At 43.8% G+C, this 144,179-nt stretch overlaps 2 protein-coding genes across 5 annotated transcripts in view; both read right to left on the reverse strand.

The window, feature by feature from the left end:
* Positions 1-3,896: 3,896 nt before the first annotated feature.
* Positions 3,897-69,713, reverse strand: ETV5 (ETS variant transcription factor 5). 2 transcript variants are annotated; one of them, XM_032171838.2, is made up of 13 exons: positions 68,345-68,509; positions 65,247-65,365; positions 65,024-65,111; positions 64,847-64,894; positions 64,703-64,753; positions 39,808-39,937; positions 38,581-38,868; positions 24,580-24,839; positions 23,184-23,243; positions 15,603-15,671; positions 15,254-15,423; positions 10,256-10,357; positions 3,897-7,087 (listed from the first exon to the last, which is right to left on the reverse strand). In XM_032171838.2, the coding sequence occupies exons 2-13, from the start codon at positions 65,289-65,291 to the stop codon at positions 6,866-6,868; spliced, it is 1,533 nt and encodes a 510-aa protein (XP_032027729.1). In that variant the 5' UTR covers positions 65,292-65,365; positions 68,345-68,509; the 3' UTR covers positions 3,897-6,865. The 2 variants fall into 2 exon arrangements, with proteins under 2 accessions (XP_032027729.1, XP_032027730.1); XM_032171839.3 differs by lacking the exon at positions 68,345-68,509 and adding an exon at positions 69,675-69,713 and having other exon boundaries at positions 4,915-7,087.
* Positions 69,714-107,839: 38,126 nt separating this feature from the next.
* Positions 107,840-144,179, reverse strand: part of DGKG (diacylglycerol kinase gamma) — a 214,559-nt gene continuing 178,219 nt past the window's right edge. For all 3 annotated transcript variants that reach the window (XM_032171841.2, XM_032171842.2, XM_032171843.2), the window contains 3 exons: positions 122,558-122,678; positions 119,255-119,315; positions 107,840-107,951 (listed from right to left, as the gene is read on the reverse strand). In XM_032171841.2, coding sequence (XP_032027732.1) covers positions 107,853-107,951; positions 119,255-119,315; positions 122,558-122,678 — 281 coding nt within the window. In that variant the 3' untranslated portion in view covers positions 107,840-107,852. The remainder of the gene's footprint in view (positions 107,952-119,254; positions 119,316-122,557; positions 122,679-144,179) is intronic.

Consider the following 144,179-nt stretch of genomic DNA (forward strand, 5'->3'; position numbering starts at 1 on the left):
TTTTTAATTTGGGCTATGATTTTTTTCTGGTTTTCTACAAAGAACATATGCTAATTGTGTAATATGAAAAAAGTTATTTAAAAACACTTAACATTTCAAAAATAGAAATTTATTTTAAGAGCACAAAATGAGAATAAACAGAGCCCCAAGGGGATGGGAAAGGTAGTGATAACAGGATCTTGATCCTTCTTCCTTTATCCTCAGATCCTCTTTCCCACCGTGTATCTTCCAGTCCGGCTACCTGGCAGGGTTCCTAGGCCTTTTTCAGCCTTTGAAGGTCTGAGAGTAGAAGGGCTAGTGAGAGAGGCTGAGGAGAACTCAAATCCAGGATTTTGAAATCCATGGAAACTTCTCTGATCCCTGTCCCCAGCTGAGGGTACATTCAAACCACCTTTGGATTCTAGTAGTATTGATCAGTTCTATTGCTTCTGCCACTCTGGAAATGGCGTCTGCAAGTCATACATGGCCTCCACATTGCTAATCCAGCCACAGTCCTCACCGTACTGGACATATCAGAAGCATCGGCCACTGTCGCTCTCTCCTTCCTCCTGGAGACACCCTCCCGGTTTTCCCCTATTTCACTGGCCACTCTTTTTCAGCCTCCTTTGCAGGTTCTTCTTTATCTCTCCAGCCTCTTAATCTTGGAGTGTCCAAGGGTTCAGTCCTTGGAACTTTTCTTCTGTTTATACTTACTCCCTTAGTGATTTCATCCAGTTTTAGCTTTAGATACTCTCTTGCACACTGACAACTCCTAATTGCTATCTCCAGCCTGGATCTCTCCCCTGAACTCCAGACTCGTATAACCCAATGTGTTCCCATCTGGATTTCTCAAAGTCACCTGAAAGTTAATATGCCCCCTAAAGAATGCCTGTTCTTCCCCCACCTGTCCCCAGATTGTTCCTCCTCAGTCTTCTCCCTCTTGGTAAATGGCAACATCAACCTTCCTTGGGCTCAGGCCACAAACCTTGGAGCCATAATTGACCTCTCTTTCGTTTCTCACCTTACAAGTCCAAAGCCTATTGGCTCTATCTTACAAATATATTAATATATGTTTTCCTTATGCCCTGGCCCATGCCACCATCTCACCCCACCTGGATTACCGCAGCCTCCTATGACTTGGTGTTCTTCCTTCTTTCCTTGTTCCCTACAGTCTATATTCAACTTAGCAGTCAGAGTGATCTTTCAAAATACACATCAGATGATGTCACCTCTTAGCTCAAAAAACTCTAACAGCTAAACATAAACAGAGTAAACGCCAGAGTCCTTAAAAAGCCTACACGGCCCCAGATGATACAACCCGTTACTTTTCTTTTAACCATATTCCGTCTGACTCTTGGATCCAGTTTCACAGTCCTTGTTATTCCATAAATATTCCAAGCATGTTCAAAGCTTCAGGGTCTTGCACTGGCTCTTCCCCCTGCAGGGAAGGCTTTTCCTTCCAATAGCCACCTGGCAGCTACTTTTCTGGGTCTTTGCTCAACTGAGACCTTCCCTGACCTCCCTACTTAAAATTGCAACCCTCCACTCCCACTACTCACCATTTCCCTTCCCTGACCCCACAGTACTTAATACCTAACAAATTCTATCATGTTTTTTTCCTCCCTTGCCCAGATGTAAGATCCTTGAGAGCAGATTTATTTCCCTCCACTAATCCTAGAGCAGTACCTGGCATAGACTAGGCACTATTTATTGGTTGAGTAATACTCAGTATGTTGTACCTTGCATTCTAGTTTCACCTGGAGAAATGTTTCCCCCACTGGATTGTTGGGTGCTGAAGGAGAGAGGGTGGGCTTCATTATGACTCCCTTATCTCCACCTGCAAAGTGTCTATTACAGTGTCTTACACATCATTGGTGATTGGTACATGATAACTCAATGATGAAAGCACAGACTCACCCTTGTTTCACTCTAGGAAACAGGTCATCCAGGAGAGTCTGGCTAATTGTTAAAGGTAGGTGTCAGACATCACTGATGCCAGCTCCAGGTACCCTCAACCCCCTGAGCTAACTGCATCTGAAAACAGTTCCTAGCACACTGATTATCTGCGTCTACTCTCTTCTCTTCCTGATAGGATATATATTGAAGAGTTAAAATCTCTGGGGATAACCTTCAACCAACAGGGGCAGGAGTTGGAGGATAAATGCCCCAGCCTCCCCACCTTCTGGTCAACATAGTCTGGATGAGATGGTGTCAGTAGTGTTTAAGTATGACCTGGAAAGTATAGCATTTAAACATGTAAGAGGTTGTCACACAATTACTATACCACAAACAGGGCTTTAGCTTGAAAATGCCATCTAAATCATTTATTTTTAGCATCCAGCAGTGCCTGGCACCTAGCAGGTGCTCAGTGGATGACTGAAAAAGAAGAAACGTGCCCTTAATGGTGGGACTGAGCCATCTTCAGAGCTTGCTTAAAAATGGTCACTTGAGAATGATGTTCTTAACTGTTAACTCTCCTACACACGTACACACACCCCTTGACTTCCCTAGGAAACTCCTTTCTTTATCCCTTACTGCCTATGAGATCGGGGAGTAGTACTTCATCAGTGCCCTCAATGAACCTACGAGGTTAGGCCAGATGGCCCCCCGAGACCATCTAGTTAAACCCAGTCAACCACTGACCTGGGGCCAGAACCCAAATGTCTAGCCTCCAAGGGGACTAGTCCTCTTTCCACAGTAGCCACTGTGAAAATTCCAAAAAAGAAATACTTTTGGAGGCTAACAGCCATGGTATTTTCAGACTCAATTTCAACAGTATTACTGTTTAAGAAAGCCTGCCAAAAAGATAATGGAGATGAAAAAGTGCTCTGTAAAGTGCTACCCAAAGGTTATCTGAGGTTCACTGCCAAGGTCAACAAACCCAGGCTTGGGTGTAGAGCCAGCTCTTAAAGTTGGAGGAGCTAAGGCTGGTCATTCAAAGGGCCCCTTCTGAATGGGACACCAGTGTACTTGCTGGGATCAAAAGGACATAGCCGCTCGCCTGGTACCACCCTCACACCCTCCCCCTATTTTAAGTACAATACACTTAATGGTGAATAGAATACTTACACTATGTGTTTGTACTAAACAATACTTACACTATGCATTTGTATTAAACTGATGATCTTCTGGACTTTTTTCCTTTCGCTTGTTATTTCAGAGGCCACACATTGAGCAGCAGCCACCTGCACCGCTGGGCAATGAATTGTCTCTCCAAAGTTTCCAACCGTCTGCGTACATTAGTGTTTTTCTTCCACATTAGTTTACATTTGTCCCAGCTGCATTAGAATTTAGATTCTGCACATACTCTGGCTCTCAAAACCACATTCTTCTGCACTCACACTACCTCTTTGTCATCTAACAACTGAATACGCATTGTTCCCCTGGCTTGGCTCAGGAAAGGGGACCCTGATGAAGAGGAAACTTCCCATTTTCTGGGCTTCCTTATCCTAGCGCCCAACACTAGACGGGCGGCAGTGTTTGCTGACCTCCTGCGTTAGGTTAACGATCTGGGTCTGGGCCCAGGCTGGATAACGAGCCCGTGAATAATGGGGAGCGGATTGTTAAAAGCCTTATCATGGTGAAGCTGAGAGGCAGAGACGGCTTTTTCCTGCGCACCCCTGCCCCTTCTCCCCAAGCATCTTTTCTTAATCTGTCGAAGCTAATGGGGTTTATGTGGCAGACATTCATTCCTCACAAGCTCCAATTCAAGCGGCGGTGCACCGATTCGGTCTCGATGTTTCTACATTTAGAGGCTTGTAAAACAGTAAAGAAAGACAGCAGATAAACCGACAGAAAGCCTTCTGTTCTAGGCTTGAAAAAAGGCTCTACTTTATTTCTCCACTGTAATAGAAGTCTTGAAAAGGCCAAATTAGAGGTGCAGAAAAAGGGTGAAATAAGAACACTAAAAGCCATAATACTGCAACACAACCCGGCGAACTTTATTTTCTTCCACATATTTCCCGAGTGATATATATTCACGAAAAAGAGACAAACTTGGAGGAAAGGTTTTTACTGCTGCATGGCCAGAAAAAAACATAGTGGGCAAAACCTTCCTGAGCTTTTTTCATTATTTATCAACCATTACTTGATTTTTCACTTGTCAAGAGCAAACCTTATTGGGGAAAAATCAGAAAATGAATGGCCTTAAGTTGTTATTGGTTTTCAAAGTATTCACACAAGGGGCTGAGAATAATTCTGGGACTCGAAAGTCCTAGACTGCTTTGTAATCTTGTCACACAACCCAAAGCCAAACATGGGCTACACTTTAAAATAAAAAAAGTGTTACTAAGAATTGGTGGCTCGGTGGGCTCAAGGGGATGAGGTGATCTCAGATCACCATTGGCTGGGAAGAGGCTCTCTCGACTTTCTACCTCTTTGGATTAAATTTTTAGCTGGAGTTTAAGAGGAGCTGTGTACGTCTATTTCCAGGTAACAGAGTTCCCTAAACTACCCTCAATGCCACTGTCCATTGGTAAGGCTAAATTGTTGAGAGGGCTAGGGTGGGGGCGGAGAGAAAGCCAGGGGGCTTTTGCCTGCTTTAAAATTAGACCAATGAGGGCAAGAAAGAGGCAGGTTCGGGTGCTTGGTAAACGAAAAGCAAACTTCTTTATTGTACACAGTACAGAATATAACGCAGCTTGGCAGGATGCATACGGCCCTGCGCAGGGGAAAGTATTTCAAATCAACTGGCAGGTTAAAGCCTTTCTGCACTGTAGACTTTCCACACTCTGGAAAAGAAGCAAACAAACCACAAAGAACCCCCGAAAAAAACAAAAACCATCCGGGAGGTGCATGAGTCCAATGGGAATGCAACGGTGATGCCGCTGTCCTATGCCCGGTGACAGCACAGGCCACGTAAGTTACAGCAGGGGAGGGGTAGCTCAAGCTACAGAGGATTATTGTCATATTGCTAAGACAGCATAAATCCATTCAAAAAAAAATCCAAACCAGGGTAAGTAAAGAAAGGAAACCCAAATCTATACAGCATTTACAACAAATAAATCTCTAGCCAGCTGGGGGTAAAATATGCATCTATGTATAGACTATGTGTAGGTTAAGAAAGCTATAAATATGGTTTAGAAAGAGTCCTTTGATTAGAGTACAATGCTAATTAAGGCCCAATCTACAGGTTTACCACCTCTGTGGGCTAATCAGCTTCCAATAGAGGAGAATCTCATGTTTCCATAGCTATAAAGTGCACCCCTTATGCCTGTGAACCTCTTCACAAATGTGCTGTCGGTCATAAGGGGGACAGTTTGAGACTATGGAGTGCTCCATGAATAGAAAAGCAGTTCAAAGCATGTGTCTCACACTCACGGAGTCAGCACTGCCTCATTCACATACGAGGAACAGTGTAGTCATTCTTAATGTGCTAAGTGTCGTGGGGAGCACAGAATTCTACCAGCAGAGCAGGCAGCAAGGTACCACCAGTAACTTTTCCTCTACTTTGAGCTCAACTTTCACATAGCTTTAGCTTGGTTGTTTAAAACTTTTCCAATATAATACAGCAATGAGAATGATTTCTTTTTTAAAAAAGGCAGGAATCTAGAATGCTAGCACTGCTGCTTACCTGTCAGTATCATACGTAAGTCTCAAACCCTACTGAATCATACAGCTAGGGTTTAAAGTCCAAGATTCAAAGAAAAAGGAAAACAAAACAAACTGATGAAATGGAAATTGTCATCAGTCATGCCCAGGGAAGAATCCCAAGGGTTCTCACCAGGTGACCAGGTTTCCAAAGGACATGACACATGTTATATACATATGCTTTCCAGAGAGGGCATGTTAGTGAACATGGGGAACTATACACAGAGAATCTAAGCTTGTGTCCAGGCTGCCCTGCACACTTCAAAAATGTACAACTCAGGTGCAAATGTTCCATCGGGTTGTCTGGTGCAGAAAGCACAAAGCAGGCAACAAGGCGGGCTTTCACATGGCCAAGGGGAAGCCTCAGCAAAGCCCCTCTCAAGCTGCAGTGTCTTCATAAGTTGGCACGGCCCTGGCTAAAGGACACAGTGCACAGTTACCAAAAGGTTTGTTTTTGTTTTTTGTTTTTTTGCTTTAAATACCAAAACTACAAAAATCAGTTTATAAACTGTTTTTCCAAAACAACCACCAAAACAAAACAATCCCCCAAATCAGGGCAAAACAAAATACTGTCAAAAGTGTTAATCGCCCTTCTCCTAAAATAAAAGTCATCCACACTCAGCCATGTGATTGGGAAGAGAAAGGGTGCTTGCTCTACTTGGCGACCACATGGCCGGGTGGTTCCCAAGAGTAGCCATGGTTTATGATTTTGAGAACCATGGAGTGGGGAACAGCTGTTCTGACTGCCCCCCTTTTTCTAGACAAGGGGTAGTATTTCAGATTCAGCTAGAAGAGCTTTCCAATGTTCAAGATATATTTTTAACCCTTAATGGTTTGAGCCTCCCCAACTTAGCCTACTTACTTTTCTATGGGTTTGTGATTTTTCAACAAATTGTGCAAATCAGAGCCCTTCTATGTAAAGGCATTTAGTAGTCCATGATTGATGCAGATTGTCACATACTATGTCCCGTTTTGCAGGTACTAACCTGAACAAGATATTGCTTTGCATATATTGTCCATGGTAAGGAGACTCCATTTTGATCTCTTCCCAGAAACCTCATCAGAATCTAGAGTTGAGGCACCGGCCTTTTGGTGGTTTTCTGCCCCTCCCTGTTCCCACTCCCCAGCCAATGTATCTGTCTTTAAGGGTGCCAATCCAGAGACGGCTTAGGTTCTCCAGATAATACTCAAAGGGCAAGCTTTAGGAACAGCCAAAAACACAAACAAAACCACTGCCCTTGTTTGCCTGAATGGGAACTGCTAGCTCTAGGGTTTGGCCACTCCGCCACTCAGAAACTTAGTAAGCAAAGCCTTCGGCATAGGGGAGGCTGCTGCAGCGGTCCATATCCAGGAGGTAAGCGGGGCTGTCTTCAAAGTGGGTCAGCGGCAGGGTGTCCTCCTCGCTGAGGTGGCACTCGGACTCTGCCTTCAGGAACGGACGCTGGTTATCCGGGAAAGCCATGGAGAAGAGGGCATCTGGGTCACAGACAAATTTGTAGACGTATCGCTCTCCAGCCACCTGCGGGAGAACACACACCTTACAGGGCCCAGTTGGAACAGGGCATGGGATCAGGGGAAGAGAACGAGGTATTCCTAAGTCACAAAGCCAGAGGCCAAAGGAGCAGCTGATTACCCCAATCACTCAGACTTACTTTGAGAAATCCTGGGAACCTGTTATCTGCCAAGTGTTTTACTGACACTACAGCAGTTAAAAAAGAAGATATCTGAATTTCGAATTCACACTAGATGGACTCTTAAAAGAAAATCTTCACTTTCTGTCTTCCAGTGACAGCTTTGAAAGCATGATTACACTGAGCCTGGAGTTTGGTGTTCCAAAAAGGTGTGAGGACTGACAGTGCAAGGCAGAAGCCTGACCACATTTTTGGTCACCTCCAGAGTTTACAGTCTTCACAGTATGGCCTTGTTATTTAGAAAGGTTAGAAATCTGATGAGAGCGAGCCTGCGCAGAAGCCTTAAGTATGTTCCAAAGCTGAAAAGAATTGCTTTTGGCTTACCTGCAGCTTTATAAATGACTCATCGCATGGCTCTGCTACACTGAGGGAACCGCTGACTACCTTTCTATGGGTTTTCTGCATTATAATATTAGAACCAGAAGGTCTTGGTTATTCAAGGACCTCATGGTATGTGGCTGATGAGCCATCTGCGTTAATGGGATCACCTTCTCTCTGCTGGTTGTTTAGCAACAGTACAAGAGGCACCCAATACCGAAAATCAAACCCAATAATTGGCTTCTGTCTGGAGACGCAGAGGGGCAAGGGAAGGCAGCCAAAATTACTGATAAGATAAACATTTTAGATTTAAAAATGCCAACTATTGAGTTTAATCCTGCCCTTCAGTCATTCTGCTGTGATTCTAAAATCTTTTTTTAATTGAACAAGTATGGCTCTGCTTCCAAATCTCTATCAATCAACCATCTCTAGTTAGTGTTGTATGCCGGTTTTACCTTAAAGCCCAACCCCAAAAATTAGTTTGTGTGGAAGAGTGAGGCAGGAGAGCACAGTGGAAATAATCCTAGATCAGAAGCTGGGAGCTGCACGGCTTCCGGTCCTGGTTTAGTCACTAATGAGTCTTAACCTCTGTGAACCTCAATTTTCCCTTCAAAAATGGAGGGTATGGGACTACAGCTTTTCTAAGTCTCTCTACACGCTGGCGGACTATCATTCACCTTTTAATGAGCTCTCATTTACTTGTGAGTCATGTAACAAATAAAATGATAACCCCTTCCTTACATTGGATGGCACATTGTTATTTCTGAAATATTTTCAAATATATACCCTGTGGGATTAAAGCAAGAATTATTATCTACATTTTTATTAGAAATAGAGGCTTTGGGAGATTAGGTGACTTTCTTCAAATCATACGGCTAACAAATTGAAGTGTCAGAATCTGAGCCCATGAAGCCTCATTCCTGGGCCTTCCTGTACTCTTTGCCTACTTATTCTCAGAAATAAAGTTCTCTTCTACTCCCTTAGAAAACACAGAAGCTAGTCATAAGGACAGCTCATTTCCATTGGTTCAAGTTACTGTGTCTTGGGTTGCATCTCCCCATGTTGGATGTGGAGTTGGGAACAGCAAAGGAATAATGGCTCTCCCACCTGAACTTAGGATTTGGCCTGATGATATCAACTCTAAGGAGGATAGGGGACAATGGGGAGTGGCTACTGATGGGTATGGCGTTTCTTTTTGGGGTGATAAAATGTTCTAAAATTGATTGTGGTAATGGTTGTACAGCTCTGTGAAACCACTGGACCGTATACTTTAAAACAAGGAGAGGTAGGGTAGGGGACCACCTATCCTACAGCACTTAACTCTGTATCAAGCACTGAAGTTAAACCTCGATTCCTAACCCAAAGGAGCTTATACTCCGGTGGGGGGTAGCAACAAGAAAGGAGTTAAGACACAGTGAGAAGAGCAGTGGTAGGAACAAGTACTGGTGCCATCAGAAGAAGCAAAGGGGACCACCTAACCCAATCTGAAACAGAAAGGTGACAGAAAACAAGGAGGGGCTGGCCAGGTACTAAGAGCATTAGGAATGTTCTAGGTCTTAAGTAGGATGGCAGTTTAATAGGTGTTTTCCATTTTATGGTATGCTTGATAATGTACATGCATGTAACATGTATTCTTTGGCAAACAAATACTACATTAAAATAAAAGGTGGCTATGCTAGTGAAAGCTGTCAAATTCGAGTGAAGAAACGAGAGTTAGGTGGTGACCAGACTGGGAATAGCCTCAGAGCCTGTATGAAGCACTAACAAGTCTAGAGTTTATCCAGAAAATCACAACGAGCTGTTGAGTATTTTTCAAGGTGGTGAGGAGAATATGGGGTCACATTACCACCCGCCTATGAGAAGGATGAATCTGGCTTCTTGTAGACAAGTTCTCAGCAGTTTTGCCCACATGCTTCTGCCACATTCACCTTATTGGCTACTGCCAGGTAGACTGGCTCAATGTGTAAATGCTAGGATCTGGGCAACAGTACATTACGAATTTGGTAGCTAAGAAAGACTTGCCATTCCCATCTTCTACTTATCCGTGGGATGTTAAGACTGTGGCCCCTCGCTACCTATCCCACTAAGAATTTTGTACTGATTTCCTCAAAATATGCTTCATCCTCTACTCCACAAAGAGCAACCTGCTACCAGGTGACACTGCTGCCATTCTACAAACGTTGGGTTTTTAACTTGAGTTCCAGTTTCTGTAAGTCTGAAAGAAAAATTAGATGTTCTTATTCCTTTAACACTTCTGAGCATATCAAACTAACAGATTTGGAGGTCTAGGTGTTTTAATAACTAAAGACTTCAATCAAGCTGTTGAAGTAGAGACCTTCAAGTTGATTCCCTGTAGTTCTTTTTGGATACAACAGTTGGCCTAAGTTTCTGGAAATTTCCATATATAGAGGCAGTTTTGGGAAAGCACAGGAGCCTAATTTTCTATTTTGTGTTCTACATGCAACTTCTAGTTTCCACACAACCAACAGCATCAAATGTACTCTATATCTCTTTTGATTCTTGTCTCAAGTTTGTCTTCTCAAGATTGTTTCCTACCACAGAATCACTTAGGGGGTAACATTTTCTCGTAGCGACGATCACCAGTTTTACTACAGAAGCCGTGAACTTTTTCCTTAAAAGAGACCAGAGTGGGCGAAGGGTCTTGTATAATGGCTCACCTTCTGCATGATGCCCTTCTCATAGTAATAGCGGAGAGAGCGGCTCAGCTTGTCATAGTTCATGGCTGGCCGGTTCTTCTGGATGCCCCAGCGCCGAGCAACCTGAAGACACAGGAAAGTGAAGAGCAATGGAAATGCATTCCCTGGGCCCCATGTTCTCTCCCAGTCCCAGCAGAGCCAGTTCTGTAACCTGACTGCTTTGGTCAATGATCTGCTACTCTGACCTGGAAGGGAAGGCATTTAACTCCCTCAAGACCAAACATTCAACAAAGGCGATGATTCAGTGACAACTACTAGGAGGTGAGACCTAGAGATGGAAGAATCCTAGCACTTTAAGATTGCAGAGGGCTTGGCTAACATCCCAGAGGATGCAGGCCCTCTACTGTTTCTCCACGTATGAATTATTGACCAATACCCATAGACCATTAACATGTTGCCATTAAGTGCTATGGTTTCTGTAGCAGTCAATAAGGAATAATTAGAATGGTCATTCCTGAAACATTAGAAACACACTAGTGAGTTGCTAATGGGCCAGCAGAGCAAAAGTTCAATTCTAATAAGATTGGAGGGGGGCTGGGAGATGTTTACTTATTGCAGCTCACGGACTAAGGGGGAATCAGATCATTTCAGCCTGCTGCCATCCAACCCCACGCTCCCAGCAGACTTGCAGAATGGACATGAAAGCATGTAGCACCATTATCCACTTAATGAAAAATTAACAGGGCTTTCCGAACAGTTCTGAAATGCATTATATCCAACCCAGTCCACCTGAGGTGCACTGATAGGGCAATATAATTGGAGCTCTGGGCAAAGAAGCCTCCTAGCAGGAAAACTTCCTAGTAGAGTTTACCCAATTATCACAGCAGCCAAACAATTTCTGTTCCAAAATCCTACTTATGAGAATGACTGTCAAGATAGTAGAATAACCCTGGAAATGTGAGTTTTACTCAGAGGTTCAAATGTATGCAAACCAGGGGTCAGGGGTCACGTTTTGAGCATTTTAGGTCAGTTTTGGAAACTTAAAAAAAAACAACTATATTCCTTTGATTATTTTATTTTTATTTTCTGAGATGGAGTCTCACTCTGTCACCCAAGGCTGGAGTGCAGTGGCACGATCATGGCTCACCGTAACCTATGCCTCTCAGGCTCAAGCGATTCTCCTGCCTCAGCCTCCCGAGCAGCTGAGATTACAGGTGTCCATCGTCATGCCCAGCTAATTTTCGTATTTTTAGTAGAGATGGGGTTTCACCATGTTGGCCAGGCTGGTCACAAACTCCTGACCTCAAGTGACCCACCTGCCTCAGCCTCCCAAAGTGCTAGGATTATAGGCACGAGCCACTGCACCCGGCCCTTCGATATTTTAAAAGCCAAATGTTAAACACAGAGTAGAAAGCAGAGAGAAAACAGCATTTCACATAAACCTTTCCCTTAAAAAAAAAGCAACATCTTCTAAATTCAGGATTCTAAAATGACCTTTAATAAAAACCAAAAATGATCTGATAAGAATGCATCTCTCTTAATTACAATATAATAGCAATGATTCTACTCTGCCTTGCAAGAAACCCTGTGGAAGTCCAATTTCCGTTCAATTGCTTCATGTCCCCACAGCAGACATGATGTCCTGGGTCTCCTCTTTTCTCCATATGGTACCCACTCAGCTCTACCTTTGAAACAGCCCAAAAGGCAAAATTAACCAAAAATTACCTCCTGGTTAGAGAAGATAAACATTTAAAACCAATGGAAATAATGGTAAGACGAGAAATCTGCTAACCTAATAATATACATCATTGTACCCTGTTCAAAGAAATGATGCTTTGTAAAACTAATCTTTAACTGCCGTCTGCCACAAGTGAAACGGAAATTTCAAAGAAGCCCAGCCTCATCATTTTACTATGTTAAGGGGTAGAAAACAATCCTTGAATATTCTTCAACTTCAGCGGCTACCTCTCAGCTGTCACTTGCATATGCAATTGCTTATTGCAGAAAGGTTTGGTATATGCACAGATTTCAAAGCAGCTCTCGTAGCCATAGTTACTGACTCATCCTCTCGGGCCAGAGCCCTGTGATTCTGTAGCCCTCACCACGGCTGTTCCTTCTACAGTAATGCATGAGGCGGCTCAGTTCCAGAGCAGCTGGGAATTAGGGCTGCCCCTCTTCTGGGACTTGGGAGGCAGGCAATAGCTTGTCATCAGATCTTTCTTCTCTCTCATTAGATGCTTTGGTAGCACGTATCTTGAGGACTGAGGCTGAAGGAGTTAACGGATCTACCTATTCCTCCTCCCCTTTAAAGAGAGAGCAGCCACAGCCCAGGGAGTGGCTCTTTCTAGCAGCCCATCCCTTCAAACCTCCCAGCAGCAGTTATCTGCCACATGTTCAACAAACAACCCTACCCCCCAAAATATTCATTAATGCAGATTCACAGTTAAAATGGCTCCAGATTAAAGCCGAGTCAGTCATAATTGAGAGGGTGCTAAGCTGGATGACTATCAAAAGACATTTGATTAGGGGGCCTGCCAAAACGCAGTTCTAAAACCACAATTTCCATGCACAGTGTAATGGATATTATGGATAATTACCCAGAGTGCACTACTCAGCCACACAGCTGCCTACAATTACGTCCCCAACAGCTTCCTCCTCCGCTTCACCCTTCAAGCTCCCCCATGACGACTTCTTCCAGCTTCTTCCAGAAGCTGGTATCTTCCTGACATTAACAAGAACAGGGCCCTCACAGGTATACAAGGAGGGGTGGGGGGGAGCTCAGCAAATGTCACCTGTCTTGAGGCTAACGTGCACATGTGGCACCCAACTGATCCTGGGTGAAGAGAAATGAACATTTGGAGCTTAGGGAAAGCTTGGGGACTTCAAGGTGGGGTGGAAAGCACCATTTCCTGAAGAAACAAAGCTGCCCGGTCAACCGAGGAGGCTCAAGGACACCACAGGCTTCTCACATGACTTGGCTGCCTGGCATTTATGAGCATTCTGTATTAATATTAGTTTCTTTATTAAGTAAGAAAGCAGGGGCCCTTTGCCATCTGTTCATCATTCTCTATGCCACTGGTAGGAGTGCAGAAGATTCAATAACAGCTTTACGAAGGATCATAACCAGGTTTACCTGCAGCTGGACAGCCTGTGCTTAGGCCCGAGGCAGTGGCAATAAAATAATAAAAGCTCCTGTTTGTGAAACGAGATAAATCAATAAGGGCTGCCCACATGACAGAACTACTTTCAGAGAGCCTCAGTGAACCTAGGTGACATGCTTTTCTCAAACTTCACATAAACCAGGCCACGTTATTCAGAAAGCAGTGAGGAGAGGCATCAGTCCGCGTGGGGTGGATGGCTCTGTAGGGATGCTAGAAGCCTAAAACATGGCTCTATTTCTACATAGCCAGAAAAAAACCACGTAGGCACTAAACTAACACAGTGGCACTCAACTCCAACTCTGAAGGTAGACTGAACCGAATAGAAGCTGTTTAATTAGTCCATCTAGAGAAGCTGACACATTTCCATTCTCGTGAGTGAATATAAAACAGGGAACACATATGCATATCTTGTTTTCTAATTGCCTTTAATGAAGTCTGCCTTCTTCTCCTATCAATCAGGATTCTTCATAAATTTCCAATCCATACATTCTCCTCCTTTCCCCACTTGAATCTTTAGACCACTTTCTTCTTCCAAACCAAGTCCCCGGTTGCTACCTCCTCCTGTTAACCCCATGCCAGCGTATTTCTTTGGTGTGCTAAAGCGAGCCCTAGAGTTAACTGAACACTGAAAACAGCAATTCTCGTTCAAATGCTTTCTAAGAGTGTCTAAGAGTGTTGTTCCCAATTTAATTATACCCAACCCAAAGATGCCTTTTGATCTGCTGGTTTAATTTATATGCCTAAGAACATGCTACTAAAAGAAGCATATGTCAGTTTTTTTGGGCAGTTATTTCTGTTCCATTTATAATCTCTCTAGATTCTACATCAAACAGAAATTAAAAATCAACCCCTTTAGAATATGTGATGCTGAGAGCCTGATTTAATTTGCTTTGTTATGTGATATTCAGGAAAGGGATTCTAGGGTGTGTCTTCTCCACTGAAGAAATGGTACTGGTTCTGTCAACAGTGTATTTCTGTTCTGGGCACAAAAACAGTAACAATGTTTTTTTCCTATTAGAATAACAGGTTTGTATCATCTCTCAACTACTCTATTGTGATGTCACATAACACACTTATTTTTTTGGACACAGGGTCTCGCTCTGTCACCCAGGCTCAATTGATCCTCCCGGCCTCAGTCTCCCAAGTAGTTGGGACTATAGGCACACACCACCATGCTTAGCTAATTTTTTATTATTTTTATTTATTTTTAGTAGAGATAATGTTTTGCCATGTTACCCAGGCTGGTCTCAAAATCCTGGACTCAAGCAATACACCTGCTTCAGCCTCCCAAAATGCTGGGATTACAGGTGTGAGCCACTGCGCCCGGCCATAACACACCTTTAAAAAAAAAAAAATCTAAGCTCATTAAGATTGAGCCACCTGTGATAATTTTATTTCTCCAGGCTACAGCCATGTGAAATACACAGTGGGTAGTTGTATCCTGTAATATATTGTCAAAATGTCATACAGTATGTTCATGTAGCCTCAGAGATAGACTATGGCCTACAGGGGCTAAGACCAAAACAAGTCTGTATCATTGAAACAACACCTGAAAAAGACTTTCCAAGAGGGACAGCATATCCTATTTGAATATAAGTCTTCATGATCTTGCTCCCTAGATTTTGCAGAAGTGTTACAAATACTTTTAATGTATTCTACAGTGGAGAACTCTGCCTGTCCATGTATTAGAAACTGTCCCATTCATAGGAGGGACACAGCCAAGCCCACTGGCCAGGCCAGAAGATGAATGAGAAGGAAGAGAAGACTTGACACAAAAAGCCTCAATGGAAATCTAAACAAAAAACATCATCAACAACAACAAATCAAAACCCGTCTGAGTCCAGCATCCAGTGCATACCTCTTCCGGTTCTATCAGCTTGAACTCCATGCCTCGGCCTGTCCAGGCAATGAAGTGGGCATTGGCTGGGTCATCAAGAAGGGTGACCAGGAACTGCCACAGCTGAAGGGAACCTCGCCTCTGGTAAGGGGGCCCCTCTCGATACAGGGTAGGCTCCTGTTTGACTTTGCCTGTTTGGGACAAGGACACATCACACAATAGCTTAGTCCTAAGTTTCTCAGGTGGTTGGGACAAAAAGGAGTTGTTCATGCTGATTTAATCACTGGACTTGGGAAAGAGAGTCATGGCTGAGGTGTTCTGACATCTCCAAACCTCTACCTGGCAACAAACCTTGGATGGGGCTACTTACCTTCCAGTCTCTCAGGCACAACACAAGTGTCGTCAAAGTATAATCGGGGATCTTTTTCATATGAAAAACCTGAAAGAGAATTTAAAAAGAAAGACTACATTGCTTAACAAATTCTGTGTTGTACTAAAACTATGGATTTAAGGACTAGAGTGGGATCCTATCATTTCAGATCCTAAGTCCTACTGCTGTATCTATGACAGACTGAATTTTCAGGGACTTCAAGAGGGCTTAGGCATTCCAATTCTGATGTAATCACCTGCGCCTCAGTCAGAGCAGCATCAATTCCTGCTTTTAGAGCTAAGACTGCAGGGAAGTGCTGAGTCACCAGTACGTTCCTTCGTATTTTGCTTCTGAGGTCTGCATGGATCAATGTTGCTCTGACTAAGCCTTTACATCTGAAAACACATCTCTATTTCAGTTGGCCTAGCTGGATGGATTTGGTTGATCTGTACATAGACCTGCCATTTTCCTTTTAGCTAAAATTAATTTCAACCTTTCCTATAAACTCATCCAAGCTACTCACATACCTCTTCAATTACGAAAGAGCTTGAAGGGTAAAGAATGTTGCCAGAATGAATGAAGACTTAGGCCTGTAGAGGATTTTGAAAGCAGTATTGGTGGTATTATTACCAAACAGTGGAGAGGATCTGAAAAGACTTTCTAGCAATCAAACAAATTCATTGTATAGATGACAAAACCGAGGTCAAGGAGGAACTGGCCCAACAACACACGCAAAGGAAATAAAAGAAGGCAAGGCAAAAAATTAAAGGGCTCAAGAAGGAAGGATGGCCTGACAGTCTTCATCCACAAACCCCTAATATACGTTCAGTGCTAACCACCATGTCACTAGGCACCTTGTCAAGATTGGTGGTTCAAATCAAAGCCAGGTAACAGATAACTTTGATGGGGGTCACATCCCTCCTTGTAGTTCAGCCTGTCTCAAGGCGTAAGGTCTCCAGTGCATATTCCTTTACCAGCACACGTCTTAGGAGCATGCCCCAGGGCTCCTGTCTGATAAGTGGTGCTTCCCTGTGCTCCGTTTTCCTGTTAGTTCACCTGGCGCATAGCACAGGTCTATGTGTGTTGGATATGCAGTGGGGGCAGGCAGGTGAAAAGGCTCTGCAATGAAGGACTTTCATTAGAGTCTGAGAAGGCTTCACTGCGACTTGAAAAATCCACAAGGCCAGGCACGGTGGTGAGCAATTTATAATTCCATGAGCAATTACAAGGGTGACTGCACCTGTAAAGCTTCAAGGGTTCTGAATGAGGATAACCATAATAACAAGTGCTATGTGGCTTATGAAGGAGCAGGCAGTAAGTGATTTTAGATCGGTTTGTTGAAGACAAATAGCCTGTAATCCCAGTACTTTGGGAGGCCAAGGTGGGTGAATCACCTGACGTCAGGAGTTCGAGACCAGCCTGGCCAACATGGTGAAACCCCCGTCTCTACTAAAAATACAAAAAATTAGCCAGGCATAGTGGTGGGCGCCTATAATCCCAGTTCCCTGGGAGGCTAAGGCAAGAGAATTGCTTGAATGTGGGAGGCGGAGGTTACAGTGGGTAGAGATCACACTATTGTACTCCCACCTGGGCAACAGAGAGAGGCTCTGTCTCAAAAAAAAAAAAGGAAGGAAAAATCCATGAGGAAAGGTGCCAAGATATAATTTCGCCATTCTTTGTTTCTTCAGTCAACCCAGATCAAGTAGCTTATTGGCAGGACCAGCACCAGGCCTGGGACTGAAGAAACTCTGCACACCTGAGACTGTTTTGAGGTTTGTATTATTCATTTTTGTTTTCTCGGCCCTAAGCATTAGTTCTCTGTTGCTTAACGACATCAAAGGAAGTCTATTTTATTGACATTTATATATTATTTAATCCACTAAGTATTTATGCCAGGCATCGTGCTAGAAGGGAGTAGGCAGCCAGGCGAATGTAGACTTGGTCCTTGTTCTCATGGAGCCTGCATCTCGACTGGGGGAGACAGACAATAAGGGAGAAAAAGAAACGAGAGGTGGCATAGTACTGATGGATTCCAGTCAGCTGTGCGATCTTGAATAAATTAATCTCTGTGCTCCAGTGTCCTCACTGCAGCAGATAATAATTCCTACCTTATGGTGTTGTTATGAGAGTTTAATTTAGTATCATTCAACTGATCTATTTCTCTATCTTTATACCATTGTGCTAAGAGTAGCTCCTGGTACGTAAATGTGTAATAAATGGTAGTTAAAAAAATAAACAGTCATTGTACATTGTGGTAAGTGCTATTAAGAAATTAACTGAATAATGTCAGAGCTTGATCTTATATCCTCCACCAAAGATTCTAAATTCCTTGAGGATAAGGATCGTGTCTTGGTATCTTGGTGCCCTCATGGCACCTTACACATAAGTACTAAATAAATATTTGAATAAATGAGACGTTTTATAGTCTTCATTAAAAAATATTTAAGAATATAATGCTAACTTTTAAGTCAGGGATTCAATGACTCCTGATAAATTTATTTTCCAATTTGGCACTAAACTGACTTTTATGACAAACTGGTATACTCTGTATTACCAACAAGACTTTCATAATCCACTATGCTTCAAACATTTTGCCTTGCCTGCCAGGAAGCTACATATTTCCCAACCTTCCATAGGTATTTTGATATTCTGGTGATGTTTTAATGGTCTTATTATAAAGTCATTACAAGTGAACTACTCAAAGTTTACGTATCTGTCAAACTTGCCATGTTATTTTTAGAGTTCTTCTCCTCTAAGGTAAGAAAAATATATTCGCAGTACGTAGAAAAAAACACAACCACCTACATCTAGAAGAAATTTTCAGTTTGGTTTTCAAAACTAATCAGATGAAGGTCTGCCTATAAGAAGTATCACTTTGTTGTATCTTGTGGTTTCTGGTCATCATCACATGTGGTCCTCTACACCATCTGGAAGATACTATTGGTTTAAGTGAAATTTAAGTCAGTTGAATTTGAGCCAGCAGTTATATCAGTTGTGGCCACAATCATCTAATCACTCAAATAAAGGTGGCAGGAAGGAAGACCCATTTGAGGGGCAAACTAGAAATGAAAGACTGAAAACATTATGCAAGGACTCCAGGTGAACACTTAAGGCAGGATGGCTATCTTAGCAATCACAGATGCCAATCAGAAACACTTGTTTCCTTAACTGTTTCACAGGCATCTGTGGTCAAGCCTGTATTAGGATAGGAAAAGCATGTCAGGGTAATTTAGAACAGTTAAAAATGCTGGATTCTTTGAAACTAACTTCTTTGATGTGTGTGAAGTCAGGGAAAGGAATGGGAAAGGGTGGAGGGAAAACACACACAAATGCACCAGATAGTCTGTGTGTAGTAAGCAACCCAATGCCTTGCTAAAAATATTTCCCTTAAGAGCATGCTCTTTCCTAAATGTTGTAATTATGCAAAATGTTTTCCTCCCTCTCTTCCCCCACTCCCTCCTAGTTTGCCTGCTGCAGACATCAACTGCTTCTGTAGAAACATTCAGGAACCTCAAAGAGCCCCATGCAGCTGTGCCCATCACAGCCAGTGTCCGGGAGACAGCCCTTCCTTTCCAGGGCTGGACACTCACTCAGAACATCACAGGGTACCCAGTGAAACAACACTCGGTCTCCCATCTAACTAAGTGAGTGCTAAGCAGCTACCCATAAAAACCGCTCGTATGCACTAATCACTTATAAAAGCCACCCAATGCTTCATGAGTATCAGCTCTTTTGACTTTCATTTAAAATGACAAGAGACTGGTGGTTCTCAACCTTGGATGCACACTGGAATCACCTGGGGAGCTTTACACATTACTAAAGCCTGGGTCCCACCCCAGAATTTCTGATTTAATTGCTCTGGAGGAAACCTGGAAATCAACATTTTTAGAAGCTCCTCAGGTAATTCCAATGTTTGACCAAACTTGAGAACCGTTACTACTCAGTAGTTTTCAAACTTGAAGGTGCATCAGAATCTCCTGCAGGACTTGTTAAAACACAGACTGCTAGGCCCCACCGCTGGGGGTTCTGATTCAGTAGGCCTGGGATGGGTCCTGAGAATGTACATTTCTAAAAAGTCCCAGGTGAAGCTGTTGCCACAGATTTTGGGAATCACACTGCTTTAAATCTTTAGGGAAAGATACATTTAAGAAAAAGAAGACATACATCTGGGGAAGGTGTTCTAAAAAAACTTCCCTACTTCAATGTTTAGAAGGGAACTCCTCGGCCGGGCGCGGTGGCTCACGCTTGTAATCCCAGCACTTTGGGAGGCCAAGGCGGGCGGATCACGAGGTCAGGAGATCGAGACCACGGTGAAACCCCGTCTCTACTAAAAATACCAAAAAAAAAATTAGCCGGGCGTGGTGGCGGGCGCCTGTAGTCCCAGCTACTCGGAGAGGCTGAGGCAGGAGAATGGCGTGAACCCGGGAGGCGGAGCTTGCAGTGAGCCGAGATTGCACCACTGCACTCCAGCCTGGGTGACAGAGCGAGACTCCGTCTCAAAAAAAAAAAAAAAAAAAGAAGGGAACTCCTCAATCCACCATCCCAAGTTAGCCTTTGCCCAGAAGGGTAACTTTAAGCTCTGAGGCCACCTCTCCAGGCCTTTCATGCCCCCCAAGCATGATCTCAGTCCCTACCAGGGCTCCTTTCCATCAAATGAGCCCATTGATTTGCTACTGTCATTCATTTATGCAGGAGCTTAAAAGCCCAATTATCCTCCCCCAACAAAAGGCTCCCTTCTTCCTTTTGATTCACATCTAATTACTTCTTTAGATAAATCGTAAAATTTAAAAATCTGTGACAATGCACTAAAAACAACAACAAAACAGACCCTCATAAAAACTGGCAGCAGATGCCTTAAAAAATGTCATAATCCCCTTTACCCAGAAATTTCAGAAACTTAGCTTCAAGAATCAAGAGAACAAGAAAACATTTACAGCTAGATGAATGTTCACAGAATTTGAGAATAATCTGGAAGTACCCACTTTTCAGCAACAGGTGATTAGCTAAATGCATACCCATGAAATGAGTACTGTGCAGCTATTAATGAGGAAATCCCAGTGTAATGTTGGGTGCTATAGAGATGACATTGGCTGTGGAGTATGGAAGGAGATGAAGAGTATGGGCTCTGGAGCCACAGGGCTTGGCTTAGAGTTCTGGCTCTACTCTTACAGCCATGTGCCCTTGGGCACATCTTTTCTCCTCTCTGAGCCTCGGTTTCGTTACCCTATGGGGCAAATAGAAATATCTATCCCTTGGGAGGCCGAGGCGGGTGGATCACGAGGTCAAGAGATTGAGACCAACCTGGCCAACATGGTGAAACCCCGTCTCTACTAAAAATACAAAAAATTAGCTCGGCGTGGTGGCACGCGCCTGTAATTCCAGCTACTGAGGAGGCTGAGGCAGGAGAATCGCTTGAACCTGGGAGGCGGAGGTTACAATGAGTTGAGATCGCGCCACTGCACTCCAGCCTGGTGACAGAGCAAGAATCCGTCTCAAAAAAACAAAACAAAACCAAAAAGAAATATCTATTCTATAGGGCTGCTATGAGAATTAAACAATTGAATTTATGCATCTGAAGAACACAAAGCAGTGTCTGAAACACAGTAAGTATTCAATTTGAGTTAGTGACTATTGTTAAAAAAAAGACTATAAAACAATGAGTCCTGTATGATCTGTATAATCCTATATTTACATATGCACAGCAAAGATTGAAAGACTATGTAGCAAGTTGATGGTTATCTCTGGGCAGTGAGATTTAATTTTCATCTTTTTGCCTGTTTGTATTTTCTGAATTTTGTGTAATCAGTATTGATTGCTTGTGCTAAGAATAAGCTACAAGTTTATATTTTAAAGAAAACTAGGCTGGGCGTGGTGGCTCACACCTATAATCCCAGCACTTTGGGAGGCCGAGGCAGGTGGATCACGAGGTCAGGAGATCGAGACCATCCTGGCTAACACAGTGAAACCCCGTCTCTACTAAAAACACAAAAAATTAGCCAGGCGTGGTGGTGGGTGCCTGTAGTCCCAGCTACTTGGGAGGCTGAGGCAGGAGAATGGCATGAACCTGGGAGGCGGAGCTTGCAGCGAGTGGAGATCACGCCACTGCACTCCAGCCTGGGCAACAGAGTGAGACTCCATCTCAAAAAAAAAAAAAAGAAAACTAGTTCAAAAGCAAGCTCCTCCAAGAAACTGACATTCTAGCTCCATTCTGACCACTTCCTTGAAGCCATATGCTATGGAACACTTATGCATCTTATTTGTTCCCAATTACTTTCACCCTAATTAGTAGGTCAGCACTAATAAAGGCAAAGTCACAGGCTCAACCTTGCCTACTGCTCCTGCTCCTAATTAGAGTGAGATGATCTCAGAGACTTACTGAATTGAGTTGGTCCCAAAGGAATTGGGCACAAGAACTTGAGCAGGCCAGGCGCGGTGGCTCAAGCTTGTAATCCCAGCACTTTGGGAGGCCGAGGCGGGCGGATCACGAGGTCAGGAGATCGAGACCACGGTGAAACCCTGACTCTACTAAGAAATACAAAAAATTAGCCGGGCGTGGTGGTGGGCACCTGTAGTCCCAGCTATTCGGAGAGGCTGAGGCAGGAGAATGGCGTGAACCCGGGAGGCGGAGCTTGCAGTGAGCTGAGATTGGGCCACTGCACTCCAGCCTGGGTGACAGAGCGAGACTCCGTCTCAAAAAAATAGAACTTGAGCAGACAGCATACACCCTTGATATATTGATATAAAACGATCTTCTTCACATAAAAATAAATGTTAGGATATGTGATAATCCTGGCTGTGGATAAACTGCTTTATATCTGCGCCCATATTTCTCCTTTGAGGTATTTTTTAAAAATCCAATTAGAAAACGTTCCTTTTATGTCCTTCAATAATGCATTTTGTACATAATATACCTCTCCACTCCCATCCCCAATACTCCCTACCCTCTGCTAGCTCACTTCCCCACCAGCCCCCTCAAGGTTGGTGAATACCTTAAATTTCCCTCCCATGTTAAAAGTGGCAACCATTTATCATATAACAATAACTACAATGAAGAGTTACCCACCCAAGCACTCAAACTAAGTAAAAAACCTAGAGACACATTTTTAAAACTCTAAGATATCCTTGGACCCTCACTGACATAACTATAAAACATATAAAAACCACCCTCACTGACATAACTCCTATATTCCAGTTCCAGCTGACAGTGTTATATAAACATAACCTCCATTTCTGGAAATGTGGAAATAAGGTGGGTTTGTTTTTTCTCCAAATTGTCCTATACTCTCAAAAAGTTGGGGTCATTGCTAATGAAAATGGCAGCCCTCACAGGGCTTAGGGGCATGCCTTAAACCCTGCGTGCAAAATAATTGAAGATTACAATCAATTAGCTCTCATATTCATGAGCTAAGCAAGATTTAATCTATGATCTCAAATCTTAGCCTGGAAATTGAGCAATTTTAAGCTTGGGTATTATTCAAGAAAAGAAAGAGGAAGGAAGGTAGAAGAAAGAAAGAGAGAGAGAAAGAAAGGAAGAAAGGAGAGGAGACAGGAGAGGAGAGGAAAGAAAAGCAGGCTCCTTACCTTCATGGCTGCTAGAGAAATAACCCCCTCTCATGTAGGATGACTGGCAGTTAGGCACTTCTGAAAGGAAAACAGGTGGACACAATCCCGTCAATAGTTTCTGCAGCAGAAGCAGCACATCGGTCAGCTGCAGCTCTGTGGTAAAGCCCCTAAACCTTCTGCTCTGGGGTCATGTCTTTTTGCCTTTGTCCTGGGAAAGAGGTGCCACACCAATAAGCAAGATGGCAAACACCATAACCCACCATCTGAAAGGCAGGCTCTCCTAATCAAGTCACGGGAGGAAAAAAAAAGATGTTTCACTCTCATTGTTCACTCATTTTAGAAATGAGTTAACACTAAATCTGGTGAAAGAGCCAATGGCAGGGGAAAAAATATTGGCTTTCAAAAGGCCAAGCCTGGCCTCTTGCCCATGCTGACTCCTGGGTGTTAGGGTGGTAAGGGGAAGAGGACTGCTTTAGATCTTTTCTAATTTGCTCCCCTTTACTGCTGGTGGTCACATCCAATTCTGCTCCAAGAGGTGGGAGTATTTTTAGGCCAAAGGGATTAGGGGACCTGAAGTTAGGAAGCCAGGACCAGCATTGGAAGGGGTAGAGGATTGCAGTTTGGTCCATTTTTGCCATGCTGGGGCTGTCACACTGAAACCAAACCACACTCAAGTGATCTCTTCTTCAGCCATCATGTTATCAGTGTCCATCGGGAGGAAAGACAGTAATTTGTGTTGTGTCCATGTGGGATGAGCCATCACCCTGGCAATACAACTCAGATCAAAGAATTACAGATATGGTAACATCTGTTGAGTGTCTTGCTTTAAGGGAGTGGAGTGGGGTGCAAAACCCATCAGGACAGATCAAAATGTCAGTCTTAAAGGAAAAAATGTTGCTGTTCATGCTACTCCTGAGAAAAATACATCAAAGCTTTCCAGAGGAATGCTGATGGAAATGTTTACACACAATCACTACCTCACACTTGGTAATTTTTCTGTCATAAAGCAACAGGTCTCTCCCTTCTGCCTATTTCCTCAGCATTTCCCATAACCAATTGGTGCCTGAATAGATCAATCTATGTATTATCTCAGAGAAGGTCAAGAGCAAATTCCATCCAAAACTGAACCCCAACACTCTCCAGGCTTGGACTCAGAGATGTACTTCATACCACTTCTGAATGCCTACTGCACTTCCTACCACTTACATAGCTTTTCTGTTTTGTTTCGTATTCCATTGTGCATAAACATGTCAGCTCTACTAGCTCCTAAGTTATCTGAGGGCAATTCTTATAAAAATTATAAAAAAATTCTTATAAAAATTCCTGTCCCCAAGGACCTGCATGTATAAGACACTGAATAACAAGACAGAAGAGTGCAAGAATGAAGCAATGAATAGCACAATTTGATGCTGACCTGAATCGACGCAGTAATCCCGAGGCTCCTGCTTGATTCCCATTGGTGACTGGAACCCGTGTGCTGGGGGCCCTGGCATGCCCGGGACCCCATGTTCATAGAGTGGGTCATGGTATTCTTGTTTGAATCCCTGAGGGGGCGGGGGAGCTGCAGGGACAATAGGTTCTGACATTTGCCGATGGTAACTGGGGCGATTATCTCCGGGAACTCCTGGCTGAGGAGGGAAGGGGTGGCAGGGTTCAGACAGTTGTCTCTGAAATCTGTAAGAAAGAGGTTTTCATGTTGAACAAAGACTTGATGAATACCTACTATGATCGAGCACTGGGGACTAGAAGTTCCAATTAATGAAATTATTTGCAAAGTACTTAATAATGCTTATTTCTGGACATTTTACCCTCTTCCCAAAATTACATTGTGTATTTCGAAGCTCTTGAGTCAGGAAGTGGCAAAAAAAAAAGAAAAAAAAAAAAATCAAAGCAATGATGTGGTAGCCTCTTATCTTCCATGTGTGTATATTTTATGCACAGTCTATCTGTATAGATGGGCCAGATTATGTATCTGAATATATGAGACCAATTATTTGCAAATAGCACTAACATATACATGTTTGTTCACTAGTTCATCCATTCTCTCACCTATAGATAGAAGGAATCTTTAAAGACTGAATACAAACTAACCAGTTAGAAAATGTAGTTAAAAAGAAAAAAGAGAGAGAAGCCCATTCATAGTAGCAATAAAAAACATAACATTCCTAGGAATAATCAGGAAACCTATAGGCCATATAAGAATAAAATCTTAAAATTGTTTTCTGAGGAAAAGAAAGAAAAAAGATTTAAGAGAATATATTTAGGACTTTGAAGCTATTGATTCACTGAAAATTAATCTATAAAAGCAAATGCCTTCCCAACTAACTTGACAAAATGATTCTAAACTTTATTTTGAAAAGACATAAGGACCCACTAGCTATTGACGTATGTCATAAAACTACAATAATTCAAACAGTAATACAACAAATTGAGAGACTGGCAGATCAAAGGAATTTAATGGCAAGCCAAAAACTGTCAAGTATATTCCAAAATTTACTACTTGTTAAGGTTAGCATTTCAAATTAGTTGGGGAAAAAAGTTAGACCCCATTTTATACAGATACCAAAATAAATTTCATATGGATTAAATGTTCCAATATAAAAAGTGAAACCAGGCCAGGCATTGTGGCTCATGCCAGTAATCCCAGCACTTTGGGAGGCTGAGGCGGGTAGATCGCTTGAGGTCAGGAGTTCAAGACCAACCTGGCCAACATGCCAAAACCCCATCTCTACTAAAAATACAAAAAAATTGGCCCGGCACGGTAGTGGCTCATGCCTGTAATCCCAGCACTTTGGGAGGCCAAGGCGGGGGGATCACGAGGTCAAGAGATTGAGACCATCCTGGCCAAAATGGTGAAACCTGTCTCTACTAAAAATACAAAAATTAGCTGGGTGTGGTTGTGTGCACCTGTAGTCCCAGCTACTCTGGAGGCTGAGGCAGGAGAATCACTTGAACCCGGGAGGTGGAGTTTGCTGTGAGCTGAGATAGCGCCACTGCACACCAGCCTTGTGACAGAGCGAGACTCTGTCTCAAAATAAACAACAACAAAAAAACCTAAAAAAATTAGCCAGGCATGGTTTTGTGCACCTGTAATCCCAGCTACTCAGGAGGCTGCGGCATCAGAATCACTTGAACCCGGGAGGTGAAGGTTGCAGTGAGCCGAGATTGTGCCACTGTACTCTAGCCTGGGCGACAGAGCAAGACTGTCTCAAAAAAAAAAAAAAAAAAAAAAAAAGTGAAACCATAATATGAAAGTAAATATATATGAAAACTTACAAAACTCAGGAGTGAGGGAAAACCTAGGTATCATACCAACAGCAGAAATCATCAAGATAAACCTGGATATACCTCACTGTATAAATTTCTATAACTTAAAAAGACATCAGAAACAAAACCAAAACACATCAAACCAGGGGGAAAGAATCTGTAGTAGTCAGAAAACACCAGAAACAAAACCAAAAGTAAAACTGAGGAAAAGTCTCCACAGATACAGCAATCTCATTGTTGGCATAAAGAGCTTTTAGAAATTAACAAAAGATGAATATCTCAAGAGAAAAAAATGGGCAAAGGACATAAACAGGAATATCCTTACAGAATAGGAATGGTCATAAACAAAAAGTTTAACTCATTAGTAATTAAAAAAGTAACAAAGTCAAAAGAGAAGTATTTTTTCTTTTAGCTTGGAAGATGAGCAGGCAGTTAATAATTCTGTGCCAGGTACCTGAACAACACTTCAGTCACAGATGATCAGGTATAACTACAAAGATGGTCACCAATGCAGCTGTGTAACAAGGAAACTGGCTATATATATTGTGATACAGTCATTTGGTTGAAAGCAACCATTAGAAATTACATAATATGTAAATATATAAGGGCTTGGAAAGGTATTTTTGACATATTAAGGAAGATTGCTAAATAGTACGTAGAGTATCAAAGCTTAGCAAAAATAAAAGTAGTAGTATGGTGTCATACAAAACCACAGAAAGACTGACATTTAGATATTATTAACACTGCCTATCTGTGGGGTGGTTATAATTTTAGGTGATTTTCTTTTTTTTGCTCATCTATAGTTTGATAATAAATATGCACTGTTTTTATAACAAGATAGAATAAAAACCTGTTGCTATTAGTCGAGTTTCCTTAACACTCTTCAGCTGTCAGCTAAATCCAGCTGTGTGCCAGCTGCCCTTTCCCTGTTGGGTGTGCAGTGTAGAAGGGAAAGCCTGCCATCCCTTAGTAGGGAAGTGACCAAAGGCAAAGTTTCTTGGCTTTGTTTGCTTATCTGTGACGTGGGGATGTATTATCCTCCAAATGCTTCTGAAATGATGAAATACAATCATGTCTGTAAAGTATGGTTTCTGCCACAGCCATAATTGACAGACTATAGAGTTTAGGAGGGTGGTTGTGGAAGGTTGGAGATGTGTGACCCTCAGTCCATGAAACAGACAGGAAGCACTAATCTATGTGTATAAAGAAAAGCATTTGTGAATATATACCCTCGGGTAGAAAGTAGGAGCCAAGGTTCAAGGAAAAACAATACAATCCTGTAATATTAAGGTCTTATTCTCTACGTTTAGCTTGAATTCTATTAATTCAAAGAATTCTTGAATAGCTTTAATAAAATAGTTTGAATTTGATTTGAATCAACCTGTGGGAACAGGTGGCCAGCAGATTTCTAGAACATCAAGATTTACAATCTTAAACTGAAGAGATCGGTGTGCAGATAGAACACTGTTTACATCAGGGTATAGCACAGCACAACATACTGTCTTTACTACTCTAACTAAAGCAGCACGGTAAGATCATTTTATAATATGAAAACTACTGGGCAATTTATCCCAGACATCAAAAGCCTCAGAATCCACCCGGCCAATGTCTTAAACAAGTTTTATGAACTATTGAAGGTTCAGTGGGCTGATAGCCTTTCACGGGGCACTGAATGCCTTACGGCAGAACTTCTTCAAGAAACCTTTCAATAGTCTTTGGAGAAGTGTAAATTCCCATCTCAGGTTTACACTTGACATTTAGAACATAGGCACCAGCAGCATGCCGCAAACCTAAAGGGAATTCTTTCAGAAAAGAGAGATGAAGTTGTTTTTTAAAAAAACAAAACAAAACAAAACAAAAACCGTCTTGCTCTGTCACCCAGGCCGGAGTGCAGTGACTTGAGTGACTCGATCTCAGCCCACTGCAACCTCCGCCTCCCGGGATCAAGTGGTTCTCCTGACGCAGCCTCCCAAGTAGCTGGGATTTTTAGTAGAAACGGGGTTTCACCATCTTGGCCAGGCTGGTCTTGAACTCTAGGACTCAGTGCTCTGCCTGTTTCAGCCTCTCAAAAGTTTGCTGGGATTACAGGCGAAAGCCACAGTACCCGGCTGATGAAGATATTCTTTTTATTTTTTGTTGAGATGGAGTCTCACTCTTGTCCAGACTGGAGTGCAGTGGCACAATCTCAGCTCACTGCAACCTCCATCTCTCGGGTTCAAGCAATTCTCCTGTCTCAGCCTCTCAAGTAGCTAGGATTACAGGTGCCTGCCATCATGCCTGCCTAATTTTTTTTTGTATTTTTAGTAGAGATGGGGTTTCACCACATTGGCCAGGCTGGTTTCGAACTCCTGACCTCAAGTGATCTGCTCGCCTCGGCCTCCCAAAGTGCTAGGATTACAGGTGTGAGCCACGGCGCCCAGCCGAATATATTCTTAAGGCCTTATTTTTGTAAAGTGCCCACATCTTGTGCTACTTGAAAGGAATGGTAATAACGCCTTCCATTTTCTCTCCCTTTCCCCTCTGCCACCATCCCAGCACCTTCGAAGGTGACCTCCAGAAATCAGTTCCTTTGATAGCTCCGAGATGGCATGGGCTGCTCAGTTCTGTAACCAGAGCCTCTGCAGCTGGCAGGCCGGTGGCCTCACTTCCGCTTAGTGCTCATCTTCTCACCTTCCAGAATGAAACTCTAGAGTTGGCCTGGTATGGCCTCCTCAGGAAAAGGTACTTCCACATGGGCACTAGCCAGCAACCTCATCCCCTCCCCGCGGCATAACTTTAAGGATGCGCAAAGCTTACAGGCCTGTGATCTGCAGAACAGATTCTATAATTGGGATTGTTCCGTACTGGTTTGTTTTGAGAGAGCGGGAGTGGCCAAGGGGGATCTCAGGGGTAGGTCACAAAGCCAACATATTTGGAAGAAAGATTCTCAGAGCTTGCTGCTGATAATGTCTTTTATGTGCAGAGGTTAGTAAAGTCATTCAGTCCTTGTCCTCAAAATACATCCTGTGAACTTTACTCACTGACCTTCACTTGAACCACCCTCCCTTCTCCAGTCCTTTTGAAGTATCTAAGAATGTGTTGTATATATAATACAGCTACAACAAAGATGCCTCTAATTTACCAAGGCAGGCGATCACTTTCGGTGAAGGCACAGCCTGGTTCCTACCAAACCTCTTCTTCCTCCCCTTAACTTCCTCCCTTCCCTCCACTCCCACCATTAGCCCAACAGAGCGCACGTGTAAGGAACTCACATTTGGTGAGCAAAGGGAGACTTCTGACTCCGAACAAGCCTAAATTCAATAGGTCACAATTTAAGGCTTTTTCGGTGCCAGTTTATTTAAAGAACTAGTTATTTATTTATTTGTCAGATTTATATAGCACCTTTCCTCCCACGAGCTCACCCACACTCCCAACATTTGGTTTACGTTATGAAAACCGTTAGATGCTTTTTCTGCATTTCCTTCCTGGTTTCTGCTGCCAGCACACAGAGTAAACATAATGCTTACAGGAAAAAAAAAAAAAAAGGAGAAAAGGGTCTGACGGAGGCTATATGGTGATTATGGGTGCCAGGTGAAGCAGGGACCGTTTAAAGGCCAGCTGAGAGATGATACATAAAATCTGCCAAGAAATCAACATCATGCACTTAATACTTCTGTTAAAGCTCAGGGAAGAAGATGGAAAATCGAGAAGCAGCGTAGCTGGGTAAGAGGCTGTGGCTGTGAAGTCAGAACATCCTGGGCTGAAATCCAACCTTTACCACTTAGTAGCTGTGTGACCTTGGATGAGTTATCTAACTGCTCTGAAGCCTCAGTTTCCTCTCCAAAAAAATAAGGACAGCCAGGATACCTTGTAGAGATGATGTAAGATAATGTACGTTATAAGGCCCAGCCCTGTTATAACACTGGTGAGTTCTCAATAAACATTATCTTCAACTGCCCCACATTCTCCCCACAACTCCCAAGCTAAAATCAGAAGATATGCAAATATGGCCGAGCACGGTGGCTCAGGCCTGTAATCCCAGCATTTTGGGAGGTTGAGGCGCGCAGATCACCTTGTGAGTTCCTTACATGAGGTCGGGAGTTTGAGACCAGCCTGACCAACATGGTGAAACCTGTAACCGTTTCACCGTTGACATGGAGGCTCGCTCTGTCGTCTAGGCTGGAGTTCAGTGGCACGATCTCGGCTCACTGCAACCTCCGCCTCTCAGGTTCAGGCAATTCTACTGACCCAGCCTCCCAAGTAGCTGGGATTACAGGCGCCTGCCATCACACATGGCTAATTTTTTTGTATTTTTAGTAGAGACAGGGTTTCACCACGTTGGCCAGGCTGGTTTCGAACTCCTGACCTCAAGTGATCCACACACCTCGGCCTCCCAAAGTGCTAGGATTACAGGCGTGAGCCTGTAGGAGTGGCTCAGGCCTGTAATCCCAGCACTTTGGGAGGCCGAGGCGGGCAGATCACCATGTGAGTTCCCTACATGAGGTCAGGAGTTTGAGACCCGCCTGGCCAACATGGTGAAACCCTGTCTCTACTAAAAACACACAAAAAATTAGCCAGGTGCAGTGTCGAATGCCTGTAAACCCAGGAACTCGGGAGGCTGAGACAGGAGAACTGCTTGAACCCAAGAGGCGGAGGCTGAGATCACGCCACTGCACTCCAGCCTGGGTGACAGAGCCAGACTTCATCTCAAAAAAAAAAAAAAGATACGCAAATAAAAGAGAAGATCTTAAGGAAGTGGGAGACTATGACACACACAAGCCACGCACAAATCAAAGGAGCCCACTGGTTGCCTTTTCAATATCCATTCTCCTTTTTCAGAAAGAGAATGCTGATTTCTATTGGAGGTGGCAATGTGCCAACTTCACAATGATGTTTATTTTCCTGCGATATAACGAAGAGCCAGACCCTGTCCCTAAACGTACACCAAAGAACTCTGAAACAAGTCCATAAGACCTGCCGACATTGCTGAGACTCAAATGGGCCCATTTAAACTGTTGAGAAGACACTGAGAAATAAGGAACAAAAAGCATGTCCTTTCTAGGCCTACCTGTTTGTCTGACTTCTCAAGATCAAATATGGGAGAGGGATGGTGATGAAACTAAGACATGTCCCCAGGATATCAGATGGTGAAAGTATTAGTTGTAGATATAACATTAATAACTTTGGCTGGGTGTGGTGGCGCACACCTGTAATCCCAGCACTTTGGGAGGCCGAGGCAGGCAGATCACCTGTCAGGAGTTCAAGACCAGCCTGGCCAACATGGTGATACCCCACCTCTACTGAAAACACAAAAATTAGCTGGGCGTGGTGGTGTGCTCCTGTAATCTCAGCTACTAGGGAGGCTAAGGCAGGAGAATCATTTGAACCTGGGAGGGGGGCGGTTTAGTAAGCCGAGACTGCACCACTGCACTCCAGCCCGTGCTATGGAGTGAGACTCTGTCTCAAAACAAAACAAAACAAAAAATATTAGTGTGATGAGGAAAAGATTAGGGATAAAGGCAGCGTTATATTTTAAAAACATTAAACAATGAAGTTTCTCAGTTTGCAGTACACATCATTTAAGGAAGTGTCCTTTAGTAAGTAGTTTGTGTAAAATAAAAGTGATTTTTAAAAAGTAAAATTGTCATAGAAGCTAACATTTACTGAACACCTTCTCTGTCCAAGTGTGATTTTATTTAATCTACCCAATGCTTCTACGTGGTATCTATTATCCTATTTTGAGATGAAGAAACCAAAGTCTGGAGAAGTTGAGTGCCTGCCTGAGGTCACATAGCAGCAGAGCAGCGATTCAACCGCAGATCTGTCAGTCTGTCCAACTCCAGAACCACTGGCCTATTCTGTTTCAACAATCGTTTTAAAATACTCTCTGGATGAGAGTTAAATAAAAATCATGTAGTCCAGGCAACCAGAAAAATCCCGTACGTTTAGAAATTAAGAAACATATCTATAAAGAACTCCAAGGTTGAAAGAAATAATAGAAAATACTTGGAGCTGAATTTTTAAAATACTGCAAATTAGAACTTGTATGATATATCTAAAGCAGAACTTGGATAGGGAGATCAAATAACTGATGCTCCAAACCAGGATCCTTTGGAGAGTGCAATAAGAAGCTATTAGCAATCACTTCTAAACAAGGCATAGACAGACCATAAGTGACCTGGCAAGCTTCCATGTACGGTCACCCCAGCCTTAAGAGAAATTTTATATGGTTTTGTGCTTACATATTATAAAGAAAAAGGGCTAAAAATTAGTGAGCTAATCATACAACCAAAGAAGTTGGAAAAACAGAATAAACCCAAAGAAAACAAAGAATAAAGTATTTTAGTGAGAGCAGAAATCAATGAAACAGAAAACACCCAAGAGAGAATAAGTAAGGCCAAAAGTAGATTTGTTGAAAAGACAATATTGTCTGCCAAGACTAAGGAAAAAAAAAGGTCTATATAAATAATATCAAAAATGAAAAAGACAACTACAGATGCTATAGAGATTTTAGAAAGGGCACCATGAATAACTTTATGTCAATTAATTTTAAAACTCACACAAAATGGACAACTTCTTAGAAAAATTTATTAAATTTATTCAACTAAACAGAAATCCAGGGCAAAACTGTAAAATGTGAAGACACTGAGCCAGTAATTAAAAATCTTCCTACAAAGAAAATGCCAGGCCCAAATGGTGTTACCAGTAAATTCTTCAAAAAGTTCAAGGAATAAAGACTTCCAATTTCACATGAGATATTCTAAAATATAGAAAAGGGAGGACACCCTCTACTCATTTGATGAGTATAACCTTAATGCTAAAACCTAGCAAGGACAATATAAGAAAGAAAAATTATGTACTTTCTCAATCATGAAGACAGGTGTGGAAGTCTTACATATTTATATTAGAAAACCCAAATTCAGCAATGTACAAAATATCATACAGAATAAACAAGTTAGGGCCAGGTGTGGTGGCTCATGCCTGTATTCCCAGCAATTTGGGAGGATGAGATGGGTGGATCACTGAGGTCAGGAGTTTGAGAGCAGCCTGGCCAACATGGCGAAACCCTGTCTCTACTAAAAATACAAAAATTAGCTGGGCGTGGTGGCGCCCGCCTGTAATCCCAGCTATGAGCCCAGATGGCGCCACTGCACTCCAGCCTGGGCGACAGACTGTCTCAAACAAACAAACAAAAAAAACAAACAAAAAAACTAATAAACAAGTTAGGTTGGTTACAAGAATGCAAGGCTGGTTTCACAGAAATCAGTGTAACTCACCATATTAAGAAATTAAAGGAGAAAATTATTTGATCATCCCAATAGAGGCAGTACAAATGTTTAATGAATTTCAACCTCTATTCATGTTAAAAACTTTCAGTAAACTGGGGATAAAAGGAAATGTCCTTTAGCTTGTTAAAAGGTAACAAGAAGCCTAAGGTAAACAGGATGAAATGTTAAAAACAAACCCTCTTAAGACTCAGAACTAAAAAAACCTCTGCACTCTAACCACTACAAAAACATCATTCAGTCTGTCAAAGAAGGTTCCATTAAGCATCCATGAAACTCAGTTTTGGATCCCAAAGTGAATCTGTGCTGCCATACACAACATGTTATTAACAGGCGCTTGGAGAAGATATGCATTCACTTTATTCCAGGCCAGGCTACAAATGTGACTTACAGTCAAATTCATTCCTCTCTAAAAATTATTGTACTACAAAATCTGAAGGACAAAAAATGAATAGCAATTTACTTTAAGGGAAATGAACTTTAAGAGAGGAAGAAAAACAAGAGGAAAAACGAGTGTATTAAATCTCTTAATTTATCTAGCATCCTTAAGGAATTGGTAGTTTTTGTTAAATCGAAATTCCAGAAAACTTAGCCCATCCCTTTAAGCTTTGAATCCTCAACAATAAGCACTGAAGGAGACGTTCTTGACATTCTCAAACAGCTTAGGCTGTTTCCTCCTTCAGAAGACACTACCCAGTTGACCTTTTCCTGATGACTCCAGCACGACACATTATGTTCTGTCAATTACAGCATGCTAGCCTACCACAATACTGATGCCCTTAGGGGCTGTCCAGAAGCAGAGGATTCTTCTAGTACAGGAGCATTTTCTTAAATGTTGCTGCTGCTTGGGTTTTAACCTCTTTGGTTGATGTCAAGTGAGAAAGCAGTGTATTCCAAAATTCTTAGAGATACATTTTTCTTAGTGGAGCTTCTTCAGTTGAATTGTAGGGCTTTCCTCAACTCAAGATATAATGAGATATGGTTTAATAAAAGCCAAAAATATATACGGCCAGTACTATAGGCGTAACATAGGAATATTTTTCTAAGTTCCTCCACCCAGCACATGTAAACATCATAAATAACACAATGAGAAAACTGACAAGATTGGGAAGGCTGAAGGAAAAAACGTTTCTCCTCTTCCAGGAGCAGCTGGTCTTTCAGGATAAGTGGCACATGTCTGAACATGTCAAATTACATGTCTTTTCCCCTCTCCTTGCGGGGAGGAAATCACCGGTATAAATCATGGCTTTCAAACACAGTATTTATCTTCTAAAAATAAATTGAGTTGTGAAGAATTACATGCTAAGACTATGTAAAACATTAAGAATGAACTTTTTTCTTTCTTCATTATTTTCTTAGAGATGGGGGTCTCACTATGTTGCCCAGGCTGGAGAGCAGTGGCACACAGTGAGATCACGGGAGTTTTGACCTGCTCTGTTTCTGACCCCTGGGCCAGTTCACCACTGCTTAGGCAATTTGGTGGTCCCCACTCCCAGGAGGTTACCATATTGATGCCAAACTTACTGTGGACACCTGATAGGTCGGCATAGTTTACTACAGAGCCCAGGACTCCCGAGGTCAAGTGATCCTCCCGCCTCAGCCTCTCAAGTAACTGGGACTACAGGTGTGTGCCGCCATGTGTGGCAACGGTGTACTTTTGACTAGATTACATTGTAGTTATTTACAGTATAATTTTAGCAAACTTTTATCACTATCAATAAACATATACCGAGGACGAATAAGATACAGGGCTAAATGTGGCCTAAAGAAAGGAGTCTAAATCACAGGTTTTTATCCTCAAAGAGCTTACTCTGTTCAACTGAACAGATACGGCACACCCAGCAAAACAAAAAGGACACATGTTAAGCACGTGGGTTTGGATTAAACGATGTAGGAATTCATTAAGATTTTGTAGTTGAAGAGATAGATAGAACTTAAAAGCATAATAAAAAAACAGATAATGTTCAAGGTCAAAACATTATTTATCAAGGTCAATTACGCAGTTTTTATAGTAGACATTAGTGGATGTTAGCAGCCCAAATAAAATCATAACTGAAACAAATGGCGTAATTACACGTCATGAAAGTTTTTGGTTGCTGAATGTAGGACCCTGTATTTGGCTACGTGAGCTTTAGAAAGTCCTTTAACTGTGCTGAGGCTTGATTTCTAACCTGTAAAATGCGTTTTTTTTTACTCTGTCTATGTCACGGGGCTGTTAAAAGTTTCAAATGAGACTCTCTTTACTTCTATCATGCAAAATACCATCTATTTGTATTAGGGATTTCGTTTTGAAGTAATTTTCCCTCTAATTTTAATAAAAAGTTCTAAGCCGAGAGACAACCTATAGTCCCCATAAAAGTAATCTGCCCCACTTTTGGGCAGGCATAAAAGTTATTAAATGTATGATTATTAAGCTTGATATTATCCACATCTGTAATTTCTATTACTTTTACAAAAATCAAACCAGGGATTTTGGTCTGTCTCATTTTCTGTGTACTATCCAGTATCTAGATGCAAAATCACTGTCATGTTTTTGATGCGTTTCATGTCACACAGATACCACGTGAATGACCATATTAATAGACAAAGGCAGTAGGAACAGAATTTGGTAATATATGCTTTAAATAAAGGTGGGGTGGAATAAGGATGAGGGTAGAGAGAGCTGGATCACAATTTCTCAAAGTGTGACAAGACTATATCCAGGACCCACCCCAGGCCCACAGACTCTATCTCTGAATGTTAACAAGGACTCTGCACTGAAAATCCCCCCTCCACACTCCCGTGGGGACTCCTGTGCACTTTCAACTTCGAGAGGACAGCACTCTTGAGTGGAAACCCACGTGCCCAGTGTTGTTTGTAATCGATTTGCTCGCCTACAGAATACCTCCCCCTTCACCTCAATTACCTCAAGGATCTCTGTATCACCCCAATGTGTGTGTGACAGCTTTGAATTTTAGACCCATCAGTCCTAAAGGCAGAGTATAAGAAGTCAGTCCAAAATGCACAGGCAGACTTCAAAGAGGAATCACCCAAGAAAAGAAATACCTGCATTCTGGTTCCCTCCTCTCTTCAACACCCAAGGGCAAGTAACTCATCAATCCCAGGAATCCAAACCTCCTTCCTTCTCAGGAGGCTGGGTGGACTGGAGACAGGCTTATTTCACAGCTGAGACTGGGGCTACCGTCTCCCAATTCTCCAGGAGAACTAGGATATTTGTCTCCCAACTCAGTTAACTGTTAATACAGTATGTTACATAAGCCCCTTGGATAAAAAACAAGGATTGAGGGGGAAATATTAGATAAAGGAATTTTCTTTTACACTTCATGGTATAACAAATAGAAGTTTGTTAAGAATTTCAAATACTGAATATATACTCAACCCCACCCTTCCTTCTCCAGTTTCCCCATAACCCTTGCAGAAAATCAGCAAGATGCTGTTTAAAAACACCAAAAAATCATTGAAATAAAAATGATATCTAGGCCAGAGTTCACAAATTGGCAGGCCTGCAGGGTGATTTTGCCCAGAGAAGTTTTGTTTAGTCTGCAGAGTGGTGTTGTTTTTAATTTGAATCAGTTGCCAACTTAAAAAAAAAAATCTACAATTTTTACATAAAAAACCAAGTAACCAAATTCTTCTGCACAAGTACAGGTTGTTAGTACAAGGTAACAATTGCCAAAAGCTCAGTGGCAGCTGTGTCCTCCAGATAAGCCCCCGGTGGCAATAGAGGCCCACTCCCGAGCCAGCCCCCGCCAACCCCATCAGTGCTCAGCCCTTGAGCCCCGCGTAACACAGGCGTTCATGTCCCTTGGCCTAACCAAGGAATAAACAGCAACCAGCCATATTTTGCAGTTCTTAATGGTGACTTTCAGAGCAAAACGGGAAGGGGATCAGAACCAGACAAAGGGACCTTATTTTTACCCCTGCATTTCATCTAGAAATAAAGTGACCTCCAAGTAAATACTGGTAGGCATCTGGAATGGACCAGGCCTGGGAAAGGTATACTCATGTATTCTTCCTACTCCTGCCCCATTGCGGCCCCGACACCGATCCACCTAACGCAAGATAGACAGATAAGAAATACCATGGCCACCATCTTGCATCCTTTGGTAATACTGTTGACAACTACCCCCTGTGGTTATCTCCTTATCCCAGAGAAACTTGAAATAAAAAAGACAGGCCCCCAGCACATCTTCTAAAAAAGAAGGCCACAAGCATCTGAGATGCTAGAATACCACAGATAAAGAGGTCAGGTTTGGAGTGTGCAGAGAAGGTTCCCTTCACACACTTTTTTGATAAGTGACTGACTCTGGACAAGTTACTCCTGATGCCTCAATGTCTGTAGAAAGTAAAAACCACCTGCAGTGTAACCAGGAGATTTCGATCTCAAAAGCAGATGTGTAAATAAGGTCCTCAGCTAATCTCCTACTGTTAAAACACGTTAAAATCAGATAAGTAATATTACCTTGTATAAATCTGCAATTGTCCCTTATATGTAAGTGAAATGGTAATGACCAAAGTTCAGTTCTATTAATAGTAGGCAGCATCCAATGAGGAGTCAGGAACCTGCCCTCAGTGAGGGACAAGGCTATCCTGGCAAGTCATTCTTCCTCTAGTTCTGTGAGAGAGGAGAATACCAGTTACCTCTCCCTTACCTACTTCATAAGGATGTCGTAGTTCATCAACCATCTGGAGAGTACCTTGGGAACAGGGTGGTATATAAACAGTCATATTCGTATTATTATTAGTCTTGCCTCACACGCTGCTTCAGTGTAATGATAACTTTTTAGGAACCTGGTAAATAAGACAAACTGCTTCCCCTCTCCCAGTGAGAAAGGATAGGGGCGAGGGAGGCAATCAAGGAAGAAGCCCAGATCAACACCCACCTCTGTTCTGATGGATACTGGTTTTCAGGCATCATCTTTGGCATCTGCAGGGGCTGATGTGGTGGTCGGGGGACCGCAAATGTTTGCTGCTGTGGTCCAGGCTCTGGAAGCGAATGGGGGGCGGGGGCGGGGCCCACACCTTGAACGGGGCCAGCTGCAGGGGCGTGCGCTGAGGTGGGCAGAGTTGCCTGAGGTGGGGGAAATAGGGGATTCTGATGGGTGGGTGAGAGGGGGGTTGTAGGAGGGGTTAATGGCTTGAACCCAGAGGGAGGCTTCCTATCATAGGCACTGTAAACAGAAAAAGAGAAGGAACCATTAAGCTGAAATGAAGCCATTAGCATGGTTACCAGGTCCAGCAGAAAGCTAGTTTGCAGCCCATTGTTGCCAGGAAATAACAGCATTAACATAGTTAAATCGCTCGTAGCCCCGAGGGGATATTTGTACCTCTGAAAAGTGACAAACACACTGCGTCACAGGGACTTGTTTAACACTTCTAGTGATTTTTCTCAAGGATAATTTTAGCCTCTGCTTCCGGTTTCCTTTTTCCCTCCTTCTAAAAGAATTCTCCGTGTATGCCTGTGTAGGGTGGGTGGGTGAGGGGAGAATTTACGCTTTGCCAGGTGTTCTCTGGTCCCCTCTCCCAACTATTTCCAGGGTTCCCAGGAATTAGTCAGAATATGTGTTGAAGGTCCGTTTGTGCTGTGACATCATTTGAATTAACAACTCTTCTCCTCCCTCTTTCAGGCAAATCTATGTTTATCTTCTAGAGCAAAGAATGATTTAAAATTAAAGCTTCATTCCTGGGGCCTGGATATTCTTAAGTAAAGGGCACAAGCTTCAAGACTTTTTCATATATTCTGATTTGGAGATTACCTCTTTGGTGCTTAAAGTTCACATTAACATATGATAGACATGAAGAAGTATATATTACCTGCCTCAAAGCCACAGATCAAATATCCAAGGATTGAGACTCTTTCCCTAGAAGGGCTGGGTACCCTATGAACTTAGTGCTCTGCGGAGCCACAAGGCTTTAATGGTTTTTTCGTGTGCAGTACAATGATCCCAAGGGGACTAGGCTACACCCGGAGGATGACACTGCCATGAAAGAAGGACGTGTTCTACCCCAGGGTCTGCTAGGTAAGTAACACTGGGAAGGAACATTCAGCTTGATGGCTACTTCCAGAGCCTTTCTGGGCAGCCTTTCTTCGACTCCTCTTGCCCACTTACCAATAGTTGTAGAGGCACTTTTCTCCATAGTTAGCACCAAGAGCCTGCTCATGGCTACAAGACGACAGCTCAGAGGCAGGGCTGTGCAGCTCCCGTTTGATCTTGGTTGGAGGTGGGGCATGAAGCACCACTGAAATCAGAAGAGGGATGAGGGAGGAACAGAGAGAGAACAGCTGATTAACAGGGAGCACAATGCTGCCTTCTGCAAACCTTCTAACTAGCTGATTGTTCTTGGAACTCATGTCAAGTCACATGTCAGAAAAAGCAAAACGCTTAAACACACAACCTCCCATCTAAAGCCAATTAAATTCTTCAAAGTCAGAAACTAAGTATCATCATCTGATACTTTTAATTAGCCAAGTCTTTTTTCCCAAATTTCTTTGGTCATGGGTCTTGCTTTCCAGAAGCTGCAAAATCCTTAAAAACCTTGCAGGTAACGGGTCTCCACCAAAAATGCAAGTGGCTGCAGAGATGAAGAATTTTCTTTCCAAGAAGGACAAAACGGCCAAAAATGTGTTGGTAGACATTACCAACACATTTAAGCTTATCAAAGGCTTAAAATTGCTGTGGCAAATATATTTCTTATTCAGATGCATATTTACAAATTAAATATAGAATTTTTAAAAAGTCCTTTCTCAAGTAACTTTAAATATCAGCTCTCAGCAAGAAATATTCAACTTTAGAGGCATTCCAAAAATTTTAAAAGCAAAGGAATAAAACAACAGACCAATCCACAACCTAGGAAAGACTAATGAACACAGAAAGCAGAAAGCCTGGCTACCTTTGTGCTTACAACATCTGCTCCAGGCCTGTCTCAGTGACCGACCAGCAAGGGTGGGTTTGCGTAACCAGTCCTTTCATAGATGGTGCAGTGAATTTTGCTGAATTCATGGAATAAATACATGGAGCTACTGCTTTTGGCTTGGAAGCCAACTACATATACCACATAGGATTCTGAGAGGGCAGAGTAACAAGAATTTTTCAAATCAAGGTGATTTACATGTAGTGGCCAAAATAAACCCAAAGAACAAAAAACCGAGTTTGCCTTTTCTGTCTCCTCTAGGAGCTACATTGTTGCAGAGACGGCATTTTATCCGAAGTGGAAAGATGCATTTTGCGTTATAAGGGCTGCCTTCTAGTTGAGTTAGAATGGTTACTCCTTCCTTGTCTAGCTACCTTGGAAGGTGGGGAAGGAGAGCAAGTTAAGCTTCTGTGCTGGCCACTGGCCACTGTATCAAAGGTCTCATTAAATAGCTAACGACAGTTAGTGGTCTGGTGACCCAACATTTTCAGTTTGACTCAATGTTTACTCCTAAAACATCTTTAGGAGTTAATTCTTAGCAATTATACTAGGTAGAACTAGCTAAACAAATCATCACTTTTCTCTCTCTCTTTTTTTTTTTTTTTTTTGAGACAGAGTCTCACTCTGTCACCCAGGCTGGAGCGCAATGGCGCGATCACTGCAACCTCCGCCTCCCAGGTTCAAGTGATTCTCCTGCCTCAGCCTGCTGAGTAGCTGGGATTACAGGCGCCCGCCACCACGCCCAGCTAATTTTTGTATTTTTAGTAGAGACAGGGTTTCACCATGTTGGCCAGGCTGGTCTCGAACTACTGACCTCGTGATCCGCCCACCTCGGCCTCCCAAAGTGCTGGGATTACAGGCGTGAGCCACCGCGCCCGGCCTAAACAATCATCTCTTTTCTATTAATATCTGATAAGACCGAACAATCTTCCAGCCAACTGGCCTCTCAGGTGCCTCTCTAATCCCAAATTCTGAACTCAGGAGTGAATATGAGACAGAGGACTCTATCACAGATGACAAGGTTATAAAGCAATGTTGCCGCAAAGTCTTGCCAGTGACTGACTGGAAAGGACAGGTTTTCATAATTTCTTTCTTATATAATGCCAACTGCTTTTCCTGAATACATAAAATAAGTTGAGAACTAGCAGATTATATTTAGAAGTCATTAGAGTTTCTCTCGTGATTTTTTGATGGTGACATCATGGCAGCCAACACTCAATTGTTATCAACTGTTTCAGATATTCAGACACAGAAAATAGCGAAGCTTGTTTGAATGTTGCTAGTAAATGAGAATTTGACACAGAAATCCCTTCCTCCAACACAGTAGATAGTCTGGCAGTTCTCAGCACTGCCCTGTGGTCACTGCCCTTCCTCTCACCAGTCTTCTGCTATAAAAGTTTTGGCAAAATAATGAGGAAAGGTAATGATGACCCAATTTAAACAAAAGCTACATGTCCTTGAAACATCTACTTTTCTTGCTTTATCTAAAGATAATCATTTGCAATCACCACTTTACCTAAGTTTGGAAAGAAAGCAATTAGGGTATTATTCAATGGTCTGATTTCAGGTTTTAGAAGTGTCTTGACATTGTCACAATATTATTATAACAGTTACCAATTCTGCTGACAAGTCTAACACCAGAGGGTAAGCCAAAGTTGCCCACAAAGAAACACTTTGTATTTGTTTCAGGAACTGCACGTATCTAAAAGGATCTAAACTGCCAGCGAATTCTGATGTCTTGATTTCTTCAAATCCAGACAGTACTTAGTGTGCACCACATCATTTTGGCTCTAAATCATATAGTACCTTCTACCCCAAAACGTCTTATATGTGGAATAGTATATTCTTTATACAAAGGGGGAGTTCAAAAAGTATTTGCATGAACAAATGGATTATATTTCCAATTTGTTCTTAACCTTGAAGGCAGGGACCACATCTACCCTACAAGGCTGGGTACAATGTTAGTTACATATACTTTACCCTCAGGATAAAACATGGCAGGAACGAGAATGGAAAGTTTCACAGATCTACACTGACAGGAAAGCCACGAGGGGCCCTGTGAGTGGTGAGGAACAAGGCTCAGCTCCTCAAAGGTCTGTGGGACTAGAGGATGTGTGAAGGAGCCTAATTCTGGCATGTTAGTCAGAGATAGTGGTGTATTTAAAGCAGGAACTCAGAAGCCCAAGGAATGCTCTTTGCTTTCAGTCTGTTTCTTCATTTGTAAAATGAGGTATGTGATACAGCCTTGAGAAATAAAGAAAAAGGCACAGCACCTTGCAGATGGTGCTATGATGCTGTGTAATTATGCCCTGTGCTTTCAAAAATAGTATTTACCTTTGCACAGCTGACTTGCTAAATGATGACAGAGACCCAGGACTATAAAGGATGGCAACAAATTGGAATTGAAAAGGGATCATGAACTCTTGAGGAAGTTTGAAAAGAAATGCTAAAAAAAAAAAAAAAAGTTGACATTTGAGCTAATAAACATCTTCTGCAATTAGAAACTTTGAGTTTAAACTCAGAATTGTAGAAGAGGGGCCCACAAAGTCAATGGTGCCCTGATAATAATTCCTGCTGAATGTGGACTACCTTCTTTGTCATGAAGATCTTTCTTTCCTTCCTTCCTTCATTCATTCATTCATTCATTCATTCATTCACAGAGTATCTTCGATGGGCCAGGTATTCTGGATGTCGGGGGTGTATGATGCTAAGCAAACCAGACATGGTTGGCCTGCATAATTTAGTGAGGCATCTGACTTTTAGCATCTTCTCAACAATGCAATTAGAGAGATTAGGGCCTCAGTATGCTGAATTCAAGCCCTTACATTTATAGATAAGGATCCTGAGGCCCAAAGGAACTAAAGGTCTTAGGGCTGCTGCTATTCGAGGGGGGAAGAGGCAAGGGCCCCCGCACTGTCATTTTAGTCATCTTCTACCACACTAACAGAAATGGGAGATACTCCACTCGCTCACTTTGTACATTAAAAATAGAAGGCATAAACCTTTTTTTCAACTAAACAAAAATACCACTTACACCTGTTTAAGAGAAAATGCTCTAGAACAAAGGAAAAATGGATGAGAAGAACTAATATCTCTGGAAAAGAACAAAGAAGGCCGACCAAGAAAGAGGCAGCCAGCCAGACCCCTTGCCATTCCTTTATGCCTAGTTGCTCTTACATACCTCATTTCATTCAATCTTCCCAATTCAATCAGAAAGCTATTAATGCTTCCATCGTCTTCATTTTACAAACATGAAAACAAGGCTCAAAGTCACTTGCCACGGTCTCACAGCTGGTCAGTGGCCAGGATTCCTACCTATGCAGTTCTTAGTCTTTTCATTATATTGGCTCCCAGAAGGAATCTGAGAGAAAAAAGACCAATCAAAGAGGGAATAAAAGAGAAAGAGAAAGAGAGAAGGAAGACAATACAGGAGAAGACAACAGAAGGATACTTTTTTCCAGCTCTCAGGGCTGTATCCTCATGTTTACCCTATACTCCCCAGAGTGAGCCACACCTCATACCCCTAAATCCACTCAAGGACTTAACGCCTTTGTCTGGCTCTAGGATATCAAAATTAACTAGGATTTCTATTTCACCTCCATTGTCACAAGCAATGCCATCTCTGACTCCAGTAGTCTTCATTTTTTTTTTTTTTTTTTTGAGACAGAGTTTTGCCCTTGTTGCCCAGGCTGGAGTGCAATGGCGCAATCTCGGCTCACTGCAACCTCCGCCTCCCGGGTTCAAGTGATTCTCCTGTCTCAGCCTCCCAAGTAGCTGGGATTACAGGCATGCACCACCACACCCGGCTAATTTTTTGTATTTTTAGTAGAGATGGGGTTTCACCATGTTGGTCAGGCTGGTCTCGAACTCCTGACCTTGGCCTCCCAAAGTGCTGGGATTACAGGTGTGAGCCACTGTGCCTGGCAGCCTTCACTTTTTGTAATTCTTGCCTCCCATTCTAGCATTCCATCTAAAAGGTCTCACTTTCCCTTCTATAGTTGAGCTGATCAAAACCTTCTGCTCATTCAGACAGCTGCCAGCACTTCAGAAGACCTGCTATCTTCTACAGCCAGTTACTACTACCCAGACTCTGCACTGCAGCCATGGATGCCATCTCTCTCCCCAGAAGCCCTGTACCCCTGAAATTGCTTCTGGACAATTGTCTTACTACCACCACTGAGGCAAGAAGACCTTGTGTGAGCTGTCTGGACTCCTATTTGACTGTAAGAACTCTGCTAAGGATCTATGCACAAATATATATGACAGTCTTAGCTCGTCAGGGGTAGGAAAAAGAAGGGCAGCTAGCTGATAAGATGTAATTAGGTCCGTATCTGTGGGTATGCATGATCAAGTACATGTATTGCCTTGCAGACAACCATAACACCATTTTAAATTTAGATGTGATGCTCACAAGTCAACCAATTTCATAGTTGCTTTTCTTATTAGACTAGGGAACTCCTTAGATTTTTCTATCTGACATGGGGATCAAAATCCAAGCCTCGTCCTAGCCGATGCAATAAGGCAAGAAGAATAAACATAAGGCAAATTAGAAAGAAGGAAAGAAAGCTGTCATTATTAACAGATGGCCTGGTTGGCTACATAGAAAATATAAAAATATCCACAAAGTATAAGAATCAGTAGGCAAGGTCATTGGCTATGAGGTAAACATGTAAAAAAACTTTCAATATACAGTAACTAAAACAATGTGAAATTAAAAGCATATACAATATCAACAAAACCATCAAATACCTAGGAAAACGTCTAATGAGACACATAAGGTGTCTACACTGGGCCAGGCATGGTGGCTCATGCCTGTAATCCCAGCCCTTTGGGAGGCTAAGGCAGGGCAGATCGCGTGAGCCCAGGAGTTTGAGCCCAGCCTGGGCAACATAACAAAATCCCGTGTCTACAAAAAAAATACAAAAAAAAAAAAATCAGCCAGGACTGTGGTATGCACCTGTGGTCCCAGCTATGTGGTAGGGTGAGTTGGGAGGGTCACCTGAGTCCAGGAGGCTGAGGCTACTGTGAGCCGTGATCATGCCACTGCACTCCAGACTGGGCAACAGAGTGAGACCCTGTCTCAAGAAAAAACAAAGAAAAAAGATGCCTACACTGAAAACTACAAAACACTAAGAAAAATTAAAGAACTCTCAATAAATGGAAGGATAGATCATGCTCGTGGATTGGAAAGCTTAACATTATAAAGATATCAATTCTTCCCAAATTTATCTATAGGTTCAATGTAACCCCCAACAAAATCTTAGCATTACACAGAAGGGAGAATGAAGAAATTGCAATTATGCTTAACAACATGGATGAATCTCACAAGTATGCTGAGCTAAAAGAAGCCAGACACAAAAGGGTACATGCTATGTAAGTCCATTTATATAAAGTTCAAAAAAAGACAAAACTAATCTGTGGTGTTTGAAAGTCAGGAGGGAGGTTACTCTTGAGGGGGTGGTGCCTGTTAAGGGGGCATAGGAGTCTTCTTATAGTCTGATAAGTTCCGTTTTCTGATCTAAATGCTCATACTGTTTGTGAGAATTCATCATGCAGCTGTACTCTTGTGATTTCTGTATGTTACTTCAATTAAACTTCTACTTTTTAAAAAAGCAGCCTGGTCCTCATCAAATAGCACCACAGAGTTAATACTAAGATTTATCAAATTTTAGAAAATCTTTCTTCTGTGATGGTCTTGAAACAGTCTTCCAAAGAAACAACTCAGTTGTTTTAAAATAGAAAAAATAAGCTGGTCCATTCAAGAGAAATAATAATTCCCTCTGCTGACAAAATCTGTTTCCTGCCCACAAGTGCAGGCCTGTGGACTGTTCAAGGCGGCCACCCCATGCCCGTGCTAATGGTAAACTTCACTATTACAGCCCCAAGGATCAAGACATAGGAAAACACTTTTGTTGAATGTTATGATGAGCGACAGTTCCATTCAAAAGGATTTTTTTTTTTTTTTAGAAAGACGAAACCCATCTTGTCTAATAAGGCTTTCTTTGGTGTTTCATAATCATCAAAGTTTCAATTTGCCACAGACTTTGTTGTGAATACATAAAACATTTATGTAGCTGCTGAGTGTTAAAGAAATTGCCAATTAGTTACCCTGCGGTCTGAAGGGGAGAAGGACTAAGCCCATCTGGATTTCTCCTACTTCACACACAGGCTTTGACCGCCTTCCACCAGTTGCCACCCTTCAGGTTCTGTTTTGGGGTTTTCCTTCTCCCTTGTTCAGTTTCGTTTACCTTCATCTGGGCCAGACTCATCTTTCCCAAATCAGCTGTGCAGGCCTGACCTCCAGGGAAGACCTTATTTGGTCACACTCAATAGTCATTATCCTCTTACTTCACATGGAAAGTTGTGTCTCACGACAGAAGCTGACCAGAGCACTGATACGTGCTTCTGAATGGCGTGTCCATGAGGCTGCAGCTCAGGGGGCTGGCCTAGGTCTCCAGAGCCTCCCATTACACTTGAACAAATGTGATGTGGAATGTACACAAATAGTAATGGCTATATACTGCTCAAGGTTCCAGAGCCATCATCCTGAAATGAAGGCCTTCTCCTAAGTCTCCTGGCCACCAGCTTTGGGTCACTGCTCCCCTCTGTGACCACTGCCATCTCACTTCCTTTCCTTCCAGAGGAAGAATTACATACTGCATAGTCCAAGAATGGGGGTGGGAGGGGAGAGAAGTCTGAGACACCTGCCCATACTATTAATATTCTATGGTTGTGGGAGTGAATAGAACACAGGGAAAGAAGGCAGAGGAAAAGATGATCAAGAAGAGGGACCTGGAAATATAACAAAGACACTGGCAAAACAGAACTGAAAAATCCACCAGGGAAGAGCAAGTGTGACCTCTCTTTTTCCCTGATTTACCCTTAACTTATCTGAGTACTCCACTGGCAAAGACCAGAGGGCTTTAAGTCACGGAAGGGAGTGTACCTTGCGCTTCCAACATAGTGCTGCCTGCTCTTAGCTCTTGCCTTTTCTGATGGATTTTGAGACAAAGCTCAAATACCTAGTTAGCAGGAAAAAAGATGTAGATAGGGTAAGACTTATTTTTTAAGTTCTACTATATTACCAGAGAGGGTCAGAAATATTTATTTTAGGACCGAGCAGATTAAAAACTCATTTCACACATAAAAGCTATTATACCTCAATATTCTTTGTAAATGCTCTAACAGCACTAGTGAATGACTCTAATAGTAGATAATACTCTGTTCTAGGAAACAAGAAGGTTCACAAGGAGATAAGGTTAAGTGGACAGGTTCTGGCACTTAAAAAAGAATATCTGGAAAAGGAGATGTCTGGATTTCCAAACCAAATAAGAGGCATGCTCAAACTTGTTTAACATTGATCCTGCCTGGCAACAGTTTCCAAAAATAAAAATCGACAATGTTATCAAATTTAGTTAGGGGACACAAGTTCTAAAAGCAGAATTGGTGTAGGTATGGAAGAATGTGCTGTTTTTCTTTAATATCTCACACAGCTAACCTGTGTAAGGATAAATTGTCGAATTTAATAGGTGAAAAATCATCCACAAATAGTAAAATCAACTATCGAGCAAGCTGTGCTAAAAACTGTTTAATAAGCCCCCCAAAAGCCCTCTCCTCAAACATGTACAAACGATCTCTGACCCAATTATCTCCATCTGTGTCACTCTGTTCTTTCACCACTGTTTTAAAGTCAACACAAATACATGAATGTGAGAAGTGAGAGAATCAACAATATTAGAGATTTCTAAGCCTAAGGGCAGCATTTCTGGATGCTGTTTGCATTTCTATATATTCTTTAAAAATGGACCCTAAAAAAGTCAATGACTGGCCAAGACTTCAAAAAAGTCACTGTTACAGGGAAAATAAAAAAGCTAGGGAGACTGTTGCATATTAAAGAAGATAAATGAAGCATAAACATAAATGCAATGTGTGATTTTAAATTGAATTCCTAGATCAAAACCATTATCAACATTGCTAGAAAGATATCTGGAGACAACTGGGGAATTCTAAATATTACTGAATAAAAGTTAATTTCCTTAGGCTATGTAGGAGAATGTCAATCTGTAGAGATGCACACCAGAGTATTTGGGGTGAAATGTTATAATGCCTGAAACTTGCTTTCAAATGGTTAAGAAAAAACTATATATACACAGAGATGAAGCAAATGTAGAAATATGTTTTAAAAATAAATCAATAAAACAGCTATTATGTCCCATTTCCTCTGAGATATTTGGAGGAAAAAAATCCTTTATCTTATGGTTGACTAACATGTCAAAAGTAGAAACGCTAAGAACTTCAAAACCATACATCGACAAATGAAGAAAGCCACCCTTGGCCTGTTACTGAATTGGAAGGATAATACAGCCCTGGGAATCTAGCCTTACACAAGGATAAATGCTGGTCACACCTAATGTCTATGCTAGTGGTTCTCAAACACATTTTGTTGGCTTTGGCCCACTTAGAAAGGACAAGGGAACGCTCCAGAGATGGCAAAATAAAAACAGCCACTGCTGTCACTGTGATTACTGCCTGCTGCTAATACTTCCACCAAACTGCCTGGGTAAAAAGACAGCAGTTACACAAATGCAAAATGATCAACAAAAGGCCGGGCCTGGTGGCTCACGCTTGTAATCCCAGCACTTTGGGAGGCTGAGGCGGGCGGATCTACGAGGTCAGGAGATCGAGACCACGGTGAAACCCCGTCTCTACTAAAAAATACAAAAAATTAGCCGGGCGTGGTGGCAGGCGCCTGTAGTCCCAGCTACTCGGAGAGGCTGAGGCAGGAGAATGGCGTGAACCTGGGAGGCGGAGCTTGCAGTGAGCCGAGATGGCGCCACTGCACTCCAGCCTGGGGCACAGAGCGAGACTCTGTCTCAAAAAAAAAAAAAAAAAAAAAAAAATCAACAAAAATAACACCTATCAGTAACTCTATATTCATATTAATGCATATATAACAGGAACTAAAATATATGCCCAAGTCAACCACAAACCATTCTTGAGAAAAAATGGAGAATTTCCACTCCTTGTGAATTTATATGTAAAACAGGTTTAGGACAATAGGTTGTCCAGAACAGCTGGACAACTCATTCGATTTCATCCCCAGGGTCCTCCAGAGAGCGCAAGGCAGCTATCACCAACCTGGGAAGGTTGGCAGAATTAAAGTTCTCTTTCTTATGGTTCTCCTTCATTTTCTTCCCTCATAAGCAGCTTGGGTTAGCCTTTTTATCCCTAAACGCTGAGCAGGGCTGGGATCAGGACGAGAGGAAGCGGGAAATGGGTGGCCTAGGCTTTCGCTGTTCTGAGCCTGGGGGCTCCAACTGTTCAGCCTAGTTTACCAGGCTAGATAAAAAGGAACACGGGGCTGAAGACCTAAACTGTGTTAAAGTAAGTACGCTGGCTTGGAAAATCCCCTGTGCATTTATGTCTTAGGAACCAAGAATGGCAGCTGGACCTTAGTGTGGAATCAAGGCCCCCATACGACTCATGGGGGACGTGACAAACACCTGGTAAGCCAACAACTGGCTGGCCACACCACATGCCAGGGCTGAGATTTCAGGGCAGGCTCATTCTGCAAGAACGGCTGCATTTGTCCTGGGCAAAGTCCCACATGAAGAAAGTAAGGCTTGTGCTTTGTGCTTGTGCTTGTGCTTTGGGATAGGGTTTGCTATTAGCAGGTACGGGGAAAGAAGCTTCAGAACTGGCACAGCTGTATAGTATTCAGGACTTTAGATCAGCAATTAATCATGGTGGTGGAAGGGAGTGATGATGTTGATGACTCTGGGGTAGTTTTGCTATTTGTCCTGTTTCTCAGCAAGAATCAAAGGACTGACTGTCACCCTGGTGGTATATTTCAGGGCTCCAGGGTCTCAGATCAACCATGAGATAGCAGAATTAATCAATGAACAGTTATAGAATAGAATCCCTTCCTATAAGGCCAATTATCATCTTCTGTACAATAAATAACGCAAGAGCCAAATTAGGGAGTGGTAAAGCCAGTTCCTGGAACACTTGGCTTCAGGAATCAGATTTCTCCCATGCAGTGGGAAAAAAAACTACAGTCAGCAGAAGAGACGCTTCAGGAACTGGTGTGTGGACAAAAAACAAAACAAAACAAAAAACACTCAATTCTTCCTGATTTAAACCTAGAAACTTGGGGTAATACAATCAGCTCAAAATAAAAGGCTTTGAATGTATTATCATGACATGGACTATGGGAAAGACATATCCAAAAAATAGGGTTAAGGTTACATTGGTATAGGAATAAGACCAACCTAAGATCCAGATTCAAGTTTTTGAAGTTTTGATGGCCTTGCATGAAAATGGCTAGAAATACCAGGATGTAATAGTAGCCAATGAAATTAGAGCCAAGTCTTGCCACAGTGGGAAAGGAAGTGAGGGAAGGAGACACATTTCTTGCTCATGAGAGTAGATGAGGTTGTATCAAGTCTGGAAATTCAAGAGCCAAGAGCTTTTGGGGAAGATTTTTGAAATGCAAGCCGAGGAATTTTGTTGGTGAGTGCCATGTTGAAAAATGCTAGGCACCTTGCTTGAAAGACAGCATAGAGACTATCTCCAGAAAGCCCACTCTCACTTAGGAACTAAGTGTGGTGGCAGAAACACAATTATTAAGGACACTGGAAGATTACTCTAGAATTCTGAAAATGGAAATCCAAAGGCCTTGAGTATAACAATTAGAAACTAAAGGGAAGAAAAGGAGCTTAGAAAAGAACTGAACCAACTTTGAAAATGTATAAATAGCATTAGTAGACAATAGTATCTGAAATATCTCTAAGAGGTTGCCTGCAAAGACAGTGGAATTTCTCCCAGAATACAGGAATTAAGAGTTACTGATAAAATTTTCCCCACCTGGGTTTCATTTTACCCCTTTTTGTTTGTTTGTTTGTTTTAGAGATAGGGTCTTGCTCTGTGACCCAGGCTAGAGAGCAATGGCGCAATCATAGCTCACTGTAGTCTCAACTTCTGGGCTCAAGCAAGCTTTTTGCCTCAGCCTCCTGAGTAGGTGGGACCACAGGTGCCTGCCACCACATCCAGCTAAATTTTTTTTTTTTTTTTTTTAAGAGACAGGGTCTCAGTATGTTGCCCAGGCTGGTCTCAATCTCCTGGCCTCATGTGATCCTCTAGTCTCAGCCCCTCAAAGTGTTGGGATTATAGACTTGAGCCGCTGCACCCAGCCTCAAACCTGGGTTTTAAAATAGATGAGAGAACTGGTACTGAGAAGCAGTTAAGACCATGAGGCCATTCTCTGTAAGTCTCTCCTCCATTGCTTGTTTACCTCAGATAACCCTAAGTCTCTGCCATGCACTTGAGCTGACGATAGCAACATGGGTCTAGGTTGTGACACGTATCATGTACTGGGCTTGTAGAACATTGCTTTCTCTGGGAGAAATGCTGGCTGTATATAGAATTGGTGCTTTGAAGACAAGATCTTGCAGAGTTCTGGAGAGTCAAGTGTTTGTATAAGACCAGTGTTATGATATTTTATGCCCTTACTGCTCCCGGGAATGTGGGCTATATGAGATACAGGATAGATTCAACAATGGAGAAATCCAGCATATCAGCAATTCCAGCTTAGGGGACCCCCAGGTTGCAGCTTCTAGTAGACCCCCCAGAACAAAGCCCGTCTGGCTAGGGGTAAAAGCAGGGAAAGATGAAAATGGTGATTTTATACTTACAAAGGAACTTTAATTTCTTTGTGGGAAGGGGGAATGACTTGACAAGGAGGTTACACTTTACAGAAAAGGGCTTTAGTTTCGAGCATTCTCACACTGTTAAAAATCTCATTATTTGAACTGTAAGGTTTATATTATCTAGTGGCTTCATATAACCTGGGGGAAGGGGAGGTGGTTTAAAGGTTTGCTTCTGCTAAGCCTGGCTCAATGATTGCAACATTCAGCAAACAATTGCCTCCCTCCCATCCCCCCGTTTTCCATGGTCGCTTACAGCAATGGTAGCAGCTAGAGAGCAGAACCAGCACAGGGTATCTGGCAATCAAATCCCCAACTGAAATACAATTGGTTAGAAGACAAAAACTAAATTCTGCCCATGGAAGTCAGCTTGGGAGGTTACTGTCTAACATATAATTGTAACCCACAGGTTGGACAGTACAACTCAGGCTGACCGGCTAAAGTGTGGGGGGCACTCCAAACTCCAGGGGGAGCTCAAGACTTGCCCTACCTCTTTACTCCTTCCAGAGAGAAGAAATGTGATCGAGTCTAAGATGACACCCAGGTCCTCAAGGACAGACAGGGGGAAAGATGGCGTGGGGCAATAGCTTTGGCTAGGAAGAGCAAATGTGGTCCTGAACACTGTCTACCTTTTCTGCTGCATGAGGCTGAAAGCTGCTCCCACTCTCCAAAGTCTGAGAAGGCCCAGGGAAGAGCTCAAGGCAATGGACCTGTTGCAGGCCTCTGGAGTCAAAGAGTCATCAAAGGTGACGCAAGTTTGCAAGGGTAGAGAAGTTGGCAAGGCATGCCTTTGGTCATCAACTAGGAGGGCTGGCTTTTGGGATACTGGTCTTGTCCTTTCTTCACTTCTATCAGTGAATGACATGGGTGATTTGTAAAGGTTTCTATTCTAACTCTGGTTAAAATACAAGGAAAGAAATTCTTTGTATTAATGCTTCGTCACTGCTCCTCCTCCCAAAAGAAGTGGTCATGGATGGGAGGAGAGCCTTCCGTCCATGGGTGTAGAGTACTAAATCAGCAATGTCCTGATTCATAGATGGTGACCTGTGGGTAAGAATGATTATCTATCACTGAATAGCTGCATCTTATTCTCGGGACAAAATTGCCTCTTTCAGACAGTCATTTCCAAACAGAAAACCTCTGTTATCAAATAAGGAAGAAAACTGAATGCCAATGGTAGTAGAGTGATTTTTTTTTGACCCAGATGAACTAGTTTCAGATTTACTTCCTTTAAGTTCATATTCTTTCTACACTTCAGCATTTTTCTTGAAACAGCTTGGATTTGTACAGTTCCCTTTCTTCAAAGGACTCATTTAGCCTAACAATTTAAGATTGTTACTTTAGAACTCCAAAAATGGAAACCTAGATGCCTTGAATTTAAGTGTTAGAAATTAAAGGTTAGGAGACGAGAAAAGAATTAGACCAACTTTGATTGAGGCAGGGCTCAAGTGTTAGCATATACAGGGCTCTTCCATTAAAAATATTTTGTACAGGATGAATATTTCTAATTGCGTAAGAGTGTCGCATCTCAGAACTTGTGGGATGTGGAGAAACCAAAGCATTTAACAGTCAAGTAACATGCTTGTGAGTACAGAACTGACTCCAGGAGAGTCAAGATAAAAACAAGAGGTTCTTCTGACTTCTAATGCACTGCCCCCTTTTGACTACCATAGGCTGGGTTCTTTTAGACCTAGAGCCACAGAGCTGGCGTGTTGGTTACTTTCATGCTTAAGAGACCAGCAGCACACAAATGTGAGGGACTGGCCGGATTACACCAAAGGAGGATCTGAGCATTATCTGAACCAGTATTTTACTACTTTCCTTGGGCAGCTTAGCTGTTCAAAGAATTTTAATACTCAACCTGTAGAAATATGATAGACAACTATTAGTTTTATTTTCAAGATTGAGAAAGAGGTCTAAGGAAACCCTTGTTCTCCCAACTCATTAGAGATGACAGGGAGGCTTCCTCTACTGTGACCTTACATCAACCACAGTGGATTTTATCATGAAGGGCTGCTCACAGTGGATCACGCAATCAGGATAAGGGGAAACAGGACATTTTTCCTGAAAGGAAAAAAAATTGCAAAACTAAACCTTAAGCTTTAACATCCCTTCTATAATTTACTCCCAACTTACATAATTCTCATCTACACTGGCACTAAAGTGAAATGTTAACAGTACTTGAAATAGGATTTAAGCACTGTGGAAAATCTTATCTTTAATTTCAAATTGAAAATTCATCCTTAAAATCTGACAGGAGAAAATCCAAACCCTAAGGAAATGAGTTTCTTCCCCCAGAACCATTCCCTTCTATCTATAGCCCCACTTCTCCTAAAAGCAGAAACTCAGCAAGTACGTCAAGGGTGCCTAAACTGTGACTTGCTCTCTAGCACATGCAGTCTTACTGGGAAACATAGCATTAGCTGCTCAAAGTCTAAATGCAGCCTAGCAACACTTGGCTAGTGTATGTGTTTAAAAGAGGAAACAGAAAATGAGAAATAGCCCTAACTAGCTTTTGTTCTGTTTATCTAGAAGGTCATCCCAAGGACTCAGAACTCTGGGTTTGAGACCCTTTACAGTGTTACTTCCCCACCAGCTGGAGGCTGGGGCAGCTGGGATGGGAAGGGCATGTGGTAGGGAATGCGGTGGTGTGCGGCTGTATGTGCCAGGTGTCCACAGTGTGCAGAGCAGGCGCTGTGGCCGAGGCGGGACATAAACACGTGACAGGGCTCCTCTGCTTCTGCAGACACTTGGAGCCTAAGAAACGTGATTTGTTTCCTGTTTCAATAGGAATAAAAATGGGGAAGCAGGGACTATGATTATTAGTTGTCAAAATACTAAATACCTCCCAAAACCCTATGCTGTTTCCACCTTCTTCCGCAAGAAATAAAATTCCATGGCTGCTGGGGAAGAAAAAAAATGAAGAGGGAGTTGAGGAGAAGCAGAAATTTTCTGAGTCAAGATACCCCTCAGCACAGCAAAGTTATCCCCCCTCAATTATTCTCTATTAAAATTCAGATGAGGAAACTAGGGGTAGGCTCCAGGATTTGGCCTTTACTGTGGGTGACCATGTGAAAGACATCCCTCCCTCTTCTATTCTACCTTTTCTATGGGAAAAGTATAAAAGACCCTCATTAAGTGCTCTTGCAGGCCATTACAAAGCATTTCCAGGCACTCAGCTGAAAGTGTTTATGTAAGCGAAGTCCTTCTCAGCCCCTCTGGAGAAACACACAGATCAGCAACCTCCTACACAGCTGATATCTAGGGTTACCTACTGAGAGGTTTCAAACTCTCTCACAAAAGGACAATCTGCCCAGGCCTGTTCTTTTTTTAATAGGGAAGGGAAGGCATGCTTGCAAGGCCAATTTACAGCAAGGGAAAAAAATCCTCGAGGCAAAACACAAGTGCAAACTGCCTTGTTAAGGTTGTGAGGATGAAGAGTAGGAACTAAGAAGAGCTCTTTAAAATCCTGAGGAAGTTGCTCTGGATCATTACTATTAAGTTTTGTTTTGCCTTTTAACTGATTGTCCTTTTTATGCTCATCATACATCCCTGGGCTATCCCACAGAGCACATTGGATGTGTGTCTGTGAGCTGCCGGTGAGCTACCGGGTAAGATGTCGGAGGATGTTTAAGTGTGGAAGCAGCTGGGTGTGGTGGCTCAAACCTGTAATCCCAGCTATGTGGGAGGACTGCTTGAGGCCAGGAGTTCCAGATCACAGGAGTTCTAGACCAGCCTGGGCAACACAGCAAGACCACCCCCATCCCACCCCCTTGGCCAATCAATCAATCAATCGAGGGTGGATGCTATTTTGAGGCACGTGCACCCTTAAAACCTGGCCTAGTTTTGGCATGATGAGGCTACTTTGGTTTGGGGGTCGCTCAGAGGCTGGGTTTTTCTGGTACTTCCAAGGATGTTCATTTTGGGAGGCAATGCATTTGATTAGTGTCCAGTGGAAGGGTTTACAGCCATAGTGAGGTTCCCCCATTGCTCAGTACCAGAGTTTGAGTACGGTTGTTTAAAAAATACTTATCTGACCACAGTGGAAAACTAAACAGGAGTGAAGGCAAAGGAGTAGAGAAACTATAACTTTGTCTCCCCCCGTGTTAAAATTGTAAGCCTAAGCAAGAAGTGTCTGTGTCGTGGCAGGCAAACACCTGGGCTATTCAGGCCTGGAGTAGAGGGGAGGTCAGAGAAGAGCAGGCAGGAATCCTCAATGGGGAGCTAAAGCTACAACCTCACGGGAAGGAGATAAAAGGGTAACAGTCTCAGATCAAGTCTCAACACCTCCCCCTCCAGAGGAAGCTAAATCACCCTCTCCTCTATTATCACTCCCTTTAGACAGCTACAGTCTAAAATGAGAGACAAAGAAAGGGGAGTGGGCTTCACTGGCTTTGTGGGTCAGCAGCAGCTCTTCCCCAGAATCCCAGGCCATCAGCCTGGCAGTTTAAGGGTTAAAAGTGAGCACTTAAAAGAAAACTCAAACCCCATTAAGCCCAGGCTCGGAGAACAGGGAGCAGCAGGGAAGCCAAAGGAAACTAATTTTGGAGGCTCTCCAAGCTGCCAATCACAAGCATATTTCTAACAGTCCCAGTGTTGTTTGAGTTGGTTGTTTTTCCACGGGCTGCACAATGGGGTCTGGTTATTCATTGAAAAAGTCTGCAAGTGAGCCCCGCCCTCCATTCACAACCAATTTGGAATGCTCCATTCAGGCAAGAGGGGGAGTCTGCAGCTCTGCTAGCTGGGGCAGACCTAATAGTGTTCAGCGCCCAGCTGTCGCCGCAGGGACGCTTGCTCGCCCAGTACGCTGTGTTTATGTAAGAAATTCAGACACAGCAGGGGATCTTGCCTGCTGTGCACCCTTCCTAGGATTCAAATGGCCAAGACCCTTGTGGAAATCTGCCAGGGTGTGCAAAAGTCCGCTAGAAGTAAGGTCAGAAAGTGCCCTCTGGCAAAAGGGGAAAGGCAAAAGAAAAATTATCATGTGCCCCTCGGTTCAGAATCTGGCTGTAGCTACCAGCTGCGAGAAACAGACTTGAGTGGTATTTCTCCTGCCCCAGGGTGAGCTGGTTTGCATTAGGGGGCAGCTCTCTCTGGAAGCCTGCCTCTCCAGACTTTCCTTCCCATTCACTGCTGGTAGCTACACCGGGAGCCACCCGGCTTCCTCCCCAGGGGAGGAGGGCTCTGGAGACACTACCAGATTTTCTGGCCGCAGAGGAGGGGACAAGCTACCTATTAAGACAATTTCACAGTTCCTTTTTTGGCTTTGGGTCCAGCCTGAAGAGTTCGGAATACCCTCCTGAATGCTCATGAGACATCAAAAGGGAAGAATGTGGAGATCTAAGGTTGGAGGGTGAAATCTACGCCGAGACTTTGCAAAGTACAAGGCAAAAAAACTGGTTTCGTTTCTTAGATATTTTTTCCAAACCTTCAATAATCACCCTGAGGGACTGGTTTCGTTTCTTAGACATTTTTTCCAAACCTTCAATAGTCACCCTGAGGGAAAGCGGATGGAGCCGGTCTGACAACCAGACTTTATTTCAAGGAAAAGCATACTTCTTTATGAAAAGCAAATCCAGGAGATAAATTTTAGCTCATGGTTTCCTTTTTTTTTTTTTATCACATATTTGGCTTTTTTCAAATGTCTTATATATACTTCTTCTCACTGCCTGCCCTCATGTCCCCTCCAGTGAACTCAGTGCCACTGGAAGCATTTCTCTGAAGTCCTTCTGACCGCAGAATCCCCATTCCATGCCTCAGCCTCAAACTCCTGGCCTTTTAATAACTAGATCTTATCCTGCTCCCTGGAATCTTGCACTCTCTGCTTCAATTTTCCCCTAGATGCTTCTTTCTTTTTAAACAAGGGAGCCCTCTTTATTTTCTATGCAGAGTCCTCTTACGGGGAATTCTTTTCCCTTTAACATCTGAGTTGCTAACTCACTGTCATTTGCCTGCCAGGCCCAAAGGTGTACTTACATTATGGTTACAATTTATACATACACACTCTAACTAGTGTGGGCACATACTAGGGGCCTGGTATCTTGCCACTCCTTTAAGCCAAGCCTAGAGGGATAGGACAATGATAGAAACTGACGACCAAAGCCTCTGTTAAATGAGCTTGATGAGTTCACAAAATGAATTTTTAAAAAAGCAACCTAATCCGGTAATGGCATCAGCATGCCTGGCACTTGTCCAAGAGCTGGGAGCTGCAACATGACAAGCCTCTGAGCTCCTTGGATTCCAAGTGGAGAAGCACTGTGTGCCAGGGCACAGATGGGGCCCAAGCTGTCTCAAGGGCAGCCGTATGCCCGAGAGGGGGCTGTCAGCCTCTGAGGCTGGATGTACTTTACCACTACTAAAACCCAAGAAATGTGTGGAGGGAACAGTTTCTCGGCAGAGAATCACACACCCCACCCCACCACCAAGAAACATTTTTTTGTAGGGCTGAAATTAAAACAATGATACTACTAGATGGTAGAAATGGGAGACAGTACAAATTTTCGGCTTCATTATGCTACCCATGTCTTACTCTTGTAAAACTGAAGACTGCTGAAAGAGGAGGGGATAAATGGTAATTTCTTCATGGATGCCAGGATTTTGTTACTTCTGGCACCTACACAAGTGATCTTGACACAGATGTAACTCCCCATCCCAAGTCTTTCTCACCAAATACAAAGGACTGGTAAGCCTACTGGGTTTTGTTAGACGACTAACAGCACAGAGACACAGAAGGGTAAGAGAAAAATTCAGTTTTAAATAAGCCTAACTGAATTAAAGGTAAACGAAAGCAGATTTTGTAAAACAGATGGCTGCTTTAAGTAAATGGGTACTGTAGGTCTTGGGTACTTGAGAATACTGAGTCTAAGAATCTTTGAGGCTATCAAAACAGGAAGGATTTCAAATCATTTAGCACCCTCCCAGCAGTAAGTACTGGGCTAACTAACCAACACTTAAGAAAGTAACACTGTAAAACCTGGAGTCAAAGAATCTCTCCTCCATGTTTTCCTGACGCTTTCGTCAGCATTCTTTTCTACCTTCAGAACTACTGACTCCTGAAAAGCATAAACCAATGGCCTTGTTTTCCCTCAAACCTCTTATTTTTAAAGTGCCCACTGTTTTCTTTCTTACCTTGCCAAACAAAAAGACTTTAGGATGATCCTTTCGAATAGAGGGGGCCCAAGCAAGAAAACGTGGTGTTTTGCTACACCACACCTAGGACCAAAGACCAAAATGATGTACCCTCTCCAAAGGAAAGGCACTGCCTCTACTGTACTAACCTCACACATTAATAAAGAAATCCAGCTGAATAATCTCATCGTGAAACAGGATTAAAATCAATGTGTTTTAGGCTCAAGGGCTGTCATAAGTTAATCCTATTTCCCCAGCCGTCTATTGCAATGTATTTATGAAAAGTCGATTTTATCAGTTAATTAGCTGGTCCTTAGGAAATTACTTGTACTTCCTCCAGTTGTTCCATTCTTTTTGAAACACAGATCTAAAAAGAACACTTCAAGGGGAAAATGGGGTCATTTGGATCTTAAAACAATTTTCTAGGCTGTATTTGGTATGGAGGCCATGATTTTGAAATAAGATTTTTATCATGCTCTCTACTCAGCATAAAATATCTTAGTTATTCAAGATGCTAACAGGTATATATTCACAATATCATAACTGAAATTAATAAGTGAAATTAAAAATCAGACCCAAAATGTATATTTAAAAAACTATTTATATATGCTAAAATCTAGTAACATACTCTTTAAGTACCCAAACAGTCAGTTCAGAAAAAATCACCTTACCCCGACTTTGAAACACTCGAGTTCCAATCTTATCCATGGCATAGTTAGTTCTATGAAAATGTGTAGTAAAGATGTACATACATCTATGCACTGACCCAGATTCCCTGGTTTAGTAGCTCTATGTGTTAAGGTACACATTTAGCTACATACACACTTATATAGATATATACACATGCACAAACACTTCTTCATATATACGACATATGTACACAGTTTTATCTGTATACACACGAAAGGTGTCTTCTAGGAAACATGGCAGTTTTTTTTGTTTTTGTTTTTTAGAGATAGGGTCTTGCTCTGGTACCTAGGCTGGGGTACAGTGGTGTGATCACTACTCGCTGCAACTGTAACCTCGAACTCCTAGGCTCAAGTGATCCTCCCGACTTGGCCTCCTAAAGCACTGAGGTTACAGGTGTGAGCCTAAATATGTCAGTTTTTTATAATTTTTTTTCTTTTATAATTACTCTCTCTCTTCCAAATCCTAGATGGAAAAACTCAAAGCATCAAGGTATTGAGTAACTTTCTCAGGATCATAGAAGGAAGAGAAGTGAGTGCTGAATTGGACAGCCAGAGGTCTCCCCGATGCTTTCCTGAACGCCATCTCTAGGTATCTGAAATAATGGAGAGCCCTGAATACACCTGAATATGCCACTACTCCCCGGCTCTGCAGCTTTGTGAGAGCTTCTTTAAGAATATTATTTTATACATCTTCCTCTTACTTCACCTAACCCTTCCCATTTGCTCCCACTACTGGTCAGTCTCTCCAGTTATTTGGGAATAGCTGTGAAAGGAGGGGGCTGGGCAAGCCTGTCTCTACAAGGGACATCCAACTCAAGCAATCTGAGATCTTTGGGGTTACTTCTTAGGACCAAGGGACAATGAGGCCCACTGGTAGAATCCTTATGATCTATAGATTTCTATTCCCTTGAATTTGACCTTTCAAAGTCTCCATGTTTTACTGTTATCTATATGTGTGAGGTAGAGGTGAAATCTGTACAGCTAGAAGTAAGCGGTCGGGCGCGGTGGCTCACGCTTGTAATCCCAGCACTTTGGGAGGCCGAGGCGGGCGGATCACGAGGTCAGGAGATCGAGACCACGGTGAAACCCCGTCTCTACTAAAAATACAAAAAATTAGCCGGGCGTGGTGGTGGGCGCCTGTAGTCCCAGCTACTCGGAGAGGCTGAGGCAGGAGAATGGCGTGAACCCGGGAGGTGGAGCTTGCAGTGAGCCGAGATTGCGCCACTGCACTCCAGCCTGGGCGATAGAGCGAGACTCCGTCTCAAAAAAAAAAAAAAAAAAAGAAGTAAGCGCGGCATTTCTATAAGATAGAAAAGCAATGGTTTCATTCACTCAAATCAGACTTAAGGATGTATCCCTATGGGCAGGAAACCCAATTCTAAGAAACTTACGAAATATAATCTCTTTAGAAGTTGAACTTTTAGTGTTTAGAGAAAAAAAAAAGCTATAATCTTTAAAACTGACATTCCAAAATAAAAATATTACCTACATTTCTTAGTATTTCTCTTTCTTTCATGTATACAACAAATTTACACATACACAATGGAAAATTATCAAATCATTATTAATAGGAAAGTGTATTACCAGTGGCCACTGGTAAGAATATTTGTTACAGGCCGGGCACAGTGGCTCACACTTGTAATTCCAGCACTCTGGGAGGCTGAGGTGGGCGGCTCACCTGAGGTCAGGAGTTCAAGACCAGCCTGACAAACATGGTGAAGCCCCGTCTCTACTGAAAATACGAAAATTAGCCAGGCGTGGTGGCAGGTACCTGTAATCCCAGCTACTCGGGAGGCTCAGGCAGGAGAATTGCTCAAACCCAGGAGGCGGGCATCCCAGTGAGTGAGCCAAGATTGCGCCATTGCACTCTAGCCTGGGCGACAAGAGCAAAACTCTCTCTCTCCAAAAAAAAAAAAAAAAAAAAAAAAGGTTTGCTTTCCCCTGGCAAATCTAAGTTTGGCTTATATTCATTGGTTAAGTGAGTCAAACCAACTCATAAGGTTTCATTAAATTTGAATGAGTTTTTTTCCCTCCCCTGAAAAAAATCACAGGCTCTTCCAGAAAATGACTGGGGTGAAGCTGGTCCTGAACTTGAGGCTGTGGAAAGTGCTCATGGAAAAGTAAGTGCATGCAGCCGGCTGTGGGCTCTGCCAGCTCCTCCTCATGCTTCTGGCTGTCAGTCTGAACTGCAGGCAAACATAAAAGCAAGAATGAATGGCTCAAAGATGCACCACCCACATTTGTGTTCTTGCCTTGCTTCTTAGGCAAGTTATTCTATTTGAATCTATCCCTTCTTGAAGCTCTACCTCAAGAAATAAAGTCAGAGGGAAAGAATCATTAGAAGACGTTTTCTAGGCTAGTCAACCATCTCTTTTATCCTTAAAAGACAGAAAGGCTCAACCTTAGCAGTTAAAACAAAAAGTAAGCAAAGTAAAAAAAAAAATCATACTTGGTAAGCAGAAACATCTCCCAAATTACCTCCACTTGAGGTATGGAATTTTAATTAAAGAACTTAGCACATTCTATTTGCTGAGCAGAAATTATTTCTGAAGAGCCAAAACACATTTATTGATTTCTTCACTTTAGCCTATTCCCACAGATAAATATCTCTCCAAATATAAATCCTGCTTGCTGACAAAGAACATACCCTTGCTTCAGCACATGCAATCAATTTGAATGCAGCCATCTCATCTCCCTTTTAACTCTTTTGGGTTACACAGAAACAAACAAAAGTGTCATAAAAGCATTTCAAAGAACCTCTGCCAAGAAAGCCACCTCCCAAACAGACTGCAGTTTATGCTGCTCTGAGCAAGAACTGGAAAGGCTGGGCCAAATTGTCAACACAGAACAAAGTTGGATTACAAACCCTGTCTTTCATCTTGCAAACACACACACACACACACACACACACACACACACACACACACACACACAAATTTGGGTTATCTTTATTTAGTCTTTCAGTGGCAAGCTTCCCAATCACTTGAAAGCAATCAAAGGGCAATAATTAACATGCATTTACTCTCCCATAGAACACATCCACAGCAAGCTGTGACAAAGCTAAGGTAACCATGCATGTGTGTGTTACAGTTTATTCCCTTTTACAGTTTCATGGCATTGTGCCTTGGACATGAGGCCTATCATTAAGGAATGTTTAGCTGCTACCTCTGTTCTTACATTTAAAAGATTTGGAATACCCAACTTTTTACTTAGAGAGAGACCTGAGATACTCTCTCTCCGGTGGCATTTTTACACACATACACCCACCTACCCAGAGATAAAACAAAGCTGGGAAGAATCTGTGGGTCCAAAATGAGAAATGGAGTCCTTGCATGGCTCAGGTGCTTGCTATTATAAACTATGACTAAGAGACATGAATTTCTCTATGATGCAACTCTCAAGAGAGGCAGCATTTTCTCCAGGCCTCTCTTAAACCTGCTCATTCGCCAGTGACTAATGCTCTCTAGAGCAGCCCTGTGCTGCTCAAATTTCATCAGCCAGCTTTGTCCTTGATAACTCCGCCTAGACCATAAAAGCTCCCAAACCTGTTGAGGACAGCCCCAAAAGATCAGTGCAGAGTAACCATGCCCCCGCCAGTGTTGAAAGCCATCTTTCGAGCTTCCCACTGCATTTTCTCTCTAGTAACGAGCACTTAGTGGCCATTTTAAGAAAAAGTTTCTCTTCTCTGAAGAGAAAAGCCACAGCAACTACACGAAAAGTAAGAGTAAATCAGGCCACTCTGTGACCATCCCTTGTCAGCTTAGGAGTAGAGACAAAATTGACAACATGTTGGATGAAGCCAAAGTTAACTGGAGTTTTCCATTAACTATTGTCTGCACCTTTAAGAAAAAGAGAAATATCAGGTTCATGATTCACATCGAGGACTTAATTTATAAAACAAACCCCCAAAAAGCCATAAAATAATGTGTGATTAATAGGTGCTTGGCCCAACACCAAATATACTATGTCAGTTAATTTATAATTTTGAGCTTAAAGCTTTGCAATATTCTTTTTTTTTTTTTTTTTGAGATGCAACGTTTCTCTGTTGCCCAGGCTGGAGTGCAGTGACGCCATCTCAGCTCACTGCAACCTCCACCTTCTGGATTTAAGTGATTCTCTTGCCTCAGCCTCTTGAGTAGCTTCGATTACAGGCACCCACCACCACGCCTGGCTAATTTTTGTATTTTTAGTAGAGACGGGGTTTCACCATGTTGGCCAGGCTGGTCTTGAATGCCTGACCTCAAGTGATCCGCCCGCCTCGGCCTCCCAAAGTCCTGGGATTATAGGCGTGAGCCACGGCGCCCAGTCAGCTTTACAATATTCTTAAGGTAAAAAGAAATTTAGGATAAAATTATGTTCAGTAAGTCTTACCTGCAATACAGTAGAAATACTTTAGAAATAATTTTATTAAGAAATAAAAGTTTTCAGGGTTAATTCTGAATTATTAGAAGAAACTAAATGCATACTACTGTCTAAATCTGGCCATAGCTGAAAAAAGCATATTCTAGACATGGATGATCCAAGACCAAACAATTTCAGAACAAATGTGCCATCACCAGAAAGGTACTTACAGTTATCAGACTGAAAATCTGGGACAAACTGTTCATCATCAGGAACTTGTGCTGGAAAATAGATTTTTATTTTAGACCTTTAAGTTTTATTAAAAAGCACAGTAAAATGTTTTATATGGAAAATAGGACATCCATGAAACTTGCCTTCAGCTAACCAAGCCTCTTGAAGTTGACTGAGATCCTGAAACAGCTCTGAAATTGAAAACAGAAGACCCCAGAATGAGGATGTTTCTTTTGCTAGGGAGAAGACAGGGAAGAATCTACACGCTACTGTCACTGGGAGCAGGGAAGCCACAACATAGGCAGGGAAAGCTTTACTACCTTCAGAATCGTGAGCCAGATCTGTGTCCAAAAACTTCCTCTTTCTGTCAATCACAGGCCGCCCTCTACATTCCTCAGATCGAGATTTCTGAAAGAGGCCAACAGAAAGTGAAGGCTCAAGTGTAGTAAAGAGGTCCAAAGGGGGTCGACTCACTAAACCAACAGGGGAAAGATTCATATTGGAGAGGGAGGACAAAACAAACCAAAAGCCACATAAACTTACCCCTGGGACCATAAAAGGGACTTGCTGATCATAAAACCCATCCATGGTGCTTTCAGCGTCTCTAATACCACTTTGAGAGGTTTCAGCATTGAGTAATTTCTGGGGGAAAAGGGATCCTCCTGTAATATGAATTTGGGAGATTTTAACTAACGGGGGAAAAAAAGAAATGAAACAATTTTAGACTGCCTTTTTTTTAGGGCCTGTGCAAAATTATTACCCTTCTGTGAAGTACTTAAAACCTACTCAAGGTGCAAGCTTTACAGACCAATGCCGGGCTTGATTAATGGTATCAGAGGTGCACGATGTACTCCGTGCCAAATCCACTTACCCAGTCATCATTTTTTCTTTCTTTTTTAAATCATTAAAATTATAGATTTGCTACTGTCTGTCCTCTACCAAAAAAATAAAAAAATAAATAAAAGGGTGATTTCAAGATTCTCTCATATACTCCAGGGCATTTGTAGTAGGGTTTTTTAAAAAGAGATAATTTGATTTTTGACAGTACAGTGTCAGGAAGCAGAGACACTGGGTTTAAGTATTCCAAATTATTGGCAATTAAAGATCTGACATACATGGTGTTTCTAAAAGCATTTTGTAGGTCACTGTTAAAACACTATATATAGTTCCTGGAATAAATTGATCAGAGGTATACTTATCTTCACACACAACTCTTTATTTAAAAGAGGTCTAAGTAGATGTAGCATCTGTAATGTCACAAATATCTCCCTGGTTACTTACAAAGATATTTGTGACATCTCCAACTTCTAAAAGAATAAAATGTCTATGAAAAGTAATGGATTAAAAAAACTAATTCCACTGCATGTGGTACAATGCATCTCTACCAAAGGTCTTTTAAAACTTAGGCTGCTTCTTGGAGCAGAGTCATTTTTTTCTAGACATATCCCCCACCCCCAAATGAAACTCATTTCGGGACTGGTAACTGTTGAGTCTGGGGAAAAGGGTGGGGTTAGAAGGGAGAAAACGTCTCCTAACGTGCGTGGAATAAAGTAACAATTTTAGGGAGGTACCATCTTCCTAAACATTTTTATCCTCCAAATAAAAACACCGTTAAGTCAACAAAAGGTGGAAAAACATTAATTTCACTCACTCCAGCTCTAAGCAATTCAAAATGCTTAAAGGTCAACTTCTTTTGTTTAACATATACACAATTTTAAACAGGAAACTTTTCCCCCGGTGAGCAATTCCATCCAATTTGTTTTTCACACTGTGTGTAGCATATCAAATTTTTCATAAGTGAGCAGGATACAAGGAAACCCTTCACAGCCAGCATCCTCCTCAGCACTTTGGCCCAAGGAATCAGATATTTTCAAAGTCAAAGGAAAGAGAGGAGCAAAATAGCATACAGTTCATAACTTCCTAGAAAAACACTCGCGCCAGCCTGCCTGCGTGCCCCGTCCAAACACCACAAGAAACGTTCAGAATAATGCCTCTCTCAAATGCCACCAAACCGTATACAAAATCTGAGAAACCTCAGCAGTGAGTTGAGGGGCATGAAAGAGAGTGCTCTGTCGCTTAGGAAAATCTGTCAGATTAAATCGTGGCCTTAGACATTTTGTGAATGTGTTAGGAGGAAGGGGACAACCAGTAGGAGACAGGAGGGGGAGATATTTTTCAGTCTCATGATGAAATACTTCACCCGGAAGAGCAAAAAAATTCTGAAAAATTAAAAGAAATAAACTGCCATAAACGAACCGAAAAGAGGCATTCCAGGGTTAGGAAAATTGTATTCCAAGTATAATTTTTTTTAAAAGCCTGAAGGAAAGGCTCGAGTTCATCCAGGAGTTTAAACCACTTCCTTTGCCCCCCCAACACCCGCGCCCCGGGCGCCCCCAGGAAAACTTCAGCACAGCGCAACGGCGCGATCCAGGCCCCTCCCCTGTGGCGCGCAGCGGGCCCGGTTTTATGAATGGGAGAGCGAGCCGCGGCCGCCACATCAGGTAGAGGCTGTAACTGGATCTCTAGCGCTGGGCCCCATTCACAAAACAAGACACACTTCCACCCAATTCCCAGCCTTCCCCATTCATGAAAACTCCTTCAGCTGCGCCCCCGCCCCCATTTCCAACGCACGCCCAGCCTCCGACGCAGGCCCCTCACCCCAGCGTTTTAGGAAGAAAGCTCAATGCTTCATTCACAAAAAGGGAAGAAAAAAAAAGGCGCAGGGAGCAGCGAGCCAACGAAAGAAACCCGCTTCATTCATAAAGTCACCCACATTCATAAAAACGAGGTGCGGCGCCCGGCGCTACCAACCGCTTCCAATCCCCCCACCCCCAACATCTCTCCCTGGCACCCCCTCCTCGACCAGGAGTTCGGTTCCCCCCCGAGTTTTCTCCACCCTCTGAAAATGCGGCCGGAATCCTAATCCGCCGCGAGGCTCCAGCATCTTTCGGTGCTGTCCCCTCCACACCCGTGTTATCCCCACCATCCCCAGGCCGCTGTTCCGGTGCGCCCCGATTTTTCTCGAGTCGCCGCACAGCCCGACGCCCTCAGCCTGCTGGGTGGGAGCAGGGCGACTGGATGTCCACTTTCCACCACCTGAAACTTGCAAGGCCTGCGTAAGCTCCTGGTCGACCCCCGCCCCCGCAGGCTGCACTTGCCTGTGTCATTTACCCCCTCCCGGTGCTCTGGGGGGGAGCGCCTCTCAGACATTCCCCTCAAACTGCTTCCCGCCCCCTCCTCCCAACTGCGGAGCTCCGCCAAGCGTCTCTTCTCGCGAGCCTCCAAGTCCCCTCGGGGCTCTCGAATCTCCAGAGACTGTGAAAGCCTCGCAACTCCGCGATGCCCCATCCACTCGGGAGCCCCCGCACACGCGCTCCGGCGCGCCTCCCCCACGACGTGTGGAAAGCCGCTCTCCCCGCGCTCCGGAACCGTTAGCCGCACCCGCCCGACGCCTCCCAGGAACCAAACCGGACCGGGCCGCGGGGGAAGGGGGTGGTCAACCCGGGGGGGGTCACCCCAGGTACTGCACCCCGACTTTGAAGATTCTGAATCAGCCCGTGAACTCTAGCCGGCGGGGCCTGTCGGACCAGTGGCCGGACGCCCCTTCCGATCTCCCCCCTGCCCCCGCAAAGCCCCCTCACCTGAGGCGGCCGCTCTCCTCCCCTTGCAGCGGCCCCGGCGGCGCAGGCGCGCTCACGCACGCGCGCACCGGGCCTGGGCGCCTGGGCGAAAGGCTGGGCCGAACCGCTCCGAAGACGGTGAACCGCTCCGCGCACCAGCGGCTGGACTCTGCGCCGCAGCTGCCAACCAGGCTGGAGCGCTGGCCCGGCCCCCCGCGGTTCGCTGCTCCGCCCGCCACCATTGGCCCGCGGCCTCAGCCCAGCCTTGTTCCCATTGGCCAGAGGCCGTTCCCGCGGCTGTCCATCACCTCTTGTTTACCCTGTCTACGGGCAAATCCAACCAAGCCGCCCCATCAACTCCGGCCCCCATTGGCCAGCGGTACATCTCTCTCCACCCCCCTCAGGGGTCTGTTTTACATAATTTATGCACCGGGGGCCATTGGCCAATCAGCACAGGCTTGTTTATATAATGAATGTAAGGACGTTTTTCATTCATAAAAAACGCGACCTGAGGGGGAAGCTTAGCTGAGTCAGTGAAGCACTTAAAGGGGCCGAGGCCAGGAGGAGCAGCCGTTACTTCCCTTCTCGCCGCTCTCCCGACTTTTCACCGAGGCACGACTCTTCCCCCTTACCCACTCACCCCCACCTCTCCATCCAGCAAAGCCCCGACCAGAATTGGGTCGCTTGGCGCCAGACGTTCGCAGCTGCAGCACCAAGCAAAGTTATCATTTTAGAATTCAGGGGAGAGGAATTCGTCATTCCACACAAACTCGCTGACCGACCTGGGCGTTTAGCCCACAGAAACGCAGAAAACGGAAACCGAGCCCTCTAATCTTAGTTACCTTTAAGAGAGGCCTTAATTTCTTTTAACCAGGTTTCCAGTGGGAAGAATAAGCAGCATCTCCTTTTAAAATCTCAGCTCTCAGACAGATTTTAGTTACTATTTTGTACTGGCAAGGCCTAAGGCCCAACCAAATCCCGTTTTCTCTTTAACTGCGGCTCGTAACCTCTGCCAGAGTGGGTTCTGCAGTCGAGGTGAGACAGGGTTCGGGCTCACAGAAATCCTCTCCGGGGACAGCAGCAGCCAGTCCACCGACCTGGAAACCTAAATCCCTCCGAAACGGGCATGCAGACTCAGACTTTTTGCCTCCCTCCCCGGGCTGCTTGTTTTCCATTTAAGTATTGAATGCAAGATGGTGTATTTGCGAATTAGATCCCGTGCAGCTGGGAACGACGAGAAGCGGCTCTGCTTGCCAAACGATAGGGCACTAACTGCAATTGCTGAGATTCTTAACAGGGTGTTCCAGGAAACAAATAAACAAACAATCCTCTCCCCTCTCCGCCCCCTTACCCCCTCCTGTGAAGGCCGTGGGGCGGCTCTATCTTCTCCCTGGGGATGCTGGGGGCCTGTGACGGAGCTCTGTTCTCGTCCTGCTGGAGTGCCCTGCCATTCACGCCGCGTGCCAGCGGTGGGGAGGAAAGATGCTAAGTGATAGGAGAGAGCCCCTAGCAATGGGGGTCCCAGGGTGGCCAACTCTGGAGCAGTTCCTGCCCCTGCCACCCCCACACTTAAGTCAAAGGTTGCCTACCTTCTTTCCTAACTCCACTTGTGTCTCTTAAACAGAGCGGACACTTGGTCTGTCGTTTATAGCCCTTGAAATGTTGGCGTGCACCTAAGCAACCTGCAGCACCCGTGTTGAGTCCTGGGCTCAGCACTGACCAGGCGCGCTGGAGCTGTTGACTTTGAAAGACTGAAATGGGCATGAGTTGATGGATGGAAAGTGCTCTGAACATGTAACAAGCAGTTCCTTGAGATCTAGTTTCCTGGTAGAACATTTTGCTTCCGACTCCAGTTTTCCCTTAGTGCCCTTTTTCTTTCTCCAGGTAGTACCGTTTCTCTTTGGTGGCTGGAGATTTTACACTAGTACAGTTGTGCTCCCAGCTTATTGCTGACATTCCTGAGAACTCTATCTCTCTAGCTAGACGAAGGGCCCAGGTAAGCTCCCAGATCCTCCTCCTCCCCAATTTTGTCTACCCCCACTCCCGCTCCTCCCCTATCCCATCCCATGACATCCTGCTCTCTAAACTCATTTTTCCAAAGGGGCTTTCTTACTCCTCTTCCCTTAAGTCTCTCAGGCCCCAGCCGTCCGGAAGGCTTACAGCCCACAGAGCCACATATCCTCACCATCTAAACCGTAGCACATCAATCACACTTTATAACTTTGGCTGCAGGAAAACAGTGCAGCACGCTTCACAGCAACTTCCTCACAGGGTTGGACCTGATGCCTGGAGTTTGGCTCTTGTGACCTTTGCCTCAAGCCAAGTCTCTCCATTCCACCTTGGAAAGAGAAGTGGGATAGTTCTGGGTTGAGGAGTAACAAATAGTGGCTCAGGTGGGGGCAGGGGAGGATTGGGTGATACATTTTTTTTCAAAAAAATCTTGTCTTGAACACGTGATCATGTGCAGGGATTTACACCACAATAATTGCCAATTAATTATTGAGATTATTTAGTTATCCAGTAAAATGTATTTTGTACCAAATATTCAGCCAGACTTCATGCTAGGCAAAAAAGTTGCAGAGATGAATAAGACCCAGTGTCTGCGCTGGAGGAGCCCACAGTCTACTGTGTAACTTCAGTATCTGAAGTTTACTCAGCACTTTATATATGACTCGTTCATGCCATATATAATTCTTCACAGATTATCTCATTTAATCCTCATAATAATAGTACCAAAGTGGTCAGACTATTAATATCTCCATTCTATAATATATAGTTGAGAAACTGAGGCACAGAGATTAAGTAGTTTGCCAGTGGTCACAGAGCTTGCAAGTCAGTTGCTGAGCTTGGATAGGAACCAAGGTGGTCACATCCCAGAGCCCATATGTGGGAGAAATAGCATGTGCCTCTCTTGTTCAGCAACCACCAGGAAACATCATTTCAACCCAGAGTGGTAAAGGACAGAGCTAGCCAAAGTCAAAGGAGGCAGATTTTAGCTCCGAATAGGGTTAGGAAGGACTCTGGGATGTTTGGAGTGGTCCAACAAAGGAAGATTGTATCTGGCCATGAGTCTCCCACCACAGGAGGCATTTATGCAGAAAGATTTAGGGATAGGGTAGAGGGACTAATGCATTTTCCAGGATAGAAGAACTCTGAGGGTTGTCCCATCTCTCAGAGTCTCTGATTCTGGGAATTTGGAGGTTTGTGCTGGACAAGGGGTACAGCTCTTGGCACAGCCATCTTGGCTGCAGCATTAAAAGTCAGAGTACAGCCTGCGATGACCTGAGCCAGCTCCTGGGTCCAGGGTGGGCTCCTCATTGTTAAATATTTACTGATATCTTCTCTCCACTCTTCTTCCTTCTTCTCTTTATGATTTACCTCCCTGGCTCCTCTTCTTCTTTTGTTATCTTTGCCTTTATAAGAGTTAAGAGTAGTATTTAGAAGTTCTTTGTCTATTACATTGAGTCTTCCCTCCTAGGAACATTACTTACATGGGAGGTTTTGTCGAACAAGCATGTGTTCTAATTATCATTCCCTCTCCTCCAGGAGAGAAACAGGATTGGAAAAGAAAACAAAAAGAGAGACCAGTCCTCTGGCACATTCATCTAATGTCAATCTAGCCTTTGTCCTCTAGCAGTAGCAAAACTCAATCACAGGACGATAACTAGGCCCTTGTTCTTTAAACTCAATTTGCAGTGTGTCTAGAGGAAAACAGTGCAGAATAGAAAAGAAAGTACCTTGCCCCAAGCCTGAGAACTGTTACCCTTTAGAGAACTGCTTTTAGAAATTTCCCCTAAAATGCCAAAAGCAAGTTACCGTATAAGGCAGGCAACCCTGTCTTGAGCTGATCACCAAAATGATGGTGGGAAATATGGACTCATCATGATCCTGGTCTCTCATACTGGGAAAATGCCTCCTCTTTCTCTGTTAGAAATGCCAGGGTGGGTGTAGGCCTGCCTAGAGGTTGGGGTGTGGGCTACAATGCTCCTGGAGTCCTTTCCTATTCTTGTATGGAGGGAAGGAAGGGATTTGAGGAAAGGGTCAAAAAGGCACTGAAATGTTGGCCACGCGTGGTGGCTCACACCTGTAATCCCAGCACTTTGGGAGGCCCAGGTAGGTGGATCACCTGAGGTCAGGATTTCGAGACCAGCCTGGCCAACATGGTGAAACCCCGTCTCTACTAAAAATGCAAAAATTGGCCGGGCGTGGTGGTGCCTGTCTGTAATCCCAGCTACTTGGAAGACTGAGGCAGAAGAATCGCTTGAACTTGGGAGATGGAGGTTGCAGTGAGCTGAGATCGTGCCACTGCACTCCAGCCTGGGAGACAGAGTGAGATTTCATTAAAAAAAAAAAAAAAAAAAAAAAGGTACTGAAATGTGTTTTTATTTAAGGGAGAGATAAAGAATCCTATCTTCCTTTCTAAAATTCAGAAATAAAGGCCCTAAAAACTTAAGGGAGAAAACGACATCTGTTAGCTTCAATGTCTCTTTAAAAAATAGGGGGCATAATGTGTTTAGGGTTCCTTCTAGCCAGGGAATAGTAATAGCTAACATTTACTGAGTACTTAATATGAGCCAGACACTTTGCTAAACACTCCACATGACTTGGCACAGTTAGTCCCAACAACAGCCCTCTGAGGGAGGTACTATTATCATTACCTCCACTTTTCATAGATGAGAAAGCTTAGGTACAGAAAGGTTCAATCAATTGTTCCAGGCCACATAGCTAGCACCTAGTAAAAAAGGGAGTGTGCCCAAGCAACAGAGCCTGCTCCCCTAGGGCCTGCCCAGGAGCCACTCTGCTGCCCTGTGGAAGCTGTGTGTGCTTAATGACAGCAGCCAGCACTGCAAGAACACTTCCCTGTGCCAGACTCTGTTTAGGGGCCTTGCTTATATTAACCCACTTGATCATCCTAATAACCCTGTGATACAGATATCATTATTCTCCCCATTTTATAGATGAGGAAAGTGAGGCACAGAGAGGTTAGGTAACTTGCCCAAGGTCACACAGCCAGTAAGAGTTGGAGTCAGGCACCAAATGTAGATCTTGAACAGAGTCCTTGCTCTTATTCACTCTGCTCTGTTGCCTTAGTTCCTGCAATCTCTCACTTTGTCGTCTTGCCCCTCACCTTGTCCTCAGGGCTTTGGCTGCTTGCTTGCCATGCCAATGAGAGCTGCTGTGCTTCCTTAGGAACCTGCTTCAGCAACTCCAGCCAGACTTCTGAATTATTGTCCTGGGTTGGCAAGGATTTGTCTCCATGAAAGCCACTTTAGAAAGAGAATGGAAACGATGTTTACTGAGCATCTCCAATATGCCAGGCTCTGTGCTAGACACTTTACATACTACAGTGTTTCATTTAATATGCCCAGTCTCTCTTAGAGGTGGTAATAATACCCAATTTGCTAATATGAAAACTGAGTTTCAAAGTGAGAGGTTTAAAACCATGTCTGAGTTTTCTCAGTTAGAAAGGAGCAAGTCAGGCCTCTGACAGAACGCAGAATGCATGTTCTTGACCCTCTGATCCAGCCAGTCTGGGGGACCTTATTCTTCTCCTGGTTCTTGACTGAGCTCGAAGACAGCCTTTCTCCTGTCTCCTTCTGACTTTCAATTCTTATGAAACAGCCACTATCAAGAAAACCTGGAAGAGCATGTCCTATTTAGATTTCTGATGGCTGACAGGTTTATTTCTCAAGCCCACAACTTTAAAAAGAAACAACTAGCCTGTCGTGTTGGCTCACACCTGTAATCCCAGCACTTTGGAAGGCTGAGGCAGGCCGATCACTTGAGGTCAGGAGTTTGAGACCAGCCTGGCCAACATGGTGAAACCCCGTCTCTACTAAAAATACAAAAATTGGCCAGGCATGATGGCTTGTGCCTGTAATCCCAGCTACTCAGGAGGCTGAGGCAGGAGAATCACTTGAACCTGGGAGGTGGAGGTTGCAGTGAGCCAAGATCACGCCACTGCACTTCAGCCTGGGAGACAGAGAGAGACTCCATCTCAAAAAAAAAAAAAAAAAAAAAAGAAAAAAAAAAAAGAAAGAAGTGGGTGGAAATCTTAGGAAACTTCCCATGGCTTCTCCTTGACTTCATAACTGGTCTAGCTCTGCAGCAGAATCTGCACAGTAGCCATGCGACCCTGCAATCTCTCCCAAGCCTCCTGAGTCCTTTGGTCTCGCCATGAAGGGAAGAGCTCCTAGAGCCAGTCACACACCTGCATCCTTCCCTACCCCCGAGAAATCTGGGGGACTGCCTGTCCCCCATGAAAGAGCCTCGGGCTACTGGACTTTTGGTGGATCCTGTGTTGGATCTTCCGAGTTTTCCTGCCCCCTTTTCAATGTCAGGTTGTTAATCAGAACATCACGATGCATTCAGCACATGCTTCTCTAGCCCCTCACATCTGTTGTAATTTTCTGCCTCTGATCTGCCATAGGCATGGAAACCAGCAAACCAAGTGTGTTTGCAATGGTCATAGAGAAAGAGCCCAGAGGTTCTGAGTGGCAGCAAAAGCATCCCCTCCAATGAGGAAGTGGACCAACTTGGATGTGTAGACTTGGCAAAATCTATTTTGACCGCTCAGAGTCCTCTTTTTGCTTCCTTTTATGCCCTTGGTGGTGGGTTTTATGTGACCAGGGGTTAACCCCTTCTGTGCCCTCCTTGGACTTCAGCTCCTACAGCAGGAGCAGGCTAACTCAGAACTTGCCCGCCTCAAGCTACAAAAGGCCTTGCTTCAGCCTCTCCCGCAGCTCCGCTGGAAGAGACTAAGGGGCTGGCAGGGCTGGAGCGGGGCTTCTTCATAGGCCTGCTTCAACGTGGCAGCTGGAGAGCGGGTGGTAAGGCGGGCGGTTCTTTCAGCTCTTGGCTTGGTCTGTAGACGCCCACCTCCGCTGAGGCTCTGCTGGGCCCGTGGAGTGGGCTGTATTTATTTTGAGTTGGACAAAGGGAAGATCAACCACGGCCAACTGACAATTGAGCCCCCAGAACAAATGTCCTGTCAGTGGATTTGCTCGCTTGGCTTCAAATGGGGGGTCCAGTCTGCCCTTTCAGCCTGAGGCATCTTCCCACTCATGGCCATGTCAAACCAAATAACCACAGTGAGTGTTTAAAAAGAAGTATACATCCTCTTCCCTCCTCTCCCCATCATGTTTCTTGCTAATAGTCTATCTTGCCTGCCTCTTGGCTCTTGGGCAGGAGGCAGCCTCAATTTAAACCAGACCCATCTGAAAACCTCTTCTCATCCCCACTCCTCTCCCTTCTCTGCCTTCTCTCCTATCAAGAGGCCAAGCTATATGTCTAAAGATGTAAAATATGAGAACGGCATACCATCCCAGGAGAGCCCTGAAGGCACCAGGTTCCCTGTCTGTTCCTTCCTGCCCTAAGGCTCTACTTGGGTACAAGACACTAGTGCTCATGAAATGATCGGGGGCACAGTTTTACTCCCATCTCCATGCTGACCCGTATTTATTTCTAGGAGTCTGGAAGATCGGCATCCAACTCTCAAGAGGGATTATCAGCCTGATGTAAGGGAATGTTCAGGAGTCTCAATTTGGGCCTGTTTTGAGTGTTTGTTTACTTTTTAATTGAAGTATAACATACATACAGGAAAATACACAAATCATAAATATATAACTCTATGAGTTTTCACAAAGTAAGCACCTCTGTGCATTCAATACCAATATTAAGAAACAGAACACTCCCAGCTCCCTTCCTCATCCCACCAAAAGCCGCCTTCATAGCCCTTACCAATTGTTAAATCCCCTTCCCCACGAGGGTAGCCACCATCTTGGCTTCTGACATCACTGCTCAGTTTTGCCTGTTTTTGTACTTTATATACATGGAATCATACCCTGTATAATGTGGTATCTGGCTTCTTTTCTTCAACATTATGTTTGGGATATTCATTTATTTTGTAGTATGTAGTTACATTTCATTCGTTCTCATTGCTGTATAGTATTCCATTGTATGAGTATATTACAACTCATTTACCCATCTTACTGAATATTTGGGCAGTTTCCAGTTTTAGCTATTTTTAATGATGCTGCTATGAACATTGTAGTGAGACTCTAGCACATCTTTTGGTAAACATCAACCTAATTTTAGTTGGTTCACTTAAGATGCAGTCACAGGAATTGTTTTAATCTCTTATTTCTTCGAAAAGTGACAGAGATCTATGACAAAAATTCCAACATCACAGAAAGGTGTAGAATGAAAAATCAAAGTCTGTACATAACCGCCTAGCCTGTATCCATTTTCATGCGTGATTAACAGTTTCTTGTGTATCATTCTGTTTTCTATTGCCTAAACAACTATATGTATGTGTTATAGCCTTTTAAAAATATAAATTAAATTTTATTATACTGTATTTCTGCCCTTAGGTCCCCTCCACCCCACCGTGTAACACTATAGAGTCCCAGCAATAAGTGGGTGAGCATATCTGACCATGGAAAGTGACTGGTCCTTCCTTCTACCAGATAAGGCTGGGCAATCACTTTTTTTTTTTTTTTTTTGAGATGGAGTCTCACATTGTCATCCAGGCTGGGGTGCAATGGCGCAATCATGGCTCACTGAAACCTCTGTCTCCCGGATTAAAGCAATTCTCCTGCCTCAGCCTCCCAAGTAGCTGGGATTACAGGTGCCCGCCACCACACTGTGCTCATTTTTGTATCTTTAGTGGAGACAGGGTTTCACCATGTTGGCCAGGCTGGTCTTGAACTCCTGACCTCAGGTGATCCACCTGCCTTGGCATCCCAAAGTGCTGGGATTACAGGCATGAGCCACCGCGCCTGGCCTGGGCAATCACCTTTAATGGGTTCTTATTAAGGTAAGATACATAGGAGTTTGCACAGCAGTAAATTTCATTTTGACTTCTAGAGGTATTTGTTGAGTTGCTGGTGTCCTCAGCTTAGGACTTGTCTGAGAAAAGGTCACAGTCTAGTGGGAGGTGGAAGAAGGGCACAGGAACAAATAGCTATTGTACAATGTTTACAGGTGTCGTAATAGAGCCCTGTAAATGGGTTCTGGGAGTACAAATGAAGGAGCAGTGAGTACTTCCTGTGAGGGTCAAGGAAGGCTTTAGAGAGGGTTGACATTTGGGACAGCCCTTGAATGATTAATTACTCAACTTTGCTTTGCAGAGCAAGTAGCTTTCCAGGCAGAGGGAACAGCACACACAAACATATGGGGGCTTGGCAATAGCTGGCACATCTAGGGACTGTCGATTCCTCATGTGTGTCTAAACTGTAGAATGTTAGGTCAGGGGGGAGATATGACTGAGAAAGGGCTAGAATGGATATTTTAGGGACAGGACATCAAGGGTCTTAGATAATCATTAGAGGGGTGACAATTCACATTTTGGAATCATCGAATACATCTCTTAGGTACTTAAAAACAATCAACCAGGCTGAGCGTGGTGTCTCACACCTGTAATCCCAGCACTCTGGAAGACCTTGAGCCCAGGAGTTCAAGACCAGCCTGAGCAACATGGCGACACCTCATCTCTACAAAAAAATGCAAAAATTAGCCAGGTATGGTGGTGCGCGCCTGTAGTCCCAGCTACTTAGGGGGGCTGAGGTGGGGGGATCACTTGATCTAAGGAAGTGGTGGCTGCAGTGAGCTGAGATTGTGCACCACTGCACTCCACCCTGGATGACAGAGCAAGACCCTGACTCAAAAAACAAACAAATAACCCAACCAACCAACCAAACAAAAAACAAAACAAAACAAAAACTCAATCAACCAAAAGATAAAAAACTCTTCAAACATCATAGCATTTGTGATGTGTTCAATTAAAGCACAGATCACATTATTTGTGCATCTGTATTTCCTGTGACACAAATTCCTCTTACATGGAACCTCTCAGACTCTTGTCTGAATCCTTCAGTCCCAAACACAGCACCTGGCACTTAGGAGGTGGTCACCAAAGGATGAATGAAAATGTGAATGAACAAGTGATTTCTACTGCACAGCAAAACACTGTGCCTGAGAAACGGGGCGGCTGGGTTACCTTCTCTTTGTGGACTTCAGTGTTACAAGTGCGCGGCTTCTGCCTTGCTCATATGGTGGGAGAGGAATGAGGAACTGGTAACCTGACCTCTGCAATAGCTCAGAGTGTGTGCGGAGGGAAGCACCGCATTTCCTTGGCAGCAGTACCTGGACCCTGGGACACCGAATTTCATTTTGGTCAGATTAGGAATGGCATGAAGCTCAGTGGGACCCTGGGGCCTCATCTTAGCATTTAGCAACCCAGAAGGAGTTCATATTGCACCCAAATTCCCAAGTCTCCCATTTGCACGTCCTTCTTTAAGTCTTGTTCAGAAGGAGGACTTCTACCTCCTCATTGACTCATTCCACCTAGGTCCCTTTCCCTCCCTGACAGGTGCCCCTGGGGCTGGGCAATAGTGATCAGGTTGGAAGAACCACTTTCCACTTCTCCTCTGGTCTGGGAAGATTGGGAGGCTTCAGCGTCCCCCCTAAAAAAGAGTGTCTCACTTATCCCTGGTGTTCCTGGTCCTCACCATTGTTGCCAGTTTCCCTGGGATACAATCCCATGCATCTGGAGGGTCTTTAGGCAGCCAAGAAAAATCAACATTCCAAGGCTTTCCTTTCTGCCTGACCATCAAGGAATTTTCTTCATCAAGTAGCATCCTGGTTGGGAGAATTTTGTATGCCTTTGACTTGAACTACCTTTGAAATCTTTCCTCACTCTTCTTGCCCCTTGCTCCATAACCTAATTGCTTTGTGTATTTATCTGGGTTTCATCTAGATCTTCCTACCTAGGAATGTTCGTCTTGAACCTGTGAGCTGACCTTAGGGCCTGCTCCAACAGAGTCTGTCTCTGTCACAGGGGAATATACCAGCTAAATATGGACTTCCCCTTCCTCCCTATTAGTTAAACTGCTTTCGATGACAAGATGCAATTTTGATCCATGTTTTACCCATTCCAGCCCACACATTCCTGACTGGAATGTGAGTAGCATTCATTTACAACTATGTGTACACCTTGTAAATGTAAATGGTAACTAGGTAATCCATATGGTAATAGCTCTATAGACTCTTGTCTGAAAGAAGCTCTTTATTTATCCAAAGATCTTCAGTGGCTTAAACCACCTCACCCTGCTTCCCAGATGTAATATTTTCTCTCAAACCTACTTACTAAATTATACCTGTGCTTCCTTGTGGCAGCTGGGGTATGGTGAAAAGAGTGTGAACTTGGAGCCAAACCCCCATATCCTATCTCAACTCTGTCATCACTGACTAGGGGACTGTTGGTTCAGGCTGTTTTATTTCTCTGCATATCAGTCTCCTATCTGAAAAATGGGAATAATAACTCCTGTCTTATAGGGCTGTTTGTTCAATGAGATAATGTATGTGAGGATGTCCAGTGCTAGGTAGATGTGGGCAGTGGAAATGGGTTTCCATCTTGCAAAGTGGATGAATTTGAGCAAATAATTTCATCTCTCTGAGCCTCAGTTTTATCATTTGTAAAACAGGGATAATAATGCAAATCTTAAGGTTTCCAAAAGGAATAAATAGAATATTTGAAAAGCATCTAGCAGAGTATCTGGAGGAGAGTAGAAATGTAATACATTGTGCTCTCTCCCGACTTTTCTGTATGAATCTTGTTGCTGGGAGCTCACCTTTCATGACCACCAGTGATCTTTTCAGTAAGATCCACAATGCTATTCTCTGGGGTAAATTAAATAGTTCCCATATCTTCCTTCTCAATGTGATATTGCCTCCTTTGTAGATTTCACTTCGTGTTTTCTTCTTTACTACTTTTCTCTGATGTCTAGTGTTTCTCTCTTCCACACTGATTTCTGAAGAAACGAAAGGGATTCTGTTGGATCTTAGGACAGAGTTCAGAAAGCCTTCATGGAGGATGAGAACTTGCAGAATGCCCAAGTATTCTTTGGCAGAAAAGAGGTCATGGAGATCATAAGAAAAATGGTATGATGAAGGCATAAGTGTGTATGAGTCTGGTATGTTGGAAGAAGAAGAGTGTGTCTGAGGCGATACTTTGTAAAGTCACTGAGATGTCCTGGCTCTTAGCAACCACAATTTTCTTAGTAGAACATTATGACTTTTTTTTTTTTTTTTTGAGACAGAGTCTTGCACTGTTGCCCAGGCTGGAGTGCAGTGGTGCGATCTCAGCTCACTGCCTCCCAGGTTCACGCCATTCTCCTGCCTCAGCCTCCCGAGTAGCTGGGACTACAGGCGTCCGCCACCATGCCTGGCTAATTTTGTTGTTGTTGTTGTTGTTTTATTTTATTTTATTTTTTTTAGTAGAGACGGGGTTTCACCGTGTTAGCCAGGATGGTCTCGGTCTCCTGACCTCGTGATCCACCCGCCTCGGCCTCCCAAAGTGCTGGGATTACAGGTGTGAGCCACTGCGCCCAGGCTGACTTTCTTTTTTTTTTTTAAAAAAAAAAAAAAAAAAAAAAAAAAAAGACTATCAGAAAAGCATGTGGTATATAATTCTATTGTATGAACCAAAACAATTTTATTAGTAGAAAATGGGAATTTATTTTATGTGTACATATAAAATCACAACCATGAGCACGTGTCTGTGAAATAAACAAGCTGTTGAAGGACACGTGATGGGCTGCTCCTGAGGCTTTTCCATGATTATTCACACAGGACTTGTTCCTTCGCCTTGCCATCTGTGGGCTCTCACTAGAGATAGGCAGAGCTGTGAGTGCCAAAGGTTTAACAAAAATTGATGGGAAAAACTTAACATTGAGAAAATTGTATCTTTGAGCATAATTTGGACAAGCTTCCACTATTCTATTTTAGTGAAGGAACATTTCTTTCCAACTTTGGAGTGCCACTGAAGTTCAGTCTGCAGGGAGAGCTGGGGTGGGTGCTGGAGGTGGGGTGGGAGTAGGTGGGGTGGGGTGGGGGTGAGGGAAGTGAGTTTGGAGGAAGCTGGGTAGGTGCTGTGTATTGGGGATCTGAGGAATTTGGGTCTGATTCTTCAAGCCATGGTAAGTTGTAGAGTAAAGGAGTGACAAATAGAAGGGGGAAATTTGGGAACGACAAACCTGATGAGGGTGAAGGGTAGGTTGAAGTGCATCATAGCAGAGAGGTGAGAGAAAGAGAGCACAGACCTGGCTGAAGAGATGGGGGATCAGAAAAAGCATTCTTCAGATGCTTTCTTGCCCCGGCTCAGAACACCCCAAATCTCAGAGGAACAGGACTGGGTTCACAAGGAAGAACAGGGAAGGCTGTCTGGGCCATCAACACTCTGAGTGTCTTGGAATCAACCCAGCACGTCCTGCTGCTGCTGCTTTCTGCCTCTGCTAGCTTGGATCCGGTAGGAAGAACAGAGTTTTACATTCCTTCAGTGAGTAATTGACTAAGCTCCACACCAGGTGTGAGTGGGGGGGTGGGGAGGCGCATATTTGCTCCTCCCCTGACTTCTTCCCCACACTCCCTCCCCCTAGGCACAACAGGGATTTGTTCAGCAGGGCTGATCTTGAATGGTGGAGATAGATTCAAGCCATTTTGAGCCCAGGTCCAGGGTAAACAAGTAACAGAATCCTGTAGGCTGTTACATTTGTTGTTTTAAAAAGACTTGGTACATTATTTGTAAGGGAGTGCGATGGGAAGTAAAATAGTTCTTTCAGCTGGCAGGTATGCCTATCTGTCATGATACTTAAAAAAAATTAAACTTATGGCCTAATTCCAATCAGAGAGTTTTCAGATATTTAATAATCTCATTTGTTACAGTTTCTCCAGAAGCACTTGTTAAGTTTTAAAATCAGTCTTCTCAATTCACCCAAATTGGGAGTTATAAAGACACTTTAAATTGTAAAATCATTCTATATCCGTTGTATACAATTAGGGAAATATAAAAAATAATTAAAAATAAACTAAACATCCATCATTCTAGAAATGAATACTGTTAACATTGAAGCATATTTGCTCCCCGTCTTTTTTCCTTGCTGTTTTACATAATGGAGATTTTAAAAGATGAAACGTGCTTTGTATTTTTTCCTAGTATTATGTCATAAGAGTGGCTCTAGGTTATTAAACATTCTTCAAACACTCAATTTTTAAAGTTTGCTTAATATGTCTTCTTATAGCTATAATATGATTTGCTTGTTTCCCTAATCTTGAGTATTAGGCTGTTTCCAATTTTTTTAGGTTAAAAAACAACACTACCATGAATATCTTTGTGTGTGTGTGTGTGTGTGTGTGTGTGTTTGTGTGTTTTAGTATAGGTAGGACAGTAGGCGATCTGGCTACATTCTGTTGCCTATTTTAGATGGGGATAGGACTGCCGCCTTGCCATTATGAATGACAGCTGTCAGCCAAAGAGAGGGCTGCACTAGAGACTGTCAATCTGGCTCCTGGGAGAAGGGATAACACTCAGCACAGGAATGTTGTAAACACATTAGAGAGGTCTTGCAATTCCACTTTGAAATGGAGGAACCTAAACTACAATCCATTTTCAGATGAGGTCGGGTTTGTTCAGGGTGGTATGGCCATAGATAACAATCCATTTTCAAAGGAAACAGAGGTTTTCAAAAAGCCTTTTGAATGGACTGGGCTAGTATTGTGTGATTTTTAAATTAAATTACACATGTTAAAAATGGGCGATCTAATGAAATAGAGAATAGAAGTTACTTTGAATGATAAACTAGTAGGAATAGTATTCGTGAAGTTCCAGGCAGGCTGACTTCCTTGGTGAGTTCACTGGGGTAACAGAACGAGTGTTGGAGTTGGCAAAGCAGAATTCTGATACTAGCTGGGCCATATTGGGCAAGTTGCTTGATGTCTCTGAGCCTCAGATTCCCCACTAACAAAATGAGGTGGATAATGACACTAATATTTCTCACCTGCAGTTTGTTGTTGAGAGGATTTAAACATCAAGGAAGGATCAGTAAATGGCAGCTAAGGCTGTGCCCTAAGGGATGGCTGAGGGTTGTTCTTAACCCAGAATTCAAAATAGACCTGCCTGACCTCAGGTCAGCGCAACACAGGAGACTCGCACGTACAGAATATGGATGTAAAGATGGAGTCCTGGGTTATAGTTTCAGAATCCATTGTGGGAATCTTAAACCTTCTCTCTTCAGCCTTTAATAAATGATTTAATTTGCACACTGGACAGTTCAACACTATTTTTTTTTCTTTTTTTTGCCCCAGCCTGTGAAAAGGGATGGGGTTGGGCTAAGGCAACGTTGAAACATTGCATTCCTCTTCCAGAAGCTTAAAAACCCTGCAATCAAACCCGAGGCCCTGTTCGGAAACAAGTGTATCCGATGACAGCTTATTATGGAAGGTTCTGAACTTCTAAGAATTCCTTAGTAGGAAACAAACAAAATACAAAGATATCCTCCTAATTTTCGGCGACTGGGAATTTTTGTTTTTTTCTTCCTCACTTCTCCCATCCATTCTGCATGTTTGTTAAAATGTAGGCACGCAGGGTCCACGGTGTGTGATATTTGGGTGGGCAAAAGCTAGTTCAGCTGGCCAGCAAGGCAGACAAGATGTGGTGCAACACACGCATTGCTGGGGGCTGGGACTTCACCCTTATTAGTTAAACATGGGCATGAAGTAAAGATTTCTGGTGTTTGTGTCTGTGTGTTTTTAAACGGCAGGTTCAACACTTCTAAGTACATATCATGATAGGAAGAGAAGTCTGTGATCACCTCTCATGTCTGGGGTCCTGACGGGCCCAGAGTAGGTTTGATTTACGTATCTTCAAGCGGGAAACTTGTCATCCAGTCTTCATTCGCCCTTCTTTCTGGGCAGGAAAGAGCTCCATTTTTCCCGCTCCACAGAGGACATTTGATTTTTGCAGTTCTTTGAAGTGCCCTCAGAGATCTAAGCACCAGGCTGAAGGCAGCTCTGTGTATCTTTGCAACAGATTAGAACATATTCACATTTTATTTGCTCACAGAACAAATATTTCCCTTGGAATGAGACCGAGGCAGTGGAGCAGGACCAGGCAGGACCAGCCACCAAAGACGGCCCCCAGGCCCCGCGCTGGGCCTGCTCAACACCTGCACAATTGGTTGCACATAATTGCTTCTCCGCACTCACCTCATTTAGGCCCTATAGACACATATGGGCTGATTAGTTGAGTCATTTATTGATTCAGGAATATTTGTCGAGCCTCAACAATGTACCAAACACTATGCTGGTTACAGAAATAAAGAGAGAAACACATTCTGTCCTCAAGGGGCTCCTAATCAAGTAGGGGAGAGAAGCAATGTCTGTATATTAATGAATCAAATCAAAGTGACAAAGATAAGGCTTCAGAACCCAGGAGACAAAGTGTTTGAGGTGGGTCATTATTCTGTCTGTGTGTTGTGGGGTGTGTGGGCAAGGGTGAGGTGTGTGGGGTGGTGTGGATATGGTGTGCATGGGCCTCTGTGTGTGTAGGTTATGTGTATGTGGCGTGTGTGTGGTGTGGGGAGTTTGTGTGTATATGTGGTGACAGTGGTGAATATGTGTGTGGGTATGGTAGTGATGGTCGTAGGTGGTGTTTAGTGTGTATTGTGTGAGAAGTGTGTGTGGTGAGTGGTGGTGAATGTGTGTGTGTGGTGGTGATGGTATGTTTGTGTGTGTGGGGTGTGTGTGTGGCGGAGGAGAGTGTGTATATGGGAGTATGTGTGTAGTGAGTGGTGGTGGTGAATGTATGTGTGGTAGTGATGGGGGAGGGTGGTGTGTGTGTGTACACGTATACGCTGGTCCAGACGGAGGCAGAAATGAGGTTCTAGATCTTCCTGACAGCGGTGACGGGGAGGAGGGGTGGTCACAGGGCGTGAGGAGGGACTGCAGGCAGAGGGCTGAGCCAGCGAAGGCATGGAGATGAGATAACTCCAGATGGTATGTGCAAGGGGAGGTGAGTGGTGGGAGGTGAGCTAGGAAGGCATTTTTAATGTTGACCCATACTTTCTAATCAAGACAGACAGTTTTGCAGCTGTTCCTCTTCCTCGGCGCACGTGAGGATTTTGGGTTAGAATCGCTGTGTTCTTCTCCGCAGGCGGAAGCTCACTAGCGCTGGGGCCTCCACTCTCGGAAGGGCCCTGTGGGCGAATGTCTGAGCATTTACTGGGCTCCTTCTCTACCTGGGCTGCTGCACCCAGAACAGTTCTTAGAGTTTCCAGCCTCCTGAGCTCGCAGAATGGCAAAGGTGGGTTCTACTGGACTTGGGGCAGAGGAGGTTTAAATGTGAGAATCCCTGAGGCAAATGTTAGAAAAAAGGGCAGTGCGGCCGGGCAGGGGATCTCCAGCCCTCTCACAATGCATGGCTGCCCTGGCTAGATCTGCACTGTGTGGAGCTGTTTAAAGAACGAACAAGGGGCCAGGCACGGTGGCTCATGCCTGTAATCCCAGCACTTTGGGAGGCCAAGGCAGGAAGGATCACCCGAGGTCAGGACTTGGAGACCGATCTGGCCAATGTGGTAAAACCCCGTCTCTACTAAAAATACAGAAATTAGCTGGGCGTGGTGACGCATGCCTGTAATCCCAGCTACTCGGGAGGCTGAGGCAGGGGAATTGCTTGAACCCGGGAGGCGGAGGTTACAGTGAGCCAAGATCATGCCACTGCACTCCAGCCTGGGCGATAACAGCGAGACTCCGTCTCAAAAAAGAAAACAACAACAACAACAACAAATGAATAAGGAGGCAGATGGCAGGAGTTGGCTTTCTTCCTCAAATTTTGGTTTGCTTTTTGTTACTTTCCCCTTACTGGATAGGGTCAAAGCTACCTCATGATTAAGTGTTGGCCAGATCAGAATGATTTATTTCCATTTTACTAGACAGGGACTGGAAACACAGAAAGGCTAAAGATTGCAAGATACCGGTCATATTGTCTCAGGTCATTTTCGTGGTTAACTGTGAGGTAAAGGTTTTCTGGTATCATCCCCATTTTACAAACGGGGAAATTAGGGCTAAAAGAGGTAAAGTCACTAGCACAAAACCACTCAAGCTCTTCCGTGAGTTCCTCGTCACTGACTGTCTAACTGAAATTTGAACCCAAGTCTTTTTGGCACCAAAGACCATGTTTTTTTCATAATGCTTCCTGAAGTTTATGAGGCAGCGTGGTTTGGCTAAATGATGGTGGTTCTTTTTTTCTTTCTTTCTTTTTTTTTTTTTTTTGAGATGGAGTTTTGCTCTCGTTGCCCAGGCCAGAGTGCAATGGCACCATCTCAGCTCACTGCAATCTCCGCCTCCCAGGTGCAAGCGATTCTCGTGCCTCAGCCTCCTGAAAAGCTGTAATTACAGGCATGGGCCACCACGCCCAGCTAATTGTGTATTTTTAGTAGACACAGAGTTTCTCCCTGTTGGTCAGGCTGGTCTCAAACTCTCGACCTCAGGCAGTCCACCCGCCTTGGCCTCCCAAAGTGCTGGGATTACAGGTATGAGCCACCATGCCCGGCCGATGGTGGGTTTTATCATTACATAGGAATGGGTTTAAACCCAAGTTCTCCTCCGTGCTGGTTAGGTACGTGACCTTGCATTCTTTCCTTCCTTGCTCCCTTGTGAAGTGTTAATTGAGGCCTATTATATCCGTGTCAAGCACTCTGCTGGGGTCTGGGAACATACCAGCTAACTTCACAGTCCTTGCCCATCCAGGGCCTCCAGCCGGATGAATAATTCAGACTACGAAATAGGCAAGTACAATGTAGTTTGAGAAGTGTGATGATGGGAAGCCTCAGGTGCCCTCTGTCCAATAAAATAGCTACTAACCACAGCCCAGTGCTATCAGTGTAAAACACCTGCAGGATTTTGAAGACCTAGTGTAGAAAAATGTTAAGCTCTTCATTAATAATGTCTTATATTGATTACATGTTGAAATGATTATTTATGGGGTATGTTGAGTTTAAAACTACTTCATTCAAATTAATTTCACCTGTTCCTTTTTATTCCTTGTATGTGGTTATTAGAAAATTTAAACTTAGGCCAGGCACGGTGGCTCATGCCTATAATCTCAGCACTTTGGGAGGCTGAGGCGGGTGGATCATTTGAGGTCTGGAGTTTGAGACCGGCCTGACCAACGTGGAAAAACCCTGTCTCTACTAAAAATACAAACACATCAGCCAGGTGTGGTAGCGCATGCCTGTAGTCCCAGATACTGAGGAGGCTGAGGCAGGAGAATCGCTTGAACACGGGAGGTGGAGGTTGCAGTAAGCCGAGATGACGCCACTGCCCTCCAGCCTGAGTGACAGAGCGAGACACCATCTCAAAAAAAAAAAAAAAAGAAAAAAGAAAAAAAAAATTTAAACTTACATATGTGGCTCACATTGTATTTCTAAGGGACAGCGCTGCTGTGGAAGAATAAAAGCATGCAGATATTTCCTATCTTAATGCAACAGTCAAAGAACATTTATCCTATGACCTCCCCAGGAAGGCACACAAGAGATGCTTAACAAGTAGGAACTTCTCTCCCTCCACATGTGGTTTAAGAGGCTGTTGTTTATTGTGGAACCCTCAGTCCTCTGGTACTGCGGAGAAGGTATCAGGTGACAAGGCTGCAGAGCTTGTTCAACCCCCTCGAGGATTCCTTTGGGTCTATATCTTGAGAAGTAGCTGTCGTAACCCATCTCCCCATGCCCCCCGAAAAACCCATGGCTGTCAGATGAAATAAATGTTGCTTGTTGCCATGGCCCCTAGGTATCTTTGCTTTTATTTATTTTAGCAAGAGGAACTCGTGTTAAATATTTCAGGAGAGTCTGATTTTCAATATCTTCATTGGATTGAAAAAGACAAGGCACATTGGGTTAATGATAAGGCCTTATCTGCCCATTAGATTCATAGAACTGGGAAGGGTCTTGGGAATTGACTAGTCCCACTTCTGACCGTCCTCCTCAGAAAGTGAAGCTCAGAGAGGCTAAGGGGCTTGCCTAGGGTAACAGAGCCAACCAAGGTGCTCAGCGACTGGAACCCCGTCTTTCCATACCCCGCTTTCACATGCAGCCATCATTCCTCACTGCCCGTTCTTTTCTGAGATGCTCCCTTTTCTGCTCCTCCCTCCCAAAGTCTCCTCCTGTTTTGTGCCCCATCCTCTTCTGCTGCCTTCTCTCTCTCTGACCCAGTGTCTTTTCTTTCATACAACAGACAACAGAAACAGGTGTCAAAAAGAGACAGGCGCCGGGCACGGTGGCTTACGCCTGTAATCCCAGCACTTTGGGAGGCCGAGGCAGGCGAATCATGAGGTCAGGAGATCAAGACCATCCTGGCCATGGTGAAACCCGTCTCTACTAAAAATACAAAAATTAGCTGGGCATGATGGCACGTGCCTGTAGTCCCAGCTACTTGGGAGGCTAAGGCAAGAGAATAGCTTGAACCAGGGAGTTGGAGGTTGCAGTGAGCCAAAATCGCACCACTGCACTCCAGCCTGGTGACAGAGCAAGACTCCATCACACACACACACACACACACACACACACACACACACACACACACACAAAAAGACATAGGCAAGTTAAAGGATAGGCAGAAGTTAACGAGACAAAATGGAAAAGAAAAAAAACCTCTGATTTTGAATAGACACAAACAAATGAAGCCAGGGAGATTTTCGTGGGCCTTAATAATGGTTCAGGGCTGGGTGTGGTGGCTCACACCTGTAATCCCAGCACTTTGGGAGGCTGAGATGGGTGGATAACCTGGAGTCAGGAGTTCGAGACCAGCCTGGCCAACATGGAGAAACCCCCTCTCTACTAAAAATACAAAAAATTAGCCGGGCATGGAGGCTGGTGCCTGTAATACAAGCTACTAGGGAGGCTGAAGCAGGAGAATCACTTGAACCCGCAAGGTGGACGTTTCAGTGAGCTGAGAGCATGTCATTGCACTCCAGCCTGGACAACAAGAGCAAAAGTCTCAATAAATAAATAAATGACCATGGTTCAGGTGAAAAGGCAGCCTGGGTGTGTTTGGAGGAGCATGGATTTGGAATCACAGGCTCAGGGCTTTAGGGCCGGCCATGAGGCCTTGGAAAACCATAGTTTCCTCCTCTTTAGCCAACTTCACTGGGTTGTTGTGAGGGGCAAATAGGAGCATGTTTCTGAAACGGTGTTGTCATCTCTGAGACATCATACCAGTGGTGGTTATTACCATTCATGCGAGGCTAGGAGATTTTGTTGGCTATGAGAGCAGGATGAAATAGCAGAGTGATATGGTTGCCAAAGAAAGCTAATGTGGTATCGACAGCAAGGGATGCGACTCTCCACTTGACCATCCGTTTCTGGGGCACTCTGCTGTGTTCAGTTCCGGGAACTGCCTTTTAAAAGGAACTTTGGCAAACTGTTGTTGTTCCAGAGAAAATCACAAGAATAGCTTAGGGTTTGAGAGTTATGACATATAAGGGATGATTTAAGGATTTGGAGGATGTTTAGTCTGGAGGAAAAAAAAAAAATAAAGACTTAGCTAGAATGAGGTAGCTCTTTCCAAATATCTGCAAGTTGTCCTGCGGAAGAGAGGAAAGATTCATTCTGTGTTGCTAGTGGCCAAGCCAGGGCGCAATGATGGGAGTTAATAGGAGGCAGATTTGAGTGCCATCGGAGCCTATCTAAAACTCAGAAAGTTGTTCCCGGATGGACTTCCTGGGAAAGTAGTGAGCTGTCCATAAGTGGAAGTCTGCAAGCAAAGGGGGCTGTTTATGGGGACAGGGTGCTGTGAAGAGAAGTCCTGCTCTGGCTGAGAGGTTGAACCAAGTGTTCTCTGTGATCCCTCCAATTCTGAGACCACGATTATCTCCTTCTGCTCTCTCTGATCTTTCTTGCTGATCTGCTTCCCTCACTGTTTCTGATGCCTTTGTTGACTGTCTGCTCCTTCTGAGAATGCTTTAGGGTTTTAGATTCAGAAATATTTCTGTAATCATTGATAGTCCAGTGTAACGGAAAGTAAGAAGGAGGAACATTTAAGAACAAAGGCAGTGTTGTTACTTTGATGGACACACAGTAACCTGTTAAGTGGGGGTAGAGGCAGAAACATGGTGGTGTATGTTAGGGAGTCTTGTAAATACTACAGCAAACGAATAGGCATCTCTTATTCTTAGCTATTGTTTAAAATGCAAACACAACTGCTAAAGGCCTTTGTTGTTGAATGGACCAGCATTTTCCTTGTTTATACAGTTCTTTTGTTAGCTACAGAGATTCAAGAAAATTCTCACTATAAGAATTCTAGATCATAAACTGCCTTCCAGACTCACAATTTAAGCGCTTTGCTGATTTGGTTATATCAAATTCTGTACAGGAGGTGTTTTCATGATTTCTCGACTTCAGAAAAGCCATTTTCTTGAGGAAAATATTTTTCACGCATAGTTAGTGTTGCAGCTGGGAGAGTAAGAGGCTAGCTGAATCTCTGCAGTTGAGTGGGCAGCTGAGCTATTTCCAGGATTTTGTTCTGCCCCCAAGTAGCAATTATGCATCTGTCTCACAGTGCTCCACCTCAGGCATCCCAACCATTATTTCAGAAACCTCCACCTAGACTCAAAGGCACAAAATAGAACTCAGCAGATCCAGGTGGAAGGAGGAGGGAATGGGTAGGAATGAGTAACATTTTGGTCAGCTTCCCTGAGGTCAGAGTCCTCGCCCAGCTCCGAGAATGGCAGCAGAGACATGGAGAAAACTGTGGATCGGGGCGTGAGTTCCAATGCTTTGGGAGCCTTGTTGGTCCACTGTGGCAGGAAGAGCCTGGAGAGACAACAGTAATGGTTCTTCAAATCCGGGGGACTGGCCAGTTGGGTCAGGCTGGGCAGGGTGGTGGGGTGCTGAAGAGGCAGCAGCAATCTGTAGGAGCTGCAGCATCCATGGTCATCCTCCGAGACTGCTGCCCTATTGCAGACTCAGTCTCTGAGGCTGCTGTGTTGAACCCACATCCTGTTGCCTTAGCTCCACCTCGGTGTGCCCTTGAACCCTGGGCTCAGGACAGCCTCAGCCTGGAGACCAGCAGGTGGATTTGCTCTTGGACCTACATCCTGGAGAGAGGGACCAGCCAACTCTGATTGAAGCCCAGCCCACAGCCTTACTCTCCACTCATTCTTTTTTTTTTTTTTTTGAGACAGAGTCTTGCTCTGTCGCCCACGCTGGAGTGCAGTGGCACGATCTTGGCTCACTGCAACCTCCACCTCCAGGGTTCAAGCGATTCTCTTGCCTCAGCCTCCTGAGTAGCTGGGATTACAGGCGCCCACCATCACGCCTGGCTATTTTTTGTATTTTTAGTAGAGATGGAGTTTCATCATGTTTGCCAGGCTGGTGTCAAACTCCTGACCTCAGTCGATCCACCCGCCTCGGCCTCCCAAAATGCTGGGATTATAGGCGTGAGCCACCACGCCCAGCCCCCACTCATTCTTTTATTCCAGACCTGCTTCCTCACCAGTCTCTTATGTCTAGGGGTTCTCTTCTATAAGCTCTGGTTTCTGAGTGTATAGAAGTCTGCGAAAATGGAGTCTGGGAATGGAAGGGACTTCTTATCGAGTCGTTTTAAAACCCTGACTTGTCTCTGTTCTTCCAAAGTAGTCCTGCTGTGCCTGCATGGAGTGATGCAATGGTTCTCAAACTTCTGTGGGCATGAGACAGCCCCAGCTTTTACAATAGCTGATGTCAGAGGCCCATTCTCAGAGATCATGATGAGGGAGATCCGGGTGGCCCCCGAAATCTGCAGCCCAGGTGTTTCTGATGCAAGCAGTCCCTGGGCCACGGTTAGAGAAACATTAGAGGAAAGAACATGAATTTTGGGGTCTGAGAGAGACAGAACTGGGTTACTTATTGTGTTATGTGTTGAGCAAGTTAATCACCATTTTAATTGAGCCTCCTCTTTCATCATCTATAAAATGCTGACCATGTCTCAGGGGAGATGTTGGTGTGAAGATGTATATAAAGTGTTTAGCTGGGGCTTTTAAAACATTTTATTTTACTTTAAGTTCTGGGATACATGTGCAGAATGTGCAGGTTTGTTACACAGGTATATATGTGCCATGATGGTTGGCTGCACCTATCAACCCGTCATGTAGGTTTGAAGCCCCACAGGCATAGGTATTTGTTCTAATGCTCTCCCTCTCCTTGCCCCCCACCACTCAACAGGCCCCAATGTGTGATATTCCCCTCCCTGTGTCCACGTGTTCTCACTGTTCAACTCGCTGGGGCTTATTAAATAGGGCTTTTGGCTCTCTCTCTCCCCCTCCTTCAACACCAGGAAATTGGCAACAGAGAATTTCAGCCCCTCCTAAACCTAACCCATCAGTGGTACCTTTCTAGCACTGTGCACCTGTGGAATGGTCACAGAAGTGTCTGGAGGAGCATGCATATCCCCAGTGCTCTGTGCCTGGACAGCCAATCCTGATTTCACAAGCAATGGCATGAAAAGAAATGACCAGGATGTCAGAGGTCAGCCACCTGCTGTCATTTTTATTTGCAGTAAACCACAGAGTCAGGACATACACATATACAGTGCATTACAGAGCAAGTCGATGGCACTCTATGCAGGCAGATAAGCAGGCTCAAGCAGGCGACCACTGTTACAGAATAACACATCTAGGGTGGGGGAGGCAGTGGAAGTGGAAGAGCAAGGAAGGAAGGATCTGGATCCTGGTCCTGTGGTTTTAGTTAGCTACTGCCCCAATCATGGCTGGTAAAGTCTGCATTTCTGCACTGCAATTGAGGTGTGTTAGGACCTTTAGCTTCAACCTGTGCCCAGGGTCATCCCCAAACACTGAGGTTTAGCTGAGTTCCATAAGTGGAAGCAGTGCTTTTCTGCTGTGGGACTGAAGTCTCTCCCAGCACACTGGCAATTCAGGAGGGCAAAAGAGGTTTGATACACGGAAGGGAATATACTTATATTTCAGGGCTCCTGTATGTGTCTGTGTCAGTGTATGTGTATGGGTGTGTGTAGAGGTGGAGAGCTTACCTAAGAGTTTCTTTGTAGTGTTTCTTTCATGTTGGACTCCCCCCATCCCCAAATTAGCTGATTTCTGAGCATGATCAGTCAATGAGGGAAGGAAAGTAGATTCTTGGCAGAGGGGCTAGGAGTGGCCCTCCTGGGTCAGCAGGGCTTGGAGAAACCTTGGGCCTGGTGGGAGACCCATGAGGACAAAGACCCTACTTCCTCTCCTATGACGGCCGCATTTACCCAAGGTGAAGCAAGATCGCTACAGCAGCAAGGTCTTTAGAGCACCCCGTTGTTTGACAGATAGAGAAAAGCATGTCCCAGAAGCCTATAGGATGTGTCCAAGACCATGTGAATGAGACAGGACTGAAGCCCATTCCCTGTGCTGCTCTTGTTTTCCCAGGCAGGATTTCATGCCTTATCCTATCATGGGATGTGGAATGATTCCCTTCCACAGCAGCCTCTATGGAGCATTTGCCAGACTTCCCCAAGATAGAAGGTTCTTACTTGTTTTCTACAGAGAGAGAAAATCATCCATCAGGAACCCCTTAGCAAGTGGCTTCTTGGAATTATGACTACTTGCTAATAATAACACTTTCTCTGAGATACCCACCAAACTTTGAGGTTGACGGTACAGAGAAGCCTAAAAGCATAAAACTTCTTCCCATTCTATGGAAGAGGACAGCTGTGCTGGAAGCTGGGTCAGCAACTTGCTGTAAATCCTCTTCTCTTTAGTTGAGTTGTCTGCCTCTTGCCGTCTGAAGAAGGAAGAAAGAAAATGTGGCAGGTTTTGAAATCTGCCTCCTTGTCGAGTGACCTACACACTAGACCACACTGTCTCTGTTAAGACCTCGGCAGGTTAGCACAGACCAAAAAGGGCAACATCTGGAGCATCAGGCCCTGTCCAGGTGAACACCTGCCTTGCCTCCTATCCAGGGTCCTGGGGGAGTTGCTTTGAAGGAATTTTTTATGTGCTGATGGAAGAACCAGTACTGAATGACCGCCATTTGTTATTCAGCTATAACTGAATATATATGCTATGTGCTATAACTGAATATATATGCTATATATATATATATATAGCAAACCAAAATATAACTGCAAAATATAAAATATAAATAAAATAAATATAAAAGCAAAAAATAGATATATAAAATAAATATAAAAAGCAAAATAAATATAAAAGCAAAATATAAAAGCAAACCAAAATATAACTAATATATATGCTAGTGCTATGCTGGCTGCCAACTCTACATAAAAGGTTGGACTTGATAACATCTAAGGAAGGGCCTTTCCAACCTAAGGAGGCTATGATTTTAGAACTCCTTGCTCCGTGGACTTCTCATGTTAATTGAGATAGTTTGTTAGAAACTGTGAGTCCGGTAGGGTTGTGCTTGTTGGTTTTTGCTTATTTGTTCTGTCTTTGTTGATTTTACAGAAACACAAGTCACCTAACTGCCACAGCCTCTAGTCCATTCTGTGTTCCTGGATCTGGTTTTACATTGAAACTATGGTTGTTATGGCCTGGGATGTTCCACTACGTCATTATGGGTTAAACTTCCCCACAGTTCTCTCTCACAAAGGTGCTTTATGTCTGTGATGTGACTCAAGAGGTAAAGAGAAAAAGGAGAGTAGTATGGAACAGAGGGGTTTAAGTTAGACATTGAGGCCATTTTTTAATGGAAGAAGTTGTGAGACGCTGGAGTGCATCCTGAAATTGGGCTTGGAGTATGCCCTCTGATCTTTCCTGGGCCTTTTAAGCACAGGTTTGCCTGGAGGTAACAAAGTGGGCAGATGGCCCCTTAAAACCCTTTTCTAATCCTCTGATTTTATGTATGAACATTCTAAAAATAGAACCATGCTGGGGTGGGGGAGGGTGCAGAGACTGAAGAAAAATATCATGAGAATAAAAGAAAAAAGCAGAAGAAGCAGGCTCTGGGTGTGGGTAGAGGTTGAGAAAAGCAGAATGTGATGGGAAAAGATGGAGAAAAAGTAATAGAACTGCATTGCGACATATTAAGAGATTAGGGTGCAGTGCCTGACAGACTGACGTTCTTTTTTTTTTTTTTTTTTTGAGACGGAGTCTCTTTCTGTCGCCCAGGCTTGAGTGTAGTGGCGAGATCTCAGCTCACTGCAACCTCTGCCTCTTGGGCTCAGATGATTCTCTTGCCTCAGCCTCCTGAGTAGCTGGGATTACAGGCGTGCGTTACCATGCCCAGCTCGTTTTTGTATTTTTAGTAGAGATGGTGTTTCACTATGTTGGCCAGGCTGGTCTTGAACTCCTGACCTCAGGTAACCCTCCTGCCTTGGCCTCCCAAAGTGCTAGGATTATAGGCATGACCCACTGTGCCCAGCCCAGATAGACATCCTTTTTTTTTTTTTTTTTTTTTCTTGAGTTGGAGTATCGCTCTGTTGCCCAGGCTGGAGTGCAGTGGCTCAATCTCGGCTCACTGCAAGCTCCACCTCCCGGGTTCACGCCATTCTCCTTGCCTCAGCCTCTCCAGTAGCTGAGATTACAGGCTACAGGCGCGCGTCACCACACCCACCTAATTTTTGCATTTTTAGTAGAGATAGGGTTTCACCACGTTGGCCAGGCTGGTCTTGAACACCTGACCTCAGGTGATCCTCTTGCCTCGGCCTCCCAAAGTGCTAAGATTACAGGCATGAGCCACCACGCCCAGCCCAGATAGACATTCTTTAAAAACAAAATATTTACTGATGAATCCTTTAGTAAGTGTGTGAATCACCCTATCCAGCCCCATTTTACATGTGGGGAAAGTGATCTGTAATATGACTTGCCCACGTCCCTATTGCCAGTTGGTATCAAGGGAGGCACCAGAGTTGGCCTTGCGAGAGAAGTCCAATGCTGAGCGGAGGGAGAAGAGAGGAGGGATGTGTGGGTAGGAAGTGCCCTCAGGATGTGGCTTCGAAGTGCCCTCAGGATGTGGCTTCGAAGCTCAGGAAAGAGAATGAGAATGGGCACAGCTAAGAATGGGCACAGCTAAGAGAATGAGAATGGCCACAGCTAAAGCCTGCGTCTTCCTTCCCTGGCCCTGCCTCAGAGCCCCAGGCCCCGAGTGACTGAGGCGGCAGAAGAGAGCCGGGCGCTGCAAAGGGCCTCACGCATTTCCTTTCCTTTCGTCAGTGGCAGTAGGAGAACCAAATCCTGTCATACAACCGTCCCTTCTCCTCTTGGGAGCCATGCAAAATATCCACTGAATCTGGAAGTTGGGCTCATGAAAGGCTTTTCCTTGCTTTTTCTCTTTCCTCGTTTCTCTGAGTTCCTGAGTGCGGTTTCCAGAAGTTTCCTTTCTCCTTTAAGAAAATGGAGTCTGGGAATGGGTGGGACTTCTCACCAAGTCAGTCGGAGGCAGGATGGATTTCTTGCAGATGACCTACCTTTGAGACTATCTGACAGATTTCCCTAAATGTCCTTTTATTTCCCCTTTGGGGGAAGATGGGAATTCTCATCGATTAGGTTGGTGCAAAGGTAATTACAGTTTTTGCCATTAAGAGTATAAGCAAAACAGCAATTACTTTTGCTCCAACCTAATATTTTGTCTCTCCCTCTGCCCTAGTCCCTGCTCACAAACATCTCAGAAGGGACCTTTGAGCTGGAGTCCTCCGAAATGTCACACAGGCGTGGCCCCCAGCTCCCACTCTGTTTCTATCCTTGCTCCCCTGTGGTGACCCACAGCAGTGTGGCCCCATCACAGAAAACAGCCAAGTGAAGGGGACTCAGCACACTCAAGTGAGCTTTGTCTTTTGAATTCTTATTTTCCCCCTTAGGAAGTTGGGCCACTTTTAATCACTGGGAAATAGGAGGAAACTTTGTGCTTCCTCTTCTCTACTACAAAATAACTGATGAACAGTAGTACAAATAGGCCTCTCTGTTCTGAGGAGATAGAGAAACAAAAAATCATGTTGCCTAGGCGAGGCAAGCACAAGTGTGCAGAGACCTAGCCCAGCATCCGTCTCTGGGAAGGCCTGCCAAGAGCTCTTATATAAGCTGCAGTGAGCTCATGTGTTTGATCAGCAGATCCTGGGCTTCAGGGCCAGGGGTTAGGCTGGAGGAGGGAGCTTAGAAGAGATTGTGTTCTTCCAAAGAGGGGGCGATCTGGGAAGAAAACATGTTCCTACACTCAGAATGATGGAGGCAATTTTCATCTCTGTGCCGTCAACATAGACTTCCTTTTCTCGTGGTGTCAATGTCAGGAGAAGAAAGTGATGCTTGGTGTTATGAACTCCATGATGTGAGGAAAGGGGTGGCGAAGGGAGGGGTGGTGTTTAATGATTCAAAGGCGGGCAGATGTGCACTTGGGGTATGGATAAGAAAGCTTTCCTCTCGATGTGTAGGAAGTCAGGTAGGTGCCCGTGTAGCTCCACCATGCACAGGCTGGGAATCTATCAGGCCTTGGTTTCTAGTTGTTACTTCTCCCTTAGGCTGTGCTTAAAATGGGAAACTCATTTCGTTCATTGACTGGGACAGTCTGAATATTCTGGCACCTGCTATTACTCATTTTTGCCTGCTTTTCTTTTGTTTGGCAGAATCACTGAGCTGGTAGACCTTTGCAAGAAAACTCACCACCCACCTTGCCCACCATCTTGTCCAGAACATGTGCAGTCAGCCCATCCTGATCCCAGTAGCTAAGCACAGAGCAAGTGGAATGATACCTGCTTTCCATACATTTTGCCTATTGAAAAATTCTCTCTCACCCTGCGTAAATGAGCCAAAGCTTTTCAACCAGACTTCCCAGATGTTCTCTCGGGGGTTGACACACTTCCAGATCAGTCCTGCCCTAGTGGAGGGGAGTATCTGTACATCACAGCAGCCTACCCACTCCCTGAGTCTAGCTTCCTATTCTTCACATGATGGGGCAATAACTATAACTGTTTTTTAGCTGAATAAATAAATCTGCCGATGTGATGTTCTATTGTTTTACCTGTTCAAAATGATATTATGCCCAGCCATTCTGTAACTACTAATGCTTTAAACAGTTTTTTATTTCAGAATTAAGAACATGAATTTTTCAGGTGAATTTCTTTTTCTTTCTTTTTTTTTTGAGACGGAGTTTTGCTCTCAGGCTGGAGTGCAGTGGCATGATCTCAGCTCACTGCAACCTCCACCTCCCGGGTTCAAGGGATTCTCTGGCCTCAGCCTCCTGAGTAGCTGGGATTACAGGTGCGCGCCACCATGCCTGGCTAATTTTTTTGTGTTTTTTCAGTAGAGACGAGGTTTCACCATATTGGGCCAGGTTGGTCTTGAACTCCTGACCTCAAGTGATCCTCCTGCCTTGGCCTCCCAAAGTGCTGGGATTACAGGCGTGAGCCACCGCACCAGGCCTTTCAGGTGAATTTCTAACTCCTCCAAGTGTTTTGCATTTTCTCTCTGGCATTATTAGTGCTTATAACTCTTTCCAATTTAGTGTCTTTTGAGAATTTAGTTCATGGGCTGTTTGCTTTCCTGTTTCCAGAAGAATCGGAAATGTTTCAAATACAGCTAAGACCGTCTTTGGTTCCACCCAACACTTTCTCCTCATGAGTGATGGTAATGTCCTGATGCATTTCTGCTTGGAAACAACTGGACTCAGTCAGCTGAGAAATGACAGAGCTCATATGCACAACATCTTGAAGCCTTGCTTCAGCAATGCGGACGATACACACAACCTTCAACACTTCAGAGAGCAGATGGGAGGCAGGAATTGCTTAGTTCTCCTGGGTCTATTATCATTACCTTAATGTCTGGTAGTAGCAGAGTATGACAATAGCAAACCTCAAACAGCAGTTCCGTGACACCCTCTGTTATTAACACCTTCCATGCAAGTATGGTTCTCTGAGTTAAAAGATCTAGTTCTCAATCCCTTTACCTCAAGGATGTTGGGGAGAGAGGAAATATTCACCAGGAAAACTTTTTTTTTTCTTGAAGATCATGCCATTTTCTGGTAATCAATTGGTACCAGTTTTCTTAAAAAAATAAAAAAGACAAAAAAAGTTCATTTATTACTTTGAAAGTACTGTTGTTTAGTCCCTCAGCAGAAAATGCAAACTTTCTGGAATCTTGTTTCGGATTGCCAGGTATATTGTAGGGTTTTAAAATTCATTTCATTTTCTATATTCTAGGGTACAAATACGTTATTATTTTTATTATTCCTCACCTTGTAATTCCTCTTAAGATTTCATTTTTAAAAGATTTTTGCTTTTTGAGACTTAAAAATGCTCAATTTTTTTGCGTTACTCTAGGCAGCATTTTTTATCCCAAATTATGATTCACCCAAAAGGGTTTTAAAAGGCCACTTCAAATCTCCACTCCACCTTTGGAGATGTTACTAAATTCTGATATTTGACTACCTGACCTTGTTTCTTTTGCCCCTGATCTTTACTATGGTCTCTGCATATCTTTTAGACTGATCTTTAATACTATGTGAATACTGTGATCTGGCTGAGTTCTTCACTAGGTATCTACCGTTGTCCATCCTGCTCAAGTAGTGCCTTAGGATATATCCCAGCTGGTGCCTGGGAGCAAGGACCTGGGAAGGTAGGAGGAGGTTGACATGGACCTCTTGCTGCTCAGGGCTGCTGCCCCACCTCAGGGTGCCCCTGCATCCAGACATGTGAATGCTATTTCCACTCCAGCTCTGTGGAAGAGGGAGGAGAGGGACTTGGGTTTCCAGTTTGAGAAGGGAATAAGTCCTACATAGGGGATTAGTTTCGGGGTAGTAAATCCCTGTCCATTCCTGAGGCTCAGAGGAATTGGTAATGGCACTGCAGGCACAAACTTGGACTTTGAAGGCAGATACGGACAGATCTGAATCCTGGATCTGTCACTGTGAGATTTGCTCTGTTTCTCAGTTTTCCTCACTTGTCAAATAGAGAACCATATAGGTTTTTGTGAAGTTCAAAAGTGGTCATAAAAATAGTAAGCTTTGGACTAGATAATGATAGTTGTTATTTAATAACAATGTCATTAATACCTGGGGATTTCTATTTTATCATTTATTCGACTTTAGGCTTAAAAAATATTTTTTGAGGATTTCTCAGTTCTTCCTTCTATTTTTGGACTGTAGTGTTCATGCCCACCTCCCTTGCCCAAATCAATCTGCCAAAAAATCCAGTTCTCTATCTCTTTTCATCTTATGAATCTGTATCTTATTATGCTGATCTCTTACTGTGTTGTAACTCTACTTCTGTGCTGCCCTTTTATTCTTTGTCAATTCTGACCTTATCTCTAAGAAGTGAATTGCAAATATTTCTGTCTTTCTGTCCAAGTTGAATTTCATATTTTCTGAATCATGTAGCTGCCCTCCATGTGACCTAGAAAGCCCTTTGATGATCCATATTTAGCTGTATCCATCACTCAACAGATGTCTGGGTAGTTAAAGGCCCCCATGAGCTCCCTCTACATCCTGTGGTTTCAAGTTCCTGAGTTGTTAGTTAAAAAGCTTTCATCCCCCTGCCCCCCACCCATTCCAGGGTAGAAGTACAGATACCCACTTTAGCTATTCATTCATTTATTCATTTGACAAATATTTACTCATTACCTACTGCATGCTTGATACTGGGTTAGATGTTACCCTCTTTGTTCCAAGTTGCATTTTCTTAATCTGACCCATTTAGAGTAGTCTTCCAGGTTTTCTGATGATTTCTCTGGAATCAGCATTGAGCATCCAATTAAACTGTCTCTTCTACCTGCAGGATTTCCTGACCCCTGGGAGACTTGGAGGCTTAATCGTAAACTCTGATGTCTTGCTATAATGTACCTGCTATTCCATGAACAGATTTCAGACTTACAAAGGTTCACCACAGCTCTATCTAGGGGAGTTTAGTTCGCAGATGAGGTTGCAAGGCTCTGCTTGTCGTCCTGCACCTTGGACATGAAGAATGAAGTGGCAGCAAGGGTAGAACGCCTAGCAAGTTAAGTAGCTAATTTCCAAAACCCCTTGGTTTTCTGTGTCCCTGGTTTCCCACAGAGACGCCTATGAGGAAAGATGCTTCTCTGCTTTTTGAGCTCTCTGGATCTTCCCATTAGATAGCATCTCTTGGCATCTGAAAGGCAGCTTGCCATTCTGTTCTCCTGTGGAACACAGATGGCCCAGCCCACGCCTATCACTAATGAGGACTGCATACAGAGCCTCCTTGCTGGAGGCTCCCTTCAGCAACCCCAGTGCTCCTTCCCTTTGCTGGCCAGTCACTGTTGACCATGGCATTTAAATCTGAGAAGGCTGTTTGCTGCTCTCCCACTCACAGAGCTGAACAAAAAAACCTATTAGGTATAGGTCCTGGGAGATGAGCTGCATTCAGCTAGAACATGAAGACATTGAGGATTAAGGAAGGGATGGCTACTGATTCGATTTTCAGGGTTTTGGGATCCAGCTGTCCATGGAGGCTGTTGAGTTTAAATATGAACAAGCACTGGAAGTTCTTCAGTAGGAACGTGATTAGATGGTTATACAGAGGTTGAACAGATGGGATATCAATTTGTCAATGCCATATTATTTCAAGTAGAATACTAGTATGGTTGGAAACAATTAGAATAGAATGTTAAAGGCACTAAAATATAGTGGAAAAAGCATAGATTTTCTTTCTTTTCTTTTTTTTTTTTTTGAGATGGGAGTTTCATTCTGTCACCCAGGCTGGAGTGCAGTGGCATGATCTTGGCTCACTGCAACCTCTGCCTCCCAGGTTCAAGTGATTTTCCTGCCTCAGCCTCCCAAGTAGCTGGGATTACAGGCGTGCACCACCACACCCGGCAAATTTTGTATTTTTGGTAGAGACGGGGTTTTACCATGTTGGCCAGGCTGGTCTTGAACTCCTGAACTGAGGTGATCTACCCACCTCGGCCTCCCAAAGTGCTGGGATTGAAGGCGTGAACCACCGTGCCTGGCTGAGCATAGATTTTCATATGAGACAGACCCGTGTCAAGTCCTAGTTCTATCACTTGCTGTCTGTTGGACAAAGTACTTCACCTTTCTATGTATGAATTTCTATATCTGTAAAAAAGTACAATGCCAATATCTTAGGCTGTTCTGAAGATCAAAAGGGAGAGCACATGAAAAGACCTTGACACTGCCTGGCACTAGTAAGCAATGAATGGGAATTTCCTTTCTTTTTTTTTTTTGAGACAGAGTCTTGCTCTGACACCCAGGTTGGAGTGCAGTGGCGTGATCTCGGCTCACTGCAGTCTCCCACTCCCGGGTTCAAGCGATTCTTCTGCCTCAGCCTCCTGAGTAGCTGAGATTACAGGCATGCACCACCAAGCCCAGCTAATTTTTGTATTTTTTAGTAGAGATGGGGTTTCACCGTGTTGGTCAGGCTGGTCTCGAACTCCTGACCTCGTGACCCGCCCACCTCGGCCTCCCAAAGTGCTGGGATTACAGGTGTGAGCCACCATGCCTGGCTGGGAGTTTCCTTTCTTATCTCCCTTTCCTGTTTTCTCTTTATAGCAGAAAGTTGAAAGATGCACTCTAATATGGTAGAACATCAAGTTGAGCTAAAATCAATGGCTCCATGTGAAAGTTTGTATAATTCTGCTCTCCTGTTTTGTTTAAAATTTGTTTGAATTTGAGATGTAGGAAAGTTTCTTTTTCCTTGGTATTGCAAGTCTGATACAGGTCTGATATTTATGATTAGAAGTTCTAAACTGTTAATATGGATCTCGGTAGAAAGGCAAAATCTATTTGACTCTAACACTACAATCCATTTTTTTAAGTTCTCAGAGCTACCAAGGGGAGCAATCACAACCACCAGCAGCGACCCTTGAGGGTGCCAGTGAGTCAGGTCAATCCTGCCATGTCCAAGACCGGACTAAATGGTCAGTACTCCCGATCCAGAAATTGCTCTTGGAGTCATTTTTCATTCTTTCAGAAAATAAGGGACACCAAGAAATGCTGTTCAAAGGGAATTAATAGATTTACTGATTTAACATTAATGTCTACGAAAACAGTTTAAATAGCTTTTGGGGCAAGGTAGATTAGTTACTGTTTGTTTCCCATCCAACCAGGTCAAAGCTTTTTCCTATAAGAGCAGGTGCATGTTCATTCCCGCACATGGCAGCCCTTTCCATATTAGAGCAGCTCCAGGAGCAGTTACTAAATTGAATAGGAGTTAACCTGTCTATGCCTGTGTTTTTCAGACCTGATTCTGGTCTCTGGAGTTACACAGATGAAGTCTGATCTCTACCCGCTATCATGCCTACCCTTTTATTTTTTCTTCTCTTTAATCCCCTTTCCAGTCCCTTCCCAACTCAGGAAACAAAGGGCCTAGATCATTGATTCTTGCTTGAAGATGTGTAGAGGGGAACAATAAAAATAGATAAACAATCTCATAAAGAAACAAGAAAAAGTGTCTTAAGAATGGAGACTTGGCCGGGCGCGCTGGCTCACGCCTGTAATCCCAGCACTTTGGGAAGCTGAGGCAGGTGGGTCACCTGAAGTCAACAATTCGAGACCAGCCTGGCCAACATGGTGAAACCCTGTGCTAAAAATACAAAAATTATCTGGGCATGATGGCGCATGCCTGTAATCCAAGCTACTCAGGAGAGGCAGGAGAATCGCTTGAACCTAGGAGGCAGAGCTTGCAGTTAGCCGAGACTGCGCCATTGCACTCCAGGCTGGACAACAACAGCAAAACTCGGTCTCCAACCCTCGGCCAAAAAAAAAAAAATGGAGACTTCTTGTCCTAGAAAAAGCACTTTTTGAGATATTATTGTAGAGGATGGTCACTTGCGTGTTTCCACCTCCACTGAGAACAACAGAATAAATGGTGGTCTTAAGGCAGTGTTTTCTAATCTATAGATGTTGACAAATAAAGGACTCTGGTTCTTTACTAGGAGTTCTCAGAGACTCTCTATGTACTTCCCAGAGGAGATCTAGTACTTGACCATGGAACTCTTTTTTCACGGAACATTTGATGGATACTAGTGTTTTGAGAGACACATTTTAGGAAATTATGGTTTCAGATATGCTGTGGGGACTCAGACTGGACATTTGAAATAATTTCGATTGATTACCGTTAGAGCCTGGAGCTGGCGGCCAAGGAAGACTGTGAAGTTTCCTTCCTTGGAAGGTTGGTAGACTCTTCCTCCTTCCCCCAACTCCTGCTGTTTTAATATTAGCATTAGACATGCACCTGCCTGGGAGTGTTGAGGTGTAGGCCTGACATATAGGGGATCTGAGCATCTAGATCCTTCCCATCCCCAGGATTCTATTTTTATGGATCCCAATTGTGGTAGTGTTGCATGGAAGGCACAGACTAGCTGGGACAGGAGGTAACTGAGAGTTTTGGCCAAGAGAAGAGGGGGCTAGAGATGGGAAAAGTTGATGCAATTATTTTTGGCAGGAGTTGGAACCAAAGCAGCAGAAGAGAGTAAGTTTTAAGACTCTCTGGCAAAGTAACTTCCTAATCTGTCACTGAGTATGTGTAAAAAAGTGATTAGTGGGTCTCTATATTTATCATGATTACTCACAAATATGTAATTTACATAATATATACAGCACATTAAGTACTATGTCACCTTATATAATGTGCATATGTATAATGTATATGCATGTTATGTAACGCCAGTCTGGAGGCTCTTCCAGGTTCTGCCAAGTATTTCCTAATTTATTTGGCAATTTTAACGTATCTTTTCCATCTGTGGAAAGAACTCTCTTGAGAGGAGCTGGTCTCTGACCTGAATATAATCATCCTACTAGGTCTACCTCCACTCTCAACTCACTGGGGAAACCCCACAAAGACTAAGCCATAATGAGAAACAATTCCTAGCCCATCAGTTTAGGGACAACACAATGTACTAAAGAGTTCCTGCTTTACGGTTTTATTGCTGTTGGGGCAGAAGCACGGGGGGCAGGTGAGTACATGTTTGTAGCATGGCCAGAATCAGAATAAGAAATAAGGGACTAGGTTCTCCCCTGACTAACCATGTGGCTTTGAGAAGTCACTAAACGTCATTGAGCCTTGTTCTCCTCATTGAGATTGAGATAATAATACCTTCTCTGCTAACCTCTGAGGTTGCTATAAGGGTCACTGTGATGAGGGACTCCACAACAAGAAACCACAGTCATAGTGTTTAAAGGATGATTTGCAAGGCACGATTAAACAACAACACAAGATTTACTAAGGTTACCAAACTGGAAGTGCAATTCCACTGAAGTTGTTATACTCCATGCCTCTAAGAAGGACTTGGGATATGTCTCTCAAGCAACATTGCAAGTCCTGTGCGCTAGGGTCCAGCAGGGAAGGGCCATTTTCTGCACAGCCCCTTCATGAGACTTGTGAGTCTCTGAGAATCAATTTCACCTGTTGATAGTGCCATGTCTCAATAGCCTCAGTCTTGGGGATCATGGCTGAAACACATGCCCGAACTTCTGTAAATGTCTTAGAATCGGTGACCCCAAACCTGAACCTGCCTCAGTTTCAGAATCAAGTGGCTTCCAAGATAGTACCTGTAGTAATTCTGGAGCTTGTTGGTCCCATCACCAAGAATACTATCATTAAAGATGTTCTTCAGGTGGCCTGGTTTTCCCCTTACTTAGCATTCTGCACTGTTGGGTTGAGCAGAATGGTCCTAGATCTTGCTCCTAGATGGTCCTTCACAGTTAAGTGCCATTTGTACACACAATCTTAATATTCCCTTCTTCGTCCAAAGCTCCTGTCCAATGCAAGGAGATTAGAGGCAGCTCAGTGGAGCGATATCAAGTGGGTCCAAGTTTCCACTGATAAATCTCAGAGAGGGATGGAGGCCCAATGAAGCTCTGCACGGCCTTGCCCTTGGGAAAGGATGGTAATGCTGGCACTTGCTGAATGAAGCCCACCGAGCTCTGCTGAGACCCCTCTGTCCTGGCTGCCAGTATCTTGCAGAAGATGCCTCAGTTCTCCTCGTGACTCTCCACTGAGGTCATCCCTGCAGCCAAGGTTCTTTCCAAACTAAGAGACTATGGTACCATGATGAGGTGACATGTGGAGAGTTCAGTCTGATGATCTGTTTAGTACCTTCGACCTCAGACCAACTTCTTTTCCATTCAGGCCAGAGAGAACCTCTGGGAAGCAGCTGAGGCGCTCATTTTCTTATGTGGACATATCCCATCCACGCATGTGCTGTAGGTTTGTTCCTCCCTGGCAACCTGGATCCAAGTGGACTCACTTTTCAGTGACCAGAAATGACCCTACTCTGAGATGTGTGGGTTCTTTTCTCCATTAAATATCTTTGTAACGGCACCTACTCTCAAGCTGCATTAGCCAAGACACCATGGAAAAGTCTCTGAACTTTTCTGAGACTCAATTTTCTTATCTGATAAATGGGAGAGTAAATCCAGCCCAGCAGGTCTTTCATGCTTGTTTTGAGGATCCAGAATAGGAGTTCTCAGTCTCTTCATTCATAATAGGGAGCTACTTTCATTCCCCTTAACCCTTGTGATCACTGCAGGGAGATGCGTCCTGACAATGAAACGGTGGAGTGGGGGAGTAAGAACCTTCTTTTTCCTTACCACTTTCTGTCTCATACTACCTATCTTTTTTTTTCCAATCAGGAAAAGTCCATCAGTAAATAAATATATATATATATATAAATATATAGGCTAAATACACACACACACACACACACACACACACACACACACACACACACGCGCGCGCGCGCGCGCGCGCGTGCACGTAAGACCATCAGAAGGTCCTTCAGGTCATACTCCGGGAGTGATGAGTGCAAAGAAGCAGGAGGGAACCGTCTCCTGGTTTCCCCAGTAAAGTTCCTTCCTTCCCATCTTTTCTGCCTTCAGGAATAGTCTGCCACCAGGGCTTGGAACTCAAACAGGAAACACGCTTTGGCTTGAAAAAGAAAGAAGCTGGGGGTGGTTTTTTTTTTTCTTCCCTTTTTACACAATATTATGACACCAATTTGAAAAATAAATCCCAGTTTCTCCGCTTTCCCTCCCAGGTGTTCACAGAACTAAGAAAATAAATACCACATCTAAGGTGTGCTATGCAGGCAGCTCTGAGGGCTCTTGGAGCCGCCTCTAAACAAACACATAGACACCAGGAGAAGGTTCCGGGAAAAAATAACAAGTGCCCACTGACAGCGCAGAAACCCAAGAATGGAAATACAGCTTTCCACGGCCTTTCTGCCTCCTCAGCAGGTTCAGGGAGACGTTGTCACTCAAAGGACGACCAAGAAACCAACGTGCACCTGCTGAGCCCTGCCAAGGATTATGCTCTGAGAGCTGGAGGCCATTTTGTCTCTGTACAGAGGGACCTTTGTGCAAATTCTCTGGAACCAGAGCTCTTTCCCTTGGCCACATCCGATCTCACCATAGGCAGGAAACCTGCAGCCAGCTCCTCGCGAGCGTCCGTGAGGAAACTTGCAGGGCTGGTAGAAAGAAAGGGGGATTTCTCTTCAGTCTCAGAAAATTCTACTCAAGGCTGTGGGAATGTGGAGGCTGCTGCATAAGCCAGCCACACCCTCATGGGCCCTAAGTCCATTCAAAATGTTTTGTTGGCACTGGCTCTGTTAGGGGTGTACCCACTGTTGAAATAGAATGTATGGCAAGGTGACGTTTTCTTCCCGAAGGGTGGCTTTGCTTCCACTGGTTAGAGAAGTGTGTATGTGTGTGTGTGTGCATGTGTGAGTGTGCACATAAATGTGTGTGTGAGTGTGCATTATAGTTTCTTGCTTTCTCTCTTGGTTTAGCTGCTGTTTGCACACTGTTTAGTCTTTTGAACGGCTCTTCCTCCTCAACGAGAAGAAGCTGCTCTTCTGGGGAGGCCCCATCATCATGGGCGCTTGGTTCTTGTGAGTAATTTTAATCTAAAAGCAAAGAGGCAGAAATGAATTAGTGGCATGCAAATCTCAGTAGCCTAAGGGAGAGTGAGTCGCAGAGAAAGGAAAGGCCAGCTTCAGGCTGGAAGGAGCCACATGCAGAAGGCCAACTGTCCTTGAAAGGCTTCAAAATTGGCAACTTGACCCTGACTGGGCCTGGAGTTTGGCACGGCTGGAAGTGAGGGGCGGAAGCACTGGGGAGAGACAGGTGTGAGCTTCCCACGTGGTGATCAGCTCACACCTGTCTTGTGTTCTTGGTATTCACAGACTCTCAGAATGTCACAGCCAGAGGAGACCTCAGGGACTCAATTGACCCCTCTGCAGGAGCCCATTAGACTAGCCTAAGTTCACAAACAGAGCAGCAGCACAATTCGAGCCCAGTTCTTCAGATTCCCAGCCGTCATTGCTCCTGGTCATTCCTGCCAAGGCAGTGCTGAGATGTCAATCAAGTGACCGAGGCTTTGGTCTGACCTCTGACCAAGCAACATTATGTGGAGAGTTCCCAAGTGAGTGCCTTATGTATTTCCTCTTTTCTTGGCCTTCGAGTGAAGACCCTAAATTCTTTAAAAAAATTTTTTTTCTTTAAATTTTAGGGTTTATAAGTGTTTTCTCCTGTAAACTTTAAGTCAATCGGAAGTGAAAGACACTGATGTATTCTCATTTTTGCCTTTATTCCCAACCTTATCCTCAGGTCGCGGCTTTGAAATAGTTAATTCCTACTTGAGTGTGGCCTTGCAACCTTAATAATCTACATTATCAGTCCATCCACAATATATATTAAGTATGATAATGCTCAGAGTAGGACGATGAAGTGGGAACAGGAAGCACTTAGAATTCAAAGACCTGGGTTAGAGTCCAGACACTTCCACTTCTTTGCTGTGAAAATTTAGACGAATCATTGAATCTTCAGAGCCAGTGCTTACTGAACTGTAAATGAGGAGGATAACATTTGTCTTATTTTCCTCACAAAGATCAAATAATAGATTGTCAATGAAAGCCCACTGTAAACTGTAAAATGGAAAGTAACAGTTAGTGAAATCCTTGTCTTATGGAGAAAGAGAAAGAGAAAGATGGATGTCAAAAGAAACAGAACCTATGAACTCATTCTTGTGGTTTTTACCACATTATAGGAAATGACAGTGTGACCGCAGGGAACAACAGAACTCTTGAACACAGAACCATCAACAAGTTTAAATTAATGTCAGCTAACCCAAGTGGTGTCCAAAACAAGGTGGGCATGGAATGAGAAAAGTCTGATGGGAACAAGGAGGAAAGAATTTTAAAATCTGAAGGAAGGAAAGGAAATGTGTTAGTGAAAAGGGAGTGGGTGGAGAAGTCACAGATGAGCAGGTTGAGTTCAGGGCAAACTATGAGAAATGTGGTCATGGACACATGTGGGGGCAGCTGGTGTGGGGTTTTAAAGGGAGGCAGAAAGACTGGGTTCACATGAAGAAACAAGGAAGCATGAAAGATGGCATTCTGTGCTGGAGAATAACATGACAAAAAAAAAAAAAAAAGAGTTTGAGGGAAATTATTTAACAGCTGTTGTCAAGGTGAGCTGGGGTAGCGAATGCCTGGCTAAGAGGGCACTACTGTAAGCCAGGTTTACATTGAAAGGGCTCCAGGAACTGTAATCCTGGCACTTTGGGAGGCTGAGATGGGCGGATCACTTGAGGCCAGGAGTTTGAGACCAGCCTGGCCAACATAGTGAAACCCCATCTCTACTAAAAATACAGAAATTAACTGGAGGTGGTGGCAGGCACCTGTAATCCCAGCTACGTGGGAGGCTGAGGTAGGAGAATCACTTGAACCCGGGAGGCAGAGGTTGCAGTGAGCCAAGATTGCACCACTGCACTCCAGCCTGTGTGACAGAGAGAGACTCCATCTCAAAAAAAAATAAAATAAAAATAAAGGGCTCCAGGAAATGGAAGGGAAGGATGGAACCAGAAGACACTGTGGACAATTAGCATAACCTGGTGCTAAAAGCTGAAAATGATCCTTATGTTGGCTTCCACCAGCCTGGAGACCTAAAAGGGGAGAGAGTCTCTGTTTTGTGACAGTCACCAGAGGAGAAAACCGAGAATGCATCAACATCATTTTGTGCTGTGTGTCTTATTGTGGGCATTATGTTTATCCCAGGACGCACGGAAGCGAGGCATAGGCTGGAGACTGGAGACTCGGACAGCACTTATCTGTGGCATGCAATGTAGCATTCTTTGTGGCATGTTCCCCTGTGGTCAGCCTTCTCTCACTCCTGATCTCCCATGCCCAAGAAGGGAAGGACTTCAGCTTATTCACCACGGTACTCTCTGAGCCAGTGCAGTGCCTGTTCAGGGTACAACACACTGTGGAAGTACTGACTGATGAGCCCTACGTGCTGGCAGTAGAGATGGCTATGTTTGAGGCAGAGGATGGTAGCTGGTGCCTACATTTCCCGCTGGTAGAGCCCCCCCGCCCCTTTTTTTTTGAGACAGAGTCTCGCTCTATCGCCCAGGCTGGAGTGCAGTGACGCAGTCTCGGTTCACTGCAACCTCCACCTCCCAGGTTCAAGCGATTCTCCTGCCTCAGCCTCCTGAGTAGCTGGGACTACAGGTGCATGCCACCATGCCTGGCTAATTTTTTTATTTTTAGTAGAGACAAGGTTTCACCATGTTGGCCAGGATGGTCTCGATCTCCTGACCTCGTGATCCACCCGTGTCTGCCTCCCAAAGTGCTGGGATTACAGGCATGAGCCACTGCGCCTGGCCTTTTTTTTTTTTAGATGATACAAGACCCTCGCTTCTCTTTTTTCTCCCTTTAGCTGAGCTATTTATTTGCTTGTTAGTACCTCCAGGGCACAGAAGAGGAAGTAAAACTCAAATCTCTCCTGCTTGTTTTTCAGCAGTTCTGACAAAGGTCTTGACAGGGTAGGAGTCTGGGGCTCCTGGGTGACATAATATTTTGGTCAGCTTTGTGGATTCTATTACTATAGAACCGAAAGAAGTATGAAATCATATCCTCATTTCCAGTCAAAGAGATATCAGTCCCTTACCCTCAAATTAGGGGCTAGCAGGTAAAATAGTTATGCTCCTATTTTAGGAGGTAGTTGGATGTGGCTAAGCCTGCCTTTTCAAACCCTGATAGAAAGAGGTCATCCCACGTTTCTGTAGTTAGCACCCAAGCTTCTTTGGTAATTGGGCAAGTCAGGCCATTAACTAAAGTCTCTATGATTTTCTTAAAAACTATTCACATCACTGACAGCACCTGGCCACGTGCTAAGATCAGCAGCTTAGTGCATAGTTTTCTGCTTGATCACAGAGAGAATTGATACACTAAACTCTTGCATGATAGTTCGAAGTTCACAAAACTATTACAGCATGTAATTTCCCCTTTAGAATAGAATAAAAATGTGAACTTCACTAGCTCTGGGGATTGACTTCATTGGGGGCCGTTTTCTGCAAACCAACACATTTTTATTACTTCAAGAGAAGCAAGAGATTGAGGGACTTCTTCCTGAATATTGCCTTCTCAGGGCGTGTAATTCAGATAATGCCTAGTAAAATGGCCAATAACGTGAAGTGTGAACCCTTCCCAAACCATTTGAAAGGTGTCTGAGGGGCCAGGTGCGGTGGCTCACGCCTGTAATCCCAGTACTTTGAGAAGCCCAGGGGGGCAGATCGCTTGAGCGCAGGAGTTCAAGAGCAGCCTGGGGAACACAGTGAAACTTCGTCTCTACAAAAAATACAAAAATTAGCTAGACGTGGAGGCACGCCCTTAGCTACTTGGAAGGCTGAGGTGAGAGGATCGCCTGAGCCTGGGAGGTCGAGGCGGCAGTGAGCCGTGTTCTCGCCACTGCACTCCAGCCTGGGTGACAAAGTGAGACCTTGTCTCAACAACAACAAAACAACAAAAAAGAAAAGTGTCTGAGGTCTGCTGTAATTTGAACTGGAGATGCACAGAAAGGCACAAATCTGAAAGGTCTCAAATAGTCTCTGTGATATTTTAAAAGTTAAAGACATATGGCGAGCCTAAGGGAGGAGGAAGGTTTGCATGGCTTTCTGGTCTTAGCTGTTTCCGGGCTCTCCAAGATCCTAGAATGTGCTACTTCCTGACAGTGTTTCCTGCCATCAGAGGCCTTCGAATGTAAATGGACAAGGCCAGGCGTGGTGGCTCACACTTGTAATCCTGGCACTTTGGGAGGCCGAGGTGGGGCAGATCACCTGAGGTCAGGAGTTCAAGACCAGCCTCGCCAACATGGTGAAACTCCCATCTCTACTAAAAAATACAAAAATTAGCCAGGTGTGGTAGTGGGTGCCTGAAATCCCAGCTACTTGGGAGGCCAAGGCAGGAGAATCACTTGAACCTGGGAGGCACAGGTTGCAGTGAGCCGAGATCGCGCCATTGCACTTCAGCCTGGACAACAGAGTGAGACTGTCTCAGAAGAAAAAAAAAGAAAGAAAAAGAAAAAAAAGAATGTAACTGGGCAATCGGGTTTTGCAGAGGGTGGGGAAGAAGTGTGGGATTTATTGATGAGTTGGAAAGTTCAACTACGTCGTTGGTTCTCAAAATGTGGCTCATAGGCCAGCAGCATCAGCATTACCTTGGAAAACTTGTTAGAAAGGAAAACTCTCTGGCATCCAGACTTACTGAACCAGAAAATCTGGGATGTGGCCCAGCAATCTGTGTTTCAGAACCCCTGTAGGTTATTTAGATGCATACTCAAGTCTGAGAATCACCAGACTAGATAACTAGGATCATCTTTGACTTTGAGATTCTGCTATTGTCTAACTCTGGGAGAAGATTCTGAATTTTGACGCTCAAATTATGCCACCTAACTGTGATGGTGAAGCATGAAAGATCATCTTACAGTGTTACAATAATGAGACAAGTTTTCTTAATAAATATATATATAATTTTGTCTATACATATATAAACAAATACGGGCTTTTGTTTTTGGTTTTGTTTTGAGATGGAGTCTTGCACTGTCGCCTGGGCTGGAGTGCAATGGCATGATCTCGGCTCACTGCAACCTCCGCCTCCCGGGTTCAAGTGATTCTCCTGCCTCAGTCTCCTGAATAGCTGGGATTACAGGCGCCCATTACCACGCTTGGCTAATTTTTTGTATTTTCAGTAGAGATGGGGTTTCACTATGTTGGCCAGGCTGGTCTTGAACTCCTGACCTCGTGATCCGCCTGCCTCAGCCTCCCAAAGTGCTGGGATTACAGGCGTGAGCCACTGTGCCCAGCTGAAACCTTTCCCTAAATGTTGGGCTTTTAAAGGAAATTTTTAGGAAATTTCCAACTTTTTGCAATGATAAGTAATGTAGACGTGACATTCTTATATATCAATCTCTCTGTATTTCTGGTAATCTGTATTTTACTTAGAATAAATTCCTAGAAGTATATGAACAATTTTAAAAAGTGAAAGTAAATGAACTAGATCAATGTATATTAATATTTATAACAGTCCTTGATACATGGGTCTACATGCTTTTCAGAATGGCTGTAACTGTTGATACTCTTGCCTCGCTGTATGAGTGTCCTGGTCTCCCCATACCCTTGACGGCAATGAATATTAAGACAAAAAAACAGCTGTGCTAATTGGTAAGTGAAACATGGCATGGCTTTCTCACTGTTTTAATTTGAAAATCTTTTCTTCCTTTTTTAAAAACTTGTGATATTAAATATTATTTCATAGATTTATTAGCCCATGGCACTTCTATGAATTCTCTGTTCACTATTGCATTGTTAGTAATTTTTTTTCCACTGGATTCTAATAGCTGGTTTCTTTACACCTTGTGAGAATTAACCTGATCTTTGGGATAGTCATTGCAAACATCTTGTCCTTAGTCTTTTAAAGATTTGATTTTTGACTTGTAGAAATTAAATTTGGTTAATAGTCAAATATGCCACTTTTTCCTTAGAAAATCCCTGCCCCCAGTGTAATTATGATCATCTTTTTTTTTTCTGGTAGCTAGGAATATTTAATATTGTAATTGAATTGGAGGGTTTTTTTTTTGTTTTGGTTTTGTTTTTGGAATATAGTTTGAGGTGAGAGGTTCTATATAATGACATTTTCTGAAACGCAATTTCTTGGATATCGTATGCTAAACAGTTCATGCCTACCTAATTAGTTTATAACCTTTCTCTTTCCTTCATTAGTTTTTATGTATACTAGGGTTTCTCAAGGCTTGCTTCTGTACTATTATCTATCGATTATCATGCCAATAGCATGTTATTCAAATTATTGTGGCTTTATAATTATTTTAATATCTTGTGAGAAGTTATTTCTCAGCATTCTTTTATAAAACATCCTAGAAATTGCATTGTTTGTAGAGTTAAAAAAAACAATTGCACTGGGATTTTGGGATCCCTGTTCAGGAACATGGGATGTTCTGTGTTCAAATCATTTTTTTTCTTTATTGGTTAAATCTTATAGTCATCTTCATGCATTTTACACAGTTCAGTTTAGTATTTTATGTCTTTTATTGCTTATATAATGATATTTTAAGCTTTTAATTATATTCTTTGAATTGATTATTGCCAGTACATAGGAAAACTATTAATATTTGTCCATTTTTTCTATACGGTTTTATTGAAGTAATTTGTCCTTTGAGGTTTTCAGTTTATTCTATTAGCTTTTTATGTTCATAATCATACCACATACAAATAATGACAGTTTTGACTCTTTTCCAAATAATCATATTTCTTTTCTGCTTCAAGTACATATTGCACTGGCTAAAATTTCCAATGTTAAAAATACATGTCTTGTTCATGATTTTAGTGAGAATTCCTCCAGTGTTTTACTATTAAGTAAAATATTGGTTATGGTTTAACATATATTTAACAAAGGTATTCATTAGTAGGGGAGAAGCTTTCTGATCTTAGTTTTCAGGAGTTTTATCTTTAAAAATCAGAAATGTTGAATGTAATTGAATACTTTTGGGTCATCTATTTTATCATGTAATTTTTCTATTTAAACTAATATTAGAAGACTTTCTTTTGTTCCTTTGATATGCTCAGAGGGGTGAATGATTCTTTCAATACCTTGTTCAATTCTACCTACTAATACTTTTAACTAGAATTCTTATGTCATATTTATATATAGTCTATAGTTTTCTATTTCTAAGTATAATTTTTGTTAGGTTATTGCATGTCTTCATTTCATAAAATGGATTCAGTAGCTTTCCATCTTTGTCTATACTGTGAAACAGTTTACCTAATTATGTATTTCCTAGTAGTATGGAAGATCTCACCAATAAGGCCATCTGTTTTAAGATCATTTAGTATGTAATTCTTTGAAATAATTTAGTTTCATTAATGGTTACCAGGATTTTCACTCATCTTCTTAAGATGTTCAAGTTCATTAGAATCAAGATGATTATATATTTTGTTTTATAATTTTTTTTTTGAGACAGAGTCTCACTCCGTTGCCCAGGCTGGAGTGCAGTAGTGGGATCTTGGCTCACTGCAACCTCTGCCTCTGGGTTCAAGCGATTCTCATGCCTCAGCCTCCCGAGTAGCTGGAATTACAGGCATGGGCCACCATGCCTGGCTAATTTTTGTATTTTTGGTACAGATGGGGTTTAGCCATGTTGGTCAGGCGGGTCTCAAACTCCTGACCTCAAGTAATCCTCGTGCCTCAGCCTCCCAAAGTGCTAGGATTATAAGCGTGAGCCACCACGCCCGGCCTTGTTTTAGATTTAAATAAAGCCACGGACACAGTTATATTTATATTTTTATATTACATTTATATTTTTTACATTTTAATATCTTTGATTCCTTTCTCTTTTAAAAATTAGGTTTTTAAACATTTGACATATTTTAAGAAGTAATTCTAGAGTTTCCTGTTTTTAATTAATTTCTACTTTTATCTTTATTATTTTCTTCCTTCTGCTTCTCCTAAGATTGTTTTATTATTGCTCTTCTAATTTTAGTATTATTCATTACATTTACTTCTTTTTTATATGATGGAAGATTATGAGGCTTTTAATTTACCTTCAAATATAGTTTAGGCTATATTCTATAATTTTTAAACTGGAGCCTTCTTATTTTTGTAATTTTTTGAGTAATCTATCATGGTGGCTTTGATCTCCTCATAAATCTCTTGTTGTTTAGGAGAATTTTTAAGTCTCCAAGTGACTAAATTTTGTTTATTCACTTAATTTTCTATTAGTAATTTCTAGTTTTATTACTTTGTGGTCAAAGAAAATGACCTTTGTAATTTCTGCAACTGGATTTTATGGAGCGTTTGGCCTTGTAAACTAAGTTTGTGATCTATTTTAGTAAATATGAATGCTTGAACAAATATGATATTTAATTTCTTTATGAGTTGTAGAGTTATTTCATCCAAGCATTTTTTTTTGCTACTTAACCTCAAAGATGGAAACAAATATTTTAAAGCTTCTCAATATCTGTCTGTCAACTTCTATATCAACCTTTTCTCAGAATATATATTGATAATTTTTTTTATATATTTTGATTCTGTTATTAAATATCTAACATTTTATGACTACTATGTCTCATAATTGAATGTACTTTTTATCAAATAAAAAATGTGTTTACTTATTCTGCTTTATGCTTTAGGCACATGGAAAGGTTAGTTTGCTTAAAATTAGCATAATTAACATTACTATGTCTTCCTTTTAATTTCTTTGTACCTGATAAAGGATAAAATAAGAAAATATATATTATATATACATACGTATAACCTTTCATTTTAGATGTATCTTTTGTAAGAAGCATATATTTGGATTTTCATTTTTAACTCAATATGAGAGTATTGATCTTTTAATAGGAAATTTTAACTCATCTATTTTTCTTTTATATATATGTGTGTGTATTTTATATATATATATATATAGTCTTAACATCATTTGACTTGCTTCAAAAAATTTTTAAATGTTGGCTTCTTTTTTGCTTTCTATCCTGTGCTACATTAATAAGGGTTTATATATTTTAAATTCTTCCAGATTTGAAAGGTGTGCACCCTATTTTTAGTTTCGATAGTGATTGTCTACCTATTAAAATTATCTTCTGATTTATATGTTTTATCATCAAAGTGAAGAGAGACAATGAGAAACTTCACGTATCTTTACTATTCCTTCAGCAGTGTCTCCTGCATGTTTTTGGCCTTTGTTAATATAATCTTAGGTTTGGGATACAGGTTATTAATATTTACATGATATGTCTTCTCTTTCAAAGAATGATTTTTGCCATTTGCATTTAGTTGCATAACCATATTTAGCAGGTTTTTGGAAACTTCATTCTAATTTCACTGGTTTCCATTTTTACCAAAAGTTCTTTTGGGCTGTGATAGTCCATTCTTAAGGCTTTAATTTTGAATCACTTCTTAGTTGGTGTATACCTTCAAGAAGATGTTTCAACAAGGGGTACATGGGTTTTAACCCTTGCATGTTTAAGAATGATTTTCTGTTACCTTCTGTTATGGAATAAATTGTGTCCCCCCCCAAATTCATATGTTGAATCCCTAACACCCAGTGTGACTATATTTGTATATAGGGCCTTTAAGGAGGTAATTCCGGTTAAATGAGGTCACAAGGGGGGAGTCCTAATCCCTTAGAACTGGTGTCCTTATAAGAAGAGAAAAGAGTGTACAAACACAGAGGAAAAGCCATGTGAGGATACAACAAGAAGGCGGCCATTGCTGAAAGTCAGGAAGAGAGGCCTCCCCAGAAACCAGCCCTTCTGGCACCTTGGTCATGTGTTGTCAGCCTCCAGAACTGTGAGAAAATAAACTTCTGTTGTTTGAGCTGTCAGTCTGTGGTATTCTATTATGGCAGTCAAAGCAGACAGATATACCTTTACATATGGACTTCCGGGCCTCACACTATGAAATCATTGGTTCACAAATTTTTTCATAGTGAGTTGTAATCTCTAAAGGGTGGTATGGAGGAAGGGTGGGTGTGGGCATAGGGAGAAGTATTTGGCTATTTCAAAATCCAGTGCTTGAATTTATAGGAATAGCAATCCAGTTTTCAGCTAGGACTGAACCAGGTAGGAGAGGGTTTGATTTCTTCCACCTTTTTTTTTGTAGGGGGGTTGGAGATAGGAGGAACTTGGATAGATTCTTCTCAACTCAGTTCCATCAAATGATAAATAGTAGAAATTCTCTCTATCCGTTCTAACTCCAGCAAGGTGGAAAGCTATTATTTGATATAGTGTGTTTTCATTTTTTTCTTAGTCTTCATAAGATCGAGGTAAGATTTTTGCAGAGAAATTTCTGTTTTTGATAACCTTTATAGAAGATGCTACCTTTTCTCAGTAGGTTCATGGAAACCCTCCTTTAGTAGAAGACAACTTGATGTTCTGAAGGGCTCGAAATAGCAGGTGATCAAAGTATCTGAATACTTCACTAGAGTGCGGAAGCTTAGAGACTCCACTTTTGTCTTTTGAAATTTGCATAGCTGCAATCTTATTGAGGGTATTACGCATGTAGTATCCCAGCAGAGGCCCTGAAAACCAGGACAATGATTGCCCTCACCACAGAGATTCTAGCTGCATTTCTAACTGAGGACAAACTAAGAAGGAAGGATGCATGGCTCCTGTACTAGTGCTAAAGGGAGAGCTAACAGATACGGTAAGTCTGGGAATGGAGATACTCTATTTTTGTTAGTTCATTTGTTCAGTCTTTTATTCATCATTTGACATATATTATTGTGCAACTATTACAAACCAGGCACTGTTCTACGTTCTGGGTGACAGTGCCATAAACAAAATAGATAACCTGCGTGGTGACTCATTCAGTGGAATTTTCAAGTAGGTTATCAGGGCTTTGGGTGCACCGATTGGGAGGCGTGTCTGTGCTCTGCGAGGAATTTTCTCCTGAGAGCTCCAGCAGTCAAAGGAGCTACCCTACCAAACTCTAGGTAAGGTAAGTGTTAGATTTGGCTTCCACATAAGGAAGCAATTTGACTTGTTCATCAGCAGAACAGTCTTCCTTTTGAGGTAGTAAATTCCTTACCATTGACATGATTCAAGCTGAGGCTGTCCAGGATACAGTAGATGAAGTCTCAGAATTCACTGACTACAACTGTGAACTCCTCAAAGTCGGTTCTATGTCTCATTCAATTTTGTGACCGGTGCCTCACAGTGTCTGGCATATAGCAGGTGTTCATTAAGAGTTGGCAGGTAAATGAGTGGATGGATAAATAAAGTGGAAGAGGCGTTGCACTAGATAATCTTCCATGGTCCCTGCAACTCTGAGATTCAGTGATTTCGTATTAAGTCGGTGCCCAAAAGGGCTCAAAAATAAGGCTTCTCATCCCAATCTCAAAGATTGGCAAGACTCACCGTGCAACATGGCTGCATCCAGGGTTCTCCATCCACTTGCATTGGCAGCAGCTTGTTTGTCCTGGAACCCAGAACACCAAGAGAACACAGTGAGCTTTTTCAAGTGGGAGAATCAAGGTTGTTCCCACCAGGAAAACAGAAGTAGGAAAACCTTATCTGCCTACCTAAGAGTGGTTCTCTAAGACTCTTTTGGAGAACTTGTTAAAAATAGATTTCTGAGACCACCTCAGGGAGTCTAACTTGGCAGGTCTGGGGGCCAGGCCCAGTGGTCTGTGTTTCTGTGTGTGTGTGTGGTTTTTTGGTTTTTTTTTTTTTTTTTTTGAGATGGAGTTCCACTTTTGTTGCCCAGGCTGGAGTGCAATGGCACGATCTTGGCTCACTTCAACTTCTGCCTCCTAGGTTCAAGCAATTCTCCTGCCTCAGCCTCCTGAGTAGCTGGGATTACAGACATGCGCCACCACACCCGGCTAATTTTTTGTATTTTTAGTAGAGACAGGGTTTCTCCATGTTGGTCAAGCTGGTCTCAAACTCCCGACCTCAGGTGATCCACCTGCCTCGGCCTCCCAAAGTGCTGGGATTACAGGCATGAGCCACTGCGCTCGGCCCGGTCTGTGTTTTAATAAGCACTACGGGGGATTCTACTGCCTCGGTCCTCAGACCCCACTTTGAGAAATACTGCTGTGGATGAGCAGCGAAATCCACAGAAGTCTGGGATACAGTGGCCAGTGAGTGTGGCAGTGCCACCACTGAGCAGATGCTCCTCAAACAATCAGCTAGAAGGCCCGGAGTACATGCCAAAAACTCCACTTTGAAAGGGGAACTGGCCTGGTCTCTATGTTGAGTGAGAGGTTGCATCATGTCAATGAGGTAATGTCTCCAATTTATACAACATACAGCTCAGGTCTGAGTGTGTCTTGCCTTGCAATCTATTCTAACCTCAATCCTGTTTTTTGTTTTGTTTTGTTTTGTTTTTGAGACAGAGTCTTGCTCTGCACCCAGGCTGGACTGCAGTGGCACCATCTCGGCTCACTGCAAGCTCTGCCTCCTGGGTTCACACCATTCTCCTGCCTCAGCCTCCCAAGTAGCTGGGACTACAGGTACCTGCCACCATGCCCAGCTAATTTTTTTTGTATTTTTAGTAGAGACAGGGTTTCACCATGTTGGCCAGGATGGTCTCGATCTCCTGACCTCGTGATCCACCCACCTTGGCCTCCCAAAGTGCTGGGATTACAGGTGTGAGCCACTGCGCCCGGCCCAACCTCAATCATTTTTTAAAGTCTTCTGAACAAGTACACTCTGGGGTTGCATGGACTATGGGCCTGGCTTACCTGGGAAAGGGGGTCATCCAGGAATACTCTCCCCAGAGGAGAGATGAAAGTGTTGCCTTCTTGCTTGAGAAAAGGCTTTTCTGACCTTGGCATATGAATTTTTTAAAAAGAGACAGGGTCTCACTCTGTTTCCCAGGCTGGAGTACAGTCACATGATCATAGCTCACTGCAGCCTCGACCTCCTGGGCTCAAGCAGTCCTCCTACCTGAACCTCCTGAATAGCTAGGACTACAGGTGCACATCACCACACCTGGCTAATTTTAAAACCTTTTGTAGAAGGGGGTCTTGCTATGTTGCCCCCACTGGTCTTGAACTCCTGGCCTCAAGCAATCTTCTCTCCTCAGCTTCCCAAAGTGTTGGGATTACAGACGTGAGCCACCACACCCCGCCATAGGTTTTAAAAGGAGAGAGATGAAGTCTTCTGACTTCCCTCTGCAGAAGAGTTATGAATTCATACTACATTGCCTTTGGAAGAAAAGGCAGGCTCTTTTGGAAGCCTCTGGTCTGGGTGAGCAGGGAACAGTTATCACCCATTGACATAGAAGCCCTCACCTGGGTTTGGCAACTGTTCTGTTCTTGAAATTATAAAATGGGAGGGAAAAGCTATCTTCTGATGTGATGATTCTCTGATTGACCCTGAGGGTATTTAATAATAAAAACAATAAATCTACTAACAAAAACAAGAGTAAAGAGTGGCATTTTGGCTCTTGAGGCTGGGGATAGTGTTCGGGAAATGACCAGGAGGATGGGGCTCCTGGCTCACCCCCTCTGTTTCTATCTGGAAATAGAGCTCCAGAAAGAAAATGTCCTCCTCCTTATACATGGCTTTTGGATTCCTCAAGGATCAGGATGTTCTGTTCTCTGTGGTCTTCATAAGTTATGGCTTAGATGTGTTAACAGACTGGACCTCCTCAGTATTAGACTCCTGGAGAATGGACAGGCCTCAAGAATTAATCTGGAAAACAGGGACCCCATCACGACAACAGCTCAGAAAGAAAGGAGAGCAAAGCTTTGGGGAATAGAAAAGACAGAAAACAAAGAGGGGAAATGAAGAAAAGGGGTCACTGGCGCAGACCTTCAGCTAAGAGACCTCAGGGAATCTGCTCTGGGGACCTTTCTGAGGAATGCAGTGTAGTGCCAAGGGCAGAGTTTCTTCCGATGTGCTCTGATAACACTTGCCCAGGAGGTTCTGGGAGAAAAGAGTTCTGTGGTCAAATACCTTTGGGAAACCCAGCATCCTGTGGACTCTTCTCGGAGATCCCCAAGGCATATTAATAGATTTGGTCCATAGTAATTCAATGAAAAAGGAAAGGAATAAAGACTTCTGAAATAATCAGGTGGGAGAAGAATCTCAGGCAAAATGTGATGAGCTGCATTGATTAATCAGAGGCAACTGATCAGAGGATCCTCTCAATTAGACCTCATTTCTTCCAGGAGCCTGCAGTGGCTAACCTGTGTGGTCCAACCCCTACAGTTGTCATCCTCTCTGTCAATTATGCCAGTTCTGCTGATGTTGATGGCTTAGCGTACAAAGGCATATAGGAAATAGTGTTTCTCAGGTCACTGTCTGAGAAAGAGCAGAGCAGAGCAGAGCCGTCGGTGTTTTATCAGAGTGTGCCCTCTGGCATCCCTCTGCCATCTATCTAACATTTTAATTTGCAAATATAAAAACACCGAGGAGTTGGACCTTTGGTGCTCTGGACCATTTAGTCTTATACTCCTGTTTAGAGAACTTCACCAGATCAGTTTAACAGAACAGCAAACTGGTTGTGGTGGGTCCTCCAGTTGATGTTTTAGATGGGCGTATTATATCCTGTTTGGGAAATGGTCTACAAAGACGTTCTTTACAAACATTATCAAGCTTTTGTGCTGCACTCTCCCTGCCCTAAAATCCAAAGATGGCTTCTTAGTTGTCTGCACGAATGTGTAGGGAGGTGGGGAGATGCAGAGGCTGTTGGGTGACAAAGAGGCATACCTGATGGTGACAGAGGAGCACTGGGCCAGCCTCCTGCCTGCACTCTTCAGGCCGGTGTAGATCTGCCCCATCTCCATGGCTCCTTCTAGCCCCACCACTTCAAGGAGTTGGTCACTGAGGTCTGCAGAGCGAGACAGCAAAAGTAGTGCATATACATCTCTCTGTTCCTCAGACAAGTTCTGACAGAAAGTCTGATCCCCAGATGGCCAATGTCTGTATCCCTTCATCTCCCACCAAACACCTTTTTCATATTCACTCTGAATAGGGTGTTTCCCCAAAGATCAATAAATGCACCTTTTCATGAGGAGATGGTCACTTTTAGTGAAAAAAGATTTTGATTCAGACATCATATATATCCAATAAATAGGTTACCGTATCAAGAAGCCTCTTCAAATGTAGAGTGACATAAATGATGAACCAGCTATTTCTGATCATTTTCAACCCCCTAGTACAGCTAAAGACATATTGGTTTGGAACTAGGATAGGAAGGAATGTTGATGAGGGCCATTACCCAAACCTGGACCAAGTCTCTCTTCTCTGAATGTCTGAATAACATTTAGCCCCACTGACAATGACTGATGGTTAATTAACCTCAAATTTGGCCTGTGGTAAGCCACTGGTGAGCCAACCTCCTTGGACATCCTCAGGAAAACCAATGACCTCTTTCAGGACACCAGGTGCCTAATCTAAGCCAAGGAAAAGAACATTTCACCAACATCAGAGTCTGTGAGCCCACAGTGGAAAAGGAGGGGCAGGAAGTAGGAGGCTCAGGCTCAGAGTCACTCAGGACCAGTGGTCTCCCACAGTGGGATTTGCTTCTCATTCACAACCTAGATGAGGTCCTTTTCTTCAGCATTGCTGAGGCTTGGATGGTGCCTCCCCAGTTTCTTGTGAAAGCAATAGCAGGATTAATGTTTGATGTTGGGCTCAAAACTCGCTTTTCCAGCACAGCTTTCATTTATTTAAAACAGAAGCAAAATAAAAAGGCAGATTTTAAAAAAGCTTTCCATTCCTTTGCCTACCAAGGCAAAAGTAGCTTTCTCATAAGTTGTGGCTAATCACTAACGCCCTCTTAATGTCCACAAACTAGAAAACTGTGTCTATGTTAATACTGTTGCTTACATAACAGGTGGCTTCTGTCTTCTGTCTTCTAAAGTGCCTCCTGGTATAGTATAACAGTGTTAAGATTGGCAAGGAGATATTTGAGTTTGTCTTTACTCTTGTTTAGAAGGCTAACTTGTTTAAAAAACAATCTCTTGATGGATGTATTCCTAGTGAAGACAGTTAAACAAACCATTGGGCTGACCACAAATGTGTCAACATTGCTAGTCTAAATTACTGATGAGCACAAACGGACATCAGCTGCCAACAGATACACGGCTTGCATCAGTCTTTCTGTGACAGGCACATAGCTTTTCCCCTCTACCTCTATTGACAATCAATTCTCCCCTAGTACTCCTTTCTTCATGTTTGTGAAAAGATACTCTCCATCTCATTTGGACTTGGAATAAGAAGCCAGGAAAGGGTAATGTTTGTTTAGGAGAATGCTCCAGGCTCTCTGAAGGAGTTTGGACCTAATAAACAATGAATGTCTAAACCTCTAGTCACTTAATTATCCTCCTTCTTTCCAAAGAGGGTTGAATAACGTTGGAGGGTCTAGCTCACTGTGTCATTCCAATAGTGTCTGTGAAAACAACATGGGCTATGAATCTGTGTGTGTGTGTGTGTGTGTGTGAATGTGTGTGTGTGTGTGTGTAAGATAAAGACAGAGAAGGAGGAGGGAGAGGAAAAGGGGGAGGAGGAGGAGAAAGGTATAGAGTATGTCTAGGGGTGAGGGGGGTTGAGGGTTGATGTTGGGGTAGGAGAGAGGGGGAGAAAAGAGAAGCAGTACTTTTCAGAAGTCTCTTGAGTGGCAGAGACAGATGTCTTGTAAACTGTTGTTCTTTGTACCACGCTTTGGTGTCTGATGGTGCTGTGATAGTTCCATGTTTTCCCTCCTTAAAACATTCCCTGGTAACAAAATGTTCTAAGAAGCAGGGGACTTAATCGACTCAAATGTTTCAGCTTTACAATGTCTTGGTCTTTTAACAAATTTTCCCGTTGAATGGCTTTAACTCCAAAGTTGTTATCACTTCCCACACATTACCTTGCAGCTATCACTTCCCACACATTACCTTGCTTCCTGGCTCTAGAAGAGAAGTAATGAAGGCTGATCTCATCAGCATGGTGGGTGGGTGGGGGCAGGGGCTTACACAGATGTGGGACTGAGGAGATTTGTAGGGAAAGGGGCTAGGATCTTGGCATACTGTTTGCCATCCTGTCTTTGAGTTTTCCCTGGCATAGAGAGGCTGGGATGACTACCACTGAGGCAGGACCTGGTTGCTCTTTTACTTCTCTACCATTGCCTAACTCATCTTCCCTTCCACTTCCTAGAATGCCTACAGAGAGGTCTTGAGGTAAAGAAATCTATGTAACGTTGTTTCCCAAAGTTATAAGACCACAAGACCCTTTTCTTGCGTGTGATGCCTATAAACAACCCACAGCTTCCATTTTTTAGGAATGTATTTTGGGAAATTCTGGCATCACTTAATCCCCTTTACTTCCTCTATCACAGAGATACTCAGGTACAACTTAAATTTGGAGTTAAAATGAAAGAGAACAGAATGCAAGTCAGTGTCTAGGCACACAGAACAATTAATGTTTAGAGCAAGACATCTGGTATACCAGGTGTCTGTTTTACCTTAAGCATCAATGATTCAGGGTGTGATTTTGGCAATTCATGTCATCTCCATATTGTCTTTACACTCTTCAACTGACTAGTATTTAAGATGGAATGTGTATGCACCTTAGTAAAACAGGAATTCACTCACTCACTCACTCACTCACTCACTCACTCACTCACTCACTCACTCATTCAACAGTTACTGAGTAACAACTCAGTGCCAGACACTGTCTTGTAAGAGTTGGGATGCAAAATGTTCTATTCTTGAAAGGCTCTTAGCCAAGAGGGAGAAACCAAGTTAGGTGCAGAAAATGCTGTAATTGGACTGCAGGATCAAGGAAGCCTGAGTGACTGATTCTGCTGGGGCAAAGTACAGAAGGCAGGTGTCCCAGACCTCTAAAAGAGGTCTTGAAGGATGAATGAACGCCAAGGTAATTTTTGGGTTGAAAAGAGGAAGGAAGAAGGACATTCCAGGCACAGGGATGATCATGTGTGGGGTTGGAAAGTCATAGGATGAAGAAAAAAATAATTAAGCAATAAACCCACTTGGCAATTTCATTGGAAAATATAAAAAGTATTTTTTCCTAAGGAGAATTTCTGTCCAGAGACTTTTTTTGGCCAGAGCTAGAGGAAGAGGGTCTCTGGGCCAGCATGAGATTGTCACGTCCATAGAGCTAGGACTTTCAATGCTGCTCTTATTTATTCCTTGGTAGCAAAGCCTTGTACAGTGTTTTGTGTGTAGTGAACACATAATATAAACGCTCCAAGAAAAGAGGATGATAACAAATGGGAAAGTGGAAAGAGGAGAATGTGGAGGCAAGGGAGGAGAAGCAAGGACAACAGTGGGGGTTCCAATCTGGCCCATTCAGTTCAGCCTCCAGGAAATGCAAATCTGATTATGTCATCCCCATATGAAAAATCCTCAGTGGCACCCATCATAATACCAAGTGCTGGCCAGGCTCGGTGGCTCATGCCTGTAATCCCAGCACTTTGGGAGGCTGAGGCAGGCGGATCATCTGAGATCAGGAGTTCAAGACCAGCCTGGCCAACATGGTGAAACCCTCTCTCTACCAAAAATACAAAAAACATTAGCCAGGTGTGGTGGTGGGTACCTGTAATCCCAGCTATTTGGGAGGCTGAGATAGGACAATCGCTTGAACTCAGGAGGCAGAAATTGCAGTGAGCTAAGATCACGCCACTGCACTCCAGCCTGGGTGACAGAGAGAGACTCTGTGTCAAAAAAAGAAACAAACAAACAAAAAAACACCAAGCGTTGGGGAAGGGAATATGCAGTGTGCATACTTTCACACTAAAAATGTAAACTGGTAGGAAGGAAACAATTTGGCCAATTTTACTAAGTATAAAACTTCCTTGCTGCTTGATCCATTAATTTCTTTCTTGGTATTGATCATGAAATCACCGATAGAAACTAAGTTCATACAAATATGTACATTGTGGCATCATATGCAACAGGGAATCTCCTTATCCCCATTTCTTCCTGTACAGGAATACTTAAGTGATAGAGTATCTATATGATGAAATTGTTTTGCTGACATTAAAATATTTACAAAGTTTCAATAACATTAAATATTGTTTATGTTAAAATGTTAAGCGTGAAGGCAGGACATAAACTTACTTGTATAGCATTCTCTCAACTAGGTAAGAATATGCATAAAAGAAAAGGACAAATCCCAACAAAATCTTAACAGTGGTGAGTTCTAGGTAATTAAATTAAAGGTAATTGTTATTTTCTTCTTTACGCTTTTTGGTATTTCTTATTTTCTATAAGTGTGCATTCATCCTATGATAAAAGTCATGTACAAAAACATATCAACTGCTCTTCACAGTTATAAAAATAATGCTCACATTCCCTGGTTTGATGCCCAAGGTCCAATTCCCATCTGGCAAGGGGCTGCCTCTGCAGTTTTACTTCCTGTCTTTGTGGGACTAGATGACTGCTGCAGACCTACACTACATGCCATTCCCCAGGCAAACCCTACTGTTTCCTCCTCTGTGCTTTTACATATACTCTACATATGCTTTCTCCCACTTTCACTTGTCTATCAAAACTCAGGTCAAGTGTCATCAACTTCCAGAAGTTCGAAATGAACTTCAAACTTCTGTGCCTGCAGTTTGACTTAGATGCTCCTGCTCAAGCTCTCCCAGGTAGATATAGTCAAAGAAACAGCAAGGAAGATAAGGGCATTGATGATATTGGCTTTGGGCAGGAGATGGCTGCAGTAATTACTGTGCCACAGAGTCTGGGTTGAATAGGAAAGGAGATGGACTGAATGAAAAGGGAGAAGGTGAGTAAGAGACTTAAGGAGTTCTAGAAAAAGCTGTTCTGAGACAGTGAAAGACAGGGTTGGGGAGAGGTGCTGTGAACAGCACTAGCTGATGACAAATTCCACCTGCAGTCCCAGTGGTGGGCAGCTGAAGTGGATGTGGAGGGTGGGATTAGAGTCTAGGAGAAATGAGGCTAGGCCAGTGGTTCCTAAACTTTGCTGAGCGTTAGAATGACCTGGGGAGCTTTTGAAAACAACAACGCCAGGTTGCACCCTACACCAATTAAATCAGAATGTGTGAGCATAGGAGCTAGGCATCAGTCTTTGTTTTTAAAGATTTCTAGGTGATTAAAAAATGCAGCACAGTTGGGGAACCACTGGGCTAAGTTATTGGGTGGATCATTCCCATTGGTCAGTGGTTCTCAAAGTCTGGTCCTGGACCGGCAGCCTCAGCATCACCTGGGAACTTGTTAGAAATGCAAATTCTTAGGCCGCACCCCAGACCTACCCAATCAGACAGTCTGGAGTTTGGGCCCAGCAGTCTGTGTTCTGACAAGCCCTCTGGAAGATTCTGAGGCGTACTTAAGTTTGAGAACTTGGGCCTTAGGCAATAAAACTGCCCCAAATATATACAGAAGTTGGAGTGAAGAAGAATGTCAACAAGTTATTTCATGACTGCTTTGAACTATTGCTATTTCAATGGAAAATTTGAAATAATAATATTGACCTCAAAGTGGGGTTATGAGATTTAAATGGCAGACCTGTGTGTGAAAGTGGCTGGCACAGAGTGGGCACCCAAAATACATTAGTTTCACTTTCCTTTTTCGCCACATTCACCCTGACAACTCCCAATGGTCAGTCTATCTACCTTCTTGGAGCTGTGTACAAGAGTCCCTAGGCCATAATATTAAGTCTAAAAACATTTTCTTAAATCTTCAATGTTCCTCATAGTTTTACACTTCCTGTAAAGGTCAGAACTCCAGATGAGATTAACGCTGATGGGTAAAGGCTAGCAGAACACTCTGGGGCACATCTGACACATCCAGTCTTTCTTTGGGAACATCTGGAAGCCGAAACAAACAAACAATAAAAACAAAAAACAAAAACAATGTTCCTTAGCTAGGTGTGCAAATATCCCTCTGCTTGGACAACTCTTGTTTAGCCTCCTGGGATGCCCCAGGCACCATGCTAGTTCCTTCTTCTGTGCCTAGATAGTGGATCTTACCCAACAACTGTCTCTGTACATATCACTCTCTCAACTCCATTGTGAGTTGAAGGCAGGACTATGCTCTTTTTTTGTTTATCTTTGTATCTCTAGCAACTAGACCAGCCTTTGGCAATATAAAAGTTTCTTGATATATGTTTGTTGAATAAACTGAATAATATAGATGCTTTAGAGCCACAGACTTTGACAGGTTTGGCCAGAAGAAGGAAAGAGATAATAATCAATAATAATAATAATAACTATAGTTGTCTGTGGTTATCAATGGGGGATTGGTTTTAGGACCCCTGCAAATACCAAAACAGATTCTCAAGTCCCTGATATAAAATAGTGCAGTATTTGCATATAACCAGTGCACATGTTCCTGTTACTTTAAGTCATCTCTAGCTTACTTATAATAACTAATACAATGCAAATGCTCTGTAAACAGCTGTTATGCTGTATTGTTTACAGAATAGAGACAAGAAAAAATGTCTACATGTGTTTAGTACAGGCATAATCATCCATTTAGAAAAAAATCTTTGATCTGCTGTTGGTTGAAGCTACAAATGCAGAACCCATGAATATAGAAACCTGACTGTACTTGCCCAGATTGTACTGGGTAACAGGCTTTCCATGAATTCACTCATGTAATCTGCATATAACAGTCAATTTCTGCCCAGCCTGGTTTTTGCCTCTCTCCTTTATTGCATAATTTTTCTGTCCATTCTCATCCTAGCTGCTTTTTTTTTTTTTTTTTTCTGATATTTGGAGTCTTGCTGTGTCTCCCAGGCTGGAGTGCAATCGGACGATCTCAGCTCACTGCAACCTCTGCCTCCCAGGTTCAAGAGATTCTCCCACCTCAGCCTCCCAAGTATCTGGGATTACAGGCACCCACCATCATGCCCAGCTAATTTTTGTAGAGATGGGGTTTCACCATGTTGGCCAGGCTGGTCTTGAACTCCTGATCTCAGGTGATCTGCCCGCCTTGGCTTCCCAAAGTGCTGGGATTACAGGTGTGAGCTACCGTGCCCAGCCCCTGGTTGCTTTTTTGCATTAGTGAAAATTCAATCATTTAAGAGGCAGGAGAATCTCTGGGTGTCCTGATTTGGGCTCTTCTTTTGCAGTGCCTTTGGGAAGTGTGGGATATCCTTAGCTTAAGAGGATGCTTTGCTACCCTCAATCCCACCCCCACTCCACTTCCCCTTCCATCAGCACACCAGGGTTCAGGTCTCGGGGCTGCCATGGAGCAGCCCAGGGAATCAAACAACCCTGAATGGAGGAGCAGGGCCCCTGACTGTGTATGAAGCCAACAGAGTTTCTAAACCATACCACCATAGTGGCCAGGAAGCCTGCCCCATAGCTTAGAGCATCTGTGTCATGTGATAAAACCTGTGGGCCCTGTCCGTTTACCTGGGTTACAGCAGCACTGGCATGCTAAGATGTTAGGTGCTAGTCTGTGGGCTGGAATCCTGTCAGTTCAGTGGGTAACACTAGTTAGCCAATGCTCATGTTGAGCTCTTACCGACAGGGGTATTCATCTGATTCATTAGAAATGCAAACAGGAATTTGTCACTACTTAATAAATAGCCACTGATAGAAAAACTGGGGTCACAGAGGTAAAGAAAAAAGCTGGGAAACTCTACACTAAGTTCTTGAGGATGGGACTAATAGCTTAATTGCTGTGTCATTTAGGGTAGGTCATTTGTTCTCTCTGAGCCTGTTTTCACATCTCGAAAATAGGGGCTGTATTAGTCTGGCCAGGCTTCCACAAACAAGCAGCCACAGGCTGGGGGGCTTAAACAACAGAAATGTATTTTCTCACGGTTCTGGAGGCTGGAAGTCCAAGGTCAAAGTGCCAGCAGGGTGGGTTTCCTCTGAGACCCCTCCCTTTGGCTGGCAGCTGGCTGCCCTCTGGCTGCCTCTTCACAGGGCTGTTCCTCCATGCATTTGGACCTTGGTGTTTCTCTGTGTGTCCAAATCTCTTCTTATAAGGACACCAGTTGGACTGGATTAGGGCCCACCCTAATAACCTCATTTTAACTTAATCACCTCATTAAGGCCCTGTCTGCAAATACAGTCACAGTCTGAGTAAGGTGCTGGGGGTTAGGGCTTCTTTGATGCACGAATTTTTGGGGGACACCGTTCAGCCCATACAGGGATAATCATAAACCCTACTTCACTGGGTTATTTTGAGAACAAAAGAGATAAAGAATATGAAGGTGTTCTGTAAAAAGCCATGTCCCTTATCATTGTGCTGCTGAGAAGCTGACAAGCGCTGGGTGTGTGTGGGATCCTCTTACCCTCCTCAGAAAGAAAAGACACAAGCCCAGCTTTGCTTACGGTGGGGCCAGATTCAGTCCCCACAGTCTAGACAGGTGAGTGGGAGCTGGCAGGCCTCTTCGCAGACTTAGCCCGCTAAGGCAGCGGCAGGCACGTCCTCGGGCTCCTCTCCTGCCTCCAAATTTCCACGGAGATGGGCATGTGTCCTTGGTGGCTTGGGCACTCAAAGCCCAACAAAGCTGGGCACTGCTTAGCTCCTCTGAGCCTCCCAGTTGGACTGGTCTGCACAGATGAAACACTGCTTCTGGCAAAAGAGCTTCAAAGCGCAGCTCAAAGGCAACGTGGCCTGAAAAATGCCTAGGGGCGGGGAAATGGAAAGAATCCCTAAAGACTGTTTCCTGATCTTCTGCAGGGGAAGGGGACTGGGGTTCCCCAGGAACAAACGAGTGAGTAAGGAAAGAAAGCTCTAACTGGTCCATCTCCATCCCCCATGTTCCTGCCTGGCCTCTCAAAGCACCAGGCCTTCAGGCATCCCAACCATAACTAAGCTGAAGAATACTCTGTGATTAATGCTTTCCCCAGAGAAACTGACCCTGTCATGAGGAGAGAGGCAGAGGGCTTATTCCTTGGTCTTCCATGAACCCAGCACAGGGAATGCACCCCCGTGACAGGCTGTGAAACAGCACCAGCTTCGGACAGAGTTGGGTCTGATCCTGTCACTTGGGAGAAGACTCTTAACTTTTCCGAGTCTGCCTTTTATCTGGAAAATGTATTAATAGATACAATAAGTCACTGGCAGGGTTGTCTCGAAGTTTAGAAGGGATGCCCTCAAGTACCTTGTATGAATAGGATGGGATCAGAGCAGCACACAGAGAGCCCTCAAGAAACACTTGCTCTTACTGTGATTTTATGTTTCTTTGAAAAAGGATATACTCAGGAAGTTCTGTCTTTGCTACACAGTAAGTGCATGGCCTTCTGTAGATGGTAATTAATGTAACTTAGAGAAGGTTATGGAGGAAGAGGAAGGCGATGAGAGGGAGGGAGGAGAAGGACAGGTGAAAAAAAGGAGAAGGGAGGGGCGGGGAGGATTCTGAGAAAGAGAAAGGCAGAGAGACGGTAAAGAGCAGAGATATGACCTTGAGAATTTAGGGTGACTTGCACCTCTGGCAAGTGAAGCATCTTTATTCCTTTTTTTTCCGTCTACTCCAAAACAGGGAGGAAGCTCACCCTTGTGTTTGAAAATTAACTCCCCTCCTTTCCTTGTGGCTCTGTGTGTGTGTGTGTGTGTGTGTGTGTGTGTGATGCAATCCCACAACCATCCAGGTTGCCTTCTCTTGTTCCTGGGCTGAGCAACGTGGGAGCAGAGCAGGTTCTAGACACCTTTAAGGCATGGGTTGGATACTCTTAGGCCAATTGGGTACCTCACTCCTTTGTGCCATGCCCTTGTCACACTGGCTTGTGGGTTTCTGCTACTCTCAGGGCTCTGTAAAGCCCCATCAAAGGCATACAAGTGGCCAGAGGGCATTGAGTGGCCTTTGAGTCTGGATAATCCCATTGGGAAGGGTTAGGAAGGAGAAGCAGGGAGAGCCACTGCTTTCTGAGGAGGAGAGGGCCTGCAGAGCCTGAGGGAGAAGCAACGTGTGGGCCCAGCAGGCAGGACCGGAATTGTGGTGTCTGTTCTGACTCTGTCTACTTGTGTGACCTGGGAAAATCATTTGCCTCCTCGGGGCCTCAGTTTCCCCCAGTTGAGGGTGGAGGCATGCTATCCCTAAGGTCTATTTGCACTTTTCCAGCCAAGATGGAGGCTGGATTTCCTAATGGGCTGAGTCAAGGGCAGTTGGGTAGGAGACCTCATCTGTCCTCACACTGTGCAGAAGACGGAACATTCAGTACAGCCCTACACTGAGGCAAGAGAAAGTGTGAGGGCCTGCACACAATGGCCATTGTTGTTGGTTCCTGAAAACCTGCTTGTGTGGTGGGCGGGGTGGGAAAAATGTGTCCTCCTTTCTGTGTGGCTTTATCTTCTGGGATTCTCCAGGGCTCCAGTGAAGGCGCTGTATGTTGCGCGAGGTGGACTTTGAAAGCTCTGTGCATGAGGGTCAGGTGCTTCAGAGGGGGAGGCAGTGTGCCGGCAGAGCTGTGTGATGGGGAACATCCCAATGGCTCTGAAGCAAGGGTCTGACATGAGCATGCCCCTCAGAGAAGCCAAGAGTGGGGATGTCCTTTAAGGCCTGGGAGCCAGCAGAGCTATGGAATCTTGATCTGGTGGTCCCAGTAAGGTCCAGTGCTGGGCACAGACTCCGCAGCCTAGAGCTTTACAAAGGACAAAAGCGAGAATCGACACATGGGATCTAATTAAACTAAACAGCTTCTGCACAGCAAAAGAAATGATCAACAGAGTTAACCGACAGCTTACAGAATGGGAGAAAAATGTTGGAAACTATGCATCCAACAAAGGTTTTTCTTTCAATCCTTGTGGCAACTCTATTAAAAACTACTATCCCAACATAAAAAACAACAACAACAAACCCTTCAGGCTCAGAGGCTAAGAAACTTGCCTAATATCAGATAGCTGGCATACCGTAAAGCTAGAATTCAAACCAAGGCCTGATTCAAAAAATAAGCTCATTTGAAAGGACGCAAGGCAGAGACAAAGTACCTTGCAGTGACAGGGTATCCGAAGGCAGGGAGGTGAGCTTGGGTGAGGGTGAGCCTCTTCTCATCTCCTCTCAGGGAAGCCTTGGCTACATGATCTTATTAAATGGAATGCTGAATTCTTCGGCTTGAAGGTAAAATACTAGTTGGTATATTATCTGGCATTACTTTACCCACTGAGCTCAGGAATCTTATTCCGGGTACACTGTATGTAATAAAATAAATCAATTAGTGGTAAGATTTTCCAGCTTAACTCAATCCTGATTCTCAGGCGTGGCATATATAAGGTACATTCCAGAGATGTGCATTGGCCAAACTAATCACAGCTCAACAGGCTGCCTACAGCACCTACTATTGAGAAATCATGTCAGAAAGATCTTATAAGGGAACTAATCACATTCACTAAGATCATCTCAGATTCTCCAGAAAGGAAAAGTTGGAGGAGAGTCATGACAGGGAGAGCCTTTTTCTGGTGGTTGGGTCAGGGTTGGCCAGAATGGGGTAGGTGTGGGAGGGTGTTGGGTGTGTGTGGAAAGAATCCTATGTTTGGAATACTAAGATTTGGGCTCTAGTCCCAGATCCACCAGCTAACACAGTCTTGGATAGGTCAATTAACCCTCCCTGGGCCTTGTTTTTCTTATCTATAAAGTATTCCTCAGGGGTGCTGTAGGGGATTAAAATGAGACAATGAATGTAAAATATTTCTGGCATCTAGTGCTAGATCCAAGTAAGTGCTTAACACATGCTGGATGAATAGACCTGAAGATGAAAAGAGATGGGTGCTGGCCTCACGCTGGAGGTGCAAAGGGGCAAAGGTCCCTGCTGATGCCTCTGCTCTGCTAACAGAAGCCCCTGGTGATGGGGAGAGGTTTGGGTGTGCAGGCAGGAAGAGGCTGAGCTTGCTGGGAGAACGAGCAGGGGTCCTGCTGGGTGGTTTGTGGGGAAGGAGGAATCACCTGTGTGGCAGCGTCCTCTGTCCACCACTTACTTACTGTTGGCTTTGTCCATTCTTCCCCTTTGGGTTGCTGACTCTCAATTTGAGGCCTTGGAGCTATAAGCCCGCATTCTGCATTAGTCTCCTCACTGGCCTCATTACCGCCAGGTTCTTTCCCTTCCTTCTTATCCAAACTGCACGTGACTCTCAGATCCTATTGCTCCTGGCTGAAAAACCTTCATCTCTTCTTATTATTCAAAGGATCACGTTCAAATTCCATGAACGGTCTCCATCTTCTGGTCTTTGCTTTGCTACTTCTGGGTTTCAGTGCCCAGCCCATGTTGCCTTTCTTTTACTGTCTTTTCAAATCTTTTCGAGCTCCCAGGACTAACAAACATGCATTTCATCTTGTTCATTCATTTGTTCATCAAACATTTGTTGATCACCTACTAGGTACATTGCATGGTGCTGGGCAGCTGGGGCACATATTCTGAAGGGGAGACCTCCTTGCCTCCCACACTCTTATAAACTCGTCTCTTCCACTCCATGGTGCTTGCTCATTATGCCAATATTAATACGATTGTTCTACAGATATTTCTTACATGTAGATAGTAGATTGTCAACTACTTGAGGCCTGGACCATATTGTATTCTTGTCCCCTCCTCTGCAGACTTGGAGCACCTTAGATACTTGAAGACAGTTTGAGTCCAGGCTCTATCATGTGTTATCTGTGTGATTTTGGCCCAGTCACTTAATCCCACTGAGCTTCAGTGTCCTGAGACATAAAGTGGATTAAATAATTACGCAATGGTTTTGTCCCATAGTAGGTATTCAATAAATAATAGCCCAACACATATTTGCTGATTAAGAAGATTAAACACTGCTATGGACTGAATGTTTGTGTTCCCCTCCCCCCATATTCATATGCTGAAGCCCTAATTTCCAATATGATGGTATTTGGAGGTAGGCCCTTAGGAACATAATCGTATTATGAGGGTGGAGTCCTTGTGAATGTGATTAGTTCCTTTATAAGAAAAGACTGAGAGAGATGATCTCTCCACATGAGGATACAGCAAGAAGCATCCATCCACAAACCAGGAAGACGACTCTCACCAGGAACCAAGTGTGCTTGCAGCTTGATCTTGGACTTCCCAGCCTCCAGAACTGTGAGAGATCTGTTTCTGTTGTTTAAGCCACACAGTCCATGGTATTCTGTTAGGAAGCCCAACTCACTAAGAAAAACACTTCTTGCACCAAATAGAAACAGACCACAGAGAATACCAACATTCAGGCTGTGCAGAGCATGTGGCCAGGACAGAGTTTTGCTGTGGGATGGATCTTAGGTGGTGCTCAATATGAAATGGTCTATGAATTCTGCAGGGGAACAGAGACCAGTTTGGGGGTCAAGATGGGCAAGTGCAAGAGGGAAAAACTAAGGTGTCTAGTGCTGCCAAAGAGCCTAGCCTAGAATTTTCTTCTGTATGTGAAAAGTGAAAGGTTCCTTGGCTCTGTGGTTCTATTTTGAGCAGCAAACCTCCTGAGGCAGGAATTAAGTTGGAGTTCAACTCCGGCTCGAACCTGTGTGAGCAAGTTTTTCCTCTGCAGATGCTGAGCAGCCTCCTGAGGCACATTTCCACCTCGCCAGGCCCTCCCAGGTCTTGGAGAAGGGAGTGCGAGAGGGGAGGAGACACAGCTGGAGTCAGCGTCTTCTTCATTCAGACGTCAGCTGAGAAAGAGTGAATGATTGCTTCACTTGAATTTCCAGTGAATTTGAGTTGGGTCAAGACCAGCCGGAAACTGGGAGGCTGGGGTGGGGTTGGGGTGGTTACTCTGGGGTTTGTAGAAAGAATTGTACGTTTGGAATACTACGACTTGGGTCCAGTACCAGATGCACCAATTAGTGTGAGCTTTGATAGGTCAATTAACCTCCCTGGGCTTCCTTTTTCTAATTTATAAAATTTATTCTTGATATTCTTGGGAGGAGAAACCAGACCTACCAGTGCAGTGCTTCTCAAAAACTTCAGGGTACGTGCGATCGCCAGCAGATCTTGTTGAAATGCAGATTCTGCTTCAGCAGGCCTGGAGTGGGACTTGAGAGTCTGCGCTTCTGACACACACCCATGCAAGGCCAAGGATCCTGGTTCATGGACCGTGTGGCGTTCTAGTGCAGGGATTGACTAACCATGGTTTGAGGATCAAATCCAGCCTGCTGTTTGCTTTTGTAAATAAAGTTTTATCAGAACACAGCCATGCCCGTTCATTTAAATATTGCCTACGGTGGTTTTCATGCTAAGTGGACAGAACCGAGTAGTTGCATCAGAGACTGTATAACGCACATAGCCTAATTATTTTAATAGTTACTACGTGGCCCTTTGCAGAGAAGGTTTGCCAACCCCTATTGTAGAGGACTGAGGATTGGTCTGTGTGAGCCAAAAGATCTGCATTTCTGTCTGGGTTTGGCTAAGGGCAAGCCACTTCACCTTGCTGGTGCTTTCCTTATCCAGGGAACAAAATAGTGTCTGCATTTCTAGGCAGCCTGTGATTGTGGGATTTCAGTATTATGTAGAAAACATCATAGTTTCGACAGAAATAGGCATCTGAGAACCATGTTGAATGGCCTGCATTTGGAAGCTGCAAAAACATACCTGGCCTAACCCGGCAGAGTCTAGCAAGGCAGATCTCGCCAGATGCCACAGCTACTTTCTGATATAGAGTCAGTTGAGAATAGAAAAGAGCTTGAGAGGAGAGAAGAGTGAGAATTGGAGGCTGACCTCCTGAGCTCTAGTACAGGTGAATGCTGGCAGAGGGGCCCTGGCACAGCGCATGCCAGCATCACTCACACAAATTCACTCTTGCCGAGAGACCAATTCAAAAACAATTCCCTAACTCACTGCTCCATGTGCCCCTGACTGGGTGCATTTGGTCAACCAATATTAACAAGCCCTTTTGAGGCCTCCGAGACTCTGCCGGGCACAGGGATATAGAAGGGATTATGACATCTGGGGCCTCCTGAGGGCCTCACAGTCTGATGGGAGAAACACCATGTAAATAAATAATTATATGAGAGTTCCTCAAGCCAGCCGGGAAGGGAAACACGTGACTCTGGGTCTCCAGCCTGGGCAACAGGTGAGACATCAATACGGCAGGAAACATGGGTAAGGGGAGGAGGCAGTGTTTTTAGGAGGGGGAAGGATGTGTAAAGATGGGGAAGATAATGACTAGTTTGGGGCATGTTGATTTCAATGTGGGCTGCTTGAAGGACTAAATGACAAAGCTGTGATTTCCTATGAAAAGCAAAACAGCATCTCTGTAGGCCTGCAAATGTTGAACGGGAATGACATGTATGTTGCCATGGTTACTCCCCAGAGCTGAGAAGAGTCCCAGTGCACACACTCATAGTACTTCTGGGGCTCCCTAGGGGTCACCTGCCTTGCTCTGTCTCAGCCCACAGGAGAGACCTGGGCCACAGAGGATCTCTGTTAAATGCAAACTTTTTAGGAACACTTTTATTTTCTCTCAACTTGGAAGAGTGGTGGCTGATCATTTCTCACTATGACTGTCAAATCTCCACTGAATGGGAAAATTGGGAATCAACAGACCTGGACAGCTCCTGAACCCCTGAGGCCACATTCTGGTATGGCTTCATAAAGGTGAAAAGAAAGCCATGAGAAACAGTGAACTCATGCTCACAATTATTTTGGTGTCTCAGCTGATCTCTAGTTCCTCACCTGGGAGTATGAATCTGAGATGGCTGAATGGCATCCCATTCCCTTGCTTTGGGATTCAGGGCATAGTCCATACAATTAGTGAGAATCCACATGGGCACAGTGCACAGACAGATTGAACCATACGTGCTTGCAAAGTAGCAGAGCCAAGGTATTGCCCTTCCCAGGTAAAGTGTCCACATCTAGGAGGGCAGATCTGATGACTGCACGTATTTGCCTGAAGAGTGCTTGTGCCTCTGCTCAGTTGGTTTGAGTGCTAGGCTAGTGAGGCCACAGGCATGCCTATGAGCTACACACTGGCTTGTTGGCCTTGCCTGGGCTCTGGGTAGCTAAGCAATTCTTAGCACTTAGCATAGTTCCTAATTATATGCCTGTCTATGGGATTATTTTATTGAGGCCTGGCTCCCCCACTCCCAATGGCTATAAAGACTATGTTTGTTTTTGGTTTTGTTCACCATTGTACCATGGTGCCTGGCACCTGGTGGGGGCTTTGTAAGTATGTGTTGAATAAACTGACAGGAAGCCCATCCCCACTGCTGGGAAAATGACTCAAAGTGAACACTACCGAGGGTATCTGTCTCCCTGTCTTTGTTTACCAAGAATTGCAAAAAGTATTATCTAGTGAGATCCTGGGGAGATTTTGTGCTACCCATTTATAACCTTCTCTAGGGGCTGGGCGCTGTGGCTCACGCCTGTAATCCCAGCACTTTTGGAGGCCGAGGCGGGCGGATCACCTGAGGTCAGGAGTTCGAAGCCAGTCTGGCCAACATGGCGAAACCCAGTCTTTACTAAATATACAAAAATTAGCCAGGCATGGTGGTGGGCGCCTGTAATCCCAGCTACTTGGGAGGCTGAGGCAGGAGAATCACTTGAACCTTGGAGGCAGAGCTTGCAGTGAGCCGAGCCTGAGCCATTGTACTCCAGCCTGGGTGAAAAGAGAGAAACTACATCTCAAAAAAATAAAATAAAATAAAACATTTTCTAGGACACACCATTTGCAGTTCAAATAGGATTGACCAAGAAATCACTGAGAGGAAAGTTGTTTTAATGTCAGACAGCCAGAAGGGCCAGGTGTGGATAACGCAGGCTCAAGACCACTGCTGGCGTGAGACTGAAGGCTGGATAGGAGCAGGCGTGAGGATCAGTGAAGAGTCTGAGAAAATATGTAGGAAGCCTCTGCATTCAGACGTTAGGCTGGGGCCAGAGAGAAACAATGGCATAACTCCCCAGGACTTTGCTCCTCAACCCCAGGGGGACCGACCCAGCCTTGTGCCACGCCCTTGCTGCTTCCCCAGGATCCAAGACTGGGCACCCTCCCCCTCCCCTTGCATCACTGGACAGCCAGCTCAGGTGGAACTCCACATGGGCAGCAACAACCAAACATGTGTAGGCACAGAGCCAATACATAACCCTAGAATTACAGGTTGTAAGAGCCACAGGCAATTTAAAGATAATAGATCAAATCCTGAAGCCGTAGTAAAGAGAGTGAAATTCTAAATGTGGCCCCTTTCTTATAATATTATAAATACCTTCCCCCACACCTAACAATAATTCTGATTACTGCTGACCAAGGGCTTACCAGGTTCCAGGCACTCTGCTGAGTCCCTACATGGATGATCTCATTTAACCCTCAAAACAAGGCTGAGGGAGGGAGATCATACTTGTTTCCATCTTGTAAGCATTGAAATGGAGGCTGGAGATGTCCAGTGACTCATCGAATCCGTGGCTGGTGGTGAGAAGCTCTGGGTCTTCTGAATTCTAGTTCAATGGTGAGTCTCTACTCTACCCTCTCTCAATTGCAAGTCCTCTAAGCTATATTTGAATTACCTATTTGAAAATGGCCAGCACATCTTACTTATCAAATGAGTTTATAATAGCTCCATGAAATTAAATTCTCAGCCTCACAAATACCCACATGTAACTAAGATTTTTTTTTTTTTCTGAAGATTTTTCACTAAGTACCTGTTCCTGTCCTGCTCCAGAATCTACTGCCCACTGGCAAACTGGAGGCAAGATTCCTTCCCCTCTCTCCCCTCTTCCCACAAACATTTCTGTAGAACACATGTGAGCCAGGCAGGGTGGGAGGCTTTGAAGGGGACACAAAGATAAAGAACACTTGATCCTCATTTTCCAGGTAATGGCAGGGAAAACATATGACGAGAACACACATGCCCGTGACACAGGCCAACTTCTGATCAGTGTACTGATGAGATAGAAGGCAAAATTAAGTGCTCAGGGAATTCAGAGGCTGGGCTCGCTTCCAGCGGGGAGATGGCCATTAGGTAGGCCTTGCAGAGGGAGCAGAATGTCAACAAGTAGTTGTGGAGCCTTTCCTCGGACTGGGTCTAAATACTTCCTATTTCCTGAGTGCGTGGCTTATGCAAGACACACGGTAGGCTCCCTAACACATTTTCTAAACACTAGCCACTTGGGCTAGGCTAGGAGTCATGGGCTTGAATCTTGGTTCTGATACCACCACTGGACGTAAATTGTATAAATCCTACCCTTTCTCTGGGCCTTTGATTTTCCCCAACTATGAAATAGGGATATGGAGGAGGCTGAATATAACCTTGCTCATGGGTTTCTGGTTAGGATTACACTGTTAATACATGCAAAATTATTTGCAAGCCAAAATGAAATAGAAATACAAGAGGCTGTTTCTCACTATTCTTATTGTTGCCACAAAAACTAAAAAATAGCAAATTCCATATGCTTCTCATGTAGCTAATAACCTTTTTTTGGGGGGCGGGGTAACTACTTGAGGCCAGGCACCAGGGATACAAAGATTAATAACACCCAGCCTCCATCCTTGGAATCTGAAAGGTCTAGGAAAGGAGACAGTAGGTACAATTGGTAATATAAGTTTAATATGCTACAACAAAGGCTGGGCTGGAGTTTGGGCACAGGAGCTCTACTCTTTCTTTTTTTTTCTTTCTTTTTTTTTTTTTGAGATGAAGTTTCGCTCTCGTTGCCCAGGCTGGAGTGCAATGGTGCAATCTCAGCTCACTGCAACCTCTGCCTTCCAGGTTGAAGCGATTGTCCTGCCTTAGCCTCCCGAGTAGCTGGGATTACAGGCATGTGCCCCCACACCTGGTTAATTTTGTATTTTTAGTAGAGATGGGGTTTCTCCATGTTGGTCAGGCTGGTCTCGAACTCCCAGCCTCAGGTGATCCACCTGCCTCGGCCTCCCAAAGTGCTGGGATGACAGGCATGAGCCACCGTGCCCGGCCGAGCTCTGCTCTATCTTAGTGGTAGTGCAGGTGGATAGTAATGCTTAGGACAAGAACTTCAAATGTGAATCAACTGGCATTCTCCAACACAAAATAGAATTATAGGCATAGGGACATTTTTTTTTTTTTTTAGGTTTGAGCTTATTATACTATGTTCCAGGCACTTTCACATCCATCATCTTCCTAATAAGCCATGTATTATTATGCCAGTCTTACAGATGAGGAAGCTGAGACTCAGGGTGGTTGGGTAATTTCCCAAGATCTATAAAACTAGAAGCATAAAGGCAAAATTTAAACCCAGATTATCTAACTGTAAGCATGGGGCTTTTCCCAATGCCCCTTATTGCTTTCTTATCTGCCAATGTTTCTATAGAACCCATTCCATGCTAATCTTGAATGACCTTCTTACTCGGATTGTTTTTCCCAGGAGAAAGACTAATCTTTGATGTTGTGCAGTGGTGTGATCTCAGCTCACTGCAACCTCCGCCCCTTGGGTTCAAGCAATTCTCCTGCCTCAGCCTTCCTTGTAGCTGGGATTACAGGCATGTGCTACCATGCCTGGCTAATTTTTGTATTTTTAGTAGAGATGGGGTTTCACCATTTTGGCCAGGCTGGTCTCAAACTCCTGACCTCAAGTGATTCACCTGCCTCGGCCTCCCAAAGTGCTGGGATTACAGGTGTGAGCCACTGTGCCCGGCCTGATGAGAGAGATTTGACAGCAACCCCTCCCATCATCATTTCCTCTTCCATTTCCTATGATAAACTCATTCCCTCCTACTGTGTCCTGACTTCTCCCTCTCCTCCAACTCCAACAAAACTGCCAAGGAGTTAAGAATCCCAACGCATGAAGAGGCTGCAGAGAGAGCTCTCTGCCTCCTCAGCCACTAGCCTGTAAATCTCGGGACAAAATACACTGAGAGAAGGGAGAAATTTGAATACAATTCTGTCCAAGAAAGAGTCCACATAGACCAAAATCTGACTATGCCTTAATTTTGCGGAACTGTAAGGAATCTTAAAATATAATTGTCAGACTTGCTTATTTTACAGATACAGAAAACTGAGACCCAAGAAGAGGAAAGGACTTGCCTCAAGTCACACACAAACGATAGGCAGAGTCTGGACTGGAACTCCAGTCTTCTGACTCCCAGGCTAATGCTTTTTCACTAAAATACGTTGCCTCTTTAGCTTTTCCCATTAACAACTCAACTTACATGAGATCATAGCCCTTTCAAGAAGAAAGCTCAGTGCTGGCATCTCTGCAAAGCCCAGAAGTCAGTGCCCCACTCTGATCAGCTGATGTCCTCATCTAAAGAACAGGAAGTGGTTTCACTTCTAGCTCTTAAAGCACATTGTAGGGGTTAGAAAGGGGGATTTGGGGAAGAGAGTTCCTGTACATGATAGTCAAAAGCAGACACTTTGGTCTTGCTTGAAGAAGGGGAAGATGTAAGGTCAGACATGTAAGGAGAAGATGAAGGTTCTCCTTGATCAGCACATGATCGCATCAAGAGCTTCCCCCAGCCCTAGGGTGGTGGAGAGTTGAAGCGGGGAGCGGGGAGGGTGGTGGTGGGGATTCGGCTCTGCTCATTCCCTTCTCTGCTCTGAGGGAGCTAGATACCAGAGTAGGGGTTGAGATAGGAGCACCAGGGTAGGAAAATTTGCAGGAACTTGATACAACCTTCGATGCTTCCCCTACCCTCCGTTAGCACCCACAACTTCCCCTGCCAAGGGAGGAAGGAGGAACACATTATTCAGCTTTATACACTGAAAAGTTTACTGTGTGAAATAAAGGGGACTTAAGAGGTCAACAGAGGCCGGGCATGGTAGTTCACACCTGTAATCCCAGCACTTTGGGAGGCCGAGGCGGGTGGATCACCTGAGGGCAGGAGTTTGAGACCAGCCTGGTCAACATGGAGAAACCCCATCTCTATTAAAAATAGAAAAAAGTAGCCGGGTGTGATGGTGCATGCCTGTAATCCCAGCTACTCGGGAAGCTGAGGCATGAGAATCACTTGAACCTGGGAGGAGGAGGTTGCAGTGAGCCAACGTGTGCCACTGCACTCTAGCCTGGGTGACAGAGTGAGACTTTGTCTCAAAAAAAAAAAAAAAAAAAAAAAAAAAGAGGTCAACAATTCCTGAATCCTCTCTTAAAGGACAGAGGTGTGGAGATGATGTTTCCTGATGACCTGGCCTGGAATATAACTATCTGACTGTCAAATAGATGGGGGTGAAACAAGAGAATAACTTCCCCAACCCCCGCCTCGATGTCAGTGGAGTTTTGTTTTCTTCTAGTGGTGGGATCACAACCCACCTTAGCACTAACAGCCTGGGATATCAAAGCACACAGACGCAGAGCCATGGAATGCCAGGCATGGGAGAGACTGTGGGCATTTGCCTGTAGCAATGGTGTTCGAACCTGGCAGCCCATCAGAGTCATCTGGGGAGCTCATTAAAATTGAGATTCCCAGGAACCAGCACAGAGATTGATTAGGTAGATCTAGGCTGGGGTCCACAAATCTTCATTTTCAACAAGCAGCTGGTTTAAGAACCAAGGTTCTGGTTCAACCCCATCCATCCACCTATCAAAACT

Source organism: Hylobates moloch, unplaced genomic scaffold, assembly GCF_009828535.3.
Source record: "Hylobates moloch isolate HMO894 unplaced genomic scaffold, HMol_V3 SCAFFOLD_13, whole genome shotgun sequence".
Classification (NCBI taxonomy): domain Eukaryota; kingdom Metazoa; phylum Chordata; class Mammalia; order Primates; family Hylobatidae; genus Hylobates; species Hylobates moloch.

Bases quoted from the DNA above. Each gene is read 5' to 3' on its own strand.
- ETV5 (XM_032171838.2), bottom strand. From the start codon at position 65,291: ATGGATGGGTTTTATGATCAGCAAGTCCCTTTTATGGTCCCAGGG. The intron at 39,938-64,702 runs GTAAGTACCTTT...TTCTGATTTCAG, and splicing joins AGATTTTCAGTCTGATAACT to TGGTGCTTCATGCCCCACCT. The intron at 38,869-39,807 runs GTAAGTGGGCAA...TTCTGTTTACAG, and splicing joins AAGTGCCTCTACAACTATTG to TGCCTATGATAGGAAGCCTC.